This window comes from Lissotriton helveticus, chromosome 2_1, assembly GCF_964261635.1.
Source record: "Lissotriton helveticus chromosome 2_1, aLisHel1.1, whole genome shotgun sequence".
In the NCBI taxonomy this organism is placed as follows: domain Eukaryota; kingdom Metazoa; phylum Chordata; class Amphibia; order Caudata; family Salamandridae; genus Lissotriton; species Lissotriton helveticus.
The window spans coordinates 137,694,276-137,838,454 of NC_136059.1; the positions used below are offsets into that span (position 1 = coordinate 137,694,276).

Consider the following 144,179-nt stretch of genomic DNA (forward strand, 5'->3'; position numbering starts at 1 on the left):
GGGAGCGGGTAGTATGTATTCTGCATGGCATATAGTAGTTTTGGAAGAGTAATCATTTTGAAGACGGCAGCTCTTCCCAACAATGTTAGGAGCAACTCACACCACCATACGACCTCACACTGGAAAGTGGATCACTCTTCCAAAATTTTTAGTGAATCTAGTCTCCTGGTGCGGTGCCACATATATGCTCAAGTATTGAAAACCGTCAGTCACTATGAGTAGCACCCGAGGGAGACTGGTAGGGTTCAAATGGGTATAGGGATGGCATAGTAACACACACCTGGTCGCTGTAGACAACTCTCTGGCACTTTAGGCAGCTGTAGTGTAGTAAAAGCACTATACATCTACCCAGAGGCCTTTGCATCTTTCATCTGCTGCTCTGATCGGTCTCTGACCTTTTATACACACAAGAGGCATGTGCACTCGCATGGAAGCCCCGCCCCAAATCCGCGGGTACGCAAATCCGCAAAATCTGCGGATTTTGCGGATCCACGATCCGTGAATACGCAAATCCGCGAATCGTGGATCCGCAAAATCCGCCCATGCCTAATGTCTTGCTTATATATAGGTGGGCTGTTTTTTGCCAGTAGAGACAGTGAAATAATATGAGCAGAGACACACATACTGCATGCAGAGACAGATATGGTAGATTACATGTAACATCCTGGTCATGTGCCTAAGATCACACTGTGAGTCAGGCTTGATTTTAAATGGATGTGAGTGAATAATTTGCTTAGTTGATGTGTTTAAAAATATGGAAATACATGTTTTCTTAATGTCAAATAGGCTTTAAACATAACATTAATTTTTCATTTCAACGGCACACCCTGGATCTCCATTGCACAGCTTAGAGCCTACTTGTAAAGTAAGAGGCCTAACATACATGCTGCCTAAGATTTCCTACTAGTACATATGCTAAAGTCTAACTGACTTTAAGAAAACATGTATTTCCATATTTTTAAACACATCAACTAGGGAAATTATTCAACCAGATCCATTTAAAATTGAGCCTGACTCACAGTGTGATCTTAGGCACTGGTTTGCATGGGCATTCACTGACTTGTCTTTCAAGAAAAGTAAGTCAGAGTGTTTTTCACCATTTTAGGATGTTAGCAGTGCATCATAATAAAGTGAGGAAATTAGTGAGAAGGTTGTATTATGCAAAACGTCCAGCACTTAAGCTAAAACAGTTAAACAGTGCTCTTTTGCATGGAACTGAATTATATGTGAAGAAGATTTGTGAAGAAATTGAGTTTTGTTACTTTGGTGAAAAAGAGGACAGTGCATAAAATGATACAGTAATAGAAGGTAATGTGGAAGAGAATGTAGAGATTTCAAGTACAGAAAAATTTGACCATGAAATTACAAAGTTTAAGGTCAATTCAAGTGAAAGGCCTAATTTTACTTGTGTGACAAACTCATTATAAGAATCAGACTAGAGTAGTTGATTTATATGTAAAAAGTGAAATGGAAAATAATAATGAGTGGAAGGATTTTGCAACTTATTTGTTGGTAGAAAATTGTTTTGATTTGGGTTCCGATCAACGTATTTGTAAATATTGTTATAATAAATTAAATGAAAACAGAATGCCTGCTAGAGCTGTTCAAAATAATCTGGAGTTGGTAGACATTCCTTCTGAATTGATGGATTTAAATACCTATGAGTCTATTCTGATTCAATGTGTTCATCCATTTCAGGCTATTGTTCGCATGGAGCCTAAGACCGGGAAATTGCCTCCTTCAGATTTACAGAGAGGATTAATGGGAAGAGTTGTTTATTTGCCTCTAGATTTTAAGAAAAATATTGATACAATTGGTATAGAATAAGTAGAAGAGGAACCTCTAGTTATTTTAGTTAATGGTGTTCCGACAAAGAGTAAAAAAATCTGGGAAGAATTAGTGGATGTTAGGAAAGTCAAAAAGGCAACGTCGTATTTGGTAAAAAATAATCACTACTACAGAAATGTATATGTAGGAGAAGAAGAAACAATAGTAGAAGAGGACAGTGATTTCTCAGCAGGGAAAATTGAAAAAGTTGATGTCTCTAGAAGTGAAGAAATTTATGAACATTATAGTGTTCATCCATTGAATTCCAAAGAAGTAATGAGGAATGCTATTGACTTGTTTCAAATGAAAGAAGAAAAAGGAAGTCCCATTAGTGTATGGAAAGAAAGTTTGGAAGCTCGTTGTTTTCCACAGTTATTTCCAACAGGTCAAGGTGGACGAGATGATGACCGACCTGTGCAGATACCGACATCCAGATTATATGTAGAAGATCCAAGGTTTCGTCAATGCATTCCATATTTGTTCCATCTACTGTTTGAGAGTGACTTGTCTGGACTTTCTTTTGCAGTGAACCATATACTGAAAAGTGAGTACATCTACAAAATGTTTCGGCAAGGGACTTTATGGATAAAGTGAAACTACAAGACAGTGTTTTGGAATCTCACCTAATTAATCTCATGGCATGTCAGCGTGGTACTAACGAGTATTGGTACCGTCGTCATGGGAAATTAAAATGTATGCTAATAAATTTAGGAACTCCTACATTGTTCCTCACTCTTAGCTGTGCTGAGTATGCTTGGGAAGACTTACTTGAATTTCTACGAGAGGCAAATAAAAACATTGAAAATATTGAATACAAGACACCTGGAGAACTGTGCTCTTTGGATCCAGTTAATGTATGCAGGTATTTCAATCATAGGTTTGAAGCTATGATGTCTTTTATTACAAACAAAAAAAATCCTCCGCTTGGAGAGGTTTTGGATTTCTATTGGAGAAAGGAGTATCAAGCAAGAGGTGCGCCTCACATACATATGCTGCTATAGATTAAAGATGCACCAACATTTTGAACAGATTCAGATGAAAAATTGATGAGTTTCATTGAACAGTATTCTACATGTGCTGTTCCGAAAAGTACAGAAGAAAACAATTTAAGACATCAAGATTTACGCTTTCAAACCCATCGTTGTGGAAAATTCTATAGACGAAAATACAAATCCAAGGACAAGTTCTACACAAAATGTCGTTTTGCATTTCCACGTCCAGTAACATCGAAAGGAAGAATGAACTATTTTATGTCTTCTCTGCGACATACTGCGACAAGAAAATCACCTAAAAATACATACAACCTAAGAAGAAATGAGGAGTCCAAATATATAAATGACTACAACCCAGTCATTTTGTCCATGTGGAATGCTAACATGGATATTCAATCTGTTGCTGACAACTCTATTGCTGTGGCTCGATATGTGACGTCTTACATCACAAAATCAGAAAAGACGGAGCTGAAGGAAATGTGGGAGGAGATTTCACATGAAAAGAGTCTAAGCAAGAAATTATACAGTTACAGTCTGAAGATGTTGTCGTATCGAGAAATTGGAGCATATGAATGTTCTGATCGGTTATCATTAGCAAGTCTCTATTCCAAATCTAGAACCATCATTTGGGTGAGTCTAGGTCTTGCTGCAACACGAAACCGAGTTTTGAAATCTGTACAAGAAATAGAGTATTTGGCGGAGAAAGAACCAAACAGTACAGATATTTTGAAAACAAACATGTTGGATACATACTATCCAAATAGAAGTAGTCATCTTGAGAACATTTGTCTGTATGAAGTTCTGCAATCCTATACTTTTAAGAGGAACGTCACAGAAGATATCAATGAAGGTGTATTTGCTGTAATTGGATGTGAAGGCTGTCTGGTGAAGCAAAGAAAAGGCCATTGGATTAATCATCGAAAATTGAGTTGTGAATCTCCAGACAAAAGGGAATTTTATTACTTAGCTCTTTTGCAACTCTTTAAGCCTTGGCGTACAGAAGAGGAACTACTTGGAGATTTTCTTACTTATGAAGATTCGTTTAATGCAACCAAGGACACCATAGAATGTCCTGTTTTTTCAAATTATCTGCAAATGTTGAACGAGGAAATACAGCAAGAAGCTACAATTGCAGCAGAGATTGCTAGAGACAGTTCTCAAGACAGTCAGAGTTCTGCTTCATTGAGTCATGGATCCACTAGGAGGACCAATTATACAAAATGAAGCAGCCACTGCCATGGATGAAGTTGAAAGAGCCATGGAGCAAGCTCAGGAGGGTGTAGTTAACTTAGAAGATTTGGAAAAAGAACTTAACGTTGAGCAGAGACAAATATATGATGAAGTCACAGAACAGATTGAGCGTGGTTTATGTCATGAGAAAAAAGAGTGCTCATGTACATCATTTATACCTGTCCGACTGTACGTGAGTGGGGAAGCAGGAACTGGAAAAAGTTTTCTGATTAAAGCAATTGCAACTTATCTGCAGAAAAGAACGGAGTCATCGCTGTCTTGTGTTGTTACCGCTCCAACTGGGTTGGCAGCACATAACATTAAAGGAATTACTTTACATCGCTTATTGATGCTGCCAGTAGAGCATGATAATAAATTACAATACCACGAGCTATCAGCAGTTCTGGTGTCATCTGCTATGCTAATGTAGTGGTTAATGTTGTTTTTTTTTCTCCAAACTCTACAAGAACAGATTGCTGAAAATCGAGATCAAAGATTTTGTTGTTTGTTCAATTCTGTGTTTGAGAAATGTAGCAGTGATAGAACAAAAATACAAAGTGTTTCTGAAATTCGAAATGTTTTAGACATATGTTCTGGTCTAAATCAATTTTCACAGAATATTCAGCAAGATTGTCAGGAATTTCTAATGTATATGCGTGTTGTATTGCAAGATGAAGGTGTAGATGTAGAAAATCTTTTTGGCCTTTCTTATAAATGGCAACATGACTGCGACAATTGTTCCTTTTCAAGTAGTACTATTATAGACACTGAAAGATTTATATATTTGACTTTACCAGACTGCAAATCAGTGTCTTTTAATAATGTAGTTTGAGATGCAAATCAAAACATGGTCTGTACTCAATGTAAATCTGCAATGCTATCAACATTATTTATACAAAGATATGGACAGTTTGTAATTTTAATGTTCCAATGATGTAGACCTGATGGAACTAAATTGACAACTTTAATTAAAAATGTTGTGGCTTCTCAATTACCAATTTCAGGAAGAACCTTTGCAACTGCAGCAATTATTTACCATGATGGTCCTTCAACAACATCAGGACATTACACAGCTTATTTAAAATGTCAAAAAGGCTGGAGTATTTGTAATGATACTCAATTGACTTTCAAACAACGTTTGCCTTCTGACTTACAAAATTCTTACCTAGTGTTCTTACAACCGAAATTTTAGGGAAGGTAATTGGCCTATGAAGATTGGAGCACTTAATAAAACTTAGTTTGCTGTTTAAAATTACTTTGCTAGTGAGAGTGATCAAGATATTAAAAAACATGTAGTTGTCAAAGAGGTAGTATAAGTGTACCACATAGAGTGTGATGTGAGTATTATAAGAAATATTACTCATAAGTAAGCCAGAAGTGGAAATAAAACTATTGTTTCATAATGTAAAAGATGTTGGAGCTTTTCTTTCAGAAACTCGGGTAAATAGGAGATTAAGAATACTCGTGAGTAATTTCCAAAGAAAAGGACTTTCCATATACTATTTAGCCTCGTGGAAAATTACGTGGATCAAAAGTGAGTTAAGATAAGTTTTTTCAAAATTTGACATTATTTATTGAAATGTTGTATCGGTTTTTTAAACACAATCATTTTGATTGTGTTTTTTTTTGCCCGCTGTCATATGATGAGTAGTAATTAAGTCACTGTTTTAAGTGAAATTCAATATATTCTGAGAACAGCAAAAATAAACCATATAACATGTTGTACAAATTATTTTGTATTATCAAATATATATTATTCTCTCCTTGTCTTATGTTCACACACATTTTTCCACCCTCTATCTGTCAGAACCACTAATCCAGCTACTGATATTTGCAGAGTATGTTCTTCATTGAAAGACCAGGTAATTCCTAGCGGAAATACATGACTAGCCTGGTCCGCAAAAGGAGACTCGAAATGGCATCTAATGTGGCCACTGAAGGTACAACGGCGGTGAGCGGTCTAGTTCCTGTGAGCGCAGCTGCGGAGGAGTAGAGGAGCAGCACGAGCGCCCACATGACGACGCACTTCACTAACGGATTTAGTCAGGAAGGTAGCCGTATCCTGTTTTTCCCCAGAGTTTCTTGGCCGTAATTGGAGTTTAGAGAATTATCCCAGTTAGTTTCGGAGGAGGAAGGTGAGAGAAGTACGTGACTCGTCGACTGTGCCTATCAAGAGTTACCGCCGCGCTGAATTACAGAATCGTGACTCTGCGTCCCCAGAATTCATCTGAGGCGGAGTTCCCCGGCTTACAGTCGTGTGGAGAGAGGAAGGAGGTCTCGAGTATTGAGCTAAGTGGACTTATTTACAGAGTCAATTGTTCAAAGAAAAAGTGAACTTATCAGGAATGAAGTCTAGGAAGTTGTAGAATCTGAAAACAGAAAGACATTTAGCGCCAAAGTATAAAGACATTTTAAAATTCATTTGAAAGTCGGAGTATACTTACCAGAATTTGTGTTCAGCAGTAGATACCCTGAAAAAAAAAAGAAGAAAAGAGAAGATATAATTATTTGGGGTTCTCGTGAATGAATGTACATAGTTCTCAGAGCAAATAGAATACAAATAAAAATCTGTGAGACAAGAACAGAGTTTAAAGAAAAAGACAAACTAAGAGAAAATTAGCAAAAGAACAGAACATAAAGAAGAGAAAACACAGACACCGACGTAAGGCATCGCTCAACAGTTAGTGAAGTAAGTGCACTTAAAATAAAATAAAAAGATAGATAGATAAAGCAGAGGGCTAGAGGAATTAATATCTATTCTTTCTTATTTAGTAACAACTAGCTGGCGAGGAAGACAGAATATCACAAAACCAGAAGAGAAGCAAGGTCCATGAGATCAAGGGTGGGTGAGATGCACAGTAGAGAATATGAGAGTAGAGTAGAGTAGAATAATAGGTAGTAATGATGTTTTAAATTTCAGGTTTCGCTGAAAGAAAAAAATGGTGAAGGTGTAGCAAAAGCTGACAGACGGAACCATACCGGACCAGTCTCTTCTTTGTTTATTATTTTATCCAATTCCCCCGTCCCCCAAGGCAATGGTTAGGAGGTTCTCGGTGAGACCTGCTGGCATTGTTTAGGTGGACTAGGGACCTAGCATCTCTGTTCCCGTGCAAGAAGTTGGTAAGACATTTATTTATTTATTTATTTATTTATTTAAAACTTATAACTCGCAACAGCTACCCGCAATGGTTTCCCGGCGCAAGGGATAGACTGAAGTAGAAAAATTGGACAACACTACATCATTATTGGCAGCAAGGACAGCAGAAAACAATTAGAAAAGTAGAGTTTTCAGTTTTTTACGGAAGCAGAGCATATTAGTCTCAGTTTTCAGAGCAACAGGCAGAGCATTCCAGGATTTGGGGCCTAGATGGGAGAAAGATCTTCCCCCCATCTTCACAAGTTTGAATCTAGGAATGACAAAATCACAGTTAGCCGAAGATCTCAATGTACGGCTAGGCCTGTATGATTGAACAAGACTCTGAAGATACAATGGAGCAGAGCCCTGCTTAATTTTGAAAAGGTAGCATAAGGCTTTAAATTTGATGCCGCTCGATACCCTTAGCCAATGTAGATCTCGGAGTGCCTGGGTGTCCGAGGCTCTCCTCGGGAGATTACATAGGAGTCGGGCCGATGAATTTTGTACGACTTGTAATTTATTGATGGTCGCAACATCTGCACCAAGGTAAAGGACGTTACCGTAGTCCAGGCGAGATGTTACTAACGCCTGGACGACGGTTCTCCTGGTGGCATGAGGTAACATCCAAAGGATTTTCTGGAGCCATCGCAAGGTAGTAAAACAGATGGCGGCCACCTTGGTAGCCTGTTGCCTCATAGAGAGCTTGTCGTCTATGAGCAATCCAAGGTTGCGTACCACCAAGACCGGTTGAGGGAGGGGACCCATAGCACAAGGCCAGTGCTGTGGGCCCCAAAGATCTTTATGTTTCCCCAAAATAACAATCTCGGTCTTGTCACCATTTAGCTTGAGGAGGTGGCTCTGCATCCACTCAGCTATGAGTGACAATCCGGTTTTCAGACCGGATACGTCGTTGGCTTCAGTGCTGGAGAGGGAAAAGATGATTTGCGTGTCATCGGCGTATGAAAAAATGGTCAGCCCAGAATCCTCCGCGATGGAAGCGAGAGGTTTGATATAGATATTAAATAGTAGAGGGCTGAGAATGGACCCCTGAGGGACACCATACGCCGCAGGACAAATCGCAGATGCAGCTTTCGGTGAAAAGACCTGGAAAGTGCGCTCACTTAAAAAGGAGGCAAACCAGGCCAGTGCAGAGCCATCAATTCCCAGGGACCGTTTAAGAGTCTAACTTGAGTTCTGACAGAGTGAAGTGCCCACGTTGCCTTCGCACCTGAACAGAGATGGCGGAGGGAATTGAAGTACAGTCCCTGGGAACTATTTTAGATGCAATACAAAAGGAGTTAGGAGCAGTCAGAGAAGAAAACCGAAACCTGAGGCAGGAAGTAGTTAGTGCCCGGAAGGAAACTGCAGAATTAGTATTGAGACTTAGGTCCTCCAGTAGTTTGGAAAGGGAAGCTATGAATCCAGTGTTAGAAGCCACCAATAGATCGACCACTCAGGTGATTCATTCCCTATCCCCTGTTATTCCACTTGCGGCTCCAGAAAGATTAAATGGGGATCCTCAGAAGGCGCAAATATTTCTTTTCCAATGCTCCTTACACTTTATGTGCCGCCCTTCGATCTTCGCTGATGCGCAGTCCAAGGTAGCTTTCATACTCTCGTATTTAAGTGGAGACGCAGCTTCTTGGTCAATGCCACTTGTCTCCCGGGATGATCCTCTACTTAGGAACTTTGAAGGTTTCAAACAAGAGTTTCTTCGAATTTTTGACAGGAGGCGGATTTCCCAGGTGGTGGATAACGAATTACTCGACTTGCGACATGGAAACCGAGACCTGATAGCGTACCTGGCCCAGTTCAACAAACTGGTGGTCGAGACTGACTGGCCAGAAAGCAAAAGAGCTGCAGTATTTTATCGTGGGCTGAGAGATGAACTGAAGGATACATTGGCTCAAATTCCAAATCGACCAACTGAGATTTCGGCACTAATAGACCTAGTTTTGGAGATAGACTTTTGTCAGGGAGAAAGAAGAGGAGAAAAGAAGAAGGACTTTAGAACAACAACTCCAAGGTTTGATAGAGCTAGACCAGAGGGCACAAGAAGTGCAGAGACCCAACAAGGAATCGAACCAATGCAGATTGGAACAATCAAAGGCCCCCATCCAAGGAGGAGAAGGACAAAAGAAGAGTTGGAAATGTATGTATGTACTGTGGATCCGGAGGGCATTTCGTTAGAAATTGTCCAAAAAAGCCTAAAAACACTTACAAGCCGAAGGAAAACTAGTGGCACCACCCGTGGGGGGAGTAGAGCGGGTGGATGCGAATCAAGAAAAGACTCCAACTGAACATCGAGTTGCAAACACATTGCAGTCGGCGGCTACACATTTGAACCTGTCCATGGAAGCGAGATTTAGAGAAACCATTCTGACAGAAGTGTCGGTAATGATTGACTCTGGCGCCACAGGGAATTTCTGTGACTAAGGTGGGCATCCAAGCAATTAAGAAGAGTAAAAGTGAGCCCTTCCGAGCAGTAGATGGGACCAACCTCTCGTCAGGACCTATTGTAAGTCACACGGAGACAATCCAATTGATTTCAGGAGATGGGCACAAGGAACAGATCCAATTTAATCTAATAGATGTGCCAAAATTTCAATTAATACTAGGTCTTCCGTGGCTTACCGAACACAATCCTACAATTGACTGGAGTTCAAGGACAATTGAGATGAACTCGATGTATTGCCATAAGAATTGTTTTGGTGCTGAGGAGAGAACCTTAGAAAACAATCCAGCCATATCCCTGTGTTCCACCGGACATTCCATGTGCGTGATAGACATTACTGAAATTCCAGAAGATTATCAAGAGTTCCAAGACGTGTTTAACGAAGTGGAGGCCGAACAGCTGCCTCCACATCGAGTGTATGACTGCAAGATAGATCTGGAGCCGGGTTCCAACTTACCATGCAGTCGTGTCTATGCACTGACTGAAAAGGAGAACCAGCATTTAAAATAATATTTGGATAAGTATTTAGCAAATGGTTTTATTCGACCTTCCCAGTCCCCCGTCTCGTCTCCTTTATTTTTCGTGCCGAAGAAGGAGGGAGATCTAAGAATGTGTATTGACTATAGAGCAATCAATAAGATCACTAAGAAATATCGATACCCATTGCCACTGATTTCAGAACTTTTAGACCAAGTCAAAGGGGCCAAAATTTATACAAAATTAGACCTGAGAGGGGCCTACCATCTAGTCCGAATGCGCGAAGGTGACGAGCGGAAGACAGCTTTTTGGACTAGGTTAGGGCTTTTTGAATATCAGGTAATGCCCTATGGGTTGTGTAATGCCCCGGCTGCTTTTCAGCACTTCATTAATGACATCTTGAAGGAGTTCATAGATCAATGTGCAATTGTGTACATAGATGACATTCTAATCTACTCATCTGAGGTGTCAAGACACCACGAGCAAGTAAGAGGAGTTTTGAGAAAACTGCAAGAGCACAAATTATTTGTGAAACTGGAAAAATGTGCCTTTGATGTGGCACAAGTGGAGTTCTTGGGATTTGTCCTTTCGCCTTCCGGAATATTGATGGACCAGAGAAAGGTGGAAGCAGTAAAGAGTTGGAAAATCTCCTGCAAGCGTGAAGGAAGTCCAGAGCTTCATTGGCTTTGCCAATTTTTACCGAAGATTTATTAGTGAATTCTCCAGGAAGATTCTTCCCCTTACTAAACTGCTGAGAAAAGGAATAAAGTTCGAATGGACAAAGGAAGCCGAAGAAGCTTTTCAATCCTTGAAGACGAATTTCACCACAGCACCTGTCCTGTTGCACGCAGATCCAACGGAACCCTTCTATGTTGAGACAGATGCGTCTGACCAAGCTGTGGGTGGAGTATTGTCTCAACGACACAAAACCACGGGTCAGTTGCACCCGGTTGCCTATCGCTCCAGAAAATTAACCTCGGCTGAGATTAATTATACCATCACGGAGAAGGAGTTATTAGCCATCAAGGACGCCTTTAAGGAGTGGCGGCGTTACCTGATGGGGGCCCAACACATAGGGACTGTGTTTACAGATCATCGTAATCTAAAGTTTTTAAAGACCGCCAGGACTCTAACACCAATGCAGTTGAGATGGTCCTTATATTTTGCGGACTATGATTTCGTGATCACCTATCGCCCTGGGGCTCAAAATGGAAAAGCGGATGCGTTGTCCAGAATCGGCATAGAAGCACAGAAAACCCTTACGGAGAATCAGCCAATCATTCCGAGTGCAAGGATTATTGGGGCCACCACCTCCATCAGTTTAGTGGAAGATGTCGCTAAGGTCATGAGTCCAGAAGCCATGCAGGAGTGGGCCAAAGAAGGTCCAGATAGAGAGATAATCCAGCAACTACCCTATTATCGAAAGGCCTTGTATGTTCCCACAGAAGAATTGCAACAACAAGTAATGCGAGAATGTCATGATAATAGACTAGTCGGTCACAAGGGAGAAGCCAAAACCGAAGAGTTAATCAAGAGACACTATTGGTGGCCAAAGATGGCTTCGGACATTGAGAGGTATGTTAAGTCCTGTGAGATCTGCGCTCCGGGAAAATCAGAACGGCAGGCCCCAAGAGGGCTTTTACAACCACTGCCCACTCCTCCATACCCTTGGCATACCGTCACTTTAGATCTTATTACAGACTTACCGAACAGTCAGGGGTTTGATACCATCTTGGTAGTGGTGGATACCTTTTCTAAGATGGCCCATTTTACTGCTTTAAAAGGGGTTCCCACTGCCAAACAGTTAGCCACCCATTTCAGTTCCCAGATTGTAAGGATACATGGAGTACCGAAGATAGTGATTTCGGACAGAGGTTCTCAGTTTGTGTCTCATTTCTGGAGGGCCTTTATGGAAGGGTTAGGAACAGAAGTCAGATTCCCTACTAGTTATCACCCAGAAACTGATGGACGAACTGAGAGGGTGAACCAAGAATTAGAACAGTATCTGCGACTGTTTCTTCTAAAAGAAGAAGGAAATTGGCCAGATTATTTGTGGACGGCTGAGTTCGCCCACAATAATGCAAAGAACAGTTCAACAGGTTATTCCCCCTTTTATCTGAATTATGGCAGGCACCCAAATGCTACTATTCGGCAAACTGAAATTTCAGTTCCAGCGGTGAAAGAAGTTGTTTCGCATTTGCATCAGACACATCTACAGGCTGTAGATAATCTCGCAAGGGCTAAGGAAAAATATAAGGGCTATGCTGATAGGAAAAGGAGGGAAGGACCAACTCTGAATATCGGAGACCCAGTCTGGTTGAGCACTAGGTACTTGAGATTAAAAGGTAATCGGAAATTTCAGCCCCGATTCATTGGTCCCTATCCGGTTGAGGAAAAGATCAAACCGGTCACCTATCGAGTTAAATTACCAGCTAAACTAAAATTCCATCCAGTATTCCATGTCTCACTGTTAAAGAAAGCTTCCAGTGACCTTAGAACTGAAACCCCTCCAAAACCCATTCAGTTAGAGACAGGAACTGAGTTTGAGGTGAAAGAAATTTTAGACTCTAAAAGGTCTAAGGGACAACTGTACTACCTAATTGACTGGAAAGGCTATGGTCCTAAGGAGCGGTCTTGGGAACTGGAGGAGGACGTTCATGCTCCCAGATTAATTAGGTCATTTCATCAACGATTCCCCTTAAAGCCAAGAAGGAAAGGACCTACTACATCTATTACTACCCTTTAATGACTTTTAATCTCCTGCTTTGTCTCTTGTATTGTGAAATATATATTATAAATATTATAACGTACTTTTTTTTCTCTTTCACAGATATTACATTTACTGAAAATATGTAATTAAGTTTACATTACTTATAAGGTAAGTTTGACATACAGAATTCACTTTCTCAACACTCTTTTCTTTAATCTCACTACTCTTCTCTCACCCACCCACACCCCTGTTCCCTTACTGCGCTTCCCTCACTTATTCTCAATCTCCATGTTTACTCCCCTTTTCTTACTCCCCTCCCACACTCACCTTCTTTCAGACCTCCTGCTTTACTTCCCTTCCCCTCTCTTCCCTTCCTTCGCTCTTTCACTCTTTTCCCTTCCCTTCCTCTCTTTACTCCACTTCACTAACTCCTTCTCTTACTCCATCTATCCTCTTACTTCTACACTCCCCTTCCCTCATTCTCTCTCTGTTAGCCTCATTCTCTCTGTCCTCTTAGTCTCTCACTGCTATTCTGTCACGCTCACTCCCCATAACTCAGCCACACTCCCACATTCATTTTCTTTCAGATCTCCTGTTTTACTTCCCTTCCTCTCTCTTCCATCCTTCGCTCCTTCACTCTTTTCCCTTGCGTTACTCTCCTTACTCCACTTCAGTAACTCCTTCTCTCACTCCCTCTGTCCTCTTACTTCCTCACTCCCCTTCCCTCACTCTCTCTCTCTTACCCCCATTCTCTCCATCCTCGCAGTCTCTCACTCCTCTTCCATCACGCTTACTCCCTATAACTCAGCCACACACCCTCACTTATCTTTCTTTGCTCCATCACTCAGTTCATTTCTGTCACTCTTTCCTTCACTACCTCTATCCTCTCTCTTTCTCACTCCCCTTGTTTTACCGTCACTCACTTTTATCCACCGTCTTTCATCACTTTTTACTCATGCTCTCTGCATTCTTTCACCCTCCTTCACCCCCATTCCCTTAGTCTGGTTCCCTCACTACCCCTCATTCACTATCTTTCTCTCCCTTTCCCTTTACTTTCATCCCCCACTCACCTTCTCTCAGTACCTATGCTTCAGTCCTCTTCCCCTCTATTCTTTTCCTTCGCTCACCCACTCATTCCCCTTCCTTCACTCACCTTACTCCACTTTACTCAATCTTTCCCTCACTCCCTCTGTCCTGTCACATCCTCATTCTCCTTCCCTCACTCCCTCTCTCTTAGCTTTACTTCCTCCGTCCCCTCGCTCTCTCAATCCTCTTCCATCACGCTCACTCCCTATAACTTTGGAACACTCCCTCACTAAGCTTTCTGTGGTCCCTCACTCAGTCTCCTTCTCTTACTCTTTCCTTCAGTCCCTCTGTCTCCTCACTCCCTCACTCCCCTTGTCTCATGCTCACTTGCCTTTATCCACCCTCTATCACCCCTCTTTACTCACCCTCACTGGCATTCTCTTATTCTCCTTCTCCCCCGTTTCCTTACTCCACTTCCCTCACTACCTCTCGTTCCCCATTCCTTTACTCCCCTTCCTCTCTCTCCGCTCCACCACTTACCAGCTCTGAGTCACTCAACTTCAGTCCCCTTCCCCTTCTTTCTATCTTTTGCTCCCTCAGTAATTCCCCTTCCCTTACTCACCTTACTCAACTTCACTTACTCCTTCTCTGACTCTCTCTGTCCTTTCACTTCCTCACTCCCATTCCCTCACTCTCTTCACTGCTCTCCTCTCACTCCATCTGTCTTACCCTTACTCCCTCTGTCCCCTCATTCTCCCTTCCCTTCAATCATCCTCACTCATCTTCAAACCCTCACTGTCATCAACTCACTCTCACTCACTCCACCTTCCTTCTTCCTCACTCCACTAGCCTTACTCGCACTCCTATTACTTTATCTTCCGTCACCCTCTTTCCCTCAATATCAATCCCCTTTTTTCACCTTGACTCATTTCTTTCCGTCACTCCCTGTCAATTCTCCTTCGTTCGCTCCACTTCAACTCACTCTTGTTTACAACTCACCTTCTCTCACTCCTCTTCTGACACTTGTTCGCTCTGTCACTTTCTCCCCTTCATTCACTTATTTCATTCATTCATATATTCAGTACACATTCTCAGAAAAAAGAATGGCAAATTCTGTAAAGAATGTAGCTCTTTTTGGAGAATTGGAGTTAGTTCTTAAAATAACTTTTTTTTTTCTTCTTTTCTTTTTATATATTTTTTATCTTTTTGTTAACGATTTTATGTTTTTTTGTATTTTTTACAGGGGAAAAACAAAACCAGGGATTCCAAAACCGCTCAACAGGAGCAAAAAAAAGGTGAAAAGTTAGGGACGGGGAGGGCAGCGGTGTTCCTGTCTCTTCCGAGCAATCAGTTCAATACTCTGCTCCCCATAACAGAGTAGTTCATCGCAGTCCATGCATAGAATTTTGATGCGTGCAAACTGCGGCTGTATGTTCCGGACCATTCTTTCACCATCTCTTCCAGAAGCTGTTGCACTACCAGTCGAGGTGCTGGCCCCATCCCTCGGTGCATTCCGTGCCAGCTACCTGACACTCTCCCGGGCATAGTTCTGGGGATGCCTTCTTTGAACATGCCTTATCATTGTGGAATTTCCAAAACTATATTTTTTTGTGGGGTTACCCCATGAAAGAACAGTGTGGCAAATCTTGCACTCCACCTTTGGAGCATTTACCTTTTTCTCTCCTTGTGGAATTGTAAAAAATGTCCAAATGAAGTGCTCCTTCACTTTTGGCTGAGGAGGGTCCTCTTGAAGAAAGTCATCAGAGTCCTCACTGCTGTTTGGTGGTCTTGCAGCCATTCTTTCTAAAGAATTGAAGAGCAGAAGGGAAGAGGCGTTGCTCTCTCCAAAGTGAAAAAGCAATTTATCTCGGAAGAAGAGGTCTGAATGTATGAACCCCATGAGGTCAAACTGGAGACTGTTGGTGGCAAAGCTTGTTCTTTTTTACAAAACCTGTTTGTCACCGTCTAACTCCTTGCCTTCAAACTCTGGGTATGTATCATTGTTGAAGAGACCCGCTGTAAGATGTGTGTCAAGGGTGTGGCTGCTGTAATTTACTATATTCTCGTGGGAGGCTCTGTAGGCATACATGTTATCACTCTGTGTGTTGAGGTGATCATCCAGGGTAATGGCCACCTTATCAAAAATTGTTGCTTGGCGGCTGCTTCTATGTTGGCACCATCCTCTTTTACGATTTTACACACAAGATGCAATATAGTGTTGTTGAGATCCAAATAGATATCCGTGGAACTTGACATCAAAGCGGCTAAAGACAATACCTCTGTGAAAAAAGCTGTGTTTGATGCTCATCTGCGTGGGTTTTAGAGTAAACAAGTCTAACTCTGATTTGGCACATTTGTCAAATGCGCAATGTATGAAGGCCATGCTTCAGTTTGCGATGCTTTAAAAAATATTTACTTTAGAGGATTGTCTCTTCTTGTTCGAAGCTCTCTTCCAGGTTGGGGTTCTTCTTTTGAGAGTGCCATTTAAGAACTCCTCTTTTTTTTATAGGGGACCAGCAGCCCTTTGAACAAGTGTATGCAGTCTGTAAACCAGCCTAGCACCTTCTTGCGGCTGTTTGTTTATGCTCTTGCCGACAGCAGACATGACAAACCCAATCACATCTTGGGCTATGTTCGTAGCAGCAGCTTCAACATGGTTCTTTGCAATTTGCAAGAATCACATTATTCATATAGCTTTAAAAAATATTTACTTTAGAGGATGGTTTCTTCTTGTTCAAAGGTCTCTTCTGGCTTTGGGTTCTTCTTTTGTGAGTGCCATTTGAAGAACTACTCCTTTTTTATAGGGGACCAACAGCCCCCTACATCTTGAAGAGAGAGGCTTCCTTTTAACTCTTGTGCGCGGTCTGTTAACCAGCCCAGCGCCTTCTTGCGGCTGCTTGTTTATGCGCTTGGTGACAGCAGACGTGACTACCCCTATCACATCTTGGGCTTTGTTCGTAGCAGCAGGGGGGCTTTGCAATTTGCAAGAATGACATTGTTCTTATAAACAAACTACGGAGGAAATCCCTCAAGCCAGTCCCGTACATAACGGGGGACTTTTGAAAGTACGGTGGTCCCCAGTATCCGTCCTGGTAATAGTTCCTGTACATAAACGGATCACCATATGTTTCCTCAAATGCCAGGATGTTTTCTTAATAGTCACTGATGTGTCTCAGTCTTAAATGAAGCTTAACAATAACTTTCCTGTATTTAAACACCACTGGCTCAGACTGGTCATCAAAGAATATAATTGAAATAGTGTCAAAATGGTTTTCAGAAACTGCAACGTCGTCAGCCTGCTTACATTTTTGCTCTGAACATGGACCCATCTTAACAATGATTAATAAGCATCACCGATCCTCTGTGCCTTTACAGTATCACTATACACGTAGAGTGTATAAAATCCCCCCATTAACACCATGGCACATGTGATCCACTTTTACCTAACTTCTCGTATGTTGCAAGGTGCCTAAAACCCTCATTACTTTACCAGAGCAGTTAAACACGGTATTGTGATTTGGGGCTTTAAGAAAGACCTTACCTCTGATGCTATCTAACATCAGGTGAATATTCATATGCATTTCAATGCTGGATATGGATTTGTTATTGGCATCTACAACACTTGTAATGGTTGGGTAATAGCCATGTGGAAAGCTGGGGTGTATGCTCAAAGAGACCTGTTCAGCCTTGATGTAAAATTTGGCATCGTTTATTGCACATGTTTTTAATGCTGTCGGGTATTGGATATCTGTTAGGGCTACCTCCCAATCTCCTGTCAGGTCCACAGGTTTAACTAATTTCACTGTGCAATTAGAAATTTGTTTTTGGGGAACATATCCTTGGAGGTGTTGGATGACAGGATAATAAAAAAGGGAGTTGTCTCCATCTTCCCAAACCCTTTAGTGAGTCATAAAACTCACTCCCTTCAGGGAGCTGGTGACCACAGACTGTTAAATTTCACCAGCCATATCCTAAATTTCACAAATGCCCAGCTGGTAGCTCTGCTACCCTTCCTTTTCAGAACCTTTTCAACCCTATACACCCTGTGCGGATCATTGGGCACCCCTTGTAACTCTTCCTTGGAAAAGATGTCAGACACTGCTTCCCCATCGTAGTCTTTTAACCAGTAAATACACAACCCCTCTTTAAGCTCCACTCTTTCCACTATAAATATTTTGTTGCTAAAAGTCTGCTAGTACCCCTTCGTATATACCCCTTTCAACTTTGAAATACTAATATGATCACCTTTTCCAGAAATAGTTTTTTTACATATGTAGCGAGTTAGCACCCGTACACCTTTCTCCAGACGGCTACAAAATTACCAGGCATTACCACTAGGCCAATGTTTTGATGGTGCAGTGATAACTGGCATTATAAACATCTATAAATGCCTGTAGAACATCAACATATCTGTAGGTGTTGAAGGCTGTAAAATATCTCTGCATCTTAGACTTTAAATTTCTAAGACACTGTTCTACAGTCGCTGCTTCTACTTATGGGTGTGTTACAAAATGCTAAACAGTGTGCTGCTTTAATAATTTCTGAAATGACTTAGTTTAAAATTGTTTTTCAGCGTCTATATGTAGTTTTCATGGGTTCCGACCCTTCTCGAAGATGTCTTTAAAAGCCACTGTGACTCTAACCCCACTTTTATCTTTTAACGTTTCTGCAAAGGTGTACTTAGGAAACACATCTCATTGCTTAATCTTGAAGGCTGATGATGTATTTTTGCCATTGATAATCTCCTTGCTCATTCATTATTGTAGGTTGCTTCTTAAAACACGTTCTGGCTGGTTTATGGATTGAATATGCCTCCTCCCTGATAACCAAGTCTTCACGGGGGCTCTTTTTACAGGTTCATTTTCAACTAGAGCCCTTCTATACAGAGCTTCAGTGCTGCCAATCTCTCATGTATCGTAATTAAAAAAGTGTAACTCGGCCCCCGACATGTTATCATCCACTACAGCCCAGGAAATGAAACACACATGTTTTGTGTCAGGACATTTTATGAAAAATAAAGAATATTATCAAAACATAAACAGATCTTTCTTCACATTTTCTTAGTACATGCCTTATTGGCTTGAAACCTTTTACAGATAAACACTCATTGGTTCCAGAAGGACCCTCCATAGCTGCAGCTAAAGCAGCATCCATGGGGGTTGCGCACAGGCCACTTACACTGTAACAGTCTGTTGTTTCGTTCTAAGTAGGAACACATTCCCTAATTGAGATTCTTACAGTTTAGGAATGGCTATTAGGGAATCGCAAATAGGAAATTCGATTGCTTTCCTGCCTGTTGGAGAAATAGGAAATAGATTGCATTTCCTAACTTGCGATTTCCTATGGGCATATATGCGCTTAATGTCACAATAAATAAAATGCATTTTAATGCATTTTTTTATTTTGCAACTGGTTTCCATCGAAGATGATAGTAATTGCATTTCCTAAATGCCCAATTCATACATCTGCTTTAGGAATCACAAATAGGTAAACCGATTTGCAATTCTTAAATTACTGTCGCAATTTGTGATGTCTACATTGTATATAACGCAAATTGTCACTGTTTTTGGCCCTTTGTACATCTGAGAAGGCCATTTATAATTCCGAAAAAGCAATTCGGGCCATTAAGAAATACTAAATGGCATTATTTCCTATTTTTTAAATACTTATTACACATATGCATTTTTACTAGTCTTTCTATCATCGTTCGATCAAATCACATACACAAACTAGGCATACCCGTAGTTTTGAGCTTGGTTCACTGACTTATCGGAACTCATTGAGTGCCGCTGACAAGATGTTCAGCATATCAGGGTGCAGATATTTATTTTCAGGAGTCACACCATACACAACCCTTAACCGTTTATACACCTTGTACAGGTCTAACAAACAACATATATACCAGATTGTTATTTGTTCTTGCTCTGTATGAGTTGCATAGGCACTGGTGCGTAGCCTGTTGAAGATCCTTAATTTTATATAAAGGTCCATAACAAAGGCTGTAATATTCACGTTTGACACATGCTAGTACAGCAAACTGCAGCAAAATCTTTAACAGGAAATACTGCCTTAGGGGTACACCTAGAGTTTCTTTTCCACAATCGCTGCTCCAAAAGGCACAGATACAATTCCTGCGACCCTTGTTGTTTTGGCATGTGGAACTTTCAGTCTGTTTTGAACACCAGTTGAACACCTGTTGCACGATTACCGACTCTGGAATGGCTTCCTCCAAAAAAAAACATGTCTTCTTATAGAGGTGAGGTAGGAGGAACTGTAGATTCTTTGCCATCTTCCATGTTGAAGAAATTGCTGCCAGTATGACCGACACTGTTACTCGAGACCTCACTTTCGCTGCTGCCGACTTTAATCGCCGACAACAGTCAAAGCCAATCCTTTTTTGTAAAGGTGCCTCTGTCTGTTGTAACCGAGTCAATATGATTTCGCACCCGATCGGATTTTACTTTCCATGCCAGCAACCTTCCAGCCCCCTCCCCGTATTGAAAATGAGATAATTTGCTCGCCTCCCATCTCTGCAAAATACGCTTATCTAGAACGGATGACAATTTATTTTTCAATTCTACCAGTTTTGCGAGTTTCAGGAATAAATCATGACTATCGTCAACCCTACAGTTATCAATGTCTATCTGGGCTGCTGTCATACTCGCTTCGATAGAGGACACCTCTTCCATATACCGCCTTCTTCTGTACACAGTCCTATTCTTTATCATTCCTCTTAATGAACACTTGAAGGCATCCCAGACAACGCCTGGTGCTGAACCAATATTGGTTATGAAGAACTCCCGTGCTTCTGATTGTACAAACTCAATATCCTCCAAAGAGGTAAAGAGAGATCTATCAAAAGACCACGTCCGAGTGGGAGGCTTATCCCCCCACTCAAGTTCCAGCTTCATGGCAGAGTGGTCGGAGAGGTGCGAAGGGATGTAGCCTACATTCTTCACAGAGTCAACCAGGGCACGGCTAATTAGGATAAAATCTATCCTCGACCGATGTCGATATTTAAGATTTCTGAACGAAAATCCTTGCCTCTGTCCTTCTCTAACCCTCCAAATATCAACGTAGCCATATTGGTTTATACACCCGAGTAAACAGTTTCTAGATTTTGAAAGAGCCTGCTGTCTACTTGTTGGTGACTTATCCAATGAAGGATTCAACACGATGTTAAAATCACCAGTAATTATAACTGGCTCTGGGAATTGTAAGAGGTGTAAAAATAAAGATTCTAGTGCCGTAGGGTCATCACGATTCGGCCCATAACAGCCGACTAATGTTAAAGCTTTGCCCTCTATCTCGACCACTACGATGGCCCATCTCCCTCCAGTGTCCGCCTTTTTCTGTATGATTTTCATGTTCATAGGTTTTTTGAACAGGATAGACACGCCCCTTATGTTCAACAATTGGGAGGTAGAGACTGATATATCTAGCCACCTATTCTTCTTGACTAGCTCAAGCATTTCGCTCTCAATTAAATGTGTCTCCTGGAGTACAATGATTCCCGCATCAACATCCCGTAAGTACTGCAGAATTTTATTTGCTCGGGGTTTGGTGCGGAGACCATTGACATACCAGGAGAAAATCTTAAGCTTACTCATAGCTCTGGGATTAGATGTTAGTAGAAAATGCTGCCAGATTATACGATTCCCTGTTTATCTGCCAAATAGAAATATATTCCCTAATATGCTTTGATCGGAGCTCAATAAAGGATAAATATATTTTTCCCTTTTTGTTCCGTCCCTTCACCCCCCAGTGACCCCCCAGACCTCCCCCCCTCCCATGAGAAACCCTTGTACTCACTATCCGGAAGTTTACGGAAGTAAGTGCCCCTGCTCTTCCCGAACCCCCCCATAAGTGCCTCTAACATTTATTTTATTGTGTTCTTGTTCGCCCCCCACTTTTTTTTTTTTCTTTTTTTATCCTTTTTTTTTTTTTTTTTTTTTACACGTGATTTGTTATTTCATCATAGAAAATTTGGTATAATTCCTTACCAAACCTTAGCTAGAGGTTAACCATTTTTTTGTTTATATATTAACTCTTCCATAGCCTCCTAGGCCGAAGCTTGTTGTAATAGAAGATGCTAGGGGAGGACTTATTAATCTTATAGGAATGGGTCATCCTGTTACCCTAGTCAGCTGGCACTTTCTCCTTCCTACTGCCTAAAGACAATAACAGCTCATCTGCAGCCTGAACCGTTCGTATATTGTGCATTTTGTTGTCATGCATTATTTTGAGGGATGCAGGGAAACCCATCTGCACCGTGGCACCCAACCTTCGAAAAGCATCCATTCTCCTGCCCAGCTCCCACTGTTTATCAAGAGTGAATCTAGACAGGTCCGAGCGTACCTGAAAGTTGAAACCCTTGCCTGCTAAGGATTTTTGTTTTAAGGCAAGGTTCAAGATTTGTTCTTTCAGAGTGTACATATGAAAATTCACAAGGATTTTCCTCGGCTTAGTTCTCTGCGGATTGCGCCTAAATGGATCCCTGTGAATGCGCTGTATATCCATTGCGAGGTCCTCGTTGGAATGTTGCAGGTTGAGAGACTCTTTTAGCAGTGAGATAATAAAGCCCTTAATGTCTGTTCCTTCACTACCTTCCGGGACATTTAGGATGCGGATATTGCATCGTCTGGCATTGTTCTCCACAGCCTCCATTCTCTCTGATAAGGACGAATCTTCTCTTTTTAGCTTCAGTATATCGTCCTGAACGCCTTCTGCACGCATGGAGATTTGCCCCACAGTTTCTTCTAAGGCTTGAGTTCTTGCTGAGAGCCCTACGATCTTTTCGTCCAGGGAGTCGCAAAAACTTCTTATTTCTCTTTGATTAGAGGCAGACTCCTCAAAGCCTTGCTTGATCTCGGCTGATAGTGCTGCAAACATCTGCTGCAATGAGGCAACAGAAATAGGAGTAGAGCTGGGATCCGAGGCTCCGCTTTCCTCAGGGGCTGAGAAAAACACCGCCATCAGCGAAGCTAGAGGCCAAAAGAGACCCAGGAGGTAATAGAGCGTTGGCTTCCACACTGTTCTCAGTATTCCCCAGATCTGTTGTTGTCAGATGGTCTTTGCCCCTGTTTTCATCTTGGGAGGGCGAGGGAGACAGGGCTACGGCATGAGCTGACATAGCCCATGGTGCATCAACTTCATAAACTAATCCTGGGGCTTCCTCATGACTGGTAAATAAGTCTGGAACAGGTGGAACTGATAGACCTTCCCCTGCCCCAACACTGAGGTGCAGTAGAGCATCAGAGTCGGCATCCAGAGACTGCCCCGCAGATCCACTAGGGAGATCTGGCCCCAGGTCTTGCTCCAGCGATGCCATTTCCCTGTTCTCAGTAATCGGCTCAATAGAATTAGTATCACTCAACAAACGGTCTTGACCTATTTCTAGCACCTGCGGGAGCGCTTTAAAGTAAGAACGCAGCGAGGGAGTAATCTTTGAGGTAGGAGCTAGGGGAGGTTTGGCCGCCTTACTGCACTTTCTTCCCCTCTTAGCCTTCACCTCCACCGAGAGATACGAAGATGTTTTTTCTAAGTTTGAGTCAGAGGGTAATCGAGTGAAGACTTGGGAGGGCACCCCATATCCGGAGCCCACTAACGCTTCTGAGGCTTCTGGCGCTTTCCTTAAAGACTTCTCCGCTGAAGACAACTCCCCACCTTTGCCCCTCCTTTTACGGGGGCACTTCGCCTTTCCCAAGCCTTTAGCTGGACCCTTACTCTGGCTTTGGCTTTCTTTTATAGTCTCAGCTGCTTTCATATGCGAAGGGGAAAATTCAAAAGCTTTCGACTCACTCCCACCCTTCTTCCCCTTTGTGCTATCAGCCACGTCCTCATCAAGCCGTCCACTTACTGGCAGTCTGGCGTCTGTTCCCGTTTTTGGGAGGCTTGATACAACGCTAACGCTAGTGCTAGTGCTAGCGCTGGAAGCTAGCGCACTCTCACTTCTTTGGCTCGTATGGGAGTCCCCACGGAGACTCCGTATGTATCTGGTCCTCCGGTGCTCCAGGGCGGCCTGACTCCAACGCAGCAGCACTGGCGCCCGCTGCTCTCTCGCTGGGCGTTTCCTGCTGTCAGCCTCGGAGCTCTCCGCCTCCACGCCAAGATCCACACACATCGAGGCGGAGCCGGAGCCGTGGGATGAAAGAGCCTCGTCGGCCAAGTGCGCAAGTATACGGATGAAAATTATTTCAGTCTTTTTCAGAGTTTCACCTCACTTCTTTTTTTGAAACTGTCATGATTGCGTACTGGAACGAACAAAAAACGAAGGAAAAGCCGTGGCACTCATGGCAGGGTCAGAGTGGAGCACTACGGCAGTCAACCTGTTGCCGCCATGTTTCTCCGTGCTTCACTCAGACATTAGGGAAACCTTTAAGGATTTCTTCCAGACAATATATCTGGAAGACCTTAGTGTTACATCTGAAAACATTACGAGTTGGCTAGAGGATATCTCTCTACCATCCCTGTCGGTTGCACAGAATAATTTCTTAGACAAGGAAATAACCAAGACTGAGGTAGAGCAGGCCATAAGGGGAGCTAAGGGAGGTAAGGCTGCAGGAACTGACGGTTTACCGTCCGAAATCTATAAAAACTTGATATTAGAGGTGTCTCCCGTCCTGGCGGCCTTGTTTAATCAGATATTGAGGGAAGGAGAGGCCCCTCCCGCCTCCTGGGATAACGCCTCCATAACACTCATCTTAAAGCCAAGAAAGCCCCCATCCGACTGTGGCTCGTATCGGCCAATATCAATTTTAAAACGCCGATTACAAGATTCTTGCGACTATATTGGCCAAAAGGCTCGGTCAGGTAGCCCCGGATATATTGCATCCCAATCAAAAAGGTTTTGTAAAGGGGAGGCAGTTATATGAGCTCACTTACGATCTTGTAGGCGCCATAGATGTGGCTATGAAGGAAGCTTTGCCCCTCTCGGTTCTTACGTTGGACGCCACCAAGGCCTTCGACAGGGTAAATTGGTTGTACCTGTCGGAGGCCTTGCTAAAATTCAACGTGGGGGACAAATTCCGTAGAGCAATAAATTTGCTATATAGAAGCCCTTCGGCCTCAATTCTGATCAATGGGGGCCTATCCGAGCCATTTAGGGTAACGAGGGGTACGAGACAGGGCTGTCCCCTGTCCCCCCTGTTATTCGATTTATATATAGAGCCATTTGCTCAAAAATTAAGAGAAAACACACTAATTAAACCTTTTGTTTATTGCGATTGGGTCAAAAAAGTGGCACTCTACGCAGAAAATATTATGATCTTTTCACCAGACATCAATACTGCGTTCCCAGCGGTCAAAGACTTAGCCCTGGAATTTGGAAAGGTTTCAGGATATGAGTTGAATGCCTCCAAAACTGAGTCAATGTGTTGGAATGTCAACTTAAATACCCATAAAGAAACATCAAGAGCTAACTTGCGGTTCCTGGGGATTAATATAGTCAAAGACATAAATTTGATAGCCTCCTCAAACTTTGCTAAAGTAGCAGCGCAGTGGCGAAAACTGATGAGAGCTTGGGCACACCTTCCTCTTACCATTTTGGGGAAGGTAAATCTTGTAAAAATGTCTATTCTGCCAAAGGTTTCTTTTTTATTTAATTCAATTCCGCTGTTTTTTGATCCCAAATTAATTTCAAAGCTACAGAGAGAGATTTCTTCATTCATTTGGAACAATAAGAATCCAAGAATTGCTTGGAAGAAGATAAGGCGTCGTAGGGAGAAGGGCGGGTTGGCTGGCCCAGATCATCAGGCTTACGCATGGGCATTTCAGTTATCACATGCACGAATGCTTTTGAAAATACCAACTGAGACAGGCGTGGGCCTTATGTTTTCCACCTTGCTGAACTGTGAGGGAGTTGGACAGGGCAGTTTCTTGTTTAAATTCGGAGACCCTAAATTAAAAAAATAAATAAAGCTGAAGGTACTACAGGGGATGGCCAATACGTGGTATAAAGTGAGGCACATGATCAAACTAGGCTATTACTCAAGTAGAGCTCCTATATGGGATTTACCTGCCCCCCCGGCCTGGGCGGAAGATGCATGAGCACTACCACTCAAAGAGGCTGGAATCGTATCCTGGAGTGACTTGTTTATGGATGGATCTCTACTTCCATGGAATTACTTGGTCAACAAAGCTGGGCCTAGACTCTCAAGATTCAAACAATTACAAATCTCAAGTTGGGCTCAGGCATCTCGTACACAGTCTTCGCGGAACAGCAGCCTACCTATAGGGGGAGGAAGTGAATTAGAGGCGTGTCTGATGGATAAACCCCCTGTAAAGAAGGAGATCTCGCTTTGGTACAACATGATCTTAGAGGAAGCAGATGGCAAATTTTGTCTCCCAACGCTATTGTGGGCTGAGTCGATGCCAGGAAAAGACGTGGAAGAACTCTGGACAACTTCATGTAGGGTGCTGTGGGACTTGGTCAAACCAGCCTGGCTCCGAAGGAACCATCTATTTACAATGCATAGGGCTTACTATTCCCCGCAAAGGCTGTCAAAATTTTCCCTGACAGGCCCGGTCTCATGCCCAAGATGTGGACTGGAGGCGGCGTCCGACATTCACATGTTCTTTGAATTTCCGCAAATTACCTCCTTCTGGGATTCCATAAGTAGCAAATTGTCTTCGATACTGGATTTTCACATCTCCATAGAATTAGGCCTAGTCATCTTTGGTCTGAGCGGGAAGTCCCGCAGCGCTGCCTCCAACCTGCTGTTCTATTCCATTCTGGCGGCGCGCAGGGAAATTTGCAGACATTGGAAAGACGCCTTCCCGCCCACTTTCTATGAATGGCGCTCTTCAATCCTCCAGATCTCAAAACTCGATCTGGCAAGGGGAGGGAATCAGGGAAAGAGAGCCTTTTGGAACCAGCTGGAGTGGTCACGTTGAGCCTGGGTTTTTTTTTTTCTCCCCAGGTCTAATGATTAATGCAGACATGGCTCACCTTCTGGCTCTGCGGCAATTCGCAGCGGCGCTTTTGGGGTCCTGGTACCTTGGGCACTATTGACCAACAAAATAGCCCTTACGCCAGAGTTTCATGGCTTGCCAGCAGTTACTGTTGGGATTTGGTCGCCATCCTTCCTATGCTATCCCTGCCAGCCGACGCTGAGACAGTACAGAGGCACAGCCTGATTTTCTGCTCTGTGACAGTTTTTGTTTTGATAGATTGGAGCCATATACGCAAGAGAGGATTAAAAAAAAAACAAAAAACAGTCAAAGCCAATCCTTAAGACTGAGCGTTTCAATCCGATGGCACAGGTCATCATGAAAACCAGTAACGTCGCAGACCATATCTTTAGGAGGTACCTACTGAGCAATCTCATCCAACATCGCAGGCGTTATGCTACAATAATATCTATCAATAGTGGCCTGTCCACTCGCTGCAGGGGTTCCTTTGATGAGTAGGCAGCATTTTTCATATTGATCAGGTGCTCTTTCTGTATACCAACTCCTGTTTGCTGTACATGGCACTTAACAATGCCCTAAAGGTATTCTGGCATTTCAAAACGTGGGGACTCTTGCATCTGATTGAGTTTTCTCCTGTAGAAATGTTATTTATATTTTCATACTACTGTCCCTAATGTTTTTTTTCCCTAAGGGTAGCTGCACTTTAAATGTGATGTACACTGTGGATGTTAAAGGATGTCCTAGTAGCTGCTACTTTTGTGAATCAAGACTGGTGATATGTTGTTTAGACAATTGTTTTTGTGCATCATTCTTCATGTATTGTTTGGTTTATCACATTATCTTATCGCAAAGCTTGTATGTCTTTGTTCAATATGTTGTTTTAACATGCATAATTTGTACTAATTGAAACGTATCCGTATTGACCTGACGCATGGAAATATGTGAATTAAGGGGAAAAAATAAAGTCCAAATTAATTGAATTCATGGTCTCTAATCTGCTAAATTGTTTTAACTGTATTTAAATGTGACGTGTTTATTTGTATTTAAATGTATTTAAAACACCTGTTTCTTTGTTATTTATACAGCTTTCTCCAGCCGCCTAGGGCCAACCCCCTTGTTGCTGTTCCATTAATTGTTTTCTAACCACTCTAAAAGAGGCGTACACCACTACGTCACATTTTTGGCACATGCGGTCCTAGGGCTGTGGTTCGCTGGGGTCTCTATCCCCGCCCCTATGCGATCCCACCCCTGGGACACGTGACCACTCTACGTCATTTCTGGGGCAGGGGACCTGTCATCATCATTTTCTCTCAATGCCATAGATATTTCACTGTCTCTTTTCCAATAATCATTACATTTTTCCATTTTCAATTAGGACTCTGAGTCCATTCAAGATGGAACCATGAATGCCAAGGGATCGGAATAATAGTTGTGTTGTCTTTTGAAACTTTTGTCAGTTTGTGTAAAGCTTAATTCGGTACTTCGGATACCTGTTTTTTATGCCTGTGCTTACTCATTGATAAAGCTAAGACCTTGGCTGCTTATTTCTGTCCTAGTCTCCTCCTATAGTTCACATGCTTCCAATATCTGTAGCACAGTCAGAAGGACTGCTTGGAATATTCATTATTATTTTTGCATATTGTGTGCCAGTAAGACCTTTGTGTGCACCCAAATGTCTCTGAGTCCTTTAGAGTAGGAAGTTGTATCTAGATCATTCTCCTTACTTTGGAAATACAAAGTCCTTCTTTTTGGCCAAGATTACTTGATAAGTTTTAGATTGAACTTGTAGGTTACAGTACGTCTCTACATCTAGCCCTAAATCATGTAAAAGAGTGTGTGCACCTTTGCGTGACACCGCCTGACTTTGCATCATTGTAAAATATCGATGATTCTGTGCCTGAAAGAGGGGGTAAGAGGACAGTTGATGGTGCAGGTTGTGTGCATATGTGAATGAAGATAAATGGCATAGTTAGTGAGTGAAGGTGAGAATGTGGTAAGAGACTTGTCTTGCATTTATCCTGCCTTGCTGTGTTTCAGTGATAAACTCCTGAGTTTTTCAACCTTATGAACCAATGCCACATATTTCTCTTGTTTACCTGTTCATTTGCATCCCCTCATGCCCTTTTTGATTTATTCCTAAAGCATTCGCGTTCGTTTGGCATTTTACTTGTGGCAACATTATTTGGGTGTCATCTGTGAAATTGTGTAAATTGCTGATTGTTGGAATATCTAAATTACTTTTTTAAAGTATTGTGCAATATTCTCAGAAGCAATTTTCTCTGGCCTTCAAGTTGCATCAGCATGCTGTGGGCACGGTGGGTGGAGACATTTTTGCAGGCATGGAAGATAGCTGTAGGGGAGTGGTCATTGTGCAGTGGGATATCCCACTTTCTGCCTCCTCCAGTGATTGCATTCCAGGCTCTTTAAAAGAAGAGAGTCTGCACAAGGAGGCGTGCACTGTGCAGAGGGATCCTTCGAGCACAGACTGAAGAACCTGTGCCTGGTGTGATCTCTTCAGACACGAGGTAAGGGACAAGAAATGTACGGGAATCCAAACCAGCGGCCCTGCTGCAGGTACTAACCCAGACCAGTACCTGAGGCAATGGTCTGGTCCTGACTGACGTAACATAGCAACCAGGGGTCGGACCTGACTCACACCTTGTGATTTATTTACCAACCCTTCTGATTGTTCATGATAAACATTTAATTTCAAAATAGAGAAAGTGTTTTAGCTGTGCTGCTTTTAGGGGAGCCAGGTAGCAAATCTACAAATTATAGTTCTTTGATCATTTGCATGCCTAAGCTCACTGTGGATTTACTCTAACTCAACATTTTTAGACGTGGCAATGAAAATTATTAAATTCCACCTGAGCTCTTTTTTCCCATATCCAGGAGTTGTGGAAACGTGCACTTTTTCCTAGTTTTTCTCCCCACCAAGAATACTATCTTTCCATGTAGAGATAACTACAAAACAGGAAGATTTCGACTACTCCACCTGTTCTGGGGGTGTTTTCACATGTGCGTTTATGTTGATAAACTGCAGTTGGACTACATATGGATTGTGACTGAGTGAATGTCATAGTCAGTGACTGAACAAGTAATTATCTGGGCATGTATGTAGAATTTATATACTAGGGACCTAGCCAGACAGCAGAAGAGAGTTTCATGGTGACAGGCAAAGTTACAAAGAGTGATAAATAGAGTGTGCTCTTACTGCCTCATGATGTAGCTCCTCAATGGAGTTGGCTGCCCATGGTGATTGGATGCAGGGCCTTGCTGAACTCTCGCAATGCACTGCTTTTGACCTCACCCCTTACATCAGTCATAGCATGTTCTAAGACATCATTGACAGCATCACTTATTACCCCACTATGCACAACCATCATCCAAAAAAGAGGAGTCAGGAGAGAGGACAATCTTTTCCCACACCCTCCTGTCAACCACCATAATCCAAGGGAGGGTTGTAATCGGAGAGACTAGTCCCTTTTCAACTATTATGTATACTCATGACACTGAGGAGGAGGGCTAGTGGAGAGGTAAGTTTGTTTCCATACCCTACTATGTACATCAAATGTTCTGGGAAAAGCTGTAAGCAAATAGGCCAATTTCCCACACACTCTACTATGTACACCCATTATTGAAGACAGAGGTATCAGCAAAGAAGCCAGTCCCTCTACATGCCCTGCTATGCACACCTGTTATCTGAGAGAGAGGTTGAAAGGAGAGTCCAGCCCCTCCGCACTTACTACTATGCACAACAATTATCTGTGAGAGAGGTCCAAGGAGAAGCTAGTTACACCCCATGCACTACTACGCACACCCATCATCTGAGAGGCAGGTCTCAGAAGATATTCTAGTCCATCCCAAAACCTGCTACGAATATTCATAATCTAATTCACTCTACTGTGCACACCGGTCATCAGAGGGAGATATCTGAAAAGAGGGGCCAGTCCATCCTCACCGAATCATGCAAAAGAAGTCTGAGAAGAGAGGGCAATTACTCCCCACAGCCTGCTATGCACTTCTATCATGCAGAGGTAGGTCTCATAGCAGAAGTTAGTCCCTGTGCACACTCTTCTATGTGCTCCTGTCATCAATGTTTAAGGTGTCAGCATGTAGAGGGTTGGCTGAAGAGCCTTTGGCAGTGTGAGCCGGGGGGTTGCATTTAGGCATAATAATTAAATATTGCTTTACTTAGAAATTCACTGGAAAAAAAGGTTAAAGTAGCATTTTAGTCAGTGACAATATTAAAGCTTTGACATATAAATTCACTAGTTATGTTTAGCAGCGCTAGCTATAACTTGCACCCTGATATGCACTGCATGTGGCTTCAAATATTACATTACTCATACATGTTATATGACATAATTTATGACATCATTGATGTCCTCTCAAATGACATCATTGATGACATCACTGATGACATAATCCAATGAGTTTGTTTCATAGATCATATAGTGACAAGTGAGTACCAAATGTCTTTTCTTCCTATTTTAGTAGAGCCTGGGTCCAGTAATGGTTGTAGGTATTAGCAAAACACATCTGCTCCTAATGCTAAAAAGATGTGTAGAGGCATTGAACATGTTATATATAGTTGTAATCAATGTAACTGCGTGCAGGTGATAGTTGACTTGTGTTCATTATGTTCCACAAACTTTTTCAGTACTGCAGAAAATGTATGCAATAAGAGATAGATTCTACGTAGTCAATCTAACTTTTATAAGTAAACAGAACAAGATGAGGGACGAAGTACTGAAACCTTTCAAACACTCACCCCCAGTCAAGAGATCTAGGTTAAATCCATTGTTCTTTTGCTCAACATTCACCCCCAGTTTGGATGCAGCCATATGCAAATCCGTCTTGATCCTCCTCCCCATAGGAATAGTCCAGCCCGAAATGCCAAGCCAGGTCCACCCCAGATGGTAAACAGGCATCCTGGGACTGGCTTGGGTGTATAACCCCTCATCAGCTAGGCTAGCATGAATCCAGTGGCACAGTGAGCAAGGTACCAACGTCTGGGCATACCCTTGGTCACTTAGGGTGAACATAGCAAACACAAGGTGAAGGATGGTGTGCTGAAACTTCTCAAACACTCATCCTAAGTCAAGAGATCTGAGTTAAATCCATCATTCTTTTGCTCACCATGCTACCCCTGTTTGGACCCAGCCATACACAAATCAGTTTTTACCCTGCTTCCCTTGGAAACATTTCAGCCTGAACTTAAAAGTCAGGTTCTTCCTGGACCAGAAACAAGCATCCTGGACCAATTTCGGGCTATTGCACTGCATCAGCAAAGCTATCTTGAATCCAGAGGTACAGCGAACAAAGGACTCACACTTGGGCATACCTTGGCCGTTGAGGGTGAACATAGCAAACACAAGAAGAGGATGGATGGAGTGCTGAAACTTCTTAAACACTCACCCCAGTCAAGAGACATGGGTTAAATCCATTGTTCTTTTTCTCACCATGCTTTCCCAGTTTGGACCCAGCCATATGAAAATCAGTCTTTAACCTGCTCCCCATGGGAATAATCCAACCCGAACTGCCAAGCCAGGTCCTCCCTGGGCCAGAAACAAGCATCCTGGGACCAGTTTAGGGGTATTACCCCACATCAGCCAGGCTAGCTTGAATCCAGTGCAAACACAAAAATATGATGGGCAGAGCACTGAAACTTTTCAGACACTGACCTTCAGTCACAGATCTGGGTTGAATCCATCATCGTTGTTTAGCTCACTTTGCAACTCCAGTTCAGATCCAGCCATAGAAAATCAGTGTTGAACCTGTTCCTCATAGGAACAGTCCAGTTCGAATTGCCGAGCTAGGTCTTTCCTGAGCAGAAACAAGCATTCTTGAACAGGTTTCGGGGTAACACTCTTCATTAGCCAGGCTAGCTTGAATCCAGTGGTAAAGTGAGTAGGGACTCACATCTGCGCATACCCTGCCATCTTAGGGTGAACAAAGCAAGCACAGCAAAGATAACAGGGACATTATGGAATAAAAATACCTTAGAAATTCACAGAAAAAATTATGGTTACAGGGATGTTATAGTTAGGCTCAGTTTTCACTCCTACAAAAACAGTTACATTCAGCAGTTATAGTTAGCTCAGCTAAGGAAAACGTGTGCCCCCCACATTCAATGCTTATGAACTCACATATTATATCACTCATGACATGGTCAGTAAAATCACTGATGAGATCAATCATGACATTTCAAATGAATCACTGATGACATCATCCAGTGACTGTGAGTATTTTTTAAAAAGTTTATGAGTGTTAAATATATTTAACAATGTGTATTGGTGAATCAGTGGGTGCATGATTGCTTGTATGCATGATTCAGGGGGTGCATGCCTGACTGTATTAGTGAATGATTAGGTGCCTCATTAAATATATGAGTGAGTGACTGGTTGTGTGAATGTTTGTATCAGTTTGTCAATGATGTCTAAGTGGCTGTATGTGTGTGTGAGTGGGTACATGAGTTGCTCTATAGGTGAGTGATTGGCTGTACCTGTATGGGTATCTGAGTGTCTGTGTAGGTGGGTGAGGGGGTGTGTGACTGCCTGTATGGATGAGTCAGTAGGTGAGTCAGTGGCTCTATTGGTTAGTGAGTGTGTGTGAGGTGAATATGCGGAGTGTTGTAGAAAAGGGCAGTGGCCTCCTATCACCTCTCAGCAATCCTGGTAATTGGGACTTACTGGGGTAACAGGAGGACTTGTTATCCCCTGAGCACCCTCAGCAGCCACGGGGTCGTCCACCCCTAACATGCAGCATGCCAATAGGTGCAATTGCAGAGTGCTGCAAAAAGGGGTGGAGCGTCCAGCATTGTACTATTTTTCTTTCTATTTATAAAGGTAGAGAGTATGCACCACCCTTGGAAACGAGGGGCCGAGGACATGTCATTGTTTGAAGTCTGTTTGGAAAAAAATACCGCAATAATTATCTGGAATTCTTTGTTCAGAGGCCCAGCAGAGGGTAAAAGGAAAACTTTTAATGATTGTGTGTAGTAGTGCAGAAACAACAAAGGCGAACAAATATTTAAGAGGCATCCTCAATTACATTAGAGGTATTTTACAACACATCCCAGAATGCAATAATTATACTTACTAAACTGTGAGGCCCACTGGAGGGCAATTGAAATGAAAGACAGGCTGGGACAATCCTTCTTTTAATAATGCACAGCTGCATATCATGCATCTGAACAAGGAGTCTCAACTACTAAACATGTAAGGCTTGTGAACAAATCTCTAAATCAAAGAATGCTGGCTGCCTACACTGCGGTCTGTTTCGGAGTGCTCCTCGAACCGGGGAGAGATTATTTTGCATATATATCTATCTATATATATATTGCCTTAAGAGATTCAGAGCAGCAGCTCCTTGGTCACAGGCTTCATGATACTAGACAGAATAGGCAGAAAGGCACTCTCCTCTGCATGTCCTTTCTTTATTTAGCCCTCAGCGTGCCTCAGAGGTGAGTTCAACTTAGTGTTGAATGCTGAGATAAGAAGTGCACTTTCATGAATTCCTTTCCATCTAGTCGGTTTCTGCGCTGTAGCATAATCTTTAGTTAATTTGAAAGCCCTCCAGTGGGCTCCCAAAATGAACATTTTCAACTTCTTATTCCTCTTCTGCTGTTCCACTAAAGAAGACTCAAAGCAATTCCATGTCCTTGTGGCCCATTGATGAATATAGCTGTTTACATCAAATGTATGATGATACGATCCAAACATTTACAATGCATGCCTTAACATCACAACATCCTTTACAACGCATGTTTTTACATCGCATGCCATCACAATGGATTTTTAGAAACTACATTTACAACGCATTCCATTACAATGCATATCATTACAACGCATACAATAACAATGCATATTTCTTTTAGGACAACAGTAGGGTAAGTGTTGGATAGTGTACGTGTACAACTTACAATTCCCACTCCATTGAATGCAACAGTAGGGTAAGTGTTGGATAGGGGAGGGGTAAAAATCACTATTCCCCATTACATGCATTGTAATAACATGCGTTGTAATGACATGCATTGTAGTGACATGCGATGTAATGGATGCATTGTAATGGAATGCAATGTAAAGGATGATGCATTGTAATGACTGCATTGTAAAGGTTGTTTCCCTTTACATCGCATGCATTTACAACGCATGTAATCACAACACATTTGTTACAACGACTGTCTTGTTACATTGCAGTACCATTACAACGCAAGTCGTTACAACAACTTGCTGTAGGAGGCGCGCTGGACTTAGGAATAGTATAATTTACCATTCAATCTCCAGTGTGGGCAACAGTAGGGAACGTGTTGGAATAGTAAATTATACTATTCCTTAGTTTAGAGAGCCTCCTATAGCAAGTCATTTTAATTGTTCTGCGCTGTAACAACGCATTTGTTGTAACAACCACATTGTAATTGCACCCGTTGTAATGCATGCAATGTGATGCTGTTTCATAAATCAATCCCTAAAATATGCATATAAATATAATGTACATACATATGTTACTTCCCCCTAAGATGCCTCTTGAATCTTTGACCTCACTGACAAGAATAATTTTGTGAATGTTTTTCAGGAGCTGGAAATCCTCCACCTGAGTGAAACAAGGCAGAGGAATGGGTTCCACACAACTGTTTTCCTTTCTTCTTACTGTAATATCAGGTTAGTGACTTCACATGTCAGATATCACACAAATGTGCATAATGTGCATAATTACACTATGGAGGTTCCCCAGAGGGATTAAATACCAGGTAATGAATCATGCTAGATGGACAAGCGAGATGAACAGTCCAACCCTATGCATCATGAACCATTGCATAGCCCACTCATTGTACCTATCTGTACTCTTTTGTAGCCACCATAAATTGCATTCCCACATTTGTTTATGATGAAATGGTTTATTTAAGAAATTAAAAGAATATGGTTGAATGTAGGGAGCTGAGAAATTGTCAGTGGTAAATACACTGGTTAAATTTACAAAATAAGATGGGGCTTATGTATGATATGGTTGTGTCATGCTTGCACCATGCAATGTGATACATGTGTTACGCAAACCTTTCAGTAACATTTTTGGGACCACTGACAGCCAATTTGCATGACTTTGAGCTGCTTAAAAAATCTGGGGTAATGCCCCACAGCGTAAATTGCTGTGTTAGGTTATTATGCAGTAGAAAGGAATTCTATGGGCTTTGCGTGGATTTTTTCATGCAACTCACATTGATTTTGACATTTCCTCATATTTACAAGAATTTGTAAACCTGGGATGCACCAAAATCTTAACCCTTCCCAGGGGAGGCATAACAAGGAAACACATCTCTATTTCTCCTAATTTCTACATCTTTCTATGTGTGCTGAATTCTGCAGCACACATAGAAAGAGAAATCTGTCTCCCAGGACCTTTTTTGCACAGGAAGGTGTCCCTTCCTTCATCAAAACAATTCTGCATTTAACACTGTCACCCTTGCACCAGGATGCAAGTGCACCTGCAGTAGCGTGAGTCTGGTAAAAGGGTGCAAGGGAAAGGACAAGGATTCTCCATATTGCCTTAACCCCTTGCATGCTCATGACAGCCCCGGCCGTCATGCGTCACAGCGGTTGTGTGCGGAGGACGGCCGGGGGCCATCCAAATCCTGCCTAATTTTAAAAATGCCCGCACAGCGTGAAAATTCGCCGCACATGGAGGTGACTTGCTGCACTGCATCATAAATGAGTCCCTATATATTTAGAGATGCATTCCTTTGATTGAACAATGAGTACAACTGGAAAATTGACACAAACAAACATCTCCTGGTATATTAAGGTGTAATTCATGCAAATATTCCCTGGGCTGGCATTTCCCCAGAGTATAATTGTACAAAGTTGATTTACACACTGGAGAAATCCAGACTGATGCTCAAATGCATATTTTCCTGTTTAATTGTTTTCTCTTGACTAACCTCCTCCCCTCCCTCTCTTTTGAGTTTGGAGTTGATCTGGTATCCTTAACAATCTGGCAGGAAAGTAACTCTAGCCCTTTCCAGATAATCTGGAACACCCTTTCGCAGCATTCTTAACAACAACATGCTAACAGTGCCTCCAAGAAGGTGATAAAGAGTTCTTATTATATAGTCCACTCAGTACAAAAGGGTGCATGGAATAGGACACTTTACAAAGCATGCGATTACAATGAGGTTGTTACAACAACTGTGTTGTCTCATAGCAGTGCATTACAATGCAAGTTGTCACGTCGATATACTGTAGGGGCGCGCTGGACTTAGGAATAGTTCAATTTACTATTCCAACTCCAGTGTGCGCAACAGTAGGGAAGTTGTTAAAATAGTAAATTATACTATTCCTTATGTTAGCGCACGCCCTACTGCAAGTTGATGTAATGACTTGCGTTCTAATGAACTGCGATTTAAAAACCAGGTTGTTTTAATGACCGCTTTGTAATCACATGTGTTGTAATGCATGCGATGTAGTGGCTGTTTCCTGGGTACACAAGGCCGATGTGACACCCATTAAAATAAACTGGATACTGGGTCCACTGATAGCATTTGCTGGAGCTACTATAATTTAGTTGACACACCACTCTATTGTCGTGTAGCCTGGGTACATGTTGATGATCAGTCTACACATTTGCAGGTCCTTCATTTGCACCTCTATTACTCTTTCATATACAATTCATCTACATTCTCATTTTTAAAGTCTACAGACTGTTAAGAATTAAATTGCAAAGTGCTTTGTCAGCATTATGCATGGACTCCCTGTTCACCCTTGCTCCATTATCGAGTTTCCATCGCTGTTCCTGCAGTGAGGGGGCTCTTTCTAACTTTGAGACTGAGGCATTCGCCGCACAAGTCAACTTCCTCTAAAGATAGGGACAAACATGCACAATGACTTGAATAGGCTAAAAAACAAAAAAGGAAAGGTGAGGGGGTGCCCCACTGAGGGGACTTAGAGCTGGTGCCCCCCTTCAAATGAAATCACACCCTCCCAAAGGGTGCACCCTTTAGTTTGAAGACCATTGTACTCTATGTTGATCAACAGGCATTTTGCCTTAATGTGCCTCTTTGCATGCTCTAAAATAGCCCATGTAAAGCACCTGGTTGTTTTCAACAATATGGTGGCCATTATGTAGACGTTCAAAATAAAAAGATAAATGTTTTAAAGATTCTCAGTTTCCTACTATCCATTTTAGCAGACGGAGCAGATAAAACACGGTTCACAATCTTAACACTTGAATAACATATAGAAGACACTTCCTCGATCCTTTCCTTCTCCTGCTCCCTTCAGCCCCACCAGTTTTGGGAATTCTTTTGCCCCATCGTCCTCTTTTTATGTTCACTTAGTCCTGGACATGACTGCTACACTTGCCCAGAATGGGGATGTTCCTGCAAGAATGCCCACAAACAGACAATAATATGAATTGAATGTTCTGTCATGTGTTCAGGGCATGGCTCATTTTAGTTCTCCCTATGGTAACCTTACTGTGCATGACACAGGATGCATTAGCTTTGCACACATTACTATATAAACTTGTTTGACTTTGTGCCACATTATATTTTCACACAGAACTTGCTATTGTTTTCACACTCAGGGCCATATTAGTAGTGTTAAAATTATCCCGATAGAATCCCATTATGCCATAGAAGCATAGTTTCTGGTGTGAACCTGGGCTTCTATGGGAATTCACAAGGGCATATTATCAAGCCCATTATCGCCGCTTTTGCGGCAGTTCCTCTTATGATCTGGGGACACCGTACTTTGTTTAATGGCTTACTTCCCCATGTTCATGGCATTGTTCATTTGGGCCCGTTAGGTATTTAAGGGCCACTTGGCCTATTCATGCAGGCTTTATTCCCTACCCAAATGTAGCTGCATTACATTTGGCAGAAACACATGCATTGTATATCCAATCAGTAGTTATTTTATATTGAGGCGTAATACAATTTGTTTCCAGTGCCTTCCTGAATAGTCCTGCTAGAGCTGGTGTACTGTTCAGCTACACCGAGCTGTGTGACTTGTTAATAGTCTGGTCATTGTACATTCAGTTATAGGCAAATGCCCAAGAAAGCACGTGGACAATTCCTTTTGGATTGCCCAGAAAATTGATCAACTTGATGCTGTGTTTGCCTAATGATCCGAATCTCACGTTAGATGACTGCAACACCTAGGGGACATTGCATCCATTTCCCAGTTAGTCACTTGCTGCACCAATGTCGTGTTTCCCCCTCAACACGGAATTGTTGATAGCTAACTGTGACCTTTCCTTCCAACTTTAAATGGTATATTTAACAAGCTTATTATTTCAACGAGAGGTGGCTCTCATGTCTGCCTACGAGATCTTCAAGTTGCAGGTGGATGGAACTACTCTTGAAATACAGTCTTTGTTAAATAGAAATCTCCTCCTGAATTTCAAGGAATTTCACATCAAATATTTAATGTCTTTGATACTGCGTGTGTAGCTCACTTTTTTATTAAACATTTAGACTCCTTGCCAGGTGACTTATTTTTAGACTATTTCTGAAGTAGTTCCCACTTAAATACAATCCATTATTTCCAGCTTATTTGGTTGCTTCCCATTATTGCTGTTCCCTATGTGTGGCATTCTCATCATGTTGCTGCTATTCCACAATAGATGTTACTTCCATTGTGGATTTCACTGAAGGCATTGAATGTGGATTGGTGCTTAGCCTTCCACCGTGCTTAATTCACATGCATACATCCTGTATTTCACTGCATCAGGTGTCCCTTTCAATGGACACTGAATATATGCCTGGGTCTACAGGCACCAGCTGCCTTGGATCTCAAACTGATGGTGAGTATCTTAGTGCCCCATTATCAGGACTGTTCCTTGGGTTTGTGAACTCTACAAAATCTGAAGCTGGAGCAAATAGCCAACGGGAGTTCCTGTGCATCAGCACAATAAATATTAGATCAAAGCTTCATTGAAGTTGATGCAGGTTTTCCAATGACAAAGTCTGCATCAGTTGGAGCTGAGGATCATGTTTGCTTTTTGGAAATACTGGACAGAGTCATAGACCTGTCAATCTACATGGAGTTGGACCCCATTATGGAGTCCTTGGCTTCTACCATGGCTGATTTCAAACTGAATTCCTCTGCCATGCAATATTTTTTATTTTTCATCTTGTCTTTTTCCAACTCTGCTGCACAATTAATTGAAAATGACAGCTTTTAGTTTGCCTATCTTAACATTTCTGTTATTCCTTTAATTGCTACCTTCCTAACCAAAGGGGAGGATGTCATGTGTTCCTTGCATTGCCCATTGTAGTTTTCCCTTCTAACCTAACTCTGTACGACACAGGCCGTATTCGTCATGCACACGTTACTATATAAACCCGTTTGACTTTGTGCCATTTTGTGTTTTTACACAGAACCTGCTGTTGTTGTTGCATTCTGTTCTTTCCTGGGATTTACCTTGAACACAGCTGACAAGGTCAAACACCAATTGTTGTTCTGTTCTGGTCAGGCACTAACACCTAGACACAACGCAGAAATGCAGCAGTTGTTTAGGAGCCTGTACGCCTTCTCAATTAGGTATGAACAATAATGTAACACTCAGAGAGAAAGTGATTTTTTGTGAGATAAGATCAAGGCTATATCTGGGATGTAGAAAGTCCATCTGTGTATTAAGGTAGGGGGACTGCTACTTATCCCAGAGATCTTTGCTGTATAATAATTTTGCTTCTTTGGAAGGTTGACAGGGGTTAGGCTAATCTGTTTTATAATATGACAGGGCTTTTCATAATATACATGTTACTGACTACGCTGGTGGCATTTTTGCTAGGCAGTTGTCTTCTTATTGTGGAACGCTAACTTTATTCTAAAGCACAATAGTTTAAATAAACATTTCAATATTCCTTCATGACTGTCATTTCTTAGTGTGGACGAGTACAAGTGTGTGAGCGAAGGAGGGTGTCCTGTCACTGCGATCCCTGAGAGGGTTGGTAGTGTTGTGTTCTGTGGTGTCAATTTGCTTGTCTCTCTGGATATGAGTAGGAGGTTAAGTAAGACACAATAGCTATTCAGACTCAGGCTCATGGTACTGAGGTGATATGGTGACTCAATCCCTATCCACAAATGGTCTATTGTCCCTAGCATAGTTCTGTTACGGAGCAGAATCCCTGCAACAGTTCCCTTTGAGCAGCTTAATCAGTCCTTTAACAAGTACACTGCCTAGTCCTGTGAACATCTTTATTTTCATGAACTAAAGCATTAGTAAATCTTTTCATGAGATCCAAATCATATTTTATGAATTGCTATCATTAATGTGTCACTCAGGTACCTAACTCTCATCAAGAACAGCTTCAACTGCAGGTCCAACTCTAGGAGCAAGATTGGATAGTATATTCTTTTTTCCATGTATAGAACATGTAGCTTTTATACAAATTATGTGGACTATTTGACTTGTGCTTCACAGCCACTTGCATTATGATTGAATGGTATGCTTAATGTGAAAAAGTGATGCAAGATCGGAACTAAATTTAGGGGCAAATTCACAAAGAATTAATGCAAAACAGCAGCAGTAAGCAATGTTGATGTGCTGTGTTGGTAAAGTTAAGAGATTAGAATTGCGGCTATTGGACTTGCCTTGTCTTAGGTGATTTCCCTAAAGTGTTTTGCTTTATTTACTCCTAGTATCTGCTTGTTCTGTCTTTGTGGCATTAGAACTCTGGGCACTTTCATACTGTAAAACAGCGTGAAAGTGCACATGCCCTTTCTACACCCACTAGGAAGCGGTGCTTACCTGATTGGTTTATGTTCTGTACCTGTAGGTACCATGTAAAAAGTTATACCACATAACCAGGGCAAGTACTGCACCTTGAGACCCTCACGGGTATGTAGCGCGCTTTATAAATGATTGAGTGATTGATTGATTGATTGATTGAAGTACAGCACTGACTACAAGAGGGCCCCAGGACTGATTGTGCCACTCGCAAGAATAGCCATTCAACTTGTTTCAGGCCTGCTATTTCAGGTCTGTGGGTGCACAACTGCGTTTAGGCTCAGGGAAGCATTCCTAACTGTCTTGCCACCCCTGATTGGGCCTTCCACTCCCACTGGAGTACCTCTAGGAGAGGCTCTGATGGGTGGAGCAAGTGGTAGGATAAAGACAGAGCAGATACACATGAGTGTTCCGTTGCAGAGCCTAAATATTGATTCCTAAATTTCGACTTACAATAATATCGAGTTGGAAATATCGAAGATGGAGAATATCGAGGTCAATAATATCGTTGGACAAAATATCGACCCTAAGGTAAGTAATATCGATTTTTTTTATATCGATGTAAGTAATATCAAAGTTAGTAATATCGATATCAAATATATCGATGTTACTAATTTCGATGTTACTAATATCTAAATTTGTTTATTGTTATGTATTTTATTATGTATTTTATATGTATGTGTTATATGTTTTTTGTAAAGTATTTTATTTGTTTTAAATTATATGTGTACTATTTTTTATATATTAATAATGTTAATTTTAAGTTAATTTTATGTTTTAGTCCTGAAGCGGGTTGTGGGTTTATTGGGGAAAAGAGTGGAAAGCAATTTAATTATAGTAAATTAATGATAAATTTTAAGTTATTGTAAATTAATTTTATTTAATTTTTGTGTTGAAGTTCAGTAGCGGGTTGTGGGTTTATAGGGGAATTGGGTGGGAAGTAATTTAATTGTAAATAAGTAATGTTTTTTTTTTTATTGGAATTGATTTTTATTTTATTTTTGATTAATTGGTAAATAATAATTTAATTGGTAATTAAATTTTTAATTGGCAATTATTTTTTTAATTGGTAATTATTTATTTTAATTGGTCATTCAGATTTTTAATTGTTAATTACTTTTTATTTAATGGAAATACATTTTTATTAATTGGTAATTATTGTTTCATTTAAAATATTTTTTGATTTAAAAATAAACGTATTGTTTACTATATTTTAATTGTTAATTAATTTGTAATTATTAATATGTTTTTTGTTTTAAAAATATTTTGATGTTCAATTTTTATTATTTGGCAAATAATATGTATTAATTAATATTTATTGGTGTCTATTGTTACTTTATTGTAATTAATTATTCAATTGTAATTATGTTTTTAATAATTATTAATGGGTATTTGCAAATGATGTAGAGTTTTTTAAAAATAAATTAATAATTATTTTATTTACAACAAATAATGATAAGAATGTTCTATTTAACTTCTACGCTATGCAACAATTTCCTTACTGTTGCACTCTCTGGAGTTGGAATAGTAATTTTTACCCCTACGTTATCCAACGCTTTGCCTACTGTTGCATTCTCTGGAGATAGAATAGTAATTTTTACCCCTACGCTATCCAACGCTTTCCCTACTGTTGCACTCTCTTGAGTGGGAATAGTAATTTTTACCCCTATGCTATCCAACGCTTTCCCTACTGTTGCACTCTCTGGAGTGGAAACAGTAATGTTTACCCCTACACTATCCAACGCTTTCCCTACTGTTGCACTCTCTGGAGTGGGAATAGTAATTTTTACTCCTACGCTATCCAACGCTTTCCCTACTGTTGCACTCTCTGGAATTAGAATAGTAATTTTTACCCCTACGCTAGCCAACGTTTTTCCTACTTTTGCACTCTCTGGAGTGGGACTAGAAAATTTTACCCCTAAGCTATCCAACGCTCTCCCTACTGTTGCACTCTCTGGAGTTGGAATAGTAATTTTTACCCCTACGCTATCCAACACTTTCCCTACTCTTGCACTCTCTGGAGTGGGAATAGCAATTTTTTCCCCTACGCTATCCAACGCTTTCCCTACTGTTGCCCTCCTTGGAGTGGGAATAGTCATTTTTACCCCTACGCTATCCAATGGTTTCTCCACTGTTGCGCTCTCTGGAGTGGGAATGGTAATTTTAAGTTCTATGCTATACAACGCTTTTATTACTGTATTTTCTTTAGTTATTGGTTTTGAATAGTATTTTTATTTATTTAGCTATTTGATACTTTTTGTATAATTTTAGATAATGTAGTATATCATTAATTTAAAAAATATTAAAAGTATTTTTAATTGTTTTAATTTAATAATAATAATTATTTACTTTTATTTATGTTTTTGTTTTATGTATGTAAATGTATTTGTAATTTATAATATTTGTTAATTTATAAATTATTAAAATAATTATTAAAAGTTGTTGTTAAGCAAGTATATATTATATATTGTTTGTATATGTTTAATTGATGTATTAGTATTATATATGTATTATTTATAAATTTTAAACATTAGATATTTTTGACTATGTTTATTTTATTTATTAGTGTTATTTACTTTATTTAACAGTTATATTTTTACAGAAAAAAACGATATTTTTAACATCGATATTTTTAACATCTATATATTTTTTTCGCTATTTTTGTTCTTACCATGTTGCAGATGGGATGTCAATATTCTTGCCTTCGATTTTTCAGCATCGATGTTCCTGTAGGTCGATATTTTGAAGGTCGATATTTTGTCAGTGATCCGGGTGTTCCATGCCTCCTAAGTAGGGAACCCCATGTGGGTTTCCTCTACCAAGGAGGTCGGATGTTGCTCATTCTCTTTTAGTGGCCTCAGGGTCCTGACTCTGTGGTTGCAGTGTGAAACCGTGCGTGCCCTTCCTACACATGTTAGGAAGTGGTACTGACATGGTGTCCTAAATATGTGTCAGGCTTGCCATTGAAGGCCTGTGTGTGCACACTTGGAGCTATGGTGTGTTTAAACATGTGCCAAGCCTGCCACTGCAGGTCAGTGTGTGTGTCATGTATGCTTTGGTTTCTAAACCACTGGCCAAACCTGAAGGGACCATTCACTACCCCAGAGCACCCCTGGGGTAAGTCTTAAGAGGTGAAGTGAGTGGTAGGTGAAAGGAAGGGCAGGTAGACATATGTGTTCTCATCTCAGATAGTGAAGAATAGCCATGTGTGTTGTCACTACTTATGAGGCCTGCTCTTCCCATAAATTAACATAGAGAAATAGGTGAAATTATCTCAGTATGCAATTGTGATTTGCAATGGAGTAGCCTCAGAATGCATCCTATCATTGGATTCATAATGACAAACCCTCTCCTGTTGTAAAAGTGGATTTGTCATTGATAGCTTAGAAATGCGACTCCTAGAAAGTCACATTTGAGAACCCCCCTTTTTTAGGCAGAGGCTGGGGCAGAGGAAGAGGGCGCAACAGAGGGAATCGCAAAGGGGTACAATGGCAGGATCAGACCGCCTCAGGGGGAAAAGGAATTGAGAACTCTGGTGGTCAATTTATCTGAAAGGCCCCTGACAGACACCGAGATAAGGGTCCAAGAGAAGGGAAGGGGCTGTCTGCCCGCCCCAAGAACCGACAGATTCAGAGACAACTGTGAAATCCAAGAGTTTTTTAGAAAGATTTGCCTTAAAGCTTTCTTTCATGACACCCCACCTGACGAAAACAACGATTCAGGACTTAGAAACCCCTCGACCTTCATCCCCAACAATGGGATGGTACCCCAGAAGTACTGACATTCGATAAAGCAGTCCTCAAAGAGCTAGATGGGATCCCCAATACACGAACCTTCAATAACCTCTGGAAAGTAGAGCAAGCATCAGCCAGATCCCTAGCTGAGGACACTAGTATTACCATCAAACTGGCGGACAAAGGGGAAGCCACTGTTATCCAATCCACCAATAACTATGACCAGGAGGGTAGATGCCAGTTGAACAATACTAGGTACTGAGATCACTAGTATGGTGACTGAAGCTGAAGCTAATGGATGGATATCCAAGAAGGAGGCTGAGTTTCTGATCACCTCAGATCCTGACACCCTCTTTCTACACGCTGCCCAAAATCCACAAAGGCACCACTCCAGTACCGGGGAGACCGATCGTGTCAGGAATAGGGTCCCTCCTTGAACCACTAACATAAACCTACTGGTCACATTAGACGTAGAACAACTATATACCAACATACCCCAGGTATGTAGTAGAAAGTTGGTTGAGAAATGAGGAGTGGGACTCTCCAACACCCGTCTCATTCATCATGGGGTGCGCCACCATTGCAGTCACTGAAAACTTTTTTGAGTACCAGAAACAGCTTTTCCATCAATCCCAGGGCACATCAATGGGGAGCACATTTGCTCCCAGTTTGGCCTGCCTCTACATGGCCCATTTTGGGGAACACATCATCAGGGGCAACAATAATCCATACATCAGTAACATCAGTAACATCATTTTATGGAGGAGATTTACAGATGATATTTTGATATTTTGATATAAAGCGCTTAGAGACCCCCTGGGTTATAATGCGCTATATAAATCAAATAAATAAATAAATATTTTGATTTTCTGGAGGGGCAACTGCACGACGTGTGAGTAATTTTTTGAATGGGTAAACACCCAGAACCAACAGCTCAGGTTTACTTACACAATCTCAGCAACAATCTCGGCAACCAGCATACCCTTTCTTACCCTCGACATACAACTGACAGATGGAGGCCTTACCACCACCCTCTATCGCAAGCCAACAGATAGAAACAGCTTGTTGCTCTATGTAATGTAAATGTAATGTAAGTGTTATTTTATATAGCGCAACTATCACTCCACGGAGCATCTTGGCGCTTTCAGAAAAACTAGCAAGAGAAGGGTTCAACTGCTAATCATGGAGGACTTTCCACTTCATATTAAACTTTTGCATAATGTGTCCGGAAGGCTAAAGACCAGGGTTTTCAGCGATTTCCTAAAGGCTGATTCAAGGGTGATTTGACGAAGAGACAGGGGGAGTTTGTTCCAGGCCTTTGATCCCAAAACCTCCAGTGCTTTTCCTCCCCTGGTTTTTAGCCTAAAGGTAGGGATGGTGAGCAGATTTGCATTTGAGGACCTCAGGTTACGCGAGGGTAAGTATCGTTTAAACATTCTCAGTAGGTAGCTCTCGTGGATCGGTAGCCAGTGAAGGGTATTCATTGCTGCTGTGGCCGATGTCCTCCTATGCCATCTCAGCACCAATCTAGTTGCTGCATGCTGGACCATCTGCAGCTTATGAACAACCGCCCTGTTTGTCCCTGCATATACACTGTTGCAATAAACTAAGGGAGATGTTATCAGTGCTACAGCTACAATTCTTCGAGCTGAGAGTGGTATTAGGTCGAAAAATGTCCTCAGACCTTTTATAATGCTAAAACAGGTTCCCGCCACTACCATGCCTGTTGTTTGAAAGACAGGGTAGCATCAAATTTAATCCCCAGATTTCTAACTGAGTTAATTGGGTTTGGGGGCGCGGTGGCATCTTCTGGCCACCATTGTGAGGGATTGAAATCATTATGTTGGCCAAAGGTCAGGATTTCAGTTTTCCCTGTGTTGCACCTCAGGTGGTTATTGCTCATCCATTTGAAGGTGGCTTTGAGACAATTTTTCAGGTTGTTTTCAGCCTCTGTGGTATCATCATCTAGCACCAGGATGAGCTGAGTATCATCCGCGTATGAGATTGTGTTGATCTCAAAGGATGATATCAGTGCGATCAGGGGGGCCATATATACGTTAAAGAGTGTGGGGCTCAAACAAGAGCCCTGCGGTACCCCTGAGGTCAGATATTTCTCCTCTGATCTGAAATGGCCTAAAGGTATTACCTGCCGCCTGTCTACCTGGAAATTTTTAATCCAACCTAGTACATTCCCTTTAACACCTGCCACGGCTAAACCGTCAACAAGGATGGTATGTGAGACCGTATCAAAAGCCGCGGACAGGTCCAGCAGTATCAGGATGGCATTCTTTCCCTGGTCCATTGCGGCTCGCAATGTCTCCGTAGTAAAAAGCAGGGCAGACTCTGTTGAATGTTGGGCCCTAAAACCTGCCTGATTTGGTTGCTAGTCATTATTTTCCTCCAGGAAGGCGGTTAACTGTTTATTTACAAACTTCTCTGTTAATTTACAGAGAATTGGAAGCAGCGAGATAGGTCGCAGATTTGAGAGAGTTGCGGGGTCTGCTATCTGCTTTTTTTGTAGAGGTTTTACTGCTGCTAGTTTCCATTCTGCAGGGATTAAGGCATAGTCAAGGGAGGAGTTTATTATGTTGTTTATGGTGGGATTGACAATATCTACCATGTGCTGTAGGACCAGAGACGGAAAAGGGTCAAATGGAGAGCCTGATTGTGTGGCCAGTATGGCTGCCTGGGTATCCTCTAAATTAATCTATCATAGCTATCACCCTGAAACACTTATGGGCAACCTACCATTCGGGCAATTATTGCGCCTTAGTCGTAACTGTAGCTCCACGAATAAATACAAGACAGAGGCCACAGTCCTAGAGCAAAACCTCAAGGTTAGAGGTTACCCAATCAAACTGATCAGACACTCATTCAAAAGGGCACTTAACAATCCCAGGGAAACACTCTTGTAAAAGACACACCAAGAGGATACCAAATCACTAACTTGTGTAACTTCATACACCCCTAATTCAACGCGCATCGAAGGGATTATTAAGAAACACTGGAGAATCCTCAATACAGGGACATCAGATCTCCCGGTCCCAAGATTTGCCATTAGACGAACACAAAACCTAAAGGATGTGATCATACACCCCAGACCCAAAGCCCAACAGAGCAATCCACCGAAAACCCTCTGGGGCCTCCCTGCTGTCAAAGGACACTATCCCTGCGGTGGTTGCGCTGCTTGCAAACAGACCCGAGTGGTAAAAGCCATCACTCTAGCTGACTCCTTCACCTGGTCATTGAAAAACCACACTAACTGCAATAACTCCAGGCGCATTTACCTAATCACATGCCCCTGTGGCAATATGTATATAGGGATGACGATGAGACCAGTCAAGACCCGAATCACAGAGCTTACAAATAATATCAGGTGCCACATATTGACAACCAAGATGTACACAAACTATCATGAGAAAGGGCACAACCCAGCGTCACTTGAATGGCTGGTACTAGAACACCTCCCTGGTAGCACACAACACACACTTTTCAGAACTGAACAGGGTTGGATACATCGATTGTCAACATCCACCTAAGGGTTAAATGACAACATACCGTAGGCATCACTGAACAAAAGATGAACCCAGGTTGCACGTATGTCTTACCAGCTGTTTCATACAATCATAAATCTACCAAAGTACAGATAGTGGAAATACTCACAGACAGACCAGTGACTGATTAACACCTACCACCACTGAATATATGTCGCTCAGTCTGATGATCCGACCATGACTCTGAACCTGTTTGTTAGCACAACAGGTAGGTCTGTGGATTATGGTCAATCCACGAATATAAGCCCCATTACACACAGAGCATACTCATCTGTTGCCCGTTAGCATTGTACATGCTTACTGATTCATTTGCTATGAATTCACCAAGATATACATATGTACACATAACGCCCCTGCTGGGAAGGGATGCACGCCCAATATAAATATAGAAGAAATCCCCAGCCTGGACTTGATATATGCCCGGCATAGGATGTCGAGGTGTTTTACAATCACCAGCCAGGTAGTATATCGCCATTAATATATATACTCCAGATCAACCAAAAATCCCCCTGTCATCGCCACTCCACAACCATATAGAGCCACAGACTCCCATTTAACACTGACAACTAACACTCTCCAAGATGGCCGCCTGAGCGGGCCATGGACACGGGTAGCTGGGGTTACACGCGCTATGCCCGAAGGAACCGATTGAAGCCACGCCCCTGCCCATGAGCACGCTCTCAGATCCTATATATCGCTTAACTATCATGACTGCAATACTATCGGTCCAGGGACGGGCAGCGAGGGCAGGTCTACAAGCATGGACTCCAATGCGGAAAAGTAAGTTGTTTAGACCCTTCACACAGAGAAGGAAGGGCACTACGGCCTTCTTACCCGTACGCTAATGGATGTCCTTCTGTGAATATACAGGATTACCGACACCCCTGTCCGGCAAGGAGCCACGGCAGCCCTGGGGCCACCAGAGGCAGCTGGTTAGCACATCTCCATGTGTGGCAAGCTCCCCAGTCCCTCCCCTGGGTGAAAGCGGGCCCCTGCACTTCCATCGGGGTGCAAGTAACAACGAATATATATATATATATATATATGTAACTCCAACCGGTCACTGTGCAACAAAGCCTCATGCACGCTCACCAGTACGCAGACAACGATAAGACTGTCCAAAGCCAGTCTTCAGGTTATGACTCTTTATTAATCATATATAAAGTGCAGGGGTGCAAAAATTGTCGATATATATATATCTTTTCTTTGGCAGGTCAATCCACCCCCCACGACCGCATCCTAACCTTGCCCCCATTAAATTTTGTACTGCGCAGGGCTCCTACTACTGAGGCGCATACATGACTTGCCCGCCCCTGTTGAGGCACATCATACCCATCAGGGAGGTGAGTTACAGAAAGATAATAACCGCATCAGCACTAGTTCTTTTAACCAATGAATTAAATGAACCATTGTTTTTGCCTTCGAGATAACGTATGCACTAACACCATTGAGTACAACTATTGTGAACGAAGCATGGATGAGAGAGATTTTCAAGATTTTTAAGTTTTCATGAATTTACTTTCATTATTGCACTGTAACACCACTGCTAAAAGGAGGTTTGGACCACATGGGATGCCAGTGTATATAATTTGGAGTCACATTTGAGACAGACTCACCCTTTTCTGACTTACTTTTCCTCCTCATTCTTTGTCTCCGTAGATTCTTATACTATCACTACATGAGCTTTGATATCTGGTTACTCCTGGATGGTAGCACATTATTAGAAGCACCATTCAATGCAGATATCAAACACCTCTTGTCACTGTTTTTACACATATCGGTCCTGAAGAATTGCCACGGTACTTTTTGAACCAACAGGGCAAGAAACATGTCTACTCAGAGAGTAGAGCATAATAGCAAATGACTACCCCTCCCTAGGGGAATTGGCACTCTAATATATACTTTTAATATGATGGATTACCAGCCGGAATAAAGCTTATTTACTTGGAATATCCAACCTTTTTTTAAAAAAACCCGCACTCACTGCACCACACAGTATCTACACACCCACGGGCCACACACCCCCACTTCATCAAACGGCAAACAAACAAAAGATCTCCAAAAAAGAGCCCCTTTGCGGGTGTCCATTGGGCATTGCAGCGCCGGCCCAACGAGGAGCAGGTCCATATGATGAAGCATGACACCTAGCTTGCTGGGTGTGTGAGGAACCTAGTTCCGCAAAAGCGGGATCCCCCATCCCACTACCTCCTTTTTCCAGCCCCCTTCCCCTATTCAACCACCACTAATTTGCTGGTGGTTGGCACCTAACCGAGATGAACAGCTTCCATCTCTTTTGTTCAACATGATTCTGGTCGGCACGGATCCTGTACCTCTTTAAAAAGCCCTCCCTCTATCCCCCCACTTTTGTTGAGACTTCTAGAAAGTGATCCCTTCCCTGCTGTAAAACCCTATGTGTGATTTTTGCTCAGCTGCAGTCCAAATTGGAGGCTGGCGGAGAACATCTGAGCATTCCCCTGCGATAGCTACAAGCATTGGGCATGCAACTTGAACTACCGACTTCTGCCATTTAAAGGCCTGACTGGATAGATTGGAGGGAAGGGTTTTGACACTTCACCATTAGGAGCCGTAGTATGGTCTTACTAATGATTAAGATCTACATTCCACAGTCTCATGGCAGACAGGATTTAGGATTGAACTTTTAGATGACAGCTGTGATTCAAGCAAAAGGGAATGTTGGCTCACCCCCTGTTCTTCTGGGATCTCAGGGACATCAAATTTCTCTTTGAGGAACCCACACCGTCTATTTGAGACATCTGGACAGTGCTGCCCTCTTAAGTGCCCACATTGTCTGTTGGATCCCAACTGGTAGCGTGGCGTGATCATGGAACTAAAAATTGTGCCCAGAGCCTTGATTGCCTTATTCGGAGTTCAGAAGTCTTACCCGCTTCAAATTGTGTGGTCCTTGCATCATAGGGACAACAACACCCATTGGTGGTGAGCAGATTTACCAGTTGCGGAATCCAGCGTGGGCTACTTCGTCAATCGTGCCACATTTCTCTTGTGCGACACACCAACTGCATTGTATGCAGTGCCCGATTCAAAGGTTGCAGCCCTCAGAGGTAAGGACGAACCCTGCTCAACCTGTGCCTGTGTGTGTATGACTGAAATTGTCTGGTGTAACCCATATCAACACACACTAAGTGGTGTGCCTCATTTACTTGGAGGGATTGTCTGGTGCGACACAGACCAACATGCTCCCGACGTTGGGCCTCAATTCTAGTGAGATACTGAGAATACGACTCTTCACTGTGTGTGATCTGAACTGTCTGATGCGACACGGATAGGTACTGATTCTGCAATGCTTCATTGAATGTGACTGGAATTATAGCCCACTTCTGCTCCACATCCTATGGGTGATCTTCCCGGGTGGTGGCAAGGCCCCCGTTTGTCTCCTAATTAGTCCTGCTGCTTAGACCCACCTTCTTCCGAGGGACCCTGACTAAGTATGACTCCAGCCACGACTGGCATGGTCTTCAAGGAGAGGGCTTTTTATTGCCAACCCATGTGTGTAGGATATTTATTTTATTTATTTAATGAGTTTTATATAGCGCTGGTTAGACCCGTAGGTATCAGAGCGTTTTACATTAAGTTACACAATGTTATAGAAAAATTATAACAATTGCACATAACATCAAGAATAATCAACACATTGAGAGAGGAAAGGAAGATGAGACAAATAGAGTGGAGGGGAGAAGGGGGAAGTGTGAATGGGGAGAATGAGGATGAGGATGAGGGAAAAGACAGCAGGAGAGACGAAAGGAAGTCTGCCCAATGACCGACTGGGTAGGTGACGTCCTAGGAGGGAATCCACAGTCCATCTCCCCTTTAGCAAGGTAGCTCCATCGGGCATCAGTCAAAAAGCTAGGTCTTAACTAACGAGGGAAAGCTCACAGAAGAAAGTCCAGTTGGTAATCAGGGTGGGAACTGTGAGCATGGATGGGAGAGGGCAAAGGTCAATAGCTGGAAAGAGGAGAAGGGTAGAGAAGAAAGTGGTATGGGGAAGGGGGAGGAGGGAGATAAGGACAGGAGAGATACAGGAGTTTTCCCAAAGACCGGCTGGGTAGGTGATGGCCAAGGAGGTAATCTATAGTCCATCTCCCCTTTAGCTCACGAGGTAGCTCTACTGGGCATCTGTCAAAATGGCTAGGTCTTAGCTGACTAGGGAAAGTTTCCAGTGTAAATGTCCTGGTGGGTGAGCAGGAACAGGGTCAGGTGAGGGCTGATCAAGGTGGCAGGTGCTACAGTACTTTGCAGGGAAGGACGGGCCATTCTCCCATAGCTCATTAAAAGGCACAAGATCTCTCAAGTGTCAATATGTGATTGGGGGTAATGCAGTCAATTAAAAGCCCGCCTGGACGCAACACCCCTCTCGGCGGGACAAGCATGGCAGGAGCCGCCATTTTACCTCGTGCTGGGGGGGGTCCGCTCACCTCTGTCTTCAGCTACAAGTGAACAATAGATTAGCCAGAATAATAATAACAGGTCTTGAGGCACTGTGAGAAAATGGTAGGTGGATGGCAGGGTATCTGTGGGATATTTTAAGTGCAGATGATCCCGGCCGTGGGAGCATCTTAACCAGCTACAGATCGGCAGCCATCTTGGTAATGACCAACTAAGTGCTGAAGGGCATTGGAGTTTAATGGACCAACTCCGACTCGGGTGTGAAAGCCTTAGGGTGATGATCCTGGATCTCCTGTGCGGTGAAAAGTGGGCCACCTCTTGACCAATAAAGCCTGTCCCTTCTGGTTGTGGTCAGCTCTCCAAGCAATTATGGTCTGGATTGTTGGGGGCAGTCACCTCCTGTACGTACCAAGAGCAGTGAGTGGGGAGGGGTGCGGGGAACAGCTCCAAAGCCTGCATGCCCTCTCTAGTCTTGTTGAAAAACAGTGCGTGTTAACTACTTGTGCAGGATCGTAATGATGGGTGGACCCTGGGCGCCTCAGGGCCCGACAGTGATGCTGCGATTAAGAGAAAGGTGGCCTGCCCTTACCCCCATTCATGAGGCACAGTATCTCAAAGCTCCCAAAGGCTGCAGGGAGAGGCCGCTGGTGACAGCGCTGGAGAAGGTTCCCAGGCGGTATATGATGCAGAGCCGCCTCACACAAAGGGGTGCTTGCCATGCAGTGGAGTGGCACGCAGCTAGCACCAGTGTCCTTATGTTTCCTGGCCGAGGACTCAGTCCCGAGAACGGGCCCGGCCGTGGGGGAAGCAGCAGGTCAGATTCGTGGACCCCTCCCACTTCAGCAGTACCCATACCTCTCTAATGCCTCAGACAGACGGGTTCTTCGACATGGAGTTTCGTCCCCAAGGGAGTCAGCTGTCAAATGAGTGCGGGGGGAGTGCCATCAGATGCTAAGGCGGTGGTAGTCAACAACGCGGTTCACATCTCCCAGCCCCTGAGCGTGGTCCCGAGGCTCCCCATGCGCCATCTTAGCTTAATTTCCTACGGTGATGTAGCGGTTCATTTCTCGGCGATTCAGGATCAGAGCAATGCGATTTTGAGATCAAAAGGATCCTCTAGCATTCCAATTGCCATATTGTTGTTTTCTGCAGGATTAGAGCGTGGAGAAGTGCTGCTCTGGAAGCTGGTATGTGGGTTCACCGAGGATCTTCAGCTCCGAGCGGCCATCATGGATGTGGGGGATAGCTTAAAGGGCATGGGGGACTTGGGCCATGGGGCCTGCACTGTGCTACCAATTGACCTACCGGATATCATTTGCACAGCATGACGGTGCTGTGTACTGAGTATCAGTGCTGAGTAAGTGTGTGGAGTGGCTGCATGAGGACCACCTGCTATGCAATATATCACCCAACAGTGTTGCTTTACATGTTGTTTCAAGTCAAATTCAATATTACAATTGACATTGGTTTTTACCTATGCTGCCTTTGCCCACAGTACTGGTGGAAAAGTGTTGTAATTATCTGTGTGTATACACCCCTACAACTGTGTAGAATTGAATTGTAATAATTGCCAGGGTAGGCTTAGTTCTGACAATGTTTCACACTGCATAAGAGTGCTGAAGGCTAAAGAAGGATATTTCCCAAGTGTCCATATACTGATGTCATTGTAATACAACTGGGCTTAGTACTGTTAGTAATATTTTTTAATGTGATCTATGTCCAGAAATATATTATGTTCATGTTGTGGTAATTAATGTTTGGGTTGAAAGCAAACTTTATCTACATACAAGTGTGAAGTCTCTTTTTTGCCACTCAGTGTATTTATTGTGTGAGAGTGCTGTGCCTGTGTTTCACATAATCAATCAATCAATCATAACATTTGTATAGCGCACTACTCACCCGGAGGGGTCTCAAGGCGCTTGGGGGAAGGGGTCCGCTATTGCTCGAACAGCCAGGTCTTGAGTTGTCTCCTGAAGGCCAGATGGTCCTGGGTCAGACGAAGGTGGATGGGGAGGGAGTTCCATGTCTTGGCTGCCAGGTAGGAGAAGGCTCTTCGGATGCGTGGTACGGCGGCGAGGGCGAGGCAGGTAGACCGTAGCTGGCGGGTGGGCGTGTAGAAGGTCAGGCGGTCGTTGAGGTACTTGGGGCCCAGGTCGTGGAGAGACTTGTGTGCGTGGGTGAGGAACCGGAACGTGATCCTCTTGTTGACGGGGAGCCAGTGCAGGTCTCTCAGGTGGTCGGAGATGTGGCTGCGTCGGGGGACGTCCAGGATGAGTCGGGCGGAGGCGTTCTGGATGCGCTGGAGTCTTTTCTGTTGCAAAAACAACAAGTGATGGACTGAATGTGGATCAATGTCACACACTCCCCCAGTCAAAAGATCTGGGCCCAAATCCATCGTTTTTTTGCACTCCACACCACCCTGGGTTAGACAATGGCGATATGCAAATCAGCTCTGACCCTGTTGCCCCATGGGAACAGTCCAGTCCGAACTACAAAAGCCATGTCCTTCCCAGAACGGAATCAAGCATCCGAGGACCGGACCGGTTTCGAGGTAACACCTCTCTTCAGCCCGGCTAGCTTGATTCCAGTGGTGTGGACTGCCTGGGACCCACGTCTGGGCATCCCCAGCGCACTTAGGGCGGCAATTGCAAAAACAACAAGTGATGGACTGAATGTGGATCAATGTCACACACTCCCCCAGTCAAAAGATCTGGGCCCAAATCCATCGTTTTTTTGCACTCCACACCACCCTGGGTTAGACAATGGCGATATGCAAATCAGCTCTGACCCTGTTGCCCCATGGGAACAGTCCAGTCCGAACTACAAAAGCCATGTCCTTCCCAGAACGGAATCAAGCATCCGAGGACCGGACCGGTTTCGAGGTAACACCTCTCTTCAGCCCGGCTAGCTTGATTCCAGTGGTGTGGAGTGCCTGGGACCCACGTCTGGGCATCCCCAGCGCACTTAGGGCGGCAATTGCAAAAACAACAAGTGATGGACTGAATGTGGATCAATGTCACACACTCCCCCAGTCAAAAGATCTGGGCCCAAATCCATCGTTTTTTTGCACTCCACACCACCCTGGGTTAGACAATGGCGATATGCAAATCAGCTCTGACCCTGTTGCCCCATGGGAACAGTCCAGTCCGAACTACAAAAGCCATGTCCTTCCCAGAACGGAATCAAGCATCCGAGGACCGGACCGGTTTCGAGGTAACACCTCTCTTCAGCCCGGCTAGCTTGATTCCAGTGGTGTGGAGTGCCTGGGACCCACGTCTGGGCATCCCCAGCGCACTTAGGGCGGCAATTGCAAAAACAACAAGTGATGGACTGAATGTGGATCAATGTCACACACTCCCCCAGTCAAAAGATCTGGGCCCAAATCCATCGTTTTTTTGCACTCCACACCACCCTGGGTTAGACAATGGCGATATGCAAATCAGCTCTGACCCTGTTGCCCCATGGGAACAGTCCAGTCCGAACTACAAAAGCCATGCCCTTCCCAGAACGGAATCAAGCATCCGAGGACCGGACCGGTTTCGAGGTAACACCTCTCTTCAGCCCGGCTAGCTTGATTCCAGTGGTGTGGAGTGCCTGGGACCCACGTCTGGGCATCCCCAGCGCACTTAGGGCGGCAATTGCAAAAACAACAAGTGATGGACTGAATGTGGATCAATGTCACACACTCCCCCAGTCAAAAGATCTGGGCCCAAATCCATCGTTTTTTTGCACTCCACACCACCCTGGGTTAGACAATGGCGATATGCAAATCAGCTCTGACCCTGTTGCCCCATGGGAACAGTCCAGTCCGAACTACAAAAGCCATGTCCTTCCCAGAACGGAATCAAGCATCCGAGGACCGGACCGGTTTCGAGGTAACACCTCTCTTCAGCCCGGCTAGCTTGATTCCAGTGGTGTGGAGTGCCTGGGACCCACGTCTGGGCATCCCCAGCGCACTTAGGGCGGCAATTGCAAAAACAACAAGTGATGGACTGAATGTGGATCAATGTCACACACTCCCCCAGTCAAAAGATCTGGGCCCAAATCCATCGTTTTTTTGCACTCCACACCACCCTGGGTTAGACAATGGCGATATGCAAATCAGCTCTGACCCTGTTGCCCCATGGGAACAGTCCAGTCCGAACTACAAAAGCCATGTCCTTCCCAGAACGGAATCAAGCATCCGAGGACCGGACCGGTTTCGAGGTAACACCTCTCTTCAGCCCGGCTAGCTTGATTCCAGTGATGTGGAGTGCCTGGGACCCACGTCTGGGCATCCCCAGCGCACTTAGGGCGGCAATTGCAAAAACAACAAGTGATGGACTGAATGTGGATCAATGTCACACACTCCCCCAGTCAAAAGATCTGGGCCCAAATCCATCGTTTTTTTGCACTCCACACCACCCTGGGTTAGACAATGGCGATATGCAAATCAGCTCTGACCCTGTTGCCCCATGGGAACAGTCCAGTCCGAACTACAAAAGCCATGTCCTTCCCAGAACGGAATCAAGCATCCGAGGACCGGACCGGTTTCGAGGTAACACCTCTCTTCAGCCCGGCTAGCTTGATTCCAGTGGTGTGGAGTGCCTGGGACCCACGTCTGGGCATCCCCAGCGCACTTAGGGCGGCAATTGCAAAAACAACAAGTGATGGACTGAATGTGGATCAATGTCACACACTCCCCCAGTCAAAAGATCTGGGCCCAAATCCATCGTTTTTTTGCACTCCACACCACCCTGGGTTAGACAATGGCGATATGCAAATCAGCTCTGACCCTGTTGCCCCATGGGAACAGTCCAGTCCGAACTACAAAAGCCATGTCCTTCCCAGAACGGAATCAAGCATCCGAGGACCGGACCGGTTTCGAGGTAACACCTCTCTTCAGCCCGGCTAGCTTGATTCCAGTGGTGTGGAGTGCCTGGGACCCACGTCTGGGCATCCCCAGCGCACTTAGGGCGGCAATTGCAAAAACAACAAGTGATGGACTGAATGTGGATCAATGTCACACACTCCCCCAGTCAAAAGATCTGGGCCCAAATCCATCGTTTTTTTGCACTCCACACCACCCTGGGTTAGACAATGGCGATATGCAAATCAGCTCTGACCCTGTTGCCCCATGGGAACAGTCCAGTCCGAACTACAAAAGCCATGTCCTTCCCAGAACGGAATCAAGCATCCGAGGACCGGACCGGTTTCGAGGTAACACCTCTCTTCAGCCCGGCTAGCTTGATTCCAGTGGTGTGGAGTGCCTGGGACCCACGTCTGGGCATCCCCAGCGCACTTAGGGCGGCAATTGCAAAAACAACAAGTGATGGACTGAATGTGGATCAATGTCACACACTCCCCCAGTCAAAAGATCTGGGCCCAAATCCATCGTTTTTTTGCATAAAGCCATTATCTGACCCAGGGTGGTGTGGAGTGCAAAAAAACGATGGATTTGGGCCCAGATCTTTTGACTGGGGGAGTGTGTGACATTGATCCACATTCAGTCCATCACTTGTTGTTTTTTGCAATTGCCGCCCTAAGTGCGCTGGGGATGCCCAGACGTGGGTCCCTGGGTCCCAGGCACTCCACACCACTTGGAGTCAAGCTAGCCGGGCTGAAGAGAGGTGTTACCTCGAAACCGGTCCGGTCCTCGGATGCTTGATTCCGGTCTGGGAAAGATATGGCTGTTGTAGTTCGGACTGGACTGTTCCCATGGGGCAACAGGGTCAGAGCTGATTTGCATAAAGCCATTATCTGACCCAGGGTGGTGTGGAGTGCAAAAAAACGATGGATTTGGGCCCAGATCTTTTGACTGGGGGAGTGTGTGACATTGATCCACATTCAGTCCATCACTTGTTGTTTTTTGCAATTGCCGCCCTAAGTGCGCTGGGGATGCCCAGACGTGGGTCCCAGGCACTCCACACCACTTGGAGTCAAGCTAGCCGGGCTGAAGAGAGGTGTTACCTCGAAACCGGTCCGGTCCTCGGATGCTTGATTCCGGTCTGGGAAAGATATGGCTGTTGTAGTTCGGACTGGACTGTTCCCATGGGGCAACAGGGTCAGAGCTGATTTGCATAAAGCCATTATCTGACCCAGGGTGGTGTGGAGTGCAAAAAAACGATGGATTTGGGCCCAGATCTTTTGACTGGGGGAGTGTGTGACATTGATCCACATTCAGTCCATCACTTGTTGTTTTTTGCGGAGTCTTTTCTGTAGCTTGGCTGTGGTTCCGGCGTAGAGGGCGTTTCCGTAGTCCAGTCGGCTGGAGACGAGTGCCTGGGTGACCGTCTTCCTGGTCTCGGTCGGGATCATATTGCCTCTGTGATAAGTCTGACAGGTCAGTGCTAAGCTACCCAAGGGTGAGCGGAGGTTATACAGTGAACGTAATCTCCCACCCCTGATTGGAGTGGTAGGATCTGCCTGGCTAGAGCACTGCCTCAACCAACCAGAAAGTGCCAGTTCAAACAGTGGCACATCTTTAAAGATATTTCACAGCTATAATTTCTCATTTCACTGGTGCAAATTAGGATGCCCATCACAAATGCAAACACTCTTGTGTCATGGTCGAATGGTGCCTGCTTTGTAGGCAGAATAGTTGCTTTGTAATGAGGGTTCCCTTTGCAAAAAACCTACATGTGGAGGCATTTTATATGTGCTGCAGAATTCAGCACACATGCAAAAAGTAATATAGGAGTACCATTTTAGCACAAACTCATGTTAAAAAGTCTTGTTATACATGGGTCTGCGTCACACTATATAGGAATGCCTGTGCATCACCCATGTAACGTCTACCTGATGCAAGGTAAGGAAGGGTGGTGTAATGCGAGGATTTCCAATATGTTTTTTTACAAAACAACATGCAAATCTCATATAAGTGTCTGTGTACTTCCCTAAAAAGACTTTGCGCCAGGGCTGTATTAAAAATAAGAGGTTATTCCAATGAAAATGTTAGTAAATCTGGGCCTTATTCTCAAAAAAGTTTGACCCAATGAACATTCTCAGCAAATCACTTGCACATTCAATTTTACTGAAGTTTTATTAACTGTTCGATTAACTAAAATCATTACAGTAAAAACAAAAACCCTGTTAAAAGGATCATAATTGAACTGGACATGTCCTCCCCCCTGCCCCCTGCACCCTCCCCTCCATGTCGTGGCTTTTGTGGTCAGCCAGATGTCCACACTGTGCAGTCCCCCATGTTATTCAAAATGTATTTTGATTAAAAGCACATTATTACAGAATTTAAAAAATACTCGAACTTGATAAATCTGATTAAAAGGGCGGCACTCCTCAGTGCCTGTCAAAGACCAACTCGCTTGCTTCATCTGGATTCGGCGTGCCAGTTACAAGAGCAGGATTGCATTCTTGCGAATGCTTTAAGGCAATCCTGATCAGCTGCTTGAATTTCCCAAATCTTGATAAAGTCATTGACTTTGATTGGGAAAAGCATAAGGCTGAGGCTTCTCTGCAGGTCTTTGCTCCTTTGTCAATACAGATCGGATGAAGGAGGCGCCATGTTTCATTAGTCAATTTGGGACAGCAGCACAGAAGATGCAGCCAGTCTTCCTTCAGGGAGGAGCCCAGACGAAATTCTGTATTTTCCTCCTTGCATGCCCATGGCGAATTAAAATCAGCAATACATAACATTGCAAGTCGAATAAAAAGTATTTTACTTTGTGCTTGCTGTGTCCGGGCCTTGCTTAGGTAGGGTTGGGTTTTTTACGGCATGCATGATTTATTCAGTGGCTCTAAGTTAGATCTTGAACGAAGGGCCCTAATGTCTTGAGCAAAGGATGTTTCACAAACGTGTTTATTTATTGCTTTTTTCTAGGCATTGAGTGAGATTTCCAAAAGCTGCAGGCTTACTGCCTCTATCTTCAGTATGTTAATAGCACAGCCAAGCATGGCATGCCAGAAAGAGCCCGCCTCCTCAAAGGTGGATCCAAGTTAGTATCTTTAGGAGTCTGCTGGAGCACTCAAGATCCTTAGGTATATCTTTATAAGGTCCCCCTGGCACATCAGATCTGGCCTGCCGATGCCAAGCTCCTATCTCAGTCTGGATTTCCTGGTTGTCCTCGGGATAAGGAGCACTGATTTGTATGCTTTGACTTGGTCTAAATTTAAAAAGACATCCACTGACCCACGTAAGGCCAAGTGGCCGTAACTGATAGCTGGAAGCAATTTTGCTTTTAGAACAGTCAGTATTGGTCCAGCCAATGGACAAAGCAGATGTTTGCTCAGTTGTTTTAGCAAGTGTGTGACATTGTTAGCCTTGCAGGTCTGATGTTTCAAATGAATGTTCACCTTGGCCCGTTCTGAGAGCCCGACCCAACGATATTTATAGAAAGCCACTGTGCCAATTTTCAAATCACCAAGGAGCCATTGTGCTTTTCTTTTAAGGTGGTATCTCCTGAAGATGATTACCTTGTTCTCCCCCTGGTTGACTGTCAGGAAGTTATCCTTATTAGGTAGGGCTCTCTGTAGTCTTACTTTGGTGTAATCCAATAGTGCTGTATTATCAGCATATTGTAGTACCTGCTGCCTCACACTTCCCAGCCAAGGGGCTACAAGATTGGCGCTATGCAGAGCGACCGGCAGGTCTGCGGTGTACAAATTTAAGAGGATGGGCGCCAACACACAACCCTGTTTGAGCTTGTTGTTTGTGGAATTTGTGGGGGGTCACTGTATGGGAGCTTGTTTTAACCCGCACCCATGGATCCTCATATAAGGATCTAATCATGTCCAGGAGTTAAGGTTCAATTATTCAGTTTTCTAATTGCCACCATAGCCTTCTTCTATCAACTTTTTCGAATGCTGTGCTGTAATTGATGAAACTTCAAAAAACAACAAGTGATGGACTGAATGTGGATCAATGTCACACACTCCCCCAGTCAAAAGATCTGGGCCCAAATCCATCGTTTTTTTGCACTCCACACCACCCTGGGTCAGATAATGGCTTTATGCAAATCAGCTCTGACCCTGTTGCCCCATGGGAACAGTCCAGTCCGAACTACAACAGCCATATCTTTCCCAGACCGGAATCAAGCATCCGAGGACCGGACCGGTTTCGAGGTAACACCTCTCTTCAGCCCGGCTAGCTTGACTCCAAGTGGTGTGGAGTGCCTGGGACCCACGTCTGGGCATCCCCAGCGCACTTAGGGCGGCAATTGCAAAAAACAACAAGTGATGGACTGAATGTGGATCAATGTCACACACTCCCCCAGTCAAAAGATCTGGGCCCAAATCCATCGTTTTTTTGCACTCCACACCACTCTGGGTCAGATAATGGCTTTATGCAAATCAGCTCTGACCCTGTTGCCCCATGGGAACAGTCCAGTCCGAACTACAACAGCCATATCTTTCCCAGACCGGAATCAAGCATCCGAGGACCGGACCGGTTTCGAGGTAACACCTCTCTTCAGCCCGGCTAGCTTGACTCCAAGTGGTGTGGAGTGCCTGGGACCCACGTCTGGGCATCCCCAGCGCACTTAGGGCGGCAATTGCAAAAAACAACAAGTGATGGACTGAATGTGGATCAATGTCACACACTCCCCCAGTCAAAAGATCTGGGCCCAAATCCATCGTTTTTTTGCACTCCACACCACCCTGGGTCAGATAATGGCTTTATGCAAATCAGCTCTGACCCTGTTGCCCCATGGGAACAGTCCAGTCCGAACTACAACAGCCATATCTTTCCCAGACCGGAATCAAGCATCCGAGGACCGGACCGGTTTCGAGGTAACACCTCTCTTCAGCCCGGCTAGCTTGACTCCAAGTGGTGTGGAGTGCCTGGGACCCACGTCTGGGCATCCCCAGCGCACTTAGGGCGGCAATTGCAAAAAACAACAAGTGATGGACTGAATGTGGATCAATGTCACACACCCCCCCAGTCAAAAGATCTGTGGACATTGATCCACATTCAGTCCATCACTTGTTGTTTTTTGCAATTGCCGCCCTAAGTGCGCTGGGGATGCCCAGACGTGGGTCCCAGGCACTCCACACCACTTGGAGTCAAGCTAGCCGGGCTGAAGAGAGGTGTTACCTCGAAACCGGTCCGGTCCTCGGATGCTTGATTCCGGTCTGGGAAAGATATGGCTGTTGTAGTTCGGACTGGACTGTTCCCATGGGGCAACAGGGTCAGAGCTGATTTGCATAAAGCCATTATCTGACCCAGGGTGGTGTGGAGTGCAAAAAAACGATGGATTTGGGCCCAGATCTTTTGACTGGGGGAGTGTGTGACATTGATCCACATTCAGTCCATCACTTGTTGTTTTTTGCAATTGCCGCCCTAAGTGCGCTGGGGATGCCCAGACGTGGGTCCCAGGCACTCCACACCACTTGGAGTCAAGCTAGCCGGGCTGAAGAGAGGTGTTACCTCGAAACCGGTCCGGTCCTCGGATGCTTGATTCCGGTCTGGGAAAGATATGGCTGTTGTAGTTCGGACTGGACTGTTCCCATGGGGCAACAGGGTCAGAGCTGATTTGCATAAAGCCATTATCTGACCCAGGGTGGTGTGGAGTGCAAAAAAACGATGGATTTGGGCCCAGATCTTTTGACTGGGGGAGTGTGTGACATTGATCCACATTCAGTCCATCACTTGTTGTTTTTTGTAATTGATGAAACAGCAAAACAATGGAGGACTTTTCTTCTTCACCGTCTGGGTTATTAGGTGAGCTAACGTAAGTATGTTATCCAAGGTCGACGACTGATACCTAAAACTTGACTGATAGAAGGGGATAATGCCTTTTTCTTGCACCCAAGGCTCCAGATCCTTCGAGAGGAGAAATGGGTAGGCCTTGGCATCAAGATCAAGAAAGGCGATAAGCCTGTAGTTTGATGGCTTCAAACGGTTGCCTTTTTAAAAGATGGGGACAAGTATAGAGCCCCTCTAAGAGTCTGGTGTCCTAGCTGTCGATAGGATGTCTTTAAAGAGTGGGGTTAGGATTGCTAGCCAGAAATCTGGTGCCATTTTAAATACAGGTGCAGGAAACCCTTTTGGCCCATGAGCTCCATCGTTCCTCATGTTCTTGAAGGTCGTGATAACCATGTCGGAATTTATCAGACCTGAGGACCTTCAATGTTCCTCCTCCCAAATGCACTGATCTATAAGGCCGTTATCAGGAGGGACATTTGAATCTTGGAACTTTATTTAATTTGGCCACCTCTGCCCCTCTTCTCAGCTCATTGCTTCTGAGCTCCATTTATTTGAAGGAGTGTACAAGAACACAAGTAAAATACACACACGATCCCGCAGTCCAAATCATGGACTATCCTATGAGATCAAGGTTACAGTTCTAATTGGTGACCCGATATCATAGATTTAAGGCATATGAACACAATTTAATTAATTTAAGTTTGAGAGAGGCAAACAATGCTAATATTGGTAAACAGGAAATTATTTGAACAATGCCAACACACTTTTAACAATGATGCAACAAAAAACTATTGTCAAGAGTTTGGTTAAAAAGGCATATACAAATATTTTATTATGTATTACAGCTGTATAATCCCTTTGTGTGTTTTTAATTAATTAACATCATGAATACACAAAAAAACACAATCATTGATAATCAATACACAATATAAAAAGATATAAAACAATATAAAACAAGTGGTAAAACAAGAATCCAGTGAACATATGTTGACGCGGCGTTTCGGTTTTTTGGAAATACAAGCAAATTCTTCAGGACAGATTCTAAATTGAAAAACACAAAAATACCACACAGTAATGGTCACAATACATCATTATACGGCATAGTTGAAACTTTATACGAATATATTCATCACTATTCATTTAACTATTCTTATCACCAACACTCCTTTATCATGAAACAACATAATTTCTATATTGTATATAATATGTAGTACATTTAAACAATATTGCATCTGGTCGCTTTGTTCTCTCTCACTATCGTTCTAGGTGTCACTTTATTCTTTGGTTCTTATCCATCTACTTATTTCTATTGGGAAATCTACATAAATAAATCCCAATTTCACAGTCATACAATCTTTGAGATTGTATCACATACCTTGAGCTTTAAAACAAAATATCTTATACTCCGTAGTGTTGTGGAGCTGTAGATGCCTCTGAATCACTTTGTGGATATGTGGATCAGCAGGCGTCCTACTTGTTACTTGTAGGGAAGTTTATTGATTGACTGTGGAACAGAAATAATTTCATCTCATTAAATTATTACTTTGATCAAAAACTAGCTGATAGTGTAATTTATTGATATTCCCACTATACCTTATATTGACAATTTTCGGATAGTGTACCCGCTGTCCAGGGGAGCCACCGATCTTGATAAAATACTAGTCAAACGTATTTCTGAGGGGGGAGTGATTAAATAGATTAATAGATATCTATCCCCTCCGTTTTATTCACTAGGAAAACAAAATCATGGGGCTCAAAACTCACCATTGACAAAGCAAGGGAATCGCTGTAGCCATGGACCTTCTTTCACTACGTCTATAGGCATATAAATGTTGGGGGTCGATCTGGGTCCCACTCTGTGAAAAATAATTGTCACTGTTACTCCAAATGCGGGAAATGGTTAGGGTAATGTTTTTATGCTGTCATAATCTCTAGTTAGTTTGTGTGCCTTCTTTTGATAATTCATTTGTAACAATAACATGGGCTATTTATTACTATTGTGACATCTATGTGTCACTACAGGATCTTATTATTCATGAATTTAGCATTATAACACTATAACCTTAATGTTACAACCGCTCTTGAGTTTGAAGTCTTACTTTCCTTAGACCATCGACATTAGTCTCCCATTGGCGCCAAGAAACAAAAAGGTCACACTTCCATTTGTTTTGCGTTCCATAGATGTAACTGTATTATAATCATGTCGTAGGTATAGGGCAAACTACACTCGAGTGTCTGGCGCTTAGATATAAAGTTCGGGGGACATGATGCAGGTTGCCCTGGGTCCCAGATTGATCTAGAAAGGGAGCCTCCTTTACTTTTCTGGAAAGAACACAAGTACGCATGGTTTTGCTAGTGATTCTCCACCATTCTTTTTTTCTTTTTCTCTTGATGCCCCTCAACTTCTCAACTGGTTGATGTGCCTCCACTGACAGGAGGGGTTCTTTTTCTTCAACAGAGAGAAAACTTTAAGGCATTCCCTTTCTGTATGTCCCTTTGTGTTCCCACAGTTTCTTACTTAAGGCTGACCTTAGTGCTGTAACCCCGGTTCCTCCGTTGGTGTCCCCCCTCTTTTCTTTGCTTCTAAGGCCTTTTTTGGCATTTGCTTTGTACAATTGATGGGGCTTTGATACGTGGATGTTGATGCTGAAGGTTTCCCAGTTTCAATCGGAGGTCCTCTACGATATTCTCCCAATCCTTTGTAGTTGATAGATGCGTTGGTAGAGTACCTTCCAACCAAACTCTCATATTCTCTCCTATATTTATAGACCATTTTATCCACAGGAAGACTTTATGCTAGCTTCCCCTCTCGACTCTCCTATTGATTGAAAGATGGTGGCCGTTGGTACTTAAAGCTGGATCACAGCTCTCAAGGGCCTGTGATCACTTTCAGCCCTGTCCTCAACTCGAAATCTTTCAATCTGGCTGCGATTGCTTCACTGACTATGATACAGTCGATTCTCGAGATGTTCTGAAAGGTTATATGTAGATTCCAGGATGTTGAACATGCTTCCTTTATTGTGTGGGTTGTGCATAGCTTGAGATTTTTAAGATTATAGAGGGGTTTGGCCCGGCCCTTGCATGGGGGAGGGGAGTTTGCTTTATCTAGATCCCTTAGGTTGAAGTCCCCCGCTAAGATTACCTGATGGGATTTAAATTTGTTTAGGAGATTGTCTCGCGTCCATGTCAGAGCATCCATAAAGTCTTTCATCATGGTCTGTGCTGGGTTGATGTAACAGTTTATTAGCATGAGGCAAAGAGGATGAGAGTTTAGATTCAGGCCTCTAAACCTTAAAGCTTGCATACCAGTGGTGGTAGGTTGGATTTCTGTAAATAAAGGCTGTTGGCATGTTTTATGAAGACTGATAGTCCACCAGACGGCTGACTAAAGAGGTTCTTTTTTGTTACTGGTACATGGTGATCGTCATACCCTGCAAATGGAGTGCTTGATAGAGCCCATGTCTCTTGGAAGCATAATATATCTCCCTTTTCTAGGAACTGCTTTGTAGGTTTCTTTTGGGTGATTTAGCTGATCCCTGCGATGTTCCATGAGATTATCGTTAATTGCTGCTGGAATGGGTTTACTCCCCTTGCCTTCGCCTTGCCAGGTCTGGTGACTCGACTATTAGGAATAGTGTTGCAGGATTAGTAATGTCCCTATTTTATCCGGAGCAAGAGGGTTTGCATGTATGACCCGATGATTGTTTCAACATGAGATTCTGATGCCCGTCTGGGCCTTTGAGCCCGTCCAACTGCTGCTGTGGGCCCCTTGGTTGTTGGTCTCAAGCAAGATGGACCAGGGGCCCTTAATCCCTGCTATTTACTGCAAGGACCTGCAAATATTTTGATTGTGGCAAAAGCTGGACATCTTTGCCCCACTCAATGAGTTGATATGATTATTCCAATACTGCTTGTTGAAGTTTCTTTTTATTCAGACCCACAACTGTGGAAACGACATGGGTATCCCCCTGAAGACTGTTACTCTGATTTAGGATGTCATGCTACCCCATGATGTGATATCCCAGGGTCAGAACCACCTCTTGGACATTTGTTCAGGAGTCTGTGGTTGGAACCACATCTTATTCTTAGTGCATGAAATTCAGAGTTTAACATTGAACATGTACTTGCTGGATTTTTCAAGGTATTTCCTACTTGTCTGCTTCTCGATACATGGCTGAAATTGTGTTGTGCCATCAAGGTGGGGTAGTGTAACAGCTGTCGTCGCCTGGGTAGTTATCTCTACCGGTGCAGAACATGTTCCAACCACTAATTCATGCCCTAGAGTAGGACTTGGTTTGGCATGAGTGTTAGGGCCCTACGCAATGGTATGGCTTGGTGAGACTATCTGCTCTTTGTGGTCTCCATGGGTCGGGCCAGATGAAGCATCCATCTTGTCCCCCTTTTTGGCTGTAAATATTGGATAGAACTCTCTATTTTTAACACTACTGTCTTCCATAGCTGTGGTTGTCTCCCTTTTGTTTTGTTTTTTCTCAGTTTTTTCCTCAGGTTTTTTTTGCTCTCCTTGATAGGGGAGGATCTGTCCTATCCGTTATACTTGGGGCGAGTTCTTGAGTATTGGTTGTTGGAGCATCGCTTTCCCTGCTGTTGGCCCTATGTATGTCTTGAGATGCATTATGCCCATTTGTCGGGCTCCCCGGCCTTAGTACCTGAATGTGTTTTGCTTTGTCTGTTAGCTTCGGGCCTGAAGGGACTGCCTCTTTCTTGCTCAAAGCCAGGTGGTAAATGTTTGAGGTCCCCCGGCCATATGTTGAACTGGAACTCAACATGTCCCTACTTCCTCTGACTATCTCTACTATGTCCGCAAGGACCTCAGGGAGAGAAGCCCACTTGCAAATGAGAATTAGGCAGGAACATGGGCCAGAGTTGGTAACAAGATTCAGAACGATGCTCTCTTCCAGATTTTCCACCCTGGTGCTTAAATTAACTAGGCAGGCTGCTATTGATTGCAGGAGATCTAGTTGGACATCCATCTTTGACACAGTAATGCTTTGTGTATGGACATTTTTTGTAGATCTTCATTAACAATGTCATTTGAAATATAATGGTCCACTTTAGAGTACCATGGAGACTCTAATAACCCCATCAGTTTTGGAGTTAGCTCCAGAGTTCTTTCAATTTTTAGGCTGACTTTTCAGAGGAAGGAGGCGGTGAGGTTCCCTACAACTGGAGAATCAGGAATCGGGTCAAATAAAGATGAGACAAAGCCTGTGGCTGATAGAAGAGGCGTGGTGTTCATGATATTCTGGGAATCTTGATCATGGCTTTTGGTCCAGTGAATGTGAGCCACTGTCACTAGATCATGTTCCACTTTTGATGATGCTGCCTCATATTTCCTGTCAATTGAGAGGGCAGGTGCCTTTTCTTTGAATGAGGATGCAACGTTGCCCATATGCGACCCATAATAAGTGGAGAGTCATCCATTTCTGGCTCACTGCAACTTGCCAGACTTAAAAGTAGGCCTCTTTTGGGGGTATGCGGGTAGTTGGTTGGCTTTTTGCTAGCACTTGTGATACTAGTGTCCTGTAAAATGCGCATGTTAGAACCGGAAAGTGGTGCATCCTGAGATTTGTCCTTTTGTCAGCCAAAACAGTGGCCTGGGTGGGGCTGGGGTCACCAATTGTTTTTAAAAGTGCATAATTGATCCCCTTTGTGGGGTGGCTTGAAGGATTGTGTTAGGACTCACTGGCAGAATCGTACTTCTTGTAATCCTTTTTATTGGCAATTGCAGGCTGACCATTTCTTCAGGGGTCGTAAGTAGGCGATCTTCCTTTTTCGGTCCCATCTTGCTGAATTGCACAATGTAGTGATTTCACTGTCTAAAAGGGCCACTCTTCCTAGTCGGCTCAGGCCTGGCCTGATAAAGTGTAGTCTGAGCTAGGGTTGCGTTGACACTGGTAAAATACATTGGGTAAACACTTCCCTGAGTAGTGTCTAGTACAAACATTTTTTGATGGTTTTATGAGGCCACTGCTTGGACTGCTGCAGGTGCCTATGCGTTGCTTCCAAATTCGTGGGCCGTCTACTGCTTTTCATTTAACTGGCCCTGCTCTTGGGCGTGGACTCTGGCTTTTGCTGCTCCACTCAGCCACCCCTGTATGCCACCCAGCCACCCCCCCACAAATGCTTAAGGGCACAGGGAGGCAGGGAAGGCAGTAGGCCTAGAGGATGTGGCGGGCAGCCCGAGGGTAGCCTGAGACAAGGAGCAGGAGAGCGGGCTGCTTCACACCAACATATAACCTGTACCCACCTTACACTGGTCACCTCTGCAACTCTACCCGCAACCGCATTTACTGCCGCGTGCCGCCTTGCACCATCACCGTACCTCTGAAGTTGCTTCACGGGTTAACAACCCTTAATGGAGGATAGTGCAGGGTGACATAAGGCAGTTAGTCAGGTTGACCTCCCACAGAAAATTTGCGTAAGGCACAGAACCGCCGCTGGTAGGAGAGCCCCATCTTCTGCTACTTTTTCAGGCTTGGTTTGCTGCCACAGTGGATCCCAATAGTCTGGACCTGATCCTAATCCTGGTCCTTTTGCTGGTTCTTCATCTGCTGTCCCCCCACCAGTGGCGCCTTTTCCAGCAGTCTGTCTAGTGAGTGAGGCACACCAGGTAAACCGCAGACTGCACCTGGACCTAGCTGGGCTGCCTCCGCAGTCCCCATGGGGGACTGCGTAGTACAGCTTCCGCACTGGCAGCAATCGTGGCAACCGCAGCAGACACGGTGAGAGATAATTGCAGATTCACAGGGCCGGCTCCGTTTTGACTTGAGGAGCGGCTTGTGCTTAGAGCTACTCCCCCCGGACTCGGTCAGACGCCGGGCCGCACCTCGGCGCTCTAAAACGTTCCTCTCTGCTGCTCTCTACTTCTGCTGCTCTCACCTTGCATGAACAATTTTACTGCTAACTGCATGATTGTCTTCTGTTTATGTGAGTCCTCCACATGCAAAGATTTTACACAATGTGTAATCAGATAAGAAAAAACGACAGTTAAGCAACAGGCCCAATAATTTTTTTATGATCATATCCGGGACTTCAAACACAGAACATTCCTTTTGCTTATTTGCATTTTGCATTTTTTTTCTCAGTTCGGTGTCTGTTTCCCCTGAGCCCCTACCCATATTAGAGATAGTCCCCATCCCTTCCTAACAACCATACAAGATTTATCTGGTTTACATTTCCAACCATAGCCAGTGTGGAAATGGACATTCAAAATATATATAAGGTAGAGTTGTCCATGTCAACTACATTGAAGGTTTGAAATGTCTTTGCCAAATATATGAGAATACCCTCACCTACTTTGGTACAAATCAATGTTGTTGATCACCCTCGAATGTCACCATTGGTAATGAATGTCACCATAGTTTCACCATTTAAAAAACGAGTAAGTGGGTTTCCAAGTTCAGTTTTACATTTTGTAAACCAGGGACTTGAATTTGTCTTTGAGAGTGATGAATATCAAAGCCATTGTGAATCAGGTCCTTAGTTGGCCACTCGTGGATTGAACTTTCACCGCCAAACACAGAAGCCAAGTACCTGTTGTCCCCGCTACAGGAGTAGCTGAACTGTGTCCTAGCGCTGCTGAGTAAAACCGACCACCGCGAGGCCGCAGAGGAGGGAGAGGCGCCGGCCCAGGGACTGCGAGGACCAGCAAACACCATCTCCAGCTGGTCCTCTTCCCGTGAGAGCCGCGCCCCCTCACAGTGCCCCGCCCCCAGCATAGCGCGATAACTTCTCGCGGCACCCGCTTCGCGGGTGCCACTCGTGGATTGAACTTTCACCGCCAAACACAGAAGCCAAGTACCTGTTGTCCCCGCTACAGGAGTAACTGAACTGTGTCCTAGCGCTGCTGAGTAACACCGACCACCGCGAGGCCGCAGAGGAGGGAGAGGCGCCGGCCCAGGGACTGCGAGGACCAGCAAACACCATCTCCAGCTGGTCCTCTTCCCGTGAGAGCCGCGCCCCCTCACAGTGCCCCGCCCCTATAACTCCACACACCATAAAAGCGCTACCTGGACCGTGCACCGCGGGACGCGCGCGGGACAAAGCCCGGGGCGATGCCCGGGCAAAGGGCGGGCCCGTTGTTGCCCGTTAGTGCCCGATAGAGACCGGACCGGGCCACCCCCCCTTCACCACCGAAGCTGCAGCAAGCTAACATCATGCCACCAAAAACCAGGAGTACCACTAAGACTAAATCCAAACACGCGCAGGAGGTAGCCCAAATAACGGGTCCTATTGACCTGTTCATCTCCCGGACTCATGAGGCAATAAATCAGAGTATTGCCCTGATGGAAAAGAGAGTGTCGTTAGATCTCATGAACGCGAACGCAAAACGTTCCTCTTTAGGCGCCATTGCAAACGCCACCTCTCCTATTCATCCCAATTCTCACAACTGTTCCCTCCCCGTTACCTTGCTAACACCAGACATAAACACAGTACCATCCATAGTAAACCTCTCTGTAACACAGTCCGAGTCGGACCCTTCATTTAACTCGGACGATTTGGAAGTAACCCCTGACCTGGCGATCTGTCAAATCCAGGAGGACCCCCAGACAAACACCCACCTGCTCCAGCAAGGTGAAAGGGAAGGAGCTATTCCCAAACGAAATATTCCAGCTGTCGAACAAGCAGTAACCACGACCCAGGCTTCTGCCTATGTTATCACCCACTCGAACATCACAACGCCGCAAAGCATTTTACCTCCCAGTGTAACTAACATACCCCACCTGGCAATCTCAAACGAGACCTCTGACAACTTATGCAGAACATGCAAAGTCACCTCGCAAGTTCTCACCACCATTAAAGATCTCCTATTTCAATATTTGAAACCCATTCAACTTAGCATCAGGAACCTAGAAGCACAGCTAAATATAATTTCTGCCACTCTTCTTGACACTAATACGCGCATTGAAACAAGGGGTCAATGGAACCCACCGCAGCAACCAAAAAAACAACCCCAAGTTCAATCTCATAAAGTAGTTGACCTTTCTAACACAGTACCTCTAGCCCAAAAAAGCCTCAAACAAAATGTTTCAATTCAGAAGCCACCACCCAAAATGCCCCAAACTCAGCGGAATAAAACCTCTGCTGTACCCAACCAACAACTAGATAACACCGCAACGACCATTGTAGTTACCCCAGGTCCAGTGATAAACAAAGACACCAGCAGAGTCCACCCGGATAAAAAGCTAGTATCTTCCCCTCCTAAACCAGCGGCATCACAGCCGACTCCTAAGAACACCGTTAAAAAAACATCAGCAATCAGACGCCCTGCTCATCTGCCGCCGGAGGCCACTCCCTACACGATAGTTCTCACTGGTGTACCAGAACTCACTGACGATACTCTTGAAACTGCATGGTCACTTAAAAACAAGGTCATGCAGTGGCTAAGTATCAATAGACCCCTCGGATCCCATCTTTCTGGAGGGATCTCCACAGCTCGTAGGGTAGCCTGGGTAGGCAAAACAACAAAATTAATTCGCGGAGATTGCATTGTAGTAACATGCAAAGATCCCTCTGTAGTGGACTTCATCTGCGCCTGGCCCTCACTGGAAAAAAAAGGGGGGATTGATGCTCGGCATCTCGCCTATTTCTATCCTCCAGTGAGACAGAATCGCAATACTCCACCTTGGTCCTGGCGGAGTATTCATATGACTACTCAGGTAGGAATGCGCCGAGAGAACGGCTGAGAGAACGGCCGAGGCACTACTGGCAAGAAAGACCCTGTCAAACCTACGAAGGCTGGCAGGGACTTTCATTGCAAAACCGTTTTGATTGTCTTGAGATGGTCGATTGACCACCCAGGGACGAACCCGGACACATAAGATCTGTCACTATACTGCAACCAGTCAACCCCACACAACGTTTGGTACCCCTAGAGCCCTCTCCTGACAACCACAAAAACCTATCCCAGGAATTGTCAACTGCTCCCTTTAATATCCTTAAAAAAGTCACTTATATCACCCTTTTACCAGAAGACGAGAGCGCTTCCGGACTGTGTTACCAACCAACTGTAGCCCCTAAGAACTTAGTTGGACCCTTGCGGGTCAGTTCACGACAACTACCAGTAGTAGTTGAAGTAGACAATAATCAGTCTAATCCTTCCCATGTCTTGATGGAATCTGCAAACTTGAGCGTTTCCGTCGCATTCTGGAACATTGCAGGTTTAACCACAAAAATAACATCCTCTTCGTGGCTTGACACAGCAAAGCACCATCAAATTCTGTGCCTGCAAGAAACCTGGTGCACAACTCCATTGCATCTGGCGGGTTATAAAACCTTTTTTACCCAAGCAATACCAGGAAACATGGGTAGACCAAAGGGGGGGGCTTACGACCTATATTGCCAATACCCTCCCTTTCAGAGTGAAACTACTAAAGGAGTCACCCACTTTCCAAATCATTCAAATTACGCAACCAATAGCATCCAAAGGGAACAACCATATAATTATCAATTACTACAATAACTCAGGCACTCTGGAATGCTGTCTATATCTTGAAGAAATAGTCGCATTCCTGACTTCACCTGAATATGATAATAACAAAACTCCATCTTACTTTATCTGGGGTGGCGACTTCAATCTCACACTGTGCTCAAAACACAATAATGGGATCTGCGGGCTTCTAAATGATCTAGGGAATCCGATACCTCACTTTGCACATTCGCCATGTGGCAACAAACTAAATGAAATCCTTTTCTCCCTAGACTTGGACTTTGCCAATGAATTAGTTGATCCGCAGCAGGACTATTCACCCACTTTTCACGGGCGAGGCTGTTCCACAATCATTGACTATATAATGGCCTCGAATTTTTATAAAGGGCAACTAACCAACTATGAGATTGGGACAAATCCAATAAGCGATCACTATCCGCTCAGTGTGGTAATTAACATGAAACAAGCAGGGCCACACCCTGCCAAGTCCGCTTCCCTCGATCAACACCTGATCTCTATGAATAAACTGAATGGGTATTCAATTAAATGGGCAAAAATAGACCCAGAAGAGATGACACAGAGGATTCTTGAGAAAACACACCACTGGTTATCGAAATGTATGTCTCTGGAGACACCACCCGAAATAATTGTTACCTCCTTCCAAAGCATACAAAAAGCAGTCAGGGATGAGCTATTTGTCAAATCAAAAAACAAGTCCAAGCTCCCTTCTGAGAGATGGTTTGATACCTCCTGCCGGAAGGCTCTCACATCTCTTAAAGAAGCCCTACGCAAGCAGCCGAGAGATCCCCACGAAGTTTCCCAATTGAGGAATACTATAACACCGTCCGACAAGACCGCAAAAAACAGATCAAACGAGACCTCTGGCTACGTCTACATGACAGTGCTCAAAGGAAAGATAGCACCGCATTTTGGCAGACCATAAGATCACCCTTCTTGGCCAACAACAACGATCCAGACCATCTTGACGTGGCAATAACTGAGGAGGACTGGGTTTCCCATTTTTCAAAAATCTTCGGAACACCAGCAGATGTCACACCAAACAATCATATTCAAGAAGCTGAATTGGAGAAAAACATTATCTACCCTATTAACATACATTTCTCCCTTAATGAAACCATAAAGGCAATTAAGGCCTCAAAAACCGGCAAGGCCCCTGGCCCTGACGGAATCCCAATGGATCTGTTCTTATATGACGTAGACTTCTGGTCAAAAATAATTACACGGGTCATGTCAGCTGCAGCATCCACAGGCCTTTTCCACTCATGGTCAACCTCAACATTACTACCTATTTTCAAAAAAGGTGACCGCAACGATCCCACTTGTTATAGACCTATTTCCCTTCTGGACTCCACGGGAAAAATTACAGGCCGTTTACTCCTGGACCGACTACAATCTTGGGCCCAGGTGAACAACATCATAACTGACCTGCAATATGGTTTCCAGAAGGGGCTTGGGACCGTGGAACAGGCCCTCAACCTCGTCCTCCTGGTTGACAAATATGTCCGTGCAAAAGGAGGTAACATCTTCCTCGTTTACGTAGACCTAAGCGCGGCATTTGACTGTGTCCAGCATGCGAAGCTCTGGCAAATTCTAGCTGATCTTGGCGTGGATCCCCCATTACTAACCTCTTTAAGAGAACTTTACACCAACGCAGAAGGCCGCGTACGATTTGGCACTAGTGGCGAACTGTCACGCCCTTTCCAGATAACGAGAGGAGTAAGACAAGGTTGTGTACTGGCTCCCTTCCTGTTCAACCTCTACACAAATGGGCTTGAACAGGCGATGCTGGGAGGGAGCCAGGACCTACCACAGATTAACCATCGACCGATACCTACCCTCTTATATGCTGATGACTCAGTTATCCTAGCACGGACCTTAAACGAACTTCAGCTGCAGCTTAATAAGTATGTAACATTCATGGACTCTCTTGGCCTAAAAATCAACATCAAAAAGACGTTCACAATGAATATTGGCCCCAGGACAAAAGTTTCTAAACCCATTCTGATTAACAAAAACAGACTAGATAAAACTCCGGTGTATCCATATCTGGGCATCCTAGTGGATGACAAAATGAACTGGCATAAGGCAGTGGAAGCCAGAAACCTCCATTTCCGCCGAGCAACCTCAGCATTAACATCTTTCTCGAGGAAACTGGGCAAACCTGCTCCATCTGAACTGTTAGCCATATATTATGCTAAATGTCACAGTGTGGCTACCTATGGAGCTGGAATTTGGGGGCATGGTCGTATTGACCAGCTCCAGACCACCGAAAATGCCTTTATCAAGTATATTCTTGCACTTCCCCAAAGTTCTCCGATACTAGCCTCACATCGGGAGCTTGGTATGGAATACATCATCGATACCATCCGATGCCAGCCTATCTTACTGTGGCATCGAATATGGTGTAATCCTAAAAGTCACCTAACCCGCTCCCTTATTACTGACTGTTTAGGCTTAACAAACTGGCGGAAGATCCCGTGGCTAAAGTACATACACAACTTCTTGAAAGATCTGGATTGTGAGCAATACTTCCTCGAACCACCTTCAGTCGAAGACATCTCAAGAAAACAACTAAAGCAAATGGCCATGGCCCATCTGAGAGACCTTCGAAACCAGGCAGAGATTATTAAACCAAAAAACGAAAAGATCTGCTTACTACAGACAGGAAAAGTAATCCAGCCCTACTTGACATATTTTTTATCAAACTATGAAAAGTTTTTACTCACGAGACTACGTTTTGACGTTTTCTTTCGTTTGGTCACATTTCCGGAAACAAAGAACTGGTCCTGCAACCTGATGAGATGCCCCTGTGACGGAGTTTCCTTACAATCCACGATTCACGTTGTCCTTTTTTGTAAATATTATAAATCAGCAAGGAAAACGTGGATCATTCCTACTCTCCGGTCCAGTGGCCTCAGACAATCCTATCCAGCTCTTTCCTACCTACAATCTCCAAAATCCCCTTACGAAGCCAAACTTATAGTGACTTTTCTTAAGGCAGTTATTATTGCACGCCGTAATATCCCTAGTTAAACAAGTATTTTTGTTAATTTGCAAATTGACTCCACTGTTTCAAAACGTTCCTCTGTACAGTGATTCCATTCTTTACGATTTCATTTTCTTAAATTTCTTTTGTGTGTAATACTTTTTAAATGTACTTTTTATGATTATTCAATTTCTATAATCGAATAAAAGTTGATGAAACTGAAACTGAGGTCCTTAGTTCTTGTTATTGACCTGAAATGGTTCTCAGAGCCTTGTACTAAATGTCTTGGATTTAACACCCAGAGCCACATTGCAAAGAATATACAGGTAAATTATACCAGATGACACTTCCCTGGAACAAAAAAATCTTTATATCAAGTTTAGTATTCCTTCCAGGTTACCTGTGCTAGCCCATCAAGAGAGAAGATCCTTCACACCAGCACATCTGTCTTATATATCAATGTATGCAGACATCCTCTAAATTGACTTTGTGAATGCACAAACATCACTCTTTGTTGGCCCTCCTGTCAGACTACAACATGATGATGACCTCAAAATCTTTTGTAAAGATTGGTGGAAAGTTAAGCAAGTGTTTTGGCCAAACTCATTTTACCATTGTGTTATGATAACGTGTTTCTTTGATGTTGGTGGTAATGTATGACAAGAATGTCTACATATATTTGTCAATGCAGTAATACTTTCTGTTGTTTTGTTGATGCTGTGTCTGTATGCTGCAATGTGATGTGTTGTACTGAGGTTGCTGAGTGGGAAAAGTTTTGACTGTTTGTACTCCATTATTTCATTGTTAAGTTGTTTTGTGTATCATATTGTGTTATGCTCTCGTGTTTATTTTAGATAAGAATATAAAAACTGTACTATTTCCAGCTTAGAGCACATGACTTTTAAAATTCCCATGATTGGAAAACACCACTGTGTAAGTTAGCAAAATAGCCCTGTTCCAGCTACTCAAATTGTTAAGAACGTTTCATGCCAAATCAAGAGCATTTGTTATGTTATGTTATGCTAACTTATATAATGTTATTCTATGTTAAGTAATGCACATTTGTAGAGCGCACTATCACCTTAGAGGGTATCTGACACTGAGCTAGGTAAACTGAAAACCTAGTTAGTGGGATATTTGAAATTCAAGGTTTTCAGCTCTTGTGGAATTCAAGGAGTGATGTAGGAGAAGGCTCAATCACAGGATCTGGTTTTCCATACAAATGAAATGTCTGTACGTAGGTTTCTGGCAAGTGGTGGTGACTGAAAAGTTTGTGAAAATAGACGGATTGTTGAGGTATGAAGGGCAAGTGTTACATAGTGCCATAAATGTGTAGAGGAGTTTGAATTGTGCTTGCTTGTGTATGAGATGCCTGTGGAGCTCATACAGATGTAGTGTATTGTGAGTGTGTCATGTAAGATTGAGAGGGATTATAGCCAGATTTATGAATGGTCTGCAGCCTTCAGGTGAGATTGTTGTTGTTCCCGGCATATGGGGGTGTTGCCTTGTCCAGCTTGCTCATGACAAGGGTGTACATGACGTTCTTCTGGGTGCTGATTGTGACGCATTTGACAATCATCCTCAACATCTTGAGAATGGAAGCTTGAGATGATGATCGCATTACCTAGGGTGATCAAATCAAGTTTGATGTTGATGATGGTCCTGAGATTCTTGGCATGGGTGATGAGTGTCATTCAGTCTTAGTTCTGATGGCCACCAGGTGGCATCTCATTGTTGAGTGATCTTTCCAAAGATCACAATGTTGACCTAGGCAGTGTTCAGCTTCAGTGAGATGGTCTTTATCCAATGGGCAATATCAGTCATGCAGGCATCGAACTTGACCTGAGTACTGGGAGTCTAGTCCATGAGAGAGAGAATGTTGTGTGTATTGTTGCCAAAGCAATTGACATTGAGTCATGAAAACAGATGATGCTGGCTCAAAGGATCATGTATGCAGGAAAAATCCTAGCAGAACTCTGCAGTTGTGTTTGCCAGCATCAGCGGTGTACATGCTGACTGACTGTGTTCTTCCAGTCAGGAAGGAGCAGATCCATGGCAGTGCGAGTCCTTGGGTTTCAATAATGTAGGTGTTAGATGAAGATGCAGATGAGGTGGGAAACTGTATCAAACAGTGTAACAGATACCATCTCTTTAATCAGCATTCCCAAAGCTCACTTCATGTGGTACCACTCCCTGTCCCAGACAATAAATACAACACTAGAGTTAGGCCTGAGTATGACTGGAAACCTGGAATCAAGAATGGAAAAACAAAACAAAAAAGCAAATATTCCTAGTTTATGACTTCTTTCTCTCAAATATCACAATTCTGAGTATATGCTTCCCAATATTTTTCTTGGATTGGAAGAGTGTGTAATGAGATGGTAGGAGAAATTAGGAGCTAGTATACAGAACTTGTGACAATCCTGGGGAAGAAGAGTACTTTGCAAGTGTGTTGAATGTATTTTTATGTTATTGGGATTAAGCACAACATTATTTGAAACAGGCTTTGGTTTAGAATGTGAGACTAAAGAGACACCCCCATGTGCCAATTTTTTCATATTTGTGAGTGTTCATGTAGATGGGGAGGCTGCACTGTAGTTTTCCACTTTGCCTCCTGGGGTCATACCCACAAATAGGATTTTTTCTGACACAATTCACAGTCTACAATTACTTCATTTATCATCCTGCTTTTTGGGAATCTATATAGTGATAAGGTTAAGGGAATGAAACATGTCTCCTGGCAACCGAAAAAAATGATGAAAAAGTCTTTAAAAGAATAACTGAACCTGATACACTGCTAAAGTGTGGTGATGATGAAGAGAAGTGTTTGTGAGGTGAAGGATGGTCGTAGTGCTCAAAGGATTTGCTGATAAATCACAAGATGTTGTTGTAGTTAGAACCATAAGGAGATTTCCTCTGATTAGGACCCTGTGTCTTGTCATGATTTACAGCACTGTTTTCATAAGTGCAAAGATCATGTGATGTCACTTCCTGTAATGCAATGGTTCAGTTTTTTATGATTTTGAACTGGAAAAAATCTACTGTGAGAACTTACAAATTTGGGGTGAAGGATTGGCATTGGAAAGCAAGTGTATGAATCTGAATGTTAAACTATACCTCTTTTTTTAAAAAAAAACTCTGCCACAAGAAATTAGCAAAAAAGACAAATGTGATAGTTAATACACTCAGGCTTATTTCATTGTGGAAAATGATCTGCATTTTAAAGTTGCATATGGAATTAATGCAGCTGCTACAGAGAAATTTGTGTCCCATTCAAGTTATGCATTATGACATGAATAAAATATCTCTGGTGTTTAATGCCGCTGTTGGTGAAATCAGTATACAGACTGATCACCAGTTTGACTCATCAAAAAATTGAACAGATTCATATGCAACAAACTACATTTTAGTATAAAGGTAACACATTTGCATTTAATACAGATAACTTGGGAGGTTACTGGCTCCGTAACAGAAATACTGGTGTGACATAAGTTCCACCAGTTATTTTTTTGGGGACTGTCATCTAGGAGCTACATTTAAATAGTAAATCATAATGTTAGAACCTTCCTGTTTTGTCTCAATCTTTTGTAATTTCAGTGTTCCTAAAATGAATTCCTTTGGAGAGTTATAAAGACTTAATAGTAAATTTGTATCTGACATCCTTATAGGGCATCCATAACTTTCATATAAAGCTTTGAAATTCAAAATATGCCGCCATTTCATCTGACAGTATTAAAGGGGATGCATACCAAGCTTAGAAAACTCAAAACGTGCCCCTAAATAACATTTTATCTCATGACTATCTTTGAAACGAGTAGCTGATTGTGTTAGGTTTCTGGCATCAAGATGTTAAAGATATTAAAGCTCCATTGAGCACCCAGCCAAGACTTATGGGTATCAATTTTAGGAATATTGATTTCCTATTTGTGCTGTCCTCGTGAATCTCAATTAGGAAATCAGAATTCCTTATTTATGAAACCCTTTTGAGTTTCATTAGCGACTCCTAGTGGTTTACAAATAGACCTGGGTCATGCATATTAAAGGGGGTAGGTCGCAATTTGTGAGCCATTAGGAATCCCAGCCATCATATGGATGGTGACCTGCTAGGGTCAAAAGACCAGCATATCTGTGATTGCTTTTTAACAGAGCAATAATGTCTTTTTTAAATAAAGCCCATTTTTCTTAGAGGGAAACAGGCTGCATTTAAAGAAGAAATAAATTAAACTGCCTGATCTGAAAAAATATTTTTTTTATTATTTTAAAGGGTAAGGGGTGCTCTGGGGACCCCTTCCCATTTGCAAATAGTTTTCCACCTCCTTTAAGGAGTTATTAAAACATGAATATTTTGTGGCCCTAAACATTCATACATCCCATTCAGATTCATTATTTGGAAGGGACGCCTTAAACACGCCCCTTCCAAATACGGAATTGCACACACAAATTGTGATTCTGTAATGTTTTATCGAATCATGTGTGCTTTGTACATGTGTAAAAGCATTTGTTTAATCAGAAACAGCCTGATTGGCTGTTTCCAACTGCAAAAATGCATTGCAGTTGTGGCCCCAAGACTATAAAAGGAGTGGTTCTGACCTCTTAGTAGAGCCATTTATATAGTACCAAGCTGGAACTAAAATCGAGAGACCTTCCCCATCTCTTGCAAGTTAATGCCCTGAATGCAAAGCACAGAACGTACAGCTCTGCTGAAAGTGCCCTGATGTCGGCACCAGGACAAATTTTGCACATATCCCTGGGGGTAACCGGATTTTGCTTTGCAATAGCTGCCAGATGCAAGATCCAGGCGGATACCCTACATTTCCAGCACTGTTTTGAGGTCTGACATGCCAAAGCTTTGTTATTTGTAAAATATTGTCAAGCTGTAGAGTTATCTAAAAATATTGTAAAACACGACTGCCTCCTCCTGGACACATCTTTAACCTTTGTTCTTCTCTTCTGCCCTTTAAGGTACAGTGTTTCCGGGTCACATTGTTTGTGCCTTTCCTGGTTCAGAAACAAGTTATATTCAGGCTGTTCTGCCATACTTTGAGGATGGCTTATATTCATTGATGTCTGCTGCTGATACCTTGCTGGCCAGCACCGACCTTCAGCAGGGCATTAAAAATGTCCGCCAACACCTGGAGGCATCCCAGAAAAGTATGTCAAAGGCAGAGGAGTCATCCCTGGCACAAGTGAAATCAGTGAACGGAAATATGGAAACGCTCTTACACACGATAAACAGCCTAAATGATGAACAGAAGGCGCTACAAGCTCGGGATGAAGGACTTAAAGTGCAACTCTCTGGACAGCAAGGGCAGGAGTCCATTGTAAAACAACACCTAGAAGCAGCAAAGGCAGACCTCAAGAATGCAGATAATGATCTAGAAAGAGCGATTCAAGCATGGCACGCTGCAGAGGAACAAAAGAAAGTGGGCATTGGCCTGATATTTATTCCGATAGTTGGACCAATAACAGGTATATTTTGCTCTTGGCTTGTATTGATTGTCATTAAATGAACAGCACAAGCACTTTCATACCACATAGTCACATATGACACTCAGATAAACACCTAGGGCCAGATTTTCAAAGATTGTTTGCAGCGCAGCGCAGCACAACGTGTTGGTGCTCTGCGTTGTTTTAGCGAGAGCTGACCTGTGCCATATTTACAAAGAATTGGCGCAGTGATGCTGGCTCCATGTGCTGTCACTCTCTCTGCAGCACTGCATCAAGGCAGACACCCTTGCACACTAAGGCAGGGGCAAATGAGTTGTGGGCAGGTTAGTTTTTGTGCTGTAATGATTTCCTCTCTGCCCAGAAACTATGCTTTGTTTTTTGGGTGCTGCAGAATGCAGCACACTTTCAGAAAGGAAAAAAAGAGAAAACCTAAAAATATTTCTCCCATTATGCCAGCCTCAGGGAGGTGTAAACCCACGTATACCAGTCTGTGTTGATATGAATTGGTTTTAAAATCCATTGGTGGACGCAAAGGAATGCCCATGCGCTGTTCACTGAACACTCCTTTGATGCAAATGAATGCAATGCAGTGTGTTGCAACGCATTGCATTACTTTTGGTCATTTGACGCCACATCTCATCATTTGCATTGGTTTAGAAATGTCACTCTGTATTGTGCATCAGGTCTGTGTTTAAAAAGTAACACAAAATAAATGCAAAATATTTGCAAATTTGGGCCCTTTTTTCTAACACACACTTACACATAGAGAGGCCCAATGCACTGAAAGACATATTCACATAAACTCACCATGCCCACACTAATACATACACATGGAGAGGCTCAGCTGCAAAGACATAACACACAAACACATAATCACACACATACCCATATACATCAACACACAAACACACACACACACCCGTGCACACCTGCGTGCACACACACATAGTGGACAAATACCAACTGTCCTGTCAAATGACCAAAAGTAATGCAATGCAGTGCAACACAGCCTTGCATTAATTTGCATCAAAGGAGTGTTCAGTGGACAGCGCATGGGCATTCCTGTGCGTCCACCAACTGCCCAGGCATAACTACAGAAAGACATCAAGGTGACAGAAGGCAACACTAGCCTTTAAATGGCATTTACTGAGCCATGTAAACCCACCTTGAGTGGCTCTGCAGGGCTTAGCCTAAATCAGTGTCTTCGATTACTCTGAATTGAGGAGGCAATCCATGGGTCCACCAATTAATTTTGACACAATCCCATATTTACTGAGGTCAGCAAACCTTTGATGACATCACAATGTTGCACCTTCCCAAGTGAGGTGTGGGAAGATAAATATCTTTATTTCTGGTTATTTCCTCTTTTCAGTTGAGCTGCATTCTGCAGCACACATGTATAGAGTAAAATACCTCTTAGGATTGTTTTGTGCAAGAAGGTTACCCTTTCTGTACAGAAACAGTCCTGCCTGCAATGCAGGAACCTTTGCACTATGATGCACGGGTGTCAGCAATGGCTGTTAGCTGCACACAGTGTACTAGGTCAGGAAGAGAGCAGGAATGTTTTATATCTTTGTAAATATTGACCAGTTCTGCTATATCCATTTTTCACAAAGTAGTGCAGTCCAGAATCTTTGCTTGCTGCCCACGATCGCAGGGATGCTTCGTAAATGTACCTCCGATGGATCTGCAAGTTATGTGTCGCCCACTATGAATCCAAGAATATCGAAATCGACATGTATTTAAACATTTCAGCCTGGCTATGACAAGTGCAGTATGTAATATCTTAATAAATATGTTCACATGTCTTCCTCTACTCCACCAGTGGAACTCTGTAAATGTGATGTCATTTAGAATGTTATGACCTGATTCATCACAGTTGGTCTAGGGCTGAGCACCTAGCCAGGCGCTCCTGGTGGGGCTTTGTAATGGCTTATTAAGAGCTTTGTACTAGCTAATGAGCCCTATGGACATTGTACCTCCTACATGTAACCTGTGCTAATAAATCTACTTAAAAGCTACCTTCAGTCTGGACCCAAGTTACTACATTTATTTTGGCGACGAGTTGGTCTTAAGAACCTGCATCTACCTACTTCAATTGGGAACATCTGGAATCTACCTATCTGCACTGCTGTGAACCAACTGCCAAGAAATCAGCCCCACCAGTGACCTCTGCACCACCGGTCGCCCTCATCGTACTTCAACTTGGTTCCTGTCAACAAGACACTCTACAACCATAACCTGTCTACAGCAGTGAATTTGACAAAGGTAAAAAAATAAAAAAAGTCTCTTTTCATTAACGTCATGAATCTACGTTTTGGGAGAGCCTATCAACATTTCTGTGCCTTTTAGTCTTTGAAAGAAATTAGTAGAAGCTTTCAAAGCCACGAGAAACCCAAAAGCACAAAAAGAAATGTGTGCAGACTCCACCTGTTAAGGGTTAAAGGCATTTTGCAGCGGAAGGACCCAGGGTGTCCTTTCAATTAATGTTGGCGATTAATATTGCTTTAAAAACTGCGTACCAAAGTAACTGAGACTGATGTACCACCATTTCAACATTCGTCTTATCTAACAATTATCTCTGTTAAAATGAAAGAGTTAAATTGGAAAAACGCCGCTTAAAACTTAGTTACTGTGTGAAAATGTTCTATGAGACATTACATTTTTCTGTGCCTTGGTTTTGGAAACTGTTGAAACCGTGAGTCACTTCGGTACAGTAAATATTGGTGGCATGAAATGTGCTCATACATCGACAATTTTTTTAAACCAACTTGAATTTATCTGTGAAGGATATGTGCTCATACATCGACATTATTTAAACCAACTTGGATTTAACTGTTAAGGCAAAGTGTTCAAACATCGTCTCTGTTTAAATCAGCATGAATTTAACTGCGCAATCTCTGAACTCACAAATGTTGAAAGAAGCAGCACGTAATGATTTTCTTTTAAATAAGTGAAGTCATACGGAAAATGAAAATCAGCAAGTACTTTAAAAATGATGCCATATTGGAAGCAATTACAGACAGGTTACAAAAGATGTTGTTGCTTGATTCTAAACTGAGAGTACCGTTTAACTGAACGTCTGTGTATCTGCATCCGCGCTGATCCGGTCCTCTCCTTGCCACTTTCAAATATGATGACGTGGTGGAATTTCTGTAGTGTAAGAAGAGCCGTGAACCTCCCGGCTTTGCGTCACTGTACGTGCCGCCATGTTCATCATCCTTATTCTGCCACATCCTTCAATCCTGGCTGAATTTGTCGTTCGGTGTGGAATGGAAGTCCTTCGTCAACAGCAGCACGTTTTGAATCTTAGTTCTCATTGAACAACCAGCATTATTCAAATCAAGGTACTGTGTTTTGTTAACAGTTCCTTTTCATCACGTCGGAGTCTTCCTTTCAATCTGGGATTTCCACATAGAGTGCAGCGTTATAAAGAACCCCTGTCAGAAATGTTCATGCTAGTTACGGTTTGTTCCCTTCAATGATTGCCACTCGAGTACATCTTTCCTTCGTCATTAAACTGTGACATTTCGACATATGAGCACCTTTTCGACATTATTGTAGTTATATTGCCATCTTCTGGGCCGATTTGGATTTTTTTTTTCATTTCTCCATTTCAGTGTTAATTTTTAACATCAACTTAATTGTTCACAATTATATACCTACTAGGTTCATGTATAATACCACTTTGGTACGCTACATTTTGACATCATGTATTACACTATACAGCGGTATATTTTGTTTCTATGTGCTCACTCTCATGATCTTATATTTTACCTTGTAATCTTTGTGCACAAAAAAATATTTGACATGTCATTTTGAGAGTGAAATTTGTTTTATTAACTAAGGGTCTCTGTCTGTCCCTTTAGTTTCTGTTTGCACACAGACCTCACTAAATTTTGTCACTGTGTTGCGTGGGGTTTTAGTCCCTTTAAGTTGCACTAGTGCATCTCAGTTGCCCATACACAGACCTCTAGTTATTGTGTGTCTGTTGTTCACATAGGGTTATATTCCCTTTAGATTTCAACAATGCACACTCAGTGTCTAAACACAGACCAAGTGAATTTAGTTTTCTGTATTTTGCAATAGACCTCTTCACGAGTATTCTATTTACTATGCATAATTGACCTTTCCCTAGGTTTGTTTGTTGGATCTTCCCATTATTATATGCATTTCAGTTTGCGAATGTTTGTTGAGTCTTCCCATTATTACATGCACTTCAGTTTACTTGTTTAATGCCCTCACTATTGTGCACATCTTATCTTCCTTCTGATGTTTAGTGTGGGTTTAGTTTAATTTTGGATCTGTGCACATTGTTTTCTCCATTCGAGGATACCCATGTGTTGGAACCTAAAGATGTCAGGTCACCTAGGGTAGCCTGGCCTAGGGTAAGACAATATCAATAGAAATGACACGCTGAAGGCAATGAGCCAATCTGGGTATATTCAGAAAGAATCAAACAATCTATGTAGACCCTTATGGGAGTCTTCAAGGGCGCTGCACGGTTTGGGCCAGATCCTTTGTTTAGTCAATTATTATGCCTTGTTTCCCTGCCCTCGTTTTGATTTACTTGTGAGGACCACTTACCCCTCTAAACCTTCTCCTTACTTGTTGTCGAACTGTTGGCTGGTGTCTTGGTTCGCCAGAAGGGGGGAAGAAACGGCAAGGAAAAAGGAGCCGAATGACGCTAAGGCTCACCAGCCTTTGGGGGCTCCTCGACTTTCCCCTCCTGCTCAAGCCAGCTCCTCCGTGTGGCGCTCGAGCAGGGGAAAGAGGACACCGCAATAATCCCGAGCCGCTGCGGTACTCCAGGCGCTTCCCTGTCCGGTCCCGCCTCCACCTTCCTTGAGGGAAGCGGCACGACCGGGCATGCGCGGGAGAACAGCGGCTCAGGCTGAAGTCTGCTCGGCTCTTTGGGACTGCCTCCTCCGGACCCGCCCACACGCGCCGACTGACGCGTTCCTTTAGCAGGGCCGGCACTTGACAAGAAACAGGGAAAGAGAGGGCGATTCTCCTCACGATGTCACCGCCGCAGCCTCCGGACTCAGGGCGCTGTAGGCAGGCTGAATCAGGCGGCCAGTACACTCTGTGGCGCCTCGCTAGATACTTGATTCCAGCCCCACTCCAGTCGATCTACTCCTCTTTGGCAAAGGCCTACCCCAGGTAACGGGGAAGGGGGAAAAATAGGTGTGTTTTTAATGTCTGATGACTCCTCTGCTGCTCACAGTCCCTTTAGCTATTGATGGGAGTATCCAGGAGTCACTTCCCTTAAATTCCGCCCTAAAGCCTCTTTTCTTACTGGGCCGGGGGGGCTTCACTCAGGTACAGTCTCCCTCACCCACGCCTTACACTGGGACCAGGGGAGAACAGGTGCCCAGGGTCTTCAGGATTTTCCACCCAGCGGGGTCAGGTCAAGTAACCAAAGGGAGAGAGGATGGTGAATCAATAAGGAGCGTCCCTAGTCTGGGAGGTCAACCTTTTGACTATCCTACCCCCACCTTCTGCTACAGCCTATCCTCCAGCCAGCCCACTCTGCAAGACAAAATGGCTGACCAGCATTCCGCCTTATATAGGCTGACCCTCAGTGGTCCAGAAGAGACCAGAAGGTTCTGGAAGGTCCTACTCTATCCTATGGGACAGGTTCCAGATATGTCAGTTGTGACAGTTGGTAGCCACCATTTTATGACTCCAAGGAAATTCCTGTCAGGAAAGGCCTCTAGGCCTGAGGTGAAAAACTATGAGGGCGAAAGAGCACCTATCCCCTAGACCAACACCTTGAAAAATCTAGTGGACACAAAAATGAATAAGGTTATGAGGGGCAAAAAGGGAACAAAATAAATAATAAATTGGAGGGACTACGCAAAGGGCCAGACAGGTCTAACACCATGCATAAGTAAATGTTACCCTTATTGGGTGTATGGTCTCAGTCGCCGTAATGCATGGGTTAAGTTACTCTGGGCGTTTTGTTCATTATACTTGTTTTGTGTTTTCCACTTTAACCCAGTTTGAATTTTTCTTGTGTATTTTATTCTTCTTGTATATGATAGTGAAGGTTGAGTGAGTTAACTCTTTTCTTTCACTGTCTATTCGTTTTCTCCTGATCTGTGCTGTCCTTTTCAAGCTTACCTGGCCAGTAGGTGTGAATTGAACTGCCATTGATGGTTTTCTTGCCTATTCTTTAACTTTCCTTTCTTTTTCGTGTTTAGAGAGGAGGATGGGTAATATGTCTATAATGGGATCCAATATGGAATCTCTATTTGTATTTAGTATACTTCCTCATTTCTCTACTATTGTCTTTACTTTTACTCTGCTATTGTCTTTACTTTTACTACTGGTTCTTCAACACTCTTTGCTTTTCTGTGGTGTGTTATTTTCTTACCTAAGATTCTTTCTTTGTGTTTTTTTTGAGAAAGGAGGATATGTAATATCTTAATAAATATGTTCACATGTCTTCCTCTACTCTACCAGTGGAACTCTGTAAATGTGATGTCATTTAGAATGTTATGACCTGATTCATCACAGTTGGTCTAGGGCTGAGCACCTAGCCAGGCGCTCCTGGTGGGGCTTTGTAATGGCTTATTAATAGCTTTGTACTAGCTAATGAGCCCTATGGACATTGTACCTCCTACATGTAACTTGTGCTAATAAATCTACTTAAAAGCTACCTTCAGTCTGGACCCAAGTTACTACACAGTCTAAAATCAAAAGCACATGGGACATCTGCGGGGGGGGAGGGCACACTCACAACAGCCTCACTCATGTCCTGCACTTTCCATTTGCAGGGGGTTTCAAATGAATCATAGATGCAGCATTTTATTTTTTATGTCAAGGGTCGGGTGGAATGTGTAGAGTTTGTCACTGCTGAATTCCATTAAAATTCCAGGAAAATCTGGGAAATTCTGACAGGGCAGAGTGGGCATTTCACACTATTTTCTTAACGCACCCTTATGCCCAAACATAGAATGTGATGATGCATTTTGCACTAAGACTTATTGCACTCATTGCATACCCCTTGGTGACCTTACATACTCTACAATGATTATTACAGAGTGTGTATGGGTGCTGACGGGTATGCACTGCCGGGCAGTGGTTTCTAAACAGGGCAGAAAGTGGGAGAAATTCCTCTGCATTAAAAAAACACAGCAGATTGAAGTTTATAATATGTTTTTAAAGATAGAGGGACTGCTTCATCTCTCCTAGCCAGTTTCGAAATCACATAAATAAGAAAAAAAACAGCTCTAGCGTGCTGGATATACAATGTAAGAATAAGCCCACTTTGTATTTGTGTCTTCCGGAGAGGTAACTCTCCTGCTGTGATTATTTTAATTAAAAGGATAGGGTCTAACCCAAATGGGGTTATCTTTTTTCTGATACAAACCCATTTGGGTTAGTCCACAAATGTATGTTGCAGCTAATTATTATGAATTTGGTGCTGGTGCCTGTAGACCTTTTTTCCAGTGGTTCCCCAATAAGGGAGCAGCAGAATTTAATTACTCATAACAAGAGTAATGCAGAATTACCAAATTCCACTGGTAGAATTAAAAAATCCACCCAGGCCCAATATTAACAGTTATCATGAATCCTAGTAGCAAAACATAACATCCTTTTAAGAAGGGTCCTCATAGCCAAATTAAAAGAAAATGCAATTAAATGCTTTATACACTATTAATTAAATGGCCTGAATAATATCATAATTCATATTTATTCACACACTTCAGTGTTAGTGTGCCAATAAACATGTAGTCTTTTTTTTCATTTCTTTTAGGTGGGGTCAAGATCGCTCTAGCAAATGCAGCTATTGAAGATGCAATAAATAGAGCTAACGAAGCTAAAAGGTTGAAACAGATACACCAGGCTGCTGTGGACAAGTTTGAATCTGAGCTTCGATCCTACAGGGAGTCAATCCGTTCCACCGAACAGACCATTTCGGATAACACTGAACACATTCAATTCCTCCAAGAGGAACTAAACTCGGAAAGGGAGCTGTATCAAAAGTTAAGCAAATTCCTCATTCCATTGAGGAAAAGCACCAGTTTCCTGAGCACCTTGGCTGGCAAGACCAGTGCAGCAAGCATATCAATTGAGTTTAGTGGTCTGCTGGGAGTCTTGGATGAAATCGCAGTGAGTGTTCGCCCTCTTGTTAAAAGTAGTGCAGTGTACTCACTCCTGATCGCTGATAATTTACCAACCGTCATACGTAAGCTGACAGAGGCGAACATCAGGTTAAAGAAAGCTGCAGCAGGCTAAAGCAGTGCATTCCTATGGCACTGTAGTTTGTGTGCAATCCCTGTCATCTGCTTCTTTTCATGTATTTTAATTTGCAATACCTTTGGGTGGAACTCCCACATCTCCTAAGCTTCTCTCCTTAGTTGTGAATGGGCTGCTAGCTGACCAGGTCCTCTAGCCTAAAGAAGGCATACAACCAAGCACGGCATCAACCCCCTTCCGGGGCTGTCTTTTACTCATTGTACAGAAAAATGCAATCCCAGCAAACTTTTTTCAGTGAATGAATGAAGAATACCCAACAGCACCTTAACAACATCAACCTTCCTTCATTCCTTGCACCTGCACCTTCCCATAAAATGCAGCAGCAATAAGTCTTCAAATTCCTATCCCTCTGCAATCTCACCATCGTATTGAACTCCTTAAAAGTCACAAGTTAGGGCCGCATTTACAATATGTTGCCACAGAGCAGCTCTGAAAGTCGCCTTGCTGCCGTATGGCAAAGGAAAAGGGCCGGAATGTGCTATGTCAATGATATACAGCACTTTCCTGTTCTATTTCGCTGCACAAATGATCAATGGACTGCCGTGTGCCAATGCAGACACCCCATGATGCAAGGGTGGCTGTGTTATATGAATGATGGTTTTATAAATGTATAAACCTCGGCACGCTAGATCAATTCAAATGTCAATTCATAAATATGTGTAGCAAAGACAAATTCGAAATATCGGCAAGAAGTCAATTCAATTCTTGCTGCGTCAATTTTAATATAAAAAATCACCAAATCTTGAATCACAGATTTCAAATTTACAGCATAATAACAATATAATTAGGAATAGACAGCTTGATGCAACAGTCCTCCTTTTTGAGCGATGAACCAGCAGCCGACACGTGTGAATGCACTAAAAGAGCAGATGTGCTACCAATCAGACCACCACTGCCATTGTAAATATTGTTAAGAAGGATGGTTTTAGGGCAGGAAGGGACAACATCAGTGGTTCATTTATAAAATATTAAGTGCTAGGGAACTGACAAGGAGGTCACTGACTCTTGCACCACCCATTCGCCCTTGTCATTGCTGCCAAAAAAATTACTTCAGCTTCTGTTTATCCTCAGTAGTTATCAATATGCAGGCTGTCACGATGGTACTTTGTTATTGCTTGGAGGATGCTTAGAGTATGCCAGGAGACAAACATACTCATGTGAACCTAACTAGAAATGTTATGTGTGAGAACTGGCTGATCGTATGAGTCCACTGCCCTCTGGTGTGCAATGTTTATTTCAGTTAAGATGATCTAAATAGCAAAGTCAGATAATGTACACATTTTATTTTTCTAGAGTCATTAAACACAAAACTCAGCCCCACTTTTATTTCTTGATCGACAACAAATCTTTTCACAAGATTATCAAGAGAGAACTTGCTTTGAATGAAAGCACAATGTTAAATATGGATACATGAGGCCTAATAGCTAACACACACTTAAAAAAGGAGTCTGTCAGTTTAGAGTACAACAAATCTCACATTAAGGGGTCCATTTCATTGACGGATGGAAGGCCATCGGTGCTGGTGGCGGTGGCAAAAATCTGACCTGTCTCCCGCCCCAGGTGTGGTCATTGCGGCCTACAAATCACAATGGACGCACAGAGGCCATTTTCTGTCCGCAACAGCCTGTCAGGCCCCACACGTTTTTTGAGTGCGCAAGGGTGGCGGATGGAACGAACAGGGCAGGACCGGCATGCGGAAATACGTTCCATCTGCCAAGCAGATCACGATATTGCTGAGAGCCCTTGCACCGTCGTGTAAAAACCACCATGTTGCGGATGGCGGTAATACAACTTCAGAGAGGAAGAGCCGAAACACAAGCCATCTAAACACCTGGGGCCACCATGGATCCTGCGCAACAGGACTTCCCGCTGCACCACCTGCCTCACCTCCGGCAGACAAGATGCTGCCGTGCCCAACAACAGAGATACATGCCAACATTTCCATGCATGCAACCAATGAACAACTACAACTCCCAGCAAGCGTGGTGGCACCACGATGTCCGTGGCAACCTGTCAAATGCAAAGTTCAAGGCCCAACATATCCCCATGAGTGATCCTCGGTGCCCATGAAAGCAATTGGGGCCAAAGACGAGCCTCGCAGTTGCAGAGCGCGTACCCCCCAACACCCCTGAGGCAACCATTGGCTGATGGCCCACAACCTGGCGGCCTGGAAGTTACGACCAAATCCTGCAACTTTCACGTGAGGCTGATACGTTTAGCCGCCTCAAACACATACTACATTTGCAGTGGAGCCCTGACAATCACACCGCACATCACAACTCATCTGCCCAAAGTGACTGCTGGTGCACTCCATGTATAATGTTGTGGGGCACGAGGCCCCCATGCATACAAACTAACCACACAGACACCGTACATGTATAGGAGAACCGGCACAGAGCACGTGCGTCCTGCTCCGTTGGCCTGGTCACATGTCCAGTGACACCTATGCCTGGTGGCTGGGGGGAGGGAGGCAAGCCATCCCTCTTGGAGTGGCTGGCTCATCAAAACAACTAGAACAGTGACCAGCTGTTCACTACACTGTGAAGCGATGAGCGTGTGAGACCCGTGAGCAAAGTCTTCACACACATGTAATGCCCAAGGAAAGGAGAGTGCAATTACATACAGTCATGCCTTATGGCCAGCATAGACTTATATGTGGGAAGGAGTCAAAAAGGATAAAGGTCTCTCCCACCGTACCAATGTTGTGTAATTAAACATCCAACCTGTGTATGCCTCCTGAATATCCCTTGACATCTGACTGGTGTTTCTGCGCAGGGGTCGTCTTCTGAAGGGACATTGGTGTAGGCAGACAACCAGAGGTGTCCGTTGTCTGTAAATCAGACATACGTGTAACCCTGAGCACGCCCAACACACGTACTGGTATGGTGTGCAGTGTGCCCAGCTGCCACTGACTGTAATTGTCCAACACATGTCCCGAGTCAGTGCTCCTAAGGACCAAACGCCCTCAAAACTCCTGCCCACCAGCATGTTCGACATGTGATTACCACACTTTGCAATCCCCAATGTCTTTTGTGACATTCCGTGTAGACCGATGTACTTACATATTTGCATGACTGATTGTCTTTGTACAATGTGTGCATGATCTAAAGCACTGTCTCACCCTACACTCATATTATATGTCCTCTGCTCTCACCCTACGTCCCTAGGCGGTCCCTTCGGTCAGAAGGTCAGAACTTGGTCATCATCCCCCGCATCAAGTTATCCAGAATGGGCGGCCGCTCGTTTGGATACTTAGCCGCCAAACTTTGGAATGGACTTCCAGCCCAAATCCGCGCAATGAATGACCTTTTATCCTTTCGCAAAGCTATAAAAACTCACCTTTTTAACTAGTTATGTTATATTCACCTCTGGACTTCCTGCAATTCCATCTTGCTGTCCTTTGGACATAGGCAGCTAGCGCCGGGACGCCCCTTGGCTGGGGCAGCCGTGCGCTATACAAGCACATCTAACATAACATAACATAACATAACATATTAGTAGCGCCATACAACAACTGAAATGCACATGAGCGAGTGACTTATTTGGTTAGGCAAAAGATACTGAGCTTCTACAAAAAACTGCTTGACCTACACACAGCTGTGATAATTTTTTATGTAGCCAGCTGACCTAGCTTAAACTTTCATGCGTACACACATGACATTGTCTGGGATAACAAGATAATTTACAGTGGTTTTTTTTCTCTGGCATCAGTACAGATGAGAGGAGGGTGGTTAATATCTTTAAACTTCACACTGCAGATTTGTGTCTGAGACCAAGGGATTAAATGTTATGATACATGCATTAGGCCTGACTCATTTATTGTGAAAAGCCTGTGTTCAGATCAATAGATATTTAAGGTTGGAATGTTATCGGTCTATTTAAAAGCCTGGAGATAGGTTACAAGTAATATGGAATCTCACTAATATCCCATGGTGGGTTTTGTGTTGGGCACTCAGTGTAACAAACTGTGGATATAGAAGGCTTGCTATGTGAGAGTTCATATTAGCCCGTAGTCGGACAGGCAGCATTTTGCAAACCTTTTTAGTTTTATGACTGTGTGTCTGATGGTTGTCTTTTGGAAAGGCTTACTCTCAAAACTGTAAGCCTTAGATGGCTAGGATATACACCTGTTAGGTGCAATGGAAATGGTATCTCTAATGACTTTGTTCTGGTGTTCCTCTTAGAAACATTATGACAAAGGCAGTTGGTGTAGCTTAATAACTGTAAACATCAGTCATGGAGTTACAGGCTTTAGACAGATTTTTTGTTACATGTAATCTCACAAATTAGCAGAGAGGGAAAGGGTTATTGCATTGGCCACCCAATTTATAAAATGTGGAGGGTTTTCACTGAGATAATCATTGACAGACCCCATCTAGAGGGATTGTTAATTATTTTGAATTTGTAGTTTGTTACATATTTGAAATGTTATATCTGTATCCATGAGGGTTGCAAGTGTAAGCCCATTTGAATAAGCATGTCATGGTTAAGGTGTAAAGCAATCACAAAGGGGAAAAGCCTTATAGGGATGGAATGTTATTACACTCTGCTGATATATTGCTAGATGTAAATTCACAGAGTAGTAGTAGTGAGGAGTTTTGGTGCTGGTGATCCCCCGAACAAAGTCTGTGAGTTCAATAATCCTTGTTAGGTTCTCTTAGGAGTGATTGTCTTTTGTTTTGCGAACAGTGATTTTCTTTACATTCATAAATGCATAACTCTATGCCAGATAGTTGGCATGTGGACAGCGTACAGAAGATGTAAAAGGCATGATTTGCTGTAGATGTGGCAAAAAGGCAATTTATATTCTGATTAGGAATGCCCGGATCACACTCAAGTATGCAGAAGATGCAATCCTAAATGACCGTTTGCTCCTATCTGTTAGGTAGGCCAGAGTACTTCCTTTAAGTGCAACAAAAATGTGAATAGTGTGCACCTGGACGATACGGATGATGAAGATTAATGGTGGGCTTGAGTTGGCTTGGTGACAAGAAATGGATAACATTATTGGCTTGAATGTTTATAATCAAAAGGTAGTAGGTCCGGCGTTTTTGTGTGAAAGACACATGTAAAGTAAATAGACATTTAGAGGTAGAACTCTGTATTAAAAAGTACAGATAGATTTTTTTTATTGGAATCGCACAGTTTACCACAGTAGGAAAAGGTTTTGGTACTGCTCACCCCCTCGACAAATGGTGGATATCGAAGATTTGCCCTTGTAAGGCCCTGTGAGGATATCAAATATTTTGCTTTGCCACCTGTTACTTTGTGACTGTTTGTTGTTTTGTGGAAAACGTAAGCTCAGCACGTGAGTCCTCAGTTGTTTATGGTGAGAAGCCAATTACAACAGCTAGAGGCCTGACTGGTTCAATAGGAGGAAAACATTTCAAATGACACAGATTAGATCTGTTTATTTTGGAAAGCATATGTTAAAGTCGATACACAATCGCAGAAGGTGTTTATTTCTCTACATTAAACCCTTCAGGTAGATATTTTCTTATCTGAAATTGATGAACGGCAATGTGCCGGCTCCATCATTTATAATGAGAAAGACATCAGTGAAGCTGGTAGAGCTGATTCCCCAGTGAATTTGCTGTATGACAACCAAGCATGAAGAGGATTCTCCTGTGTGTGGCTGAAACCTGTTTGCATTGTATGAGACCACTTTTCCTACAGCTGTCAGAACATTTCCACACTTTGGAAGGATCAACATGACAGGTGAAATGAGATGTGGCCCAGTAGCCTGAGCTGCCGACCTTTAGACCTTGGAAACAAGGGGGTATGTTTATTAACAAGCAAAGGGCAGCAAGGAAAGTTGCTACTCTTTGCTGCATTAATGGTAGAGTGTTGAATATTTAATAACATATGGTGCTCTTCACCTCTTACCCACCACTGGCGCACTTGAGGCAACCTAGGGCCAAAGCAGGCACCCTTGTACGTGGTGGAAGGGTTCCTGCTTATGGGCAGGATTATTTTTGTACAAAAAGCAAGACCTTCCTACACAAAACAATTCAAAGAAGAAATGTCATTGTTCAATGTGTGATGCTGAATGCATCACGTAATTAAGGAGGAAATAACAAGGCTAAATAAACATAGATCTCCTCATTGTGCCATGATTGTGGTGGAACCCCGGGTTTTCCAATTGTAGTATATCTAGGATTGCATCAAATTTAATCGTGGATACATAAGTAATACTCATGCTTCATAATGGATGCACAGGAACACCCAAGCTTCACCCATCAAATGGCTACAACTATGACATTTCAAGCAACTTGGCACAAGGCACCGTGCTGCATTACATTCATTTTAAAAGGCATTCATATCACCCCCTGCTTGGTTATGTAAATCTTACTTAAGCCTTTACCTTGATGATGCAATGCTTAGTTATTCTGGGCCACTCTTAAACAAAGAGCATCAGTGGGATACGTTACCAGGCCTCCCTCTACTCACAAAGTGACTCAACAAAAAGGACTCGTTGCAACTGACACACAATAAATATATGCATTCTCAATCCACTGGGTATCAATAAAAGCCTCCTGGGTGCAGCTGATAGAGTGCGCAGGTCACCCGACTAGTCTTTTACCATACTCACCTGGGCCCATAATCAATAAACACAAATGAATCAGGTAACCTTTGCTCTACTACCAGTGTATTACATTCATTTAGGACTTATGACCTCTATACCTTGACTTACCAATCCACGTCATGGGTACCTAAAGTCCTAAGGGATCAAGGTGTTAGAATAATAGGTAGACAACAAAAATAACATTTGCACTCATATATTAACCACAGACTCGGGAAAGGTTTAAACTCTTTATCTAAAATTCTCAAATATCATGATACAAGCGTTAAACATTAAACAAATATCAATTTGGAAAATGATGATTAAAGTGAGAATATGCAAAGATTTAATAATACAGTCTTTACACATTTAAACATGAGGGTGAGTAGAGAGAGAGAGAGAAACAATACAAAGACAAACCCACATTTAATAGTTACCTAGAATGGTGTGAAGACCAACCCTGGCCACGGGTCAGTAAAGATAGAACCCCAAAAGTTGCAGTCGCCAGTAGGCAAGCAGGTGCAGATCAGAATCAGGCCAGGATAAAGCCATTTTGGATCAGGACAGGATCATCAAAGGTTAAGACCGGCACCTGAAGTTAAAGTTGCAACGCCTGCGCTACTCCATCTCTGCAGCTAACAGCCAGAACCCCGATTGGGTTATCGAATCTTCTGACAGAGGGCTCCGCCAGCACCTCTGCTCCCGAATCACCTATTGAGTGCGTTGGGTCAGTGACAGGTCAGCTATTCGGACATGTCGGACAATCTAACTAACTAAACCTACCCTAGTTATACTTTTTTTCAGGGAAGTGAACCACCCCCCTAATGTTGCAAGTGGAAGGATCCCCAGTTATGATTGGACAAAAGAATGAGGAGAGGTCATCGCATCATGCTAAAATGAAAGTTTTCTCATAGCATATTTAAATTAACGTTCCCGTCCATCAATCTTTATTTCTCATGCATCTTTATTCCACCCAACAATGGTTTGGTTTTAATATTGAATACATTGTAATATAATTTGTACAGTTCAGCTTCCTCTGGCAGGGTTATGGTTCAACTTCCCAGGCGCATCTTGGCTGAGACTGTCTTTGGCTCTGATTCAATGACAAATGATTTCAGCTTCTCTCTGGAGTTTGACATGCGCAGTATGATTTTTCAAGATGGAGTAATGACACCTCCCAGGCCCAAGATTATCGTTACAAAAAAAAATAGAAAGAAACAGTTTTAGAACAAGGAATACATGAATGCACTGTATAACATGTATCTCTACTCTGTTCCCATTACTTTATTTTAACTATTGCATTAATAATTAGGCAGAACAAACAGCTTAGCAAAAGAGCAGTGCAAGCTTCTTGCATATGAGGACATAGAGCTGCCATCTTAGTCTTAGTGCACAGAAGCAAAAGTTACCCACCAAAGCTAAAGTACGTCATGTCACGTGAGTGTGACTGATGCATGCGCAGTACAAAACCCAGCGTAGCAGCGGCCATTTTAATGCAAGCGGATTACAGTTAGAAAAACACATAGGCAAGCTTCGCTCGGACACCCATTATGTTGTGTAATGCAATATTAGGAAGACAAAACATGTTGGTTAGTACATTATGAGTTATTACAGAGGGTCGAATACAAGCAAGTCGCTTTATGTGTGCACCCTTGCTCCATCACAGCTATGATTATATTATTTAGTCATACCTCCCATGTGTGTACAATTATTTTGTAAAAACATTCAACCACAAACGCATCCTTAAAATTGAGGATACTGGTACATTTGTCATAAAAAAGTGAAAAAGAAATGTGAGGTAGGTCAGAAAGTACCTCACATACGCAACGTCCACAGAGCTGCTGGTAGGTACTCACCAGTATGCTCACTTTGTCATCATCAGCACCTTCATGACAAGAAACAAATAAATGTGACCTAACTCAAAAACAATTGAAAGTGCAACCCCTAAATGAGAAAGGTGTAATAAATAATGGTGCCATCTCAACTCCATAACGTGTAACAAATAGTCAACTGCAATCCCCATTAAAAGACGTTGTGAACACCTATCATATGTATTTAATATTGACCTAGGGTCATATGTAGGTAGCCGTTTGCGATTAGCAAACGCCGAAATTCGGCGAATTTCGGCATTTGTGAATCGCAAACGGCGTTTTGATATGTAGGTGCCACTTAGCAAAATAAGGAATCGCAAAAATTGCGATTCCTTATTTTGCTTAAAGCATTTAAGGAATCACAATTTTGTAGGGGTGCTTTAAAAATTGCTATTTTTGTATAAGGAATCGCATAATACCACCTACTTTAAGTAGATGGTGTTTTGTGATTTCCTTCAAAAATGAAATCAAAGTGCCATGCGGCGCACAGACATGCCTTTAGGGCATGTATGTGCGCCACAAGTACTTACAGGCACATTCCAGGGTTGCAACAGGTGTCCTTTGAAAACCCTGGCACCCTTGGAATTGCGATTCTCAAATTGCGATTTTTCACACTGAAAATCGCAATTTGAGAATGTATCCCCATTCCCCACTCATTCCTTAATTCGCAATTTGCTAATCGCAAATAAGGAATGTTGAAGATTCGCAAAAAAAATTCGAATTTTTACCTACATTCCATTTTGCTATTCTCAAATAGCGATTCCTTAAAAATCGCTATTTGGGAATCGCAAAATGGAAATTACCTACATATGCCCCCTAGTGTTTACACCCAATCAAAAAGAGGGCATGTTTAGACCATTTTAAGTTGAATGTCTGACGTGTTTCATTGCCTTCAAATTTTTCTGCAATTTCATCAGAGCAGGGGGACACATCTCCACCTTAATAATACTGGATCCTGCAGTGGTTGATAAAAAGAGAGAGAAGGAGAGGTAATGTCAAAGATTAATGTTTGTAAAAAAAAAACATGTTGTGGGGTCTTGTGGGATCCCCCCCAAGTGTTAACAACACTCGCAAATAGTGTCATATTAAAAGAAATAAGCTATAGTTACTGGGTGGCTGGCAGGTGGACGCCAACCAGCAACTCACCAGGGAGGGTCTTCCCTTAACACAACTTTAAGCAGCAGAAAAACACCTACATCTGTGATTGAATATGGGCATATCAACGTAAGCCGTAATGGTTGTGCAGAGGTATAAAGTATGGGAATCAAATATCCATCATCCTTTCCATTAAAAAGGCATATGTATACAACTTTTAATCACTCCAATCATGTTATCCAGAGATATATACGATCTGACAAGATCAAAGGCTCTGCTAGAATTTTTACCGAGATAATTTTTTAAAAGAAAGGAAAGGAAACACACACCAGCATCCTCATCCGTTTGTAATGAGCCACCGCCGGGACCGGGCATTCGTGTATCACTACTCGAGTCATTGGTAATCATTAAAATGCGGCTCAAGTAGCCTACAATGTCGTCCTACCCGGAAGCAGATCCGGGACTGCGTCCATTTGAACAGGAAGGGTTCCTGGAGAGCACCTACGCGAGAGATATCCGGAAACGCCTCTGGATGGCGAGGCCACCATCTTGGAGTAGTAAAAACTGTGCAAAAGAAGAATGCCACTCACAAAGCAGGATTGCTGAAGCAGGCAAGGATTTACTAAACATAAGCCCTAAGTATCTTCTTTACAATGTTACCCCACATCGCGCTGCTCAAAGTTTGTCTGATGTTAAAACAAACACAGTGACATTTTTAGGCAGTGCCCAATGCATTAGGAAAAACATATGGGCGGGGCATGCTCAGGATCTGCCAGTTGTGAAATGGAGGGCCACTCAATACGTTTCCAACATTTATAGGAGGTTCCTACTCAAAATACATGCATTTAACTGAAATGTTTTTTTTCTTTTACTGAACTCGAAAATGTAATTTAAGTGTGACCCCATGTCCTATATATACAGCACCTATTTTTACATACCATTGTATCTGTGACTAGCATCCATGTAATGATCTTATATTGGTCCCCCAAGGAACAAATCATGTTTTACTAAAGAAAGCTCTAAATGTATACCACTGAATGGAAACTCACTGGATGGTGAACCTGGAGCTCTAAAATAGTAAGTGGCATCACCTGCCCACCTTATGCCATCCAATAAAGTGATTCAAGCCATTCTGATTTGCATTCTCAAAAAAAAATCCAGCGAGCCTCTTTGTGGATGAGTAGATTTTCATTGGCATGTGTTTCTCTAATCACTTCACCGTCCATTGTAGATCCCTGCAGTTATGGCCCATTTATTGGAAGTGGCGTACAAGGCACGTAGTTAACTTTCCCACCTTTGGAGTACTAATGTGCTCCTGAACCCTCACTTTCATCTTTCTGGATGTAGGGCCAATGTAGTGCAGGCCACATCCATATGTCAATCAATAGATTTAATTTGCAGTGTTGCAATCGCAAAATTTTGTCTGGGACCATGTTCTCCCGTACTCAAGTACGTTACTCTTAGATGCCCGTGTCAGACTTCACACCGTGCAGCTCCCACAGAGGAAATGTCCTGATGGTATCCCTGTCTCCTGTAGCTCTTTTTGTTGAGTGTGAAACAACCGATTGCTTAGGTTGAGACCCTTGTAAAAGCAGATTCAATCAAGTGCCAATGTTTTCTAATAAACTGTCTGATTTTAGTGGACAGAGGATCAAAGGTCGTCAATACTGGGAGACACTCATTATTAGTTTGTGTACTCCTTAAAAAAAATGCCTCCCGGGGGGTATTCATGGCTCTCTTGCATGCATATTTGATCACCATTGGGGGATAGGCTCTTACAGCAAGGCGTTAGGCAAGATTCTCTGATTGACAAATATTCTAGTATCGGTACAGTTCCAGCGGTATCTGAAAAAACGCCCTACCGTAGATTGTCCCGCAGCGCCCTAGGATGGAATGACCGGTAATGGAGTAGAAAGTTCCTATCCGTCGGCTTTTGATGGACCTTAGTACCGAGTCTCTCATCACCGGTTGTTATATCCAAGTCGAGATAAACAGCTTTGTGTCAGTCGATGGTCCAAGTGAAATCAGACACATTTATCCAGTTGAGGAATGCATGGAGTTTGCCCCCTGGACCTGATCATATGCACAACACGTCATCAACATATCTCTTCCACAAAGAGATATACTGTAAGAAAGGATTGGAGATGTGGTTCACAAAATTGTCTTCAAACTGTCCGACATAGATGCAGGCCAAACTATGTATTAGGAATTCATAAATTTATTTTGTGTCAGTTGCAACCAGGCCTTTTTGTTGAGTAACTTGGTTAATCTGGGACTGATTTGAATCCTGGACCTCAGCTCCAAATCCTGCAAATCTGAACAAGTTACGTAACCTCCCCATTGATGTACACCTTATTGTTTTGCGGAGTCTCCCAACACCCCCAGGCCAGGCCCGTACAGTATGAAACTGAGGAAAAACAATACTGCATTCATTTCAACCTGAAAGACACCCATTAACCTTGATAGGGAACAGGGAAGCTTGTAATTCTGGCCCTAATAGTCTGAAGCAATTCATACTTTTCACACAATACCTTGTATTTTTCCAAAGTATTAGAATCTGAGATTATCAGTATGATGCACTGCAAATGTCCACTTTCCTACAATAGACACATAGACATTTACCTTAATTAGTGATCCACGACATCCAAATAAAATGTGGCTCCTGTGTTTCTCTTGCTATATAATTATGTCTCTTGATGATGATGCCTTGAGTTTCTGCACGGACTATCTCCACTATATGTGATGAACACTTTTCGATCTTATGATTGACTGTATACCAACTAATGTTTCTTTCATTTCACTGTTGTGCTTGCGAATACAAAATAGCATATTAAACCACAGTGTACCATGAATTACACGTGGCAGCTCATTATAAAGATTCCATTCGCTTTTTACTGATGAAAATAAAATAAAAACAAAGAAAAACGTATTCAATTGTTTGCACAGAACTTCCATTTAACCTGACATAATGTTTACTGCACCAGCGATAGAAAATATACATTTGGAGAAGTGTCTAAAATAGGCCCTACGGTGGAGTTAGGTCCACTTAATTATGCAAAGAGAAGTATTCTCAGGGTTAAATGAATTTTCCATAGAAAAATAAAAACAATTTTGAAGCAAAGAATCAGATCCATAAATATTAGTCATGCTTCACAAAAATGACAAAATACAAGCTACAAACTTCAACACCAATTACTGACATGGACAGAATTGAAGAGGCAATCCTATGAAAGAAAGCAGAAAAGGATAATGAATACAATACCTTAAATTGCCGAATTAGAAGGAAAAAGTAGAAAGAAAACAAAATGTTTCAACTCGTAATGTGACAAATTCATGTCACAGCTATTGATTCTTCTTATGCCCAATCTATATATTTCATGATGAAATAACAGACTGCATATAAATCGCCTGCCATAGGGTGATATCAGACTTTTGACATAATGCACAACCCTGATTATTGGATAGTAAAGGAAGGTGTAAGGAAGACTAGTTGAGGGACTAGGGTGATATACAGTGCTATAGAAAGGAGCTGGAATGAAAATGAGAGAAAGGAACGTATAAAATATGAGTAGAGCTGACGTATACATATAATAAAGTAATATCCGCTGTACATTAAAAGGCTATTACAGTTCACAGATGAGTTATGTTACCAATAGCGCAACGTAATTTTAAAATATGGAAGAATTCTAGGTCACATCATCATCATTCCAGAAATTACGCACATTAATAGGAGCTTGCTTTCTTGTGTGCAAGACAAAGTTTGGCACAGATACGATGAATAAAAACACAATCTGTAGTAATGAAAAAACCCGTCAAAAAGCAGTTGGTAATATTTTGCAAATAAGTATTAGAATAAGTAGAATATTAATCAGTTTACATAAAATGTTGGAGCTTAAAATGAGTAGTACCATGACAACCTCCTTTCTGCTGTCCACTTTTCATTGTACAAAAACAGTTCATGTAAATAAACGTCAGTTCTTATCCCTATTCTTTAAAGTGCACGTTCCCTGATTCTCCATGACCTGATTTATACTGGTAATGATGTCTCCCACACAGTATAATGATATGGAAACTGCAGATGGTAAGAAATTACAGCTATGTGCATGTGTGTGTGATAACACACTTACACTGTTGGGACTTGATCGCTTGGTGGGGACTTGAAACCAGGTCTCCACAAAGCAACACCTTTTAAATTATAAAAAATCAGGAATATCTGTGGCAATGTTTTTACAACTTTTAAAACAAACTTTTGCAATGCAATTGGTCTTGCCTTTGGGACTTTTAAGTATTTATCCAAGCAGCACATCATCCTGGGAGCTGCAACCACTGGCCTAAATTAAGCAGAGGAAGAAGGGAGCAACAAGGTAAGGGTTGGGGAAGCCTTGAGGGAGAGGGGAGCAACAAGGGAGGGACAAGAAGCCTGGAGGGAGAGGGGAGAAATGATAGGCCTGGAGGGAGAGGGTAGCAGGAGAGGAGGGACGAGAGGCCTGAAGGGAGAAGAGAGCAGCACTGGAGGGATGAGAAGCCATGAGGGAGAGGGGAGCAACGAGGGAGGGAGGGAGGAGGAGCCTGGAAGGACAGGGGAATTATGAGAGAACTAGAGGAAGAGGAGAGCAGCAGACGAGGGAAAACAGGCAAGGAGGGAGAGGAAAACAACAAGGGAGGGAGGAGAAATCACATTGTTTTGACATTCAGGATTGAGAAGCACAACATCAGCCTCTAGAACTTGGGAGCATCCTTGACTGACGCAGATGCAACCCCCTTTGCGTCAGCTTCGGCAAATGTCACAGTTCACACAACACATCATGACAAATAATGAAATAAATATAGAACAGGTAGTGTGTCGTGAGATGGGGTGGCTGTATGCAACCCTCAAGTTTCTGTGTCAGGCTCAGCTCCCCATGAGATCTGCTTCAAGCGTATCTCTGAGAATGGCTGAGAGCCAAAGGGTTAAAGGGAGTGCGTTGCCCCAGAAGTGCATGTGCTGCTAAGAGGCATGCCAACACCGCTGCCACCCTAGGCTGCACCAACTCAAATCTGCATTTCTCAGAGGAAGGCCGAACAATTCATAGTGCATATGAAGGGAGAGGGGATCACACATGGTGGGAGAGGGGAGCAATGAGGGAGGGGCAAGAAGCCTTAAGGGAGAGGGTGTTATATTCCATGTAGGTACCCTATATAGATGCAGGTAAGATTGCAACCGTTCACCTATATTCTTAGCTATATTATATACATAACGCTTCATAACGACCTCTGCCTTCTCTCCTAACTTCCCATGAAACTGACCAGTGTATGTGCGCTTTACAAAATATTCTTAACATTAACATTAACATATAGGGACTGACCTTTTACCTAGATACGACACTGCATTCAGAAAGTGGGGTTTTCCCTAGTTGGAGTCTCACATTATGCATGAGGCGTCTTGGAAGCACAGTAGGACGAACATCTCATGTATAATGTCTCTGTATAAAGTTTAGGCCCAATGTCATCCTTTAAACCGACATAGTAGCACAGCAGGTTAGGACCCCTGGGGAGACCTATGGGTATATATATAAACATCATTTAGAAAGACAGAGACCGAGACTTTACGGCTGACAAACTGACCAGAGACGCAGAGGTTCCTGCATGCAGACACTCCAGCTCGCAGTGCTCTAACATCCTTCGCGGGGTGTCCCACTCGAGACCAGGAGGGGGTCGCACATTCTCTTACTTCAGGTAAATGGGGTTGACTAGATCCTAGAGGGATTCATGCAATAACATCTACACAGATGGTTGGTATATTTAGGTACATCTAGTTAGGGAGGCATCGTAGGAGTACGCACCCTGTATCATGTGTTTTATAAACTTGTAAATATTCATGATAATCGCACAATGGAAGAGTTATACCATCCATTTACTAATCATATATCCCTGTTACTGACTAATGGATGTTGCAGCTCATCTATTCTACACTAGTATTACAACTGCTCAATAATTTCTTATTGAAGCGCCCAGCCTGTTTATTCTGTGTATCTCTGAGACAAACTAAGTGAGCACGAGTGACTGAGCAAAAGAAAGTATATTGTTTCCACGATTCTGAGGGCTCTGGGTTGTCATGTTCTGAGGTTGCCGGAATCTATTCCCTCCTTGGTAAAAGGAGATTATAGTGGCACTGTGAGCTAGCTGATACAGACAGGCTAATGTATCTAGTGGGGGTGCACAGAATCAGTCCACCACCAAACCCACAGTTTAGACGTGCAGATTCTGTATAGGTTATATAGGAAGTACACGACATGGGGCTGCCAACGTTGGTTGGGTAGCTATTTAACAGTAGAATCTGAGTAGTTCAGTCGTGCTATTCTCAGAGACCCCTACTGACAAAACACCAGAGACGTCTGGAGTGGGAGGACACAAACTCCACCACAGCTGAGTAGGCTAAAAAATCCTATTTATTGCCTAGTGGTTAATCAAGCTTGAAGGACACAGTGTTCCTAATATTGTAAAGCACCTTATCTTAGTTCTCTAGGAAAGCTCTTCTTTACTAAAAAAAAATGACTGAGGAAAAAGATAAAGTAATACAAGAGCTACACCTCTGAGCGGGAGAAGAAGATGAAGATGCAATACAAATTGTAGAAAAACACAGGAATACAGTTACCCTGAAATTGCTAGAGCATAAGATCGAGTGGTGGCATTTTAACCTTTGTTATTGAGGCACACAAATCAAACAGAACAGTGGTATTTTATTTGTGGGTTACATTCCCAGCAGCAAATGCGAGAACAAAAACATTCCACTGCTACACAGAAGGAGATGCACCAGCGGGATACTGTCCGTTTGAGGACATTGAGGTCCTGCTCACATACCAGGAACACTTATATTGGTTTAAAGGTGCCCTACCCCACATAAGAAGAAGAGTAAGACTCAGCCCACTCGGAGGAGAAGGGGCAGCAAGGCTGATATTAGCGGCCTACACACCACATCCTGACATTGAAACAAATCCAGTAGGAAACTTGCTCACTCACAGCACAAAGATTTAATGAAAATCTATAGAAACTTGACTCAATTTGTCATGAGGACACTACAGTCCAACCAGCAATAGTTGCAACAAATGGAACTCAAGCTCAGGGTATAGCAACTAAAATCACACCACAAAACATTACACGTGAATAATGCAGCAGGGGGCAGTATTCCTGAATACTACCCATATGAGGAAAAACACAGAATGCTAAAAATCTGCTTGACCATGGGGATAACAACACAAGCAGATAGTTTTTACCACTTGGGGTACAGTCTTTTCGGCCATATATACCAAAACTTGTGGCATTCCTTCATTAGCAGTGATACCTGATGTATTAAGACAAATACAGAACAGAGCAGAGTCTGACCTAAACTTAGGGATAAAGTTACTTGGTAACTATGCCCAGGTATCAGGCACAATATTTGCTAATAATAAAGGGGAAGCAGTTTCAGTGGCTATCTGCCAACGCCTAAGGGAGTTCAGTCCTTTCAGACCGGATCACCAACTAGCAAAAATAATTGAAACTGCATATTCACAATTAGGCAGAGACAGTTTGGGTGGGAAAGCTTTAAAACCACAACTGATGGGCAGTCCTGAAAAGGACACTATCATGCAGACACCTGCTTCAATGAAAAACAAGTGGGACAATAAGAAACATCAAACTTGAAACAAAATAGATCTCAATCCTAAGATACATCTCCTCCACAGGAGCCTTCCTAAAAGAGGCATAACCTCTGGAATAGGGATAATATTAAGAAACCTGACAGGTATCAGGATACTGATACATGTTCCTCTCATTCCTTTCAGGGCTCATTAAAAAACTCAGAGAGGGAAGGACGGTTAGACAGACAAGAAGAGCATACAAAGTCCAGAGACAAGCAGCACACTCAAGATTACACTTCTAAAAAAGAAGAGACCCCAAAGCAAAAGCCACAGTTCAAAAAGAAGAAGGTTGCAGGTATAAAGATCAGACATGGCCAGAATTCTGAGGACTTGACTACTGAACAGTGAATGGGCGATGGCAATGCTAGACAGGGCAGCAGAAGTAACAATAGCTCGCCAGAAAAAAATCGAATGATTCTTTCACGTTGAAAACACCTGATACTAGAGTGAGTGTCCCACATATGTTATATGAAATAACACTCCAAATGGAGGTTGACAAATGTAGGACAGTTAGAGGTCTCTTTTGGGAGAACCTGATGTTTGCCTGTGACATTTTGTTAGCTGAACAAGATTGGCCACCTGCATTCGTCATGGATTGCCCTAAAGGAGAAAAAGTAATTCTACTGGCATTCTCAGATCATATTCCCAGGCACTTGCAACACACATATGCACAGGAGTGGGCAGTAGCCCAAGCCCCTGCATTATAGAAACCATGTTAGATGGGATGAGAATTCACCCTACCACATTACTCTTTTAAAAAATACTCCAACTGCACAAAGGCAGTATCCAATAAATCAAGAAGCTAAAAAACTGGTCAGAGTGATCTTAGATCAACCAAAGTACCAAGGGGTGATCCAAAAGTGCACCTCATTGATAAATAATCCTTTGTTTCCAGTCATGAAACCTGACAATTCATATCATTTAGCTTTAGATTATAGACATTTGGACACTTGCAATAAGACAGTTGCAGTCCAAAATGCACACAGTGCCACATTAATGAATAACATTGTGCGGAAAAATATAAAACAACACTTGATATCTCAAATGTTTTTTTCTGCCAAAATAGAGCGACTGAAAGCAGGTATCTAACAGCATTTTTAGTGCTAGCGTTGAAACAGGAATTTTGTTGACTCCTCCAAGGGTATAAAAACAGCCCAGGGTTGTTTTTGGCCAGAGTAACTGAGAATTCAAAATTTGGATGAAGAGGCATTGTCCTATATGGCTGATATTTATCTGATGGATGATGACCTGTATGAACACTTAAACAGAGTGAATACCATCATTTTGGGATTTGCATCAGAGGGCTACAAATTCCATTTAAAAAAATCAAAAATTGACCACCTCAGTGTCCTGTTTTTAGGATATGAGCTTTCAAGTGAAGGGAAAAGCCTGACAGCCATTTTTTTAGACAAATGAGGGCTGCTCCAACCTCCAAAATCATTAAAAAAATTACATCATTCCTGGGTTCTCTACATTTTGGTAGAACATACATTTTAGATTACGCAGAAAGAGTAAAACCTTTCTAAGACGTAATAAAACCTGTTTTTTCAGTAAGACAATGGACGCATGAACACGCAGATATCCTTCTGTCCTTACATGCTGACAGGATAACTTCCAAACACTTACAGACACACGTGAACATACGCAACCTGGTGATCCGTATAGTTGTGGGTCAATCTGGGTACACCTATCTAACATATAATCAAGGTGAAATAGTACCAACTGCATACAAATCACATTTGTACACAAATGCTGAGATGCGCTTCGCATCCACAGAAAAGATTCGAATGGCAGTACAGACTGCTATTGTGAGAGAAAGAGCACTGCCTCACGAGAAACATATAATAGTAGTGACTCCAGTGCCAGCCTTAGAGGCTGCGGCAAAGGCGAGCATTCCTAAAGCTTAAGCCTTACATCCGAGATGGATATAATGGGCTAATTCTCTCACTGCAACAGATGTATAATAGAGGTACAACCCAAATCTAAAGACAAGCATTTCTGCAATATGAAAGAGAATATCCTCTACCAAATGAAACAATGCCTCTAGATCAGTATGAATATATCATTTACACTGCATGATCTGCTCAACCGGTCATAGGAAATAAACAACAATATAGCACAGTATGTGCACTCGTTAAAGGTCACATGCGGGATGGAAAGTTCCATCCAAGTTGCATGAAAATGCAATCTCCAGGAGACTGCACCGCACAGCTGGCAGAGTTAAAAGCCTTGATACTGCCACTGGAAAGTACGGCTCGAGAATTCCCCACACTAATTGCGTGCAATTCATTTTACTCTGTACAGTCATATAATGAAGATTAGCAGCACTGGGTTCAAAATGGGTTCAAAGATGCAAAAACTGGCACAATTAGGCATAACATGCTATGGGAACAGGTAGGAAAGTTTAAATCGGAACTACAAAGAACTCATGTGATACATACACTGAGTCATCAGCATGATGGCGTTCATATTGAAGGGAATTTATTGGGTGACAAATCCACAAAGGGGGCTGTACGCACAGCTTCCGTAGCTGTAATCATTCGTTCTAAAACAAGAATAGACAGTGGGATTATGGAGACTGTCATTGCTGCACGCAAAAACAGCAAAGCACTACCAAAGAAGTTTTCACTCAAGTACTTTTACAAGTTAGATGTCAATGACAATCCATTTGGTCAGATTCCTGGAGTGGGGGATAGAGTAATTCCAAACATGGATCGTAGGTTAGGTTTAATCCTAGCAGCACACGAAGGGATAGGTTCTGCACATGCAGTAATTACAGTGAGTATTTATTTGTTGAAACACTATTGGCCAGATTTAACCAAGCAGACTAAAGACTACATCTTGAATGCAATGCCTGCTTGCAGATGAAAGGCTCCACCGTAACATGTCAAGAGCAGACACCATTGTCACTATCTGACAAACCACTAGCGTGTGTTTATTTGGACCACTGTGAACCCTCAAAAAGATATCGGGCTTCCAGGTATCTCATGGTTGCAGTGGATTCCTGCTCAAGATTCCTATTTGTGTGGCCACAGTGCTTGGTTGACGCTCGAACTGTTATAAAAGATTTGCGACTCTTTATAGGGACATACGGAATTGGCACATTACATTCTGACCAGGGCCCTGTGTTTAGCTCTTGGGCTTAGAAGGAGGCCATGGGAGGATTGGTTGTGGCATTGCAGTACTCTTCTCCGTACCATCCAGAGGGAAATTCTGTTGTGGAGAAAAAAAAATAACTTAATGCAGTCCTTAACAGACAATTTCTCTGAATACCTAGTGGAACTATTTAAGGCTGCTGTGGGGGATGAGTAGACGGACTCACAGATTGCAGTGCAAGAAAATGGTACAGGTGTCTGCTTGCTAGTGGTATAATGCCTATGCTCACTCTACCCTTGTGCGTTCCATTCCTTTACCTTCTCTCCTACTCCACCCCTTTTATCCTTCTCTGCTTTTTTCCCCTTCGGGGGCCCTTTCCCCCTCCTTTCCCCCTGCACCCCCTTCCCTGATGATATCGTACCTGACAAACACCAGATGCAAGAACATCAGCTGGGAGTATTGTCTCTGTTGCGGCAAATGTGTTACTTGTTTAGTTTGGGTGTTGTTGTGGGTGGGATATCTTGGGTGGGAGTTTAAAGGAGTACTGCGACTAGTCAATCATAATTGGGTCATTATTCAGTATGCAAGTATACAGTTCGTACATTCACACTGCGAATATTGTTGCACTTTATGTAGAGTGGATTCACTCAATATATGCTTTGATCTAGGACACATGCAAGATTAATGCTAAATTGCTATTGGAAATGTAACCAATTGCTTACTATCGACTGTTTACACATGTATTTTATCTGTAGTATTCAAAAAAAATATTTAACTTTTTTTTTTAAATGCAGTCCTTAACAGCTAGAGTATTAGGCACATGTGAGAACTGGGTAAAACATCTGTATGGAGTGCAGCGAGCTTTGAACAACATGCCAAGAAGTTCTCTAGGGGGCTCACTCCCTGTGAGGTCCTATTTGGGACAATAATGTGGGTATTGATTGTGAAGGCGTAGTGGCGGATGAAATGCCTTTTGACATCCAAGATCGTTTGGCTGTTTTACAGAATCTAAAAGAATCCAGGACACAACAAAGTAACGTCCACCTGAAGCAGTCCGCCTCTGGGGTAGTCAAATAAGTCACAGCAAGACTGGTCTGGTTCCCAGAAGTTGGAGATCTGATCAGAGAGAAAATAGCAGACAAGAAAGAATTTGGGCCATTCTACAGAAAGCCTGTACAGGTCCTAGCATTTGAAGAAACAAGAACTGTACTTCTACCGCCTCTTGACGGAAAAAAGGAGAAAAGATTTGTCTCAATTGACCTAATCAAACCACACTATGTGGCCAACACTAGATAGTAGGCCACATGGACTCCTGAATAGCAGATGCCTTCTCTTGCTACAATTCAAGAAGTTCAAACAGAAAGAATCATCACGTTCGAAGAGTCACCAGCACGTAATGATGGACTAGGCAACAATGCTATGAAACTCTTTCCTCTTGAACCTGAAGTTAATATTCAGAGCCAAAATGAAAAACAAAATTCTATTCGACCAAATACATATGTCTACATCAACATGACTCGACAAGAGCAAACTAAAATTCCACCAAATCTTGATACAATACCAACAATTGATTGAACTGCTTCTGGCTACGTCATAAACTTTGATAAGTTTTCTTTGGATCCAAGTGAACCTCAAACAATGCGAGCTCAACAATCAGGCAAGCAGCAAGTTGAAGACTTTCTGAACTTTCTTAAAAAGACTTAGGGACATATTATCAAGCCCCGGAGATAAAATTATTGCCGCTTTAGCGTCCGTTTTCGGACGAAAAGCAGCGATAATTTTATCGCCTAATCAGCAAGGTCATGCTATCGCGTGAAACCTTGCATTTTCGCCCTTTCCCCCAACGCGCATCTTTGCATCTCTAATGAGATGCAAAGTGGGCGTTCCTGCCCTGATATAACTGGAGAAATGTTGCTAAGCTACATTTCTCCAATTATCAAGGAGCGCGCTAACCTGCAGAGCGACAAGCAAAGTAGCGATAACCTCTGTTATCTCTACTTTCCTTATGCCTGCTTCAAAACTGACTTAGCCATGATATCCTATGTAAGGTGGATATCATGACTAAGTATGTGTTGCCCTATCAGCAATCTTTCACCAAACCTCGTACGATTATCACTATATTTCCAGCGATAATCGCACATTTGGCAGCTTGCGCTCTGAATTTTATCGCGGTGGAGATAAGCGTTGCTGATAGCACGCTATCTCCGCGATAAAATTCAGAGTTAGCCGGCGATAATTATCCTCGCTCTAAGAGCGCTGAGCGATAATTATCGCATGGCCTTGATGATATGCCCCTTACCTGGTATCACCTTGGGTAGAACAATGGGTAATCACAGGATACTTTTCTTTCTGGGTAGGCTTAGTAATAGTTTTTAGCATGCTTATTAATGGAGAATACCGTTGACAAAGCTCTGCAGCCCAAAAGGTGAATTTACTTTTAAAACCACACCAATTATCTCATAGAGAACAAATAGACTTGTCAACAGTGAACATTACAGCAGTTCCTATACCTGATGGCATAGTTTGGGACAAGGTTGATTTCGATATATTTGGCCTGACCGAACTTTTAAAAATTCCTTATTAATTTAAAATATAATTAAGTGATATCATTACCTCAAATAAATTTTCTGATGATTGGGATTTTGAGACTGTAAATAACATGTTGTCTGATTAAGAAAAATCTGCTCCATTTTCTAAAAGTGAAACATTGAAAAACACACCAGATTTCAAAACAATATATTGTTTTCAACATTATGGTCATCACTTTTTTCTTAAATCTTCTAATCCTAAAAATATATTCACATACCACCAGTGGAAACATTATCCAATACCGCCGAAAGGCAGTTCAAAAGCATTTACTCAAAGGCTTCCATAGTTTTCAGGGTTTAATATGTCTGACTCAGCCTCATATTATTATAAGGTTGCACCAACATCAGCACAGAAAAATATGTCAAAAAACACCAAACAGATTTACTCTGCTCCCTGTATTGCCCAGTTGTCTAAACAAGGTTACGACATTTGGAAAGCCACTATAGACTTAAAATTAGTCTGGGATACTAGAGAATGGCAAGTTCAGGGAACGGAAGGTTTATTTAGAGCATGCTTCATCCCTCACCAGATCATGTTTTTGACGGAGACTGCAACGGATGTGTTGCCTTGGACGAGCCAAGAACAAAGACTTAAACACACCTCGGCTGCCATCTCCATTACACACAGAGGGTAACGAAGCATCACAAAAAGGGATTACATTAGATGACATCATACAATACAACAGATCTGACCAAAATTGGATAAAATCATTGATATGTCCCACAGACACCAATAGTTTTCAAGCTAGATTCATGGGTAGGACTGAAGGGTTCAGTAGCCATAGGCCAGATCCACGATATGTGCAGAGAGAACATCCAGGGGTAGTGACATCCTACAGTATTGGGAAGTTGTGCCTTGATTGGCTAAAAACCTCAACACTCACACATGTGAAACAGCACTTATCCTTACTGTCACAGGATGTGAATCTTAGGGATTTTATACTTGGTCCCAGGAAACCACGTCAGAAACATTTCATTTATGCTGGCATTTATGCTGCCTACAATGAAATATGGAAAATATCCCAACAAGGGGACACGGAGAGATTGCGTGAAATAAACCTTATAAATCTAGAAAAATCTGCAGCAGTGGTAGACAATGGGCTACCTACATTGACCTCCAGGATATATTCCTTAGGCAACATTGTTGCTTATGTAAAAGACATACTGGAACTAGATTTAGCCATATTACAACAGGGGCAATCTCAATTACGTTCTATTAGATTGTTAAATTGGACACTGCAATCTTTGCTTGCGGGCTATGTACCTTGGTGTTTTATCAACAGCACATCTCTATTTTCTGAATGCAATCTAACATATAAACAGAGAGAAATGGCAAAATATGAAAATATACAATGCTGCGTATCACAAAACTGGATAGGCTATCATTTACATTGGCAGAATCACCGTCCACTGAATGGCTAATCCATGGCCACAAAACTGTACCGGTCACTACTTTTCAGTTTCAGTATTGCCTTGAACAAAAGCAGGCAGGCAGATATGAACAAATGGGTAAGGAATACATTAGGGAATTATGGGAATTACCATAGAGATTTCAATGCCAGAGTGGGGATCGAGAAGTGTTTCTAAGCGGTAGAAAGTGTGAGAACGCTTTAAGTGGATCACTCATTTATCAGGATATAATGATGCACGGGGCTTGTAATGGTTCTGTATCAAACCTGTACTGCCATCTGAGGGGTGCCCCAGCTGCAGTGATAGCTCCAGCATTTGGCTACTCTCGAATGGGAGTTACTTGATGCTGAACAGTCAAGGCTGCTTGGAATGCTACTGGGCATCGCATACCTATTCACCGTGAGCTCTGGGGTTACTTTTTGTATGCAAGTAATGTTTCCACTGACACATATAGTCAGGGCGTCACCATTATGGCCTTCACTGAATGTTTCTTTAAAACAGTTTGATACTGTTAGCAGAATGAAAGACATGATTTTACAGAAGTCTGCTCCCTTAACGTCCGCTCAAGAAACTTTTGATCCTCAGATCGCAAGGTCTTCGTCAGAGATACAAGCGCTTATCCTTACAAACTGCCCTTTCCATCCCGTAGAAATGGTAAAAGACCAAAAGTTCTGAACTTCTAGGTACCTTTCAGATGGTAATTGGAGTAATACCAAACTTCATACACTCCGTATTCTGAAGCATCTTTGGAGGACTTCCACTAATCCTGTTTCTAATAGCAGGTATCCTGATTGTGTTCGATATGCTACGCAATGAATGTACCAGTCACAAGGAGATAGAGAAAGCACTTCATAAACAATTGACTCATTTGGCTCATTGTGTGCTGGAAGAAGTGGGCCCTTTTTAAACAAGCTTGATTTGAAACTCAGAAACCAATTTGACATTGACATTCCGTTCATTTTGGCAATACATGGCTTTCTAATGCTTATAGTTGTTCGGACTTTATCTACGGACACTACAGAGGTATGGCTTGCAATAATGTTACCATTTTTAAAGTTTTTTAGATATTTTTAGATGTTTTAAACATTTTAGCATAAGAAATGTTTTAAAACGTTGTGCGTACCAATATCTTGATAGGATCGTAGTACAGTAATAGGTTACATATGTCATCCAGTCGGAAGAGGAGTGGGTGCTATATTCCATATAGGTACCCTATATTGGTGCAGGTAACATTGCAACCTTTCACTTATATTCTCCCCTATATTACATACATAACGGTTAATAGTGACTGACCTTTTACCTAGATACGACACTGCGTGCAGAACACAGGTTTTTCCCTAGTTCGAATCTCATGCATTATGCATGAGGCTTCTTGGAAGCACAGCTGGACTAACAACAGGATTACCATCTCCTGTATAATATCTCTGTATAAAGTTCAGGCCCAATGTCATCCTTTAGGACAACACAGTAACACAGCAAGGTAGGACCCCTGAGAGACCTATGGAAATATATACATAATGTCTTACTCAGAAAGACAGAGGAGACCAAGACTTCCCGGCTGACACACTGACCAGAGACGCTTAGGTTCCTCTATGCAGATGCTCAGCTCACAGTGGTCTAACATCCCTCACTGGGTGTCCAACTCGAGACCAGGACAGAGTCCCAAATTCTCTTATTTCAGGTAAATGGGGTTGACTAGATCCTAGAAGGATTCTTCACATAACACCTACACAGATGCTAGGTAAATTTGGGTACATCTAGTTAGGGAGGCATCGTAGGAGTAAGCACCTTGGATCATGTGTTTTATATACTTGTTCCTCCATTTACTTTCTTAGTGCTACTAATCATATATCTCTGCCACTGTCTAATGATTGTTGCAGCTCATCTATTCTATACTAGAATAACAATAGTTCAATACATTCTTATTGAAATGCCTAGCCTGTTTATTCCCTGTATCTCTGTGACAAACTAAGTGAATATGTGTGACTGAGCAATAGGTAGTATACTGTTTCGACAATTCTGAGGGATCAGGGTTGCCATGTTCTGAAGTTGCCGGAATCGTTTACCTACTTGGTAAGATGAGATTCTAGTGGCACTGTGAGCTAGATGATACAGACAGGGTAACGTATAGGGTGGGGGTGCAGGGAATCAATCCACCACCAATCCCACTGTTTATGTTATCCAAACATGCAGATCCTGTATTGGTTATGTAGGAACTACACAACAAGGGGAGCAACAATGGAGGGACTAGACTAGAGGCCTGGAGGGAGAGGGGTGCAATGACGGAGGGATCAGAGGTCTGGAGGGAGAGGGGAGCAGTAGGAAAGTGGAGTGGGGAAAGAGGGTGCTACTGGGAAATGTAAATGTAAATGTATACACAGCTGCCCTTCACCGGGGCGTCCCGGCACTGTATAATGCTGTGGAACCCTTCCTGGCTCTCCCTGTGAGATGCCCATCCTGGGCACCCCCAAGGTGAAGCCAGGTATTCCAGTGTTGTAGGGGCCGTTGTGGAGATTGAGCAAGCTATTGTCCACAGTTGCAGCGTGGGACCCATGATTAGAATAAGCGCCGAGGCGAGAATTATCAAGTCCGCAGACAATGAGCCCAAGATCCTGCCGCGTCGGGAATTGAACCCTGGACCCAGGCCTGATCTCTGCTTCAGGGTCTGCCGCTTCTAACCAGTGAGTCACACTTCTCCACAAAGCATGTGTGAAAGATAAAGCACAGTGTACATGAATCGGGCATTGAGCTGAGACAGGAAAATGCTCATTAAAAGTGATGGTGAGAGGTTCCGAAGAATTAAAAATAACAAGCTGTAATGGAGGGTGGTGCACTGGGTACTTTCTCTAAAGACGATTTAAGGGCATCAGACCAAACCATGAAGCGTATCATTTTTGCACATGTTTATGATCGGTGCACACAAGGCATTTCTGACTGTTTTAAGAAATCCCAGTGCTCTGCATTACGAGGTGGTGTGGGAAAGGGGACTGCATGAGTATATTAAGTGAAAGAGAGGGGCAATGAGAAGGATTAACCAGCAAAAGTAAAACAGCAGGATGGAGAGAGAGATACTGTAGTGTAGCCTCTTGAGCTGCTGACTACAGACCTGGGGAACCCAGTTTGAGTCTCAGCAGAGGTAAAACTGTGCATTTACAAATAAAAAAAATACATGGCAATTGTCACTAAAACCATGGCAGGAATGCTGATAAACAAAAAAAATGTTCATCAGCAGAAACTGCGACAGTGAGATGACTAGGAGGAACCCTGAAGGCAGTAGGGAATAGCAAGGAGTGATTATGGGGAAGTACATGCACAGCTCCTCCTCCTGTGGGACAATCAAAAATAAACCATTAGTGAAAGCCCCATGGGAGGAAGGAGCCACACAAAGGAGGAACAATTTAGGTAATAGGCCAATAAGAAGCCATCATTTCTGAATGCCGCAGCTAAATGGCAATGGGGGGGTTTACAAAAGCCCCACAAAGATATACTACAGGTCAGCGCTAAACCTTGACCTAAAAATGCCCTTATGAGGACCGTGAGTTTCAAAATAATGTGTATTTATTTTCACTCATCTCCACCCCCTGTTGACAGGGGATGGTACTGCATTCTTAAACTTGCATTTAAAAACACTTTGCTCATCATGTACACACGCTAACAGCACAAAGGGCAGACATTTTAAAGTGGAAAGCTTCACAATCTTGTATTTATCCAAATATTTTTAATGAAAATTTACTTTTTCCTATTTATTAAAATCAAAGCTATTGAAGTTAGACTGTTTGGTCTGAAAATTGTTTATCGTTTTACAAATATTGCTAAAAGGAATTAGGGTCAATTTCTAGTCCCAGAATACTTAACTATTGTTGTTTGATCCTTATATGCAATTGGACTGCACTGAAATAGGATATATATGGATCTGATCATGTTTTGCAAATAACTTTGATGTATCAATGCCTACTGTTACATTTTAGTTCTAGTATCTGAGTCCTTATGTTGCTTTGCCTTTCTTCACATACTAATATGTACTATGAAATCCATTTCTTTAGATGAGTGAGTGCCTAGTGATGCATTGTACATATCCTTGCAAACAGTAAAGAGAAGCAATGTTATGCCCAAAGCATGAGGAAGTATATTTTTAACAGAAGAGAAATGTTCTTAGAAAACTAGTGAACTTCTTAGAAATATTGTAATACTATTTATTTTTAGTGATTTAAAGAACAGAATACTGTGCAGAGAAGAGAATGAGCTCTAAACTATGTTGAACCAGGGACAGCGTGGGATGCGATATTTGCCAATGTGTCAAATTGTTTGATACTTTTGCAGTAGTTCATTTTCCCAAGTAAATACAGAGTCAAACAGAATGTTTGCATTCCTGTCTTTACATGTATATGATGGAATTCTGAATATCATCGGTTTCTTTTAGATGCACTTATACACAATTAGATTAATATATGTCGGTCGACTGAGTAATGAGAAATTGCTAGCAACGCACTGGCTGTCCAGTCCCAAGACGCACAACTATTGGCCTGTGGTCTCAAACAACTTATCTATGAATAAAGTAGCTCATATGTAAAAATTGTAAAAGTTTTTAATGCTCTGTTGTGATCCATTGGATGCCAAATGTAAACATCAGCAATAACTATATTCTTTGCTTAGACGCACAACCTCTGAGAATTTGTCATTTTCTATAATGGTATCCAGTTTCACACAACACCCAAAGCATTTCCGTCATTTCAGCATGGGTAACTGTTTCTGAGGGTGCACTCAAAACAGAATTCCAGGCCTCCACTTCCAAGGAAATATTATACTTTCAGGAACAACGGTCTTAACAATCAATGTTGTAATGAACGTAGTAAAGGACAAACAAATAACAGGTTTATAAAACCTTGAACATGGTTCCTGCAAAAGTCACAAAGCCTCTATTTGTCCGATAGTCCCGGCCTGCTCCAGTTATAATTCGTAGGCAGAACAAGTTATGCCTTAGTAGCAACATGATTTACAACAAGGGGTGGTGATGGACAGAGTCTCTGAATTAAGCAGAGTACTCTCACCCAGTCAAGAGATCAGGGCTAGATCCAACACCTTTTTTTAGCTCATTGCACCATCCCAGTTTCAGAACCTGGCTGTATGCAAATTAGTCTGTCCCTGGCCCAGTGCATCATGGGAACAGGGCAGACCAGACTACAAAAGCCAATTCTTACACTGGGAAGGAAACAAGCTTCCGGGGACCGGTTTCTGGCATTTCAGCCGTCTTCGGCCCGGCTTGCTTGAATCCTGATGGTGCAATGAGCAAGGGACTCACATCTGAGTATACCCTTCCACGCTTAGGGTGGACAAAATAATTTACAACAAGGGGTGGTGATGGACAGAGTCTCTGAATTAAGCAGAGTAATCTCACCCAGTCAAGAGATCAGGGCTAGATCCAACACCGTTTTTTAGCTCATTGCACCATCCCAGTTTCAGTACCTGGCTGTCTGCAAATTAGTCTGTCCCTGGCCCAGTGCATCATGGGAACAGGGCAGACCAGACTACAAAAGCCAATTCTTACACTGGGAAGGAAACAAGCTTCCGGGGACCGGTTTCTGGCATTTCAGCCGTCTTTGGCCCGGCTTGCTTGAATCCTGATGGTGCAATGAGCAAGGGACTCACATCTGAGTATACCCTTCCACGCTTAGGGTGGACAAAATAATTTACAACAAGGGGTGGTGATGGACAGAGTCTCTGAATTAAGCAGAGTACTCTCACCCAGTCAAGAGATCAGGGCTAGATCCAACACCGTTTTTTAGCTCATTGCACCATCCCAGTTTCAGAACCTGGCTGTATGCAAATTAGTCTGTCCCTGGCCCAGTGCATCATGGGAACAGGGCAGACCAGACTACAAAAGACAATTCTTACACTGGGAAGGAAACAAGCTTCCGGGGACCGGTTTCTGCCATTTCAGCCGTCTTCGGCCCGGCTTGCTTGAATCCTGATGGTGCAATGAGCAAGGGACTCACATCTGAGTATACCCTTCCACGCTTAGGGTGGACAAAATAATTTACAACAAGGGGTGGTGATAGACAGAGTCTCTGAATTAAGCAGAGTACTCTCACCCAGTCAAGAGATCAGGGCTAGATCCAACACCGTTTTTTAGCTCATTGCACCATCCCAGTTTCAGAACCTGGCTGCATGCAAATTAGTCTGTCCCTGGCCCAGTGCATCATGGGAACAGGGCAGACCAGACTACAAAAGCCAATTCTTACACTGGGAAGGAAACAAGCTTCCGGGGACCGGTTTCTGGCATTTCAGCCGTCTTCGGCCCGGCTTGCTTGAATCCTGATGGTGCAATGAGCAAGGGACTCACATCTGAGTATACCCTTCCACGCTTAGGGTAGACAAAATAATTTACAACAAGGGGTGGTGATGGACAGAGTCTCTGAATTAAGCAGAGTACTCTCACCCAGTCAAGAGATCAGGGCTAGATCCAACACCGTTTTTTAGCTCATTGCACCATCCCAGTTTCAGAACCTGGCTGTATGCAAATTAGTCTGTCCCTGGCCCAGTGCATCATGGGAACAGGGCAGACCAGACTACAAAAGCCAATTCTTACACTGGGAAGGAAACAAGCTTCCGGGGACCGGTTTCTGGCATTTCAGCCGTCTTCAGCCCGGCTTGCTTGAATCCTGATGGTGCAATGAGCAAGGGACTCACATCTGAGTATACCCTTCCACGCTTAGGGTAGACAAAATAATTTACAACAAGGGGTGGTGATGGACAGAGCCTCTGAATTAAGCAGAGTACTCTCACCCAGTCAAGAGATCAGGGCTAGATCCAACACCGTTTTTTAGCTCATTGCACCATCCGAGTTTCAGAACCTGGCTGTATGCAAATTAGTCTGTCCCTGGCCCAGTGCATCATGGGAACAGGGCAGACCAGACTACAAAAGCCAATTCTTACACTGGGAAGGAAACAAGCTTCCGGGGACCGGTTTCTGGCATTTCAGCCGTCTTCGGCCCGGTTTGCTTGAATCCTGATGGTGCAATGAGCAAGGGACTCACATCTGAGTATACCCTTCCACGCTTAGGGTGGACAAAATAATTTACAACAAGGGGTGGTGATGGACAGAGTCTCTGAATTAAGCAGAGTACTCTCACCCAGTCAAGAGATCAGGGCTAGATCCAACACCGTTTTTTAGCTCATTGCACCATCCCAGTTTCAGAACCTGGCTGTATGCAAATTAGTCTGTCCCTGGCCCAGTGCATCATGGGAACAGGGCAGACCAGACTACAAAAGACAATTCTTACACTGGGAAGGAAACAAGCTTCCGGGGACCGGTTTCTGGCATTTCAGCCGTCTTTGGCCCGGCTTGCTTGAATCCTGATGGTGCAATGAGCAAGGGACTCACATCTGAGTATACCCTTCCACGCTTAGGGTGGACAAAATAATTTACAACAAGGGGTGGTGATGGACAGAGTCTCTAAATTAAGCAGAGTACTCTCACCCAGTCAAGAGATCAGGGCTAGATCCAGCACCGTTTTTTAGCTCATTGCACCATCCCAGTTTCAGAACCTGGCTGTATGCAAATTAGTCTGTCCCTGGCCCAGTGCATCATGGGAACAGGGCAGACCAGACTACAAAAGCCAATTCTTACACTGGGAAGGAAACAAGCTTCCGGTGACCGGTTTCTGGCATTTCATCCGTCTTCGGCCCGGCTTGCTTGAATCCTGATGGTGCAATGAGCAAGGGACTCCCATCTGAGTATACCCTTCCACGCTTAGGGTGGACAAAATAATTTACAACAAGGGGTGGTGATGGACAGAGTCTCTGAATTAAGCAGAGTACTCTCACCCAGTCAAGAGATCAGGGCTAGATCCAACACCGTTTTTTAGCTCATTGCACCCTCCTTGTTTCAGAACCTGGCTGTATGCAAATTAGTCTGTCCCTGGCCCAGTGCATCATGGGAACAGGGCAGACCAGACTACAAAAGCCAATTCTTACACTGGGAAGGAAACAAGCTTCCGGGGACCGGTTTCTGGCATTTCAGCCGTCTTCGGCCCGGCTTGCTTGAATCCTGATGGTGCAATGAGCAAGGGACTCACATCTGAGTATACCCTTCCACGCTTAGGGTGGACAAAATAATTTACAACAAGGGGTGGTGATGGACAGAGTCTCTGAATTAAGCAGAGTACTCTTACCCAGTCAAGAGATCAGGGCTAGATCCAACACCGTTTTTTAGCTCATTGCACCATCCCAGTTTCAGAACCTGGCTGTATGCAAATTAGTCTGTCCCTGGCCCAGTGCATCATGGGAACAGGGCAGACCAGACTACAAAAGCCAATTCTTACACTGGGAAGGAAACAAGCTTCCGGGGACCAGTTTCTGGCATTTCAGCCGTCTTCGGCCCGGCTTGCTTGAAGCCTGATGGTGCAATGAGCAAGGGACTCACATCTGAGTATACCCTTCCACGCTTAGGGTGGACAAAATAATTTACAACAAGGGGTGGTGATGGACAGAGTCTCTGAATTAAGCAGAGTACTCTCACCCAGTCAAGAGATCAGGGCTAGATCCAACACCGTTTTTTAGCTCATTGCACCATCCCAGTTTCAGAACCTGGCTGTATGCAAATTAGTCTGTCCCTGGCCCAGTGCATCATGGGAAAAGGGCAGACCAGACTACAAAAGACAATTCTTACACTGGGAAGGAAACAAGCTTCCGGGGACCGGTTTCTGGCATTTCAGCCGTCTTTGGCCCGGCTTGCTTGAATCATGATGGTGCAATGAGCAAGGGACTCACATCTGAGTATACCCTTCCACGCTTAGGGTGGACAAAATAATTTACAACAAGAGGTGGTGATGGACAGAGTCTCTGAATTAAGCAGAGTACTCTCACCCAGTCAAGAGATCAGGGCTAGATCCAACACCGTTTTTTAGCTCATTGCACCATCCCAGTTTCAGAACCTGGCTGTATGGAAATTAGTCTGTCCCTGGCCCAGTGCATCATGGGAACAGGGCAGACCAGACTACAAAAGCCAATTCTTACACTGGGAAGGAAACAAGCTTCCGGGGACCGGTTTCTGGCATTTCAGCCGTCTTCGGCCCGGCTTGCTTGAATCCTGATGGTGCAATGAGCAAGGGACTCACATCTGAGTATACCCTTCCACGCTTAGGGTGGACAAAATAATTTACAACAAGGGGTGGTGATGGACAGAGTCTCTGAATTAAGCAGAGTACTCTCACCCAGTCAAGAGATCAGGGCTAGATCCAACACCGTTTTTTAGCTCATTGCACCATCCCAGTTTCAGAACCTGGCTGTATGCAAATTAGTCTGTCCCTGGTCCAGTGCATCATGGGAACAGGGCAGACCAGACTACAAAAGCCAATTCTTACACTGGGAAGGAAACAAGCTTCCGGGGACCGGTTTCTGGCATTTCAGCCGTCTTCAGCCCGGCTTGCTTGAATCCTGATGGTGCAATGAGCAAGGGACTCACATCTGAGTATACCCTTCCACGCTTAGGGTGGACAAAATAATTTACAACAAGGGGTGGTGATGGACAGAGTCTCTGAATTAAGCAGAGTACTCTTACCCAGTCAAGAGATCAGGGCTAGATCCAACACCGTTTTTTAGCTCATTGCACCATCCCAGTTTCAGAACCTGGCTGTATGCAAATTAGTCTGTCCCTGGCCCAGTGCATCATGGGAACATGGCAGACCAGACTACAAAAGCCAATTCTTACACTGGGAAGGAAACAAGCTTCCGGGGACCGGTTTCTGGCATTTCAGCCGTCTTCGGCCCGGCTTGCTTGAATCCTGATGGTGCAATGACCTAGGGACTCACATCTGAGTATACCCTTCCACGCTTAGGGTGGACAAAACAATTTACAACAAGGGGTGGTGATGGACAGAGTCTCTGAATTAAGCAGAGTACTCTCACCCAGTCAAGAGATCAGGGCTAGATCCAACACCGTTTTTTAGCTCATTGCACCATCCCAGTTTCAGAACCTGGCTGTATGCAAATTAGTCTGTCCCTGGCCCAGTGCATCATGGGAACAGGGCAGACCAGACTACAAAAGCCAATTCCTACACTGGGAAGGAAACAAGCTTCCGGGGACCGGTTTCTGGCATTTCAGCCGTCTTCGGCCCGGCTTGCTTGAATCCTGATGGTGCAATGAGCAAGGGACTCACATCTGAGTATACCCTTCCACGCTTAGGGTGGACAAAATAATTTACAACAAGGGGTGGTGATGGACAGAGTCTCTGAATTAAGCAGAGTACTCTCACCCAGTCAAGAGATCAGGGCTAGATCCAACACCGTTTATTAGCTCATTGCACCATCCCAGTTTCAGAACCTGGCTGTATGCAAATTAGTCTGTCCCTGGCCCAGTGCATCATGGGAACAAGGCAGACCAGACTACAAAAGCCAATTCTTACACTGGGAAGGAAACAAGCTTCCGGGGACCGGTTTCTGGTATTTCAGCCGTCTTCGGCCCGGCTTGCTTGAATCCTGATGGTGCAATGAGCAAGGGACTCACATCTGAGTATACCCTTCCACGCTTAGGGTGGACAAAATAATTTACAACAAGGGGTGGTGATGGACAGAGTCTCTGAATTAAGCAGAGTACTCTCACCCAGTCAAGAGATCAGGGCTAGATCCAACACCGTTTTTTAGCTCATTGCACCATCCCAGTTTCAGAACCTGGCTGTATGCAAATTAGTCTGTCCCTGGCCCAGTGCATCATGGGAACAGGGCAGACCAGACTACAAAAGCCAATTCTTACACTGGGAAGGAAACAAGCTTCCGGGGACCGGTTTCTGGCATTTCAGCCGTCTTCGGCCCGGCTTGCTTGAATCCTGATGGTGCAATGAGCAAGGGACTCACATCTGAGTATACCCTTCCACGCTTAGGGTGGACAAAATAATTTACAACAAGGGGTGGTGATGGACAGAGTCTCTGAATTAAGCAGAGTACTCTCACCCAGTCAAGAGATCAGTGCTAGATCCAACACCGTTTTTTAGCTCATTGCACCATCCCAGTTTCAGAACCTGGCTGTTTGCAAATTAGTCTGTCCCTGGCCCAGTGCATCATGGGAACAGGGCAGACCAGACTACAAAAGCCAATTCTTACACTGGGAAGGAAACAAGCTTCCGGGGACCGGTTTCTGGCATTTCAGCCGTCTTCGGCCCGGCTTGCTTGAATCCTGATGGTGCAATGAGCAAGGGACTCACATCTGAGTATACCCTTCCACGCTTAGGGTGGACAAAATAATTTACAACAAGGGGTGGTGATGGACAGAGTCTCTGAATTAAGCAGAGTACTCTCACCCAGTCAAGAGATCAGGGCTAGATCCAACACCGTTTTTTAGCTCATTGCACCATCCCAGTTTCAGAACCTGGCTGTATGCAAATTAGTCTGTCCCTGGCCCAGTGCATCATGGGAAAAGGGCAGACCAGACTACAAAAGACAATTCTTACACTGGGAAGGAAACAAGCTTCCGGGGACCGGTTTCTGGCATTTCAGCCGTCTTTGGCCCGGCTTGCTTGAATCATGATGGTGCAATGAGCAAGGGACTCACATCTGAGTATACCCTTCCATGCTTAGGGTGGACAAAATAATTTACAACAAGAGGTGGTGATGGACAGAGTCTCTGAATTAAGCAGAGTACTCTCACCCAGTCAAGAGATCAGGGCTAGATCCAACACCGTTTTTTAGCTCATTGCACCATCCCAGTTTCAGAACCTGGCTGTATGGAAATTAGTCTGTCCCTGGCCCAGTGCATCATGGGAACAGGGCAGACCAGACTACAAAAGCCAATTCTTACACTGGGAAGGAAACAAGCTTCCGGGGACCGGTTTCTGGCATTTCAGCCGTCTTCGGCCCGGCTTGCTTGAATCCTGATGGTGCAATGAGCAAGGGACTCACATCTGAGTATACCCTTCCACGCTTAGGGTGGACAAAATAATTTACAACAAGGGGTGGTGATGGACAGAGTCTCTGAATTAAGCAGAGTACTCTCACCCAGTCAAGAGATCAGGGCTAGATCCAACACCGTTTTTTAGCTCATTGCACCATCCCAGTTTCAGAACCTGGCTGTATGCAAATTAGTCTGTCCCTGGCCCAGTGCATCATGGGAACAGGGCAGACCAGACTACAAAAGCCAATTCTTACACTGGGAAGGAAACAAGCTTCCGGGGACCGGTTTCTGGCATTTCAGCCGTCTTCAGCCCGGCTTGCTTGAATCCTGATGGTGCAATGAGCAAGGGACTCACATCTGAGTATACCCTTCCACGCTTAGGGTGGACAAAATAATTTACAACAAGGGGTGGTGATGGACAGAGTCTCTGAATTAAGCAGAGTACTCTTACCCAGTCAAGAGATCAGGGCTAGATCCAACACCGTTTTTTAGCTCATTGCACCATCCCAGTTTCAGAACCTGGCTGTATGCAAATTAGTCTGTCCCTGGCCCAGTGCATCATGGGAACATGGCAGACCAGACTACAAAAGCCAATTCTTACACTGGGAAGGAAACAAGCTTCCGGGGACCGGTTTCTGGCATTTCAGCCGTCTTCGGCCCGGCTTGCTTGAATCCTGATGGTGCAATGACCTAGGGACTCACATCTGAGTATACCCTTCCACGCTTAGGGTGGACAAAATAATTTACAACAAGGGGTGGTGATGGACAGAGTCTCTGAATTAAGCAGAGTACTCTCACCCAGTCAAGAGATCAGGGCTAGATCCAACACCGTTTTTTAGCTCATTGCACCATCCCAGTTTCAGAACCTGGCTGTATGCAAATTAGTCTGTCCCTGGCCCAGTGCATCATGGGAACAGGGCAGACCAGACTACAAAAGCCAATTCCTACACTGGGAAGGAAACAAGCTTCCGGGGACCGGTTTCTGGCATTTCAGCCGTCTTCGGCCCGGCTTGCTTGAATCCTGATGGTGCAATGAGCAAGGGACTCACATCTGAGTATACCCTTCCACGCTTAGGGTGGACAAAATAATTTACAACAAGGGGTGGTGATGGACAGAGTCTCTGAATTAAGCAGAGTACTCTCACCCAGTCAAGAGATCAGGGCTAGATCCAACACCGTTTATTAGCTCATTGCACCATCCCAGTTTCAGAACCTGGCTGTATGCAAATTAGTCTGTCCCTGGCCCAGTGCATCATGGGAACAGGGCAGACCAGACTACAAAAGCCAATTCTTACACTGGGAAGGAAACAAGCTTCCGGGGACCGGTTTCTGGTATTTCAGCCGTCTTCGGCCCGGCTTGCTTGAATCCTGATGGTGCAATGAGCAAGGGACTCACATCTGAGTATACCCTTCCACGCTTAGGGTGGACAAAATAATTTACAACAAGGGGTGGTGATGGACAGAGTCTCTGAATTAAGCAGAGTACTCTCACCCAGTCAAGAGATCAGGGCTAGATCCAACACCGTTTTTTAGCTCATTGCACCATCCCAGTTTCAGAACCTGGCTGTATGCAAATTAGTCTGTCCCTGGCCCAGTGCATCATGGGAACAGGGCAGACCAGACTACAAAAGCCAATTCTTACACTGGGAAGGAAACAAGCTTCCGGGGACCGGTTTCTGGCATTTCAGCCGTCTTCGGCCCGGCTTGCTTGAATCCTGATGGTGCAATGAGCAAGGGACTCACATCTGAGTATACCCTTCCACGCTTAGGGTGGACAAAATAATTTACAACAAGGGGTGGTGATGGACAGAGTCTCTGAATTAAGCAGAGTACTCTCACCCAGTCAAGAGATCAGGGCTAGATCCAACACCGTTTTTTAGCTCATTGCACCATCCCAGTTTCAGAACCTGGCTGTTTGCAAATTAGTCTGTCCCTGGCCCAGTGCATCATGGGAACAGGGCAGACCAGACTACAAAAGCCAATTCTTACACTGGGAAGGAAACAAGCTTCCGGGGACCGGTTTCTGGCATTTCAGCCGTCTTCGGCCCGGCTTGCTTGAATCCTGATGGTGCAATGAGCAAGGGACTCACATCTGAGTATACCCTTCCACGCTTAGGGTGGACAAAATAATTTACAACAAGGGGTGGTGATGGGCAGAGTCTCTGAATTAAGCAGAGTACTCTCACCCAGTCAAGAGATCAGGGCTAGATCCAACACCGTTTTTTAGCTCATTGCACCATCCCAGTTTCAGAACCTGGCTGTATGCAAATTAGTCTGTCCCTGGCCCAGTGCATCATGGGAACAGGGCAGACCAGACTACAAAAGCCAATTCTTACACTGGGAAGGAAACAAGCTTCCGGGGACCGGTTTCTGGCATTTCAGCCGTCTTCGGCCCGGCTTGCTTGAATCCTGATGGTGCAATGAGCAAGGGACTCACATCTGAGTATACCCTTCCACGCTTAGGGTGGACAAAATAATTTGCAACAAGGGGTGGTGATGGAAAGAGTCTCTGAATTAAGCAGAGTACTCTCACCCAGTCAAGAGATCAGGGCTAGATCCAACACCGTTTTTTAGCTCATTGCACATCCCAGTTTCAGAACCTGGCTGTGTGCAAATTAGTCTGTCCCTGGCCCAGTGCATCATGGGAACAGGGCAGACCAGACTACAAAAGCCAACATGGTTCTACGCACACCACTGGGAAGGTTCCATAGAACATAAGGTTGTTTTTATTACATGTGCTATTATCTACTATTATATCATACCTAATGTGCTGAGAACACAGATCAATATCTCTTTTGTGACTTACATCATAAATAAAAACAATTTAATTTCATTTTTCAAAATTGGCTTTGGGAGAGAAACTGCTTCACTTTGCCCAATTCCAAACACATCTAGTGTGTTCCCATAATTTGAGAAGACAGCACTTCTCTCCTATAAACAGACAAAGATTTAATGTTCATTACAGCTTTTATGGAGCCCAGTTCACTATTCAATAACCTATTATCCATTCGTGGAGAGAATCCCAAATTCAAGCCAGAGTGCCAATGAAGCAGCTGCACAATTCAAGTTGCAAATTTGGTGCCAAATGCGTCCTTCCACCTTCTCAAATAAGGCCCAGTATTGCTCATCCATTGAGTCACAGGCATAACTCAATTAAGGCAGAATTTTAATCTTATATACAATCAAGACATGGGCAAAGTGTCTTTTGATGTAGCATTTATATAACTTACTAATTGCGTAAGCCTGAAACAATGCCTTACTTCTGCACTGACTTATGTGATTGCTATTAGAGCAGCTGCTGGAGTTTTTTTTTAACCTAAAATCGAGTACAACTTCACCACTTTGAACTTGTCTTTGCCTAAAAACCAATGCAATTCTTTCCTTACCGTACTCCTCTGGGACCAAAAAAACATTACTTTGCTCTTGGAAATGTTTATTTTAGAAAATAGTCATCAGCATAGATGCCTAACTGAAAAATACGCCTCTGTGTGCCTATCGGGGTTAAGTCTTGCATGATGGCATCATCCGCATAGAGTAGTCAACCAAGTTTCATTGTTCCCAGTTTTGAAGGTGAAAAATAATACTCTTGGTGAACTGTTTCCCTATTGCATCCAACAATGCAATCTGCCTAAAATTGGATGGAGAAGGTTTAGGACCCTTTTTATATAAACGTACCACTATATTTCCTTTCCTAGAGGACAGTGTAGTCCCATACAAATAACAGTATTGAAACACTGGATTGAGAAAAAGGGCTCATGCGGAAATATTTTGTTTAATAACAGATATTGGGAAATTGTCCGGGGCCATCACCTCAGAGTACCTTGCACCCTTAATAAAACTATCTCCTCACAGGAAGGAGGGCCATATATATTCAATAAAGGAGACTCAACAATCGACTCCAACTGAAACCCACCACTAAAATGTGATGTGTGTAACTGAGAGATATGTTGGAATCATATCGTGTCAGCTATTAAAATAGCTTTAGCCTTAACTCTATAATCACAATATGTGGATATTACCTCTCTCTGCTTGATCCTTGCTGATCCTCCTCTAAGTTTGAACACCTTCAGTCTCATTCTCACCTGCTTCATATCAATTTATTTCCCCTTGCTTCAGCCATTATGACAGCTTAAATTGTTCTCTTACTAGATAGTTTAGTTTCCCATTTTTTTTAGTTTTACCTCTTGAGAGCTAGCTATCAGTAGCTCGTTTCTTACTCCCATATGATCAGATTTAAAACAACTGATTCTCAGTATAGGCAATAAGGTTCTCTGGTATAGGAACAACAGGTATGCCCATTTGTTTTATTATAGACAATCATATAATTCTTAGGATTCCAGGACTCATGGCCTTGAGTTCATAATTGATGGCCATCAAAGGAATACTATGATTGATCAGTTCCATCCTCAATACCTTAAACTGTGTACAAGCACCAAACATTTGATAGGATACCACAATAAAATCAATTGGTGATTGCCCGCAATAGGAATGAAATATAAAAGAGGATGGGGAATCCACTGGGAATCTGCTATTTAGAGCAACGAGGTTATTGGTTCTCAGGCAATCCAAAAAGCTTAAACCTCACCTGTCTAATCTAATGAGACCAGGCAAAATTACATCTAGGATACTCTATACATCGTCCAGCTCTGGGTTACCAAAGGTGTAAGAAAAACAGTTTGAGATTTTAGCATTAAAATCTACCACCATAATTATCAGTGTGCATTCTTCTAAGATACTAATACTATGCACAAAAAAGAACATAGAGTCAACTAAAGAGTCAGATAACCTCCTAGGGGAATGTAAACATTTTTCAGAAGAAAGGATGAATACAATCCTCCCATGACATTGCCAGGAGTCAACTTTATGCACATGCAAAGATTTGAGGGATGGACGAAAAACAATGGATTCCAATGTATACTGCTACTAAGTAAAATAGCTAAACCTCCACTGGCATGGCCTTTAGTGTTAATTTTGCTGCACAAGAGAAAATTCAACAGTTCTCATATTTAAAATCCGACAAATCAAGTTTTACTGTAAGCAAATCTTCAATAGATGGATTCGAATTAAAAAGTTTAGCGTGGAGTTAGACTGTCCTAAGACCGCCATATTTCAGGAGAGAATTTTGCTCAAGGGCGTACCTTTGCAGCATAAAAAGTATTATGTTTTCTTTTGGGGGCATTCAGTATGCCTGTAACCCAACTACATGAAGACAAATCGTCTCCCATTCTAGATTCCCTGACCCTCTGGTCCTCAGTTCCCACAATATTTGCCACTCTTCTCCTTGTGACATTACCAATAGAGGTTATGATATACTTTAGATTTACAACCCCCTGCTATATAATACAACTCTAGCGGGCCCGAAGTGAACACCCTATGGTTAGCTAACTGAGCATCAACAATCTCATCAAACAGGAAAAAATCCATCCCATTTTTTCAGAAATGCTCAACATGAGCCGGGATTAGCATTACAATAAACCTTGAGCTACATGTTACTTTGGAACTCAGAAGTGTGCTGGGGAATCCAGAAATGCTCAATTAATGTCTCTACTTGATACCAGACTCAAATTCTCGATATCTGACAAACGCTGCAGGATAAAACTTCTATTCAGTCGGCCTATGAAACAGAGAAACAATGTTCAGGGTATAAGATAAATGTCCACGCCCCAGTCCTTCGACTGGGTTATTGTTCTGCCATGGCCCAACCCCTGATTTAAGGATTTGAGGTAGTGGGAAAAATGGGGTGTCCTCTCTATTGAGAATCCTCCCATGTTTAAGATCAGTCAGTATAGGGAAAGAATTTGCTCAAGAGAAAACTGAGGGAAATATGTCTGAGATCCACGCTGCCTCTTAGCAAGCTCCATTAACTTCAACTTTAACTTCAACTTATGTGCCGTCACTTTATACAAAACCTATCCCAGCATCATCCGTCACTGTTCCAGTGCCCAACCTACAACAGATATTATGGACCATCACCCCCATATTCGTGGGTACCTTCTCCTGCCCATGGCTGCCTGAAATTAGTACCTCTGATATATTAAATTAAGGCAGCAGGTTATTTACATCTAAAGACTTAAACGCCAGACCAGTAGGAGGTCCAACCTTCTTCAACTCATTTACTTTTTAATATTAAATCATTTTTTTAATGGATTGCAAAGCAGATAATCACAAGGTACAGAGACCGCCAGCGCCCAAATAGGCATAAGAAAGGCAAGGGAACAACAGGTAAATGAGACCATCAGTACCAGTGCACCTTTAAATCAACAAAGGGCTAATACATGCTATCCTACAATCAGAGGAAAATGGAAAAGAAAAAACCATAGAACCAGAAATCCCCCCCAAGCCCCCACCCATCTTGTCCACCCACCACCCAAGGTCAATGTCTACCGCCTATCCTCAACCAACCCCACGCATTCCCTTTTCAGCCTGCTACGATTATAATCGGAGGTATCTAGGGCAGGTGGTCTCATGAAATTCTGAGGCCAACAAGGACAAGAAGGGTTGCCATAGCTCTAATTATTCGGTACTCTCTCCCGCCATTGACAGCGAGAGCTTTTCCATGCCAAGCACCATCCTAAGGCGATGGAGCCACCCATGCAATATGGGAACATGTGTGGTACGCCATTGTGCGAGTATATTCTGCATCGCTGAGCCCAATGCAATTGCCATGAAGTGGCCCCTGCTGGAGCGTAGCGGATATGTTAAGGGGTTTGGGAATCCTAACAAAACATACAATGGGAAACGCGGGATCTCCGTATCAAAGTGGGCGTCCACCGTATCTAATATCTGCTTCCAATATCCCTGGAGCTGGGTGCAGTCCCAAAGTAGATGCACCAGTGTGCACACCTGTCCGCAACCTCGCCAGCACAGTGCATCTTTAGTGCAATCCATCTCATGAAGACGCTCTGGGGTGTAGTACTAATAAGTCGCAATCTTCGTGAGGGTGTCTGTAAGCCCCATGTGGTAGGCAGAGTGTTGTGCCCTGTAATAGATTCCCTCCTATTCTTTATGGTTAAGTGCCCTGCCCAATTCCCTCTCCCAGCGCGCCTTGCCAGCACTATAGGTGTGTATGTGTTTTCCCTGTAGCATCTTAGAAAGATCTGAGATCGTGCACGTGATTAACTAGTGCTCATAAAGTGTGAGGTGCCTATCCGCCAGAGGGCGTACTTGCTCACTGAGCGCCCAATGTCGCACCTGCAGGTATTTGAGTCTCTCCGTCTCTGACAGCCCGAATTCTTAAAACTGAATAAAGGGAATAATGCCCTCCGTTGTGTGCATGTGTAAAAGGTACCGGCATCCTGCAGGTCTCCACTTCGAATAGGCCACAGAGTCCCTTCCCGGTGCAAAGTCTGGGTTGTCCATAATGGGAGTAAGAGGAGACGGAAAAATCGTGAGTTCGTGGCTTACGTTTGTCTGGTCCCAGACCTCTAACGGAACCCTTGTGATGCGAGAGGCATGTAGGTTAAGTGGTCCATGCTGTTTGCGTAAGAATGGAATCTCCTGGTCTTGAAATAACCAATGTCTTTCAGATTCCCATTCACTCCACTCCACCAAGAGGCGCAACTCATTGGCCTGAAAATACGCCGCCAGGTCCGGCATCCTAAGTCCTCCCCTTTCGGGGGCAACATCGCCAGGCACAGCTTCAGGCGTGGTTCCATCCTGTTCCAGATAAACTGCGCCAGATCGGACTGTGTCTGTTTTATCCAGCCATGAGGTGGGCAGAGGGGAATTGTGCGGAAAAGGTACAAGATCTGAGGGAGAGCAGTCACCTTGACTTCAGCAACTTTGCTTAGCCAAGACAAAGGGTAGTGTCTCCACCGCCCCAGCTCCCACCGTATCTTCTGACGTAACTGGGTGTAATTGATATTAACAGTCTCCGACAGGGAAGGAGCCAGTTGGATCCCCAGGTAAGGAACGGCCAATGTCGCCCGGGTGTATTTCTCCAGGGACAGATCGAGGGTCACCGACTTGCTCATTTTGACCTTAAACCCAGATACACGGCCAAACAACTCCAGGTCCGCAAGACATGCAGGCAGGGAGTCCCTCGGGTGAGACAGGGAGATCAAGACATCATCAGCGTATAAGCTTATTGTGTGGACATAGCCCCCAAATTGAATCCCTGTTACTCACGGGTCGAGCCTCAAAAGTTGCATAAGTGGCTCCATATAGAGTGCAAAGAGTAGGGGCGACAATGGGCACCTCTGCCTCGTACCTCTCTCGATAGCAAACCAGGGGGATGTATAGCCGTTTACCCGTACTGTGGCCGTCGGGAAGGTGTAGCAGTTCATCACCCGTGTGCAGAACTTCGGACCCAGCCCCGCCTTCCCCAGCACCTACCCCAAATAGGGCCGGTGAACCCTATCGAAAGCCTTCTCGGTGTCGATGGCCAGCATCATGTATTCCCCGTCTGTGCGGGTGGCCTTTTCGATAAGGTGGAAGGCCCGTTTAGTATTATCGGAGGTCTGGCGTTCCGGGATGAACCCTCCTTGGTCTGGATCAACAAGGCTTCCCATATGTGGTACCAACCTGGCAGCTAGAATCCCCGTATATAGTTTGGGATCTATGTTGAGTAGAGAAATAGGGCGGTATTACCCACACAGCGATCGGTCTTTCCCCGGTTTAGGTATGACGGCAATGGAGGCCTCCAAAAGGTCACCCAGAATCGCTCCCGGCTCTGAAAAAGAATTAAAAAGGCGCTTGAGTAGAGGGGCAACTTGAGCACAGCATGTTTTATAAAAGGTCGCCAGAAAACCATCCGGTCCCCGTGACTTCGCCATTTTAAGGCGTGAAATTGCCATGATAATCTCCTCTGGCCGGATATCTCACAACAGATGTTCTGCCTGATCCTGTAAAAGGGCTGGAAGAGGGACAGAGGCCAGAAAAGCATCACCATCTCGGTCCACAGGAGGGTCAGCGGAATAGACATCAGCATAGAAGTCGCTGAAGGCGCCCGCAATCTCATGATCCTCCGTGACCCATCTCCGTCTCCCCGAAGGATCTCCCGAACCGCCTGCTGCTGCCTCACTTCACGCAGTTTGTGCACAAGTAAGCGCCCACACCTACCCCCTCCAGTGTAATATGCATGACGCAGCCGCAGAGCCGCAAATTCTGCCAGATCTTGGTCAAGGGCTGTGAGCTGTTGCGTAACCGCTTTCAACTGCCTCCATATCCTAGGGGACCTGGTTCTCTGGTGCATTTGTTCTAGCTTTCTGATCCGCTGAGTGAGGTCATCCCTTTTGCACTGCCGCTCAGCGTTCTCTGCGGCCGAGATTGCAATGAACTCCCCTCGAAGGACATCTTTCAAGGCAACCCACTGTTTGGGGAGTGTAGTGTCTGTGTTGCTATTATGTAAAAGATAGTCTGAAATGGCGCGCTGTATCCGGGCAGTCACCTTCTTTCCATGTAATAACGTCTCCCAGAGGCGCCAAGTCCATCGCGCACACTGCAGCGCGGGAAGGGAGAGGACAACCATCACCTGGGCATGGTCAGGGAGTGGGGCTACGCCCATTTCCACTTTAGTAGCGAGCGCATGTGTAGACGTGGATGCAAGCAGATTATCTAAGCGAGCCTATGTCTTATGTGCATTAGAATAGTAAGAATAATCCCTCTCCTGTGGGTGGAAGCTGTGCCAGAGATCCCTGAAGCCCAGTTCAACTAGACGGGACAGGCCCTCTGCAGAGAGAGCACCAGCTTGGGAAGCACCTGACATGACCTATCTAGAACGTTATCAAATACTAGATTCAAATCTCCCCCTAGCACGATATGGCAGTCAGGTGTGGTTGTAACTTCCATGAGAGCCCTATGAAAAAACTTCTCCTGGCCTTCATTAGGGCTGTATATGGAGCCCACTGTAAACGAGGTGTCCCAAGAGAAAACCTATAAGACAATAACCTTTCTCTGATCTCTGCTGAATTGTGCAAGACTTTACCCCTAAACTTCTGGGCAACCAATACAGCAACACCCGCCGTCTTGGTGGAGTTCGAGGAGAAAAATTGAAGGGGAAACTTCCGGGACCGGAGACGGTGGCAATCCCTTTGTAAGAGATGCGTCTCCTGCAGGAAGCAAATATCGGCCTGGTATTGCTCTAAACATAGCAAAACTGCTCTACGCTTAACTGGGTTGTTTATTCCTCGCACATTAAGTGTGAGTATTTAAAGCGCTGTGACCGGCATCTAACCTAAGGAGTGTGTGACCAGCAGGAAAGGCGCTCTAGCAGCATGGGGCACAACAGCTCGCGAAGCATTCTGCCCCGAAGAGGCCAAGGTTGGGAATCTAGCATAGACCTAGGCATGTGGTGGACAATGAACCATACCCCCTGCAAAACAGAACCCCAAAATCAAACAAGAAACCCATATCCATAAAAGTCCATCATCCCCATATGATCGGAAAAGTATTGAAACGGGGTATTACAATGTACATCCAAGTGGTCTCCCTCCCGCCAACGACCAAACTGCATGTAAGTAGTGCAATCAGACTGTATAGTTTATGTGAAATCAACCGGTCTGGGCCGGGCGACCGTCCTATGCAACCTCCTCTACAGCGGCTCTCTGGCCTTCCGCGATCACTGCCGCCGGGGGCATCTTCATTCGACGTCGTCTGCCCTGCTGACGCCACTGAGGCTTGGAGTCCCCTGTGTCAGCGACCTGGCTCAGGCCCTTGCTTTCCTCAGCAGGTAGGTTGATGCCCAACAGGCGACAGGCCTCAGAGGCCGATCACAACTGTTTAAGTTTGTTGTCCAATTTAAACACCAGTCGAAATGGGTGGCCCCAACTATATGAATCGTTTTGTTGCTGCAGGTGGGTCTTGACAGGTTTAAAAAGTCTGCGTTTTTGCAACATAAGGGCCAAGAGATCCTGGAACAGGAGTGGTGATTGACCCTGAAACAAGAGTGGGTGCATCTGTCTGGCTTTCAGGAGAATCTCCTGATTTGTGCTGAAATCCTGTACACATCAAAAAATACTTTGCCGACCCCACACTACTTTTATCCTCAATTTTAAAGGAACAAACCAAGTAGAAACTCCTCGGTTGTTTGGGTATATTTTACTCTTACCCTTTTATTTTTATTTTTCAACTTTTTTTTGGATGTTTACATGTAGAAAGGGACGCTCTAGCGTTGAGTTTCAATTCCACATAAAGACTATACAATTTAACAAAACTTATATCATTTATGGTCTAGCCAACCAAACGTCCCAGGACCTGACTCCCCTTTGGTTCGAAATCCTGTACACAGACCAGAATATCTGGCTGGGGCGCCGGGGAAGCCCATGGAGGATCCGCACGCTGATCCCTATCCAGGCGAAGCTCTGACTCCAGCGGGCACCACAGGATATGATTAAAGAGTTCCGTCCCAAAGCGAAACAGGTCTTTTGTTTCCTCAGTCATTCAACATATTCCTGATCCGGACATTTTGTCACCTCGAGCGATTCTCCAGATCTTCCATGTGTGTCTGAAGGTCAACCTGCTGATCATGGAGCCAGATGATTTCTTGCTGCAGGGCTGCGAGCTCAGAGTCTTTCTTATCACTTTTAGTCTCTAGTTCTGCCACCTGTTCCCCGAGACCATCCACATCCCGTCCATCCTCTTTGATTTCACTGGCAAATTCCGCTTTCAGGGTGTGGATATCTTCCCGCAGCGACGTGAATAGGGACTCCAAAAAGGCCTTAGGTTCCGAGCCGGCCTCCAGCTCCGAAGGTGCCTTTGTCGAAGCAGATGCCATGGTGTCACGTTGCTGATTCGCTTGAGCCTTGGTAAAGAGGTCCTTCACCGTTTTATCCTTGCGTCCCCTAGTAGTGGACATCGCCCCCTCCAACTCTGGCGCCCTCCTCAGATAGTGGCCTGCCGCCCTCTGCACTGTTCCACCAGACTGGACTGCCGCTCTCCACCGGACCAAAAGACCTCCAGCAACTGCCAACACACACTCCCCAGAGGAGCTAAGCCGGAGCAGCCGATCCCCTCCACAGGTAGCAACAATGGCTGATCCATGCCTCCCCGCCGGGCCTTCAGAGCACCAGCATGATTAACAACGTACATTACACAGCCCCTGCATAGTCCTGTCTTCTGTGCAATGTCCACGGCAACTAGGCACCCCACCAAGTATGGCGTAACTCGCTCATGAGCAAGGCCCCAGCTGACAACCAGGCCTCTTCACTTGTCCCTGCCTCTAACATAGCCCAGTGTCCAGACCTTCCTGTCGTCGCCGCTGGCTGATGCACTCTCGGCCCACTCAGGTCTCTCTGGCTCCCAGGGCCCCTCACGCAAGCCGCAGAGCAGCTCTGTCTGCCTCCATGTTCAGCGAGAAGCACGTCTCGGTGGTTCCTAAGAGACTGCTTCTAACATATGTAACAGCCCCATATTACCGATTTTGAAGATGGCTCCTATAGGGAGCAGTCCTGATTATGCTGATATGTACCGCTTTGTAATTGACCTCCAGGAGATTAATAAGGTGATAGTACCACAATATCCAGTGGTCTCGGATAACACAACGATACTTACTATGATTCCCCCCACTGCTAAATTGTTCTCAGTCATTGATTTAAAGAATGCTTTCTTCAGCATTCCTATACACCCTGAGAGTAGACATATTTTCGGCTTCTCGTTATCAGGCCGCAGTTTTAGATTTTGCCGTGCTCCTCAAGGCTATACAGAAAGCCCTAGTATTTATAGCCAGGCTTTGAAGGTATGAATTAATTTCACCCCCAGGAAATGTCCTTCTCCAGAATGTAGACGACCTATTGGTGGCGTCCGATACGGAGGAGAGTTGCAAAGAAGCTACGGTTAAACTACTGTCCCATTTAGCAGCCCATGGAAATAAAGTATCTCTTTCTAAATTTCAATATGGTGGAGTGGTGTGGCTCAATGGTTAGAGGCGGCAGACCTGTAAGCAGAGAAAGGCCCGGGACCAGGGTTCAATTCCCGACGCGGCAGGGTCTTGGACCAGAGTCAACGGACTCGATAATTCTCGCCTCAGTGCCTACTCTAACCAGGGAACACACTCGGTAACTCTGGGCATTAAGCTTGCCTCATCTCTACAATGGCCCCCCACAGAGGCCGGGGATGCCTGGTTTCACCCTGGAGATACCCAGAAAAAGGGACCATCTCACAGAGAAAACCAGGACGGGTTCCCCAGCGGTCTACAGCGCCAGGACACTCGGGTAGAGTAACAGTGCGCTTTACAAGTATCCCACAATATTGTCGACAGGAAGTGACCTACCTTGGTCATCTACTGTCAAAAGAGTGGAGGAAGTTGACTCCTGAACATATGTCTACTATTTTTAACATGCCTGTTCCTCGTAAACAACGAGACGTTCGTGCATCTCTTGGCATAACCTCTTACTGTTGCCTGTGGATTCCTAATTTTTCTCTTCTTACTAAACCACTGTTATATCTGATTACGAAAGAAGTGCATAAACCCTTACCCTGGACGGATGAGTGTCAGAAAGCTTTTGATTCTTTGAAAACTGCTCTTTGTTCTGCACCTGTTTTAGGAACTCATGATTACCGAAAACCTTTTGTACTTTATGTGCACGAGGTGGACGGTTGTTCGCTTTCAGTTTTAACGCAAGGATTTGGTGGTAAGCAAAGACCTTGTGCTTATTTTTCAGCCGTATTGGATCATGTCGCTAGAGCACTTCCCAGCTGTTTGAGGGCAACTGCCGCAGTGGTGGTGGCCATTAGGCAGTCGGAAGAACTCGTACTAAATTCTGACCTCACAGTGATGGTACCGCCCGCTGTGGACACACTTTTGAATAAAACGAAGACACAGCACCTTACAAGTGCACGTCTTACTGGATATGAATTGACTTTGTTTGCCCCTCATATTACTATAAAAACATGTGCCACTCTGAATCCAGCCATGTTACTACCCCTCTCTTCGGATGAACCAAACAATGACATACATGATTGTATATTTTAGACAGAAGAAGAAACGAAGGGACGGGTGGACCTCACAGACACGCCCCTATCTGACCCCCAAGGGGAGTTGTATGTGGATGGTTCCTGTTTTAAATTACCAGATGGCACAACCACATACGCAATCACCACCCTGCGTACTGTAATTGGAACGGCTCGAGTTTCCTATCACTCTGCACAGGCAGCAGAACTAATAGCCCTGTTACGGGCATGTGAGTTAAGTGAGGGACTAGAGGCAAACATTTATATAGGTAGCCAGTATGCCTTTGGAGCGGCCCATAGTTTTGGGAAGCTCTGGGCGGAAAGGGGATTCTTTACTTCTCATGGCCAACGGATACAACATGGCCCTTTGATATTAAGATTGTTAACTGCGTTGACCCTGCCCCGGAAGGTAGCAATTGTTAAATGTAGTGCTCATAAAGCCATAGTGGATACTGTGGGAGAAGGAAATGCTTTCGCTGACCAAACTGCAAAAGACACTGCCAAATCTAAAATGTCCCCAATGTGTGTAAATTCAACCAGGTGGGTGGAGGAGTCTAATATGTTCGATAATACCATGGAAAGTAACCGAGAGATACAGAAGGAAGCTACTCCTGCTGAATTGGCCCAGTGGGAGAATGAAGTAGGAAGATTGAATGATAATGGCTGTAGGGTTAATTTTAGTGAGAAGCAACGATGGATGCTCCCCAATGCTTTTGTTAATGCAGTAGTAACTATGGCTCATGGGAATGCACATGTAGGGCCAAAGGGAATTTGTCGTCTATTGGATCCAGTTTGGAATAATCCCAATATTTTAAAAACTGCCACCCATTTGGTCCAACATTGCATGGTTTGTTTACGATACAATCCTGGAGGAGGAGCACCTGTTCTTAGTGGAAATTTTGCACCACCCTCTTTACCTTTCGAGGTGCTCCAAATGGACTATATCCAATTGGAGAGAGCGAATAATTTGAAGTATGTCCTGGTAGTGGTTTGTCCATTTAGTAAGTGGGTAGAAGCTTACCCTACCAAGGAAATACTGCACTGGCAACTGCTAAAGCCCTAATTAAGGAATATTTCCCAAGATATGGGGTCCCTCGGGTCATGTGGTTGGACTACGGGACCCATTTTAATGCTGATCTTATCAGACATATCTGTAATGGTTTACATATAAAACAGAAATATCATGCTGCTCGACATCCTCAGTCCGCTGGGTTAGTTGAGAAATACAATGAGATCTTGAGGTTGAAAATGGCTAAAATTCAGGAAAGTACCGGGTTGCGGTGGCCGGACACGTTGCCTTTGGCTTTGATGTCTTTGCGCATGACCCCCCATTCCCGTTCAGGTTTGTCCCCGTACGTGGTTATTTTTGGACGACCAGCTAATGTATGGGGTGTTCCTCATCCAAGAAGTTTTAGAGAAATAGATTATCCAATGATGTCAGATTATCTGTATGCTTTGACTAAAGACCTCTGTTCCATCCACCAACTGTTATCTGATGTATTGCAGCCCCTGCCGGAGGGTTCGGGACATTGTTTGGAGCCCGGCCACTGGGTAATGGTGAAAAACTATCAGAGGAAATCAAGCCTTGAACCTAGGTGGACGGAACCGGTGCAAGTTTTGCTGGCCACCGGCACAGCAGTGAAGGTGACTGGACGGAAGCACTGGATCCATGTTGCTCCTGTTAAAAAGGTGCCACTTCCCCTTCCTTTTGATCGTCTGAATCCGGAAGGAATATTGACCCAGGAAGGTGAAAGTGTTCCTTGTGTGGTTCCTTTTTTGGACGCCCAGGAAATTGAAGGGCAAGAAAAGGGAGCTGAGGGCAAGAGAGAGGCCGCATCAAGGAGTGCTGAATTGGCCTCTGAATCCGTTGCTCTAGTTGTTACATGAAAGGTTCATGGAAAACCTGGCACCTTGGATGCTTCCCCATCTGTTTTTTTCAGTGATCAAGAATTGCCAGGTCAGGCTCGATACAACCTGCGGCCCAGAAGCCGACATGATACCCCCAATAATTGGAGGAGATAGGGAAAGACTTTAGTGGTAGGGACTTGCTAGAGAATCTTGGGGGTACTATGCGAGACACTGGACTGAACCCGTTGAGAGCTGGAACTTTGTATTGCTCTGTTCAGAAAGAAAGACTGAGAAACAAAGGAAAAAGGGGCCCAGGTTGTAGTGGGAGAAAATAATCGACAAAGAGTTTGTTTCCCTTGATGAACGATAGGAGCCTGCCTGTGAGGCTCTAGACGGACACAGGAAAGAAGTACCCTCTGGCAGGACGGACTGCATTTTTTAGAATAGTTTGGACTCTAGTTAGAATGTACCCTTTTGGTTGATTTATTCCTGAGGAGGAGCGTCCCCTTGCTCCCCGATATATTCCCATTTATGTACCTATGTTTTCATCATGGACAACCAGAGTGAAGGTTGCTTTCGTAATAACAGTTTTTTATTATAATAATGAGTGTGTTTTTATATTTAGTATTTCAAAACCCCATGCATACAGTGTTAGGGACTCCCACCCCGCCAATGGAGCATCATTTCTTTACGTTAGCCCCACATAAAGAAAGACATGGCGTGGCTTCGGCGGCAATGGAGTAGGTCGTGCCTCCGACGAGCTCCGGTGCCCCGCTGCCTACTTAAGCCATCATTAGCGGAGTTTGAGGGCTGCTTACCGCCTCTGAGGCTTGAGGAGACCCCTGGCTGACTGGGGTGTTGTGCGGCGACGGAGGGGATCCCGAGCGCTGTCTGGCGTGCTGTGCAGTGACAGCGGAGTCCCGGAGAGCAGTCGCACCCGGCATTTTTGTTGTGTGGCTGGTGGCGGACCTTCCACCCCGGGCGGCTCCCGGGCAGTAGCTGGCATCTGAGGGCGGCCCCGGCGCTGGCTCTGCTGTTGGCCTGTGACGCCGGAGCCTGGTGTAATTGGCAGCGGTCCGGACCAGACGGGCTCGACACACCATATTGGCCGCCATCCTAGACACCCCTTCGGCACAGAGAGCACAAGTGGTAGCGGCGTTACCTGGACATGGCGCCCTGAGGGAATGGCGCGAAGGCGGAGGTGAGCTACACCTGCTGGGGGCTGCGGCGATTGGAGCTGGGTGCGGGGGGCGCCCCCTG

At 43.7% G+C, this 144,179-nt stretch overlaps 1 protein-coding gene across 1 annotated transcript; it reads left to right on the forward strand.

Moving 5' to 3' along the window:
• The first annotated feature begins 29,229 nt into the window (after positions 1-29,229).
• Positions 29,230-92,064, forward strand: LOC144819254 (uncharacterized). Its single transcript, XM_078677223.1, has 4 exons — positions 29,230-29,290; positions 35,346-35,431; positions 82,267-82,773; positions 90,518-92,064. Exons 2-4 carry the CDS (start codon positions 35,386-35,388, stop codon positions 90,997-90,999), a joined length of 1,035 nt encoding a protein of 344 aa, XP_078533349.1. The 5' UTR covers positions 29,230-29,290; positions 35,346-35,385; the 3' UTR covers positions 91,000-92,064.
• The last annotated feature ends 52,115 nt before the right edge of the window (positions 92,065-144,179 follow it).

Coding starts and splice junctions, on each gene's coding strand:
- LOC144819254 (XM_078677223.1), top strand. CDS start 35,386: ATGGGTTCCACACAACTGTTTTCCTTTCTTCTTACTGTAATATCAG. Junction 35,432..82,266: donor TCTTCTTACTGTAATATCAG/GTTAGTGACTTC, acceptor CTGCCCTTTAAG/GTACAGTGTTTCCGGGTCAC. Junction 82,774..90,517: donor GATAGTTGGACCAATAACAG/GTATATTTTGCT, acceptor CATTTCTTTTAG/GTGGGGTCAAGATCGCTCTA.